The sequence below is a fragment of the Epinephelus moara genome, chromosome 18, assembly GCF_006386435.1.
Source record: "Epinephelus moara isolate mb chromosome 18, YSFRI_EMoa_1.0, whole genome shotgun sequence".
Classification (NCBI taxonomy): Eukaryota; Metazoa; Chordata; class Actinopteri; order Perciformes; family Serranidae; genus Epinephelus; species Epinephelus moara.
The window spans coordinates 17,627,295-17,770,550 of record NC_065523.1 but is presented as its reverse complement, the minus strand read 5'-3'; the positions used below and the strand labels follow the sequence as shown (position 1 = coordinate 17,770,550).

At 41.0% G+C, this 143,256-nt stretch overlaps 8 protein-coding genes and 3 non-coding genes across 17 annotated transcripts in view; 3 read left to right on the top strand and 8 right to left on the bottom strand.

Annotated features, from left to right (window-relative positions):
* lfng (LFNG O-fucosylpeptide 3-beta-N-acetylglucosaminyltransferase) overlaps positions 1–1,355 on the bottom strand; it is a 7,552-nt gene extending 6,197 nt beyond the window's left edge. The window contains exon 1 of the mRNA XM_050069294.1: positions 799–1,355. Coding sequence (XP_049925251.1) covers positions 799–1,206 — 408 coding nt within the window. The 5' untranslated portion in view covers positions 1,207–1,355. The remainder of the gene's footprint in view (positions 1–798) is intronic.
* Positions 1,356–40,600: 39,245 nt separating this feature from the next.
* rps11 (ribosomal protein S11) lies at positions 40,601–43,002 on the bottom strand. Its single transcript, XM_050069804.1, has 5 exons — positions 42,930–43,002; positions 42,286–42,426; positions 41,996–42,071; positions 41,200–41,329; positions 40,601–40,795 (listed from the first exon to the last, which is right to left on the bottom strand). Exons 1-5 carry the CDS (start codon positions 42,942–42,944, stop codon positions 40,672–40,674), a joined length of 486 nt encoding a protein of 161 aa, XP_049925761.1. The 5' UTR covers positions 42,945–43,002; the 3' UTR covers positions 40,601–40,671.
* Positions 40,883–40,967, bottom strand: LOC126406194 (small nucleolar RNA SNORD35). Its single transcript, XR_007571661.1, has one exon. It is a non-coding gene; the product is annotated as a small nucleolar RNA SNORD35 (small nucleolar RNA).
* LOC126406195 (small nucleolar RNA SNORD35) lies at positions 41,436–41,519 on the bottom strand. Its single transcript, XR_007571662.1, has one exon. It is a non-coding gene; the product is annotated as a small nucleolar RNA SNORD35 (small nucleolar RNA).
* Positions 42,154–42,237, bottom strand: LOC126406213 (small nucleolar RNA SNORD35). The gene has a single exon (XR_007571679.1). It is a non-coding gene; the product is annotated as a small nucleolar RNA SNORD35 (small nucleolar RNA).
* A 1,016-nt stretch (positions 43,003–44,018) lies between the features above and the next one.
* On the top strand, positions 44,019–47,453 carry LOC126405032 (apoptosis regulator BAX-like). The gene is made up of 6 exons (XM_050068544.1): positions 44,019–44,127; positions 45,058–45,106; positions 45,192–45,350; positions 45,458–45,593; positions 45,720–45,824; positions 45,954–47,453. Exons 1-6 carry the CDS (start codon positions 44,055–44,057, stop codon positions 46,050–46,052), a joined length of 621 nt encoding a protein of 206 aa, XP_049924501.1. The 5' UTR covers positions 44,019–44,054; the 3' UTR covers positions 46,053–47,453.
* Positions 47,454–49,527: 2,074 nt separating this feature from the next.
* On the bottom strand, positions 49,528–63,309 carry map3k14a (mitogen-activated protein kinase kinase kinase 14a). 3 transcript variants are annotated; one of them, XM_050068543.1, is made up of 16 exons: positions 63,239–63,309; positions 56,447–56,716; positions 56,279–56,360; positions 55,936–56,158; positions 55,189–55,578; positions 54,967–55,101; positions 54,748–54,877; positions 54,210–54,338; positions 52,819–52,923; positions 52,562–52,719; positions 52,319–52,469; positions 50,781–51,098; positions 50,589–50,698; positions 50,255–50,393; positions 50,062–50,162; positions 49,528–49,962 (listed from the first exon to the last, which is right to left on the bottom strand). In XM_050068543.1, the coding sequence occupies exons 2-16, from the start codon at positions 56,700–56,702 to the stop codon at positions 49,801–49,803; spliced, it is 2,589 nt and encodes an 862-aa protein (XP_049924500.1). In that variant the 5' UTR covers positions 56,703–56,716; positions 63,239–63,309; the 3' UTR covers positions 49,528–49,800. The 3 variants fall into 3 exon arrangements, with proteins under 3 accessions (XP_049924500.1, XP_049924498.1, XP_049924499.1); XM_050068541.1 differs by lacking the exon at positions 63,239–63,309 and adding an exon at positions 58,784–58,938; XM_050068542.1 differs by lacking the exon at positions 63,239–63,309 and adding an exon at positions 58,566–58,716.
* Positions 63,310–69,002: 5,693 nt separating this feature from the next.
* Positions 69,003–101,701, top strand: gpatch8 (G patch domain containing 8). Of its 5 annotated transcripts, none has more exons than XM_050069866.1 (10): positions 69,086–69,117; positions 74,158–74,235; positions 75,132–75,167; positions 78,996–79,014; positions 82,688–82,760; positions 92,402–92,469; positions 94,931–95,017; positions 95,213–95,356; positions 95,476–95,606; positions 96,634–101,701. In XM_050069866.1, the coding sequence occupies exons 5-10, from the start codon at positions 82,754–82,756 to the stop codon at positions 100,487–100,489; spliced, it is 4,293 nt and encodes a 1,430-aa protein (XP_049925823.1). In that variant the 5' UTR covers positions 69,086–69,117; positions 74,158–74,235; positions 75,132–75,167; positions 78,996–79,014; positions 82,688–82,753; the 3' UTR covers positions 100,490–101,701. The 5 variants fall into 5 exon arrangements, with proteins under 5 accessions (XP_049925822.1, XP_049925823.1, XP_049925826.1 ...); XM_050069869.1 differs by lacking the exon at positions 75,132–75,167 and adding an exon at positions 89,008–89,049 and having other exon boundaries at positions 69,092–69,117; XM_050069867.1 differs by lacking the exon at positions 75,132–75,167 and having other exon boundaries at positions 69,092–69,117.
* A 286-nt stretch (positions 101,702–101,987) lies between these two features.
* gosr2 (golgi SNAP receptor complex member 2) lies at positions 101,988–109,336 on the bottom strand. Its single transcript, XM_050069870.1, has 6 exons — positions 109,160–109,336; positions 108,851–108,915; positions 106,053–106,161; positions 105,391–105,523; positions 104,755–104,895; positions 101,988–103,682 (listed from the first exon to the last, which is right to left on the bottom strand). The coding sequence occupies exons 1-6, from the start codon at positions 109,186–109,188 to the stop codon at positions 103,521–103,523; spliced, it is 639 nt and encodes a 212-aa protein (XP_049925827.1). The 5' UTR covers positions 109,189–109,336; the 3' UTR covers positions 101,988–103,520.
* Positions 109,337–120,391: 11,055 nt separating this feature from the next.
* On the bottom strand, positions 120,392–126,706 carry wnt9b (wingless-type MMTV integration site family, member 9B). The gene is made up of 4 exons (XM_050070107.1): positions 126,504–126,706; positions 125,688–125,941; positions 123,810–124,075; positions 120,392–122,372 (listed from the first exon to the last, which is right to left on the bottom strand). Exons 1-4 carry the CDS (start codon positions 126,587–126,589, stop codon positions 121,911–121,913), a joined length of 1,068 nt encoding a protein of 355 aa, XP_049926064.1. The 5' UTR covers positions 126,590–126,706; the 3' UTR covers positions 120,392–121,910.
* Positions 126,707–128,815: 2,109 nt separating this feature from the next.
* arf2a (ADP-ribosylation factor 2a) lies at positions 128,816–137,776 on the top strand. Its single transcript, XM_050068729.1, has 5 exons — positions 128,816–128,889; positions 132,110–132,258; positions 132,355–132,465; positions 132,594–132,718; positions 135,621–137,776. Exons 2-5 carry the CDS (start codon positions 132,120–132,122, stop codon positions 135,780–135,782), a joined length of 537 nt encoding a protein of 178 aa, XP_049924686.1. The 5' UTR covers positions 128,816–128,889; positions 132,110–132,119; the 3' UTR covers positions 135,783–137,776.
* Positions 137,777–143,256: the final 5,480 nt, after the last annotated feature.

The following is a 143,256-nucleotide window of genomic DNA, read 5'->3' as shown; positions in this document are numbered from 1 at the left end:
AGAAAGCACATGTGACACCTCTGGGTGCAGGATAAAATCACTTTGAAAACTGTTTTCTTCAGACTATGGCCACGTCTTTGTGCACCCTCTGAAGGAGCTTGGTTCTCAAGGCCCTCATATTCACACTCAGCGTGCCGCTTCCCAGCATAAACTTGCCTATAGATGCACCCCTTTGTCCCAGGCATCCCCTTAACGAAGCCCCCATTTTCCCATCCCTCCAGTAAGCTTGACCCAGACTCAGCTCCCACGTTCCCATGGAGAGAGGGGAGACAAGGGGCTGGGAAAAAGCTTTTCTTCCCCCTTCAGAAAGACGCTTTGTTAGTGCTGGAAGGGGGACAGCGCTGGAGTCGGTGCTGTGAAGCATCCATTGCACCGGGGGCATTCACAGGGACACCCAAAAAGAGGAGGGATAATAGAAAGTGGGGAGAGAAGGGGGGCTGGAAGAGGGAGTCCTGAAACTGCTCCCTCCGTTCTCAGGGACATCACTCAGAGGAGAATAAAAAGTGACAGAGCCCAAGAAATTCAGCATGGTTAACAGGGACTGTGTGGCTATTTCAGTGTGTCATCTGGTGACAGGGGGAACAATAACAGCACTGTAAGCAGCCATCAAACAGACATCACCTGCATGTGTGCCCTGATTGTGCAGCTCTGCAGCAACACTATCAGCCCACAAACATGCACATCACTTCCTGAAAATCTATTTTGCAACTTGTGCATGTGCATAGTAACTGAGATATGACTATGCAAATAAATCAAACATGAATTACAACAAGGATTTCTTTTGCACTTTTCCTTTACCTGTTGCATGTTTCTGGAGATCCACGTGTCCAGGAGCAGATTCAGTCTGGACTGGTGGAACTTCTTAGTGGTCTTCACAGCGATGAAGATGTCATCAGCGCTGATGTCCTCGGCTGGAGGAGGGTCTGCAGCGGACGCGGAGGACCGTGCGGGCTTTTCCACCTCCCTCCGTCCTCGGGTCAGTTTGGTGAAGTACGCCGAGAATCCTTTCTTGGCACCTTGCGCGTCCTGCTGTTCCTGCTGCGCAGCATCTTGGAGAAGAGAGCGCGTCCCGATGTCCTCTCTGTTGGCTGTCTCATCTTCCACCTGAACCCGGTGATGCTGCACAGCAACCAGGAGCAGCACCAGACAGAGACATGCTGTGCTGGCTATAGAGATAGCTGTCTTCTTTCCATTATTTTTCAACATGATTAAACTTAAAAAAAAGACTAAAAACTATGAAGCGGCGCAACGAATCCCCAAGTCCATATGGTGTTTTATTCTCAATAAAACACAGAACAATAAATGTAAGGTCCGTAGTGGTACATAGCTGAATCGCAAATAAGTAAAGTGTTAGGAGGGAAAATTTATAAGCTCCTATGCTGGCCACGCCTCATGGGAGGTCCTTGAATGCAGCATGCCAGCCAGTGACGCCGCAAAGGGGCTTGGTTACAGCTCTGTGTGCGCGTGTGTGTGCGCGCGTGTGTGACCTGCAGTTTAGCTTTTATAGATAAAACAAGTAAAAGATTGACCCTAAGGAAACAAACCTGCAGGTGGTCATGAGGAGAAGTGTGTTTCAAACTGCACCTTGAGAAAAAAAAAACTGCCTCACTGACACAACAATGTGCTAAAAAAAAAAAAAAAAAGGTTTATCCTCCAGATTTAAATTTGCAACCAGACTTAAGACTGATTTTTTTTTCCAAGGTGAAGCTCTATTTGAACTCAGCCGAGTGTGAGCCGGGTGTTCACCAGAGAAATGGGCTCTATTGTTCTCCGCCGACCTTGTGAGGACTCTAAACAGTTGGCCATTCCTGAACACTTGTTATTCAAATTTTGGCTCTCACAACTGAGAGTGCCGTCTGGTGCTGGGAGGCTGACCAAAAGACATGAGAGCCCATTTAGACCAACATGCAGCTGGTGGAGCCTTCAATAACCTCCCCGACGCTCAGCAACCAACAGATTTAGACAGTTTAGTATCAAACAAATGTCGGGTTAAACAGAGATCTGAAAGGAAATCTTCAACTCTGGTGCAAGATTGAAGCCAAAATCCTTTAAGCCAAAATGCCTTATCCCCAGACATGAGAGAGTTTTTCTGTTGGTGTCAGTGGAGGAAGTGAAAGGCTGAAAGAAAGTGAACTGAGGCGAAGGTCGGAGCTAATACAACTGGTGAACTTTACCAGCACTTTCTGTCCCCTTACCCTAAAGCATTTAAAAATACCAGAAGTATAAAGATAAACTTTAAGTCTAATGCAGAGGCAGCTGAAAACACTGATGATTTTGGTCTCAATCCAGACATTAGATGGGATAAACTCCCTAGAAGTCAATGTTGTCCTTTTAGGTGTATGAGGCTGAGTCACACCCTTCATGTGCGTAACAAATTTTACACACATCCTGCTTCTTCAGTTAACTCTTCTTCCTTTACTTACACCAGTATGAGATGGGGTTTTTTTTTCAAATCTTTTGCAAGAGAAAAACAAGTTTTCCATTGCATGCAGGTGTTTCATTCTCTTTAATTCTGGGACACACAGGACATAAGTTACCTCTATGCTTTGTTGCTCCTGACAAGGCCTTTTGTTCACCTTTTAAAAAGTGTGCATAGAAAGGCGTCTAAAAGCAAGTATAAGAAACCAGGCAGAGGGGGTTGTCTCTGTGGCCTTCATTCTTCCTTAATCAACCGCCTCTTTCTGCCGAGCTTGCAGGGCATTCATCCCACCTCGGAAAACTCTTTCTGGGCCTTTGGAGTTGTGAAAACAATGTCAGTTGTTAAAATGGCAAGTGAAAGAGTAAAGTTCTCCAGTTGTATTTGCTCCAACCTCTCCCTCGGTTCAGTTTATTTCAGCCTTTTGCTTCCTCCACGGACAACGACAAAAAAACGCTCTCTTGTCCCCTTTGAGATCGCCTCATCTTTGAGCCCCCCAGTCTAACATCGCAGCTGAATACCAGTGAGATTAAACCCAGTTTCTTCAGACAGCCCACTTCCTCACCACAGTGCCCACAAACCTGCAAATAAACACCAAAATGTGCTTGATTTTCCCCCTGATGGTATCAGCATGTTGGGGGCTTCGTGCAGCCAGTAAAGCCTCAGCATGGTAAAATTAAATGGCTGCTATTTATAGTTCCTGCTTAGATGATTACACACGATGCACATACAGCAGGTAACAAATCCCAGCATGCACTGTGACCAGAGTGTCACACAACATCCCCCAAACTGGCCATAAAGCATCATTACAGCACTAAGTATCTCTTTTTATCCGCTGATACACGCCACAAATGCTTGAAACACATGTGCACACTCAGCTCTGTCAGATGTCAGCTATAACTTGATCCTCTGTATAATGTATATATATCCAACATGGAACACATTAGCTCAAAGCCACATCTTTCTTTTCAAGTCATAATGTTTCCATTTATTTTATATTTCAGTCTGTTTAACATTCCTCAGGATGGTTCCCTGAATGTTTCTGCTGTTTGAAGAAGCTTTTGTTTATTAGTCACTGATTGAAATATGTATCTACTAAATTCCAGTCTTTCACATAATGTAAGATGGTTCTGTGAAAAGTTGGCTAGCGGAGTCTTAGAGCTCCTGCACACTACACTCAGAGTCTTGCTCCTTTACTGCTGATTAATATTAACTTACAGCCATATCATGGATGCAGTCATGGTTGTGTCTATTCATAATAACCACACAGTGTAGGTTAGTGTCAACTGTCTCTGTCTATGTGTGAGCAAGAGCTATAAAACAGTACAAATTGAATGAGACCTCGCTGACTGCCCTCTGTGGACCAAGGGGATGAGAACCAGGCGGCGGGATCAGTCTGCGGTTCTGTTTATTTTCCCAGCATGGACACACCGGCTCTGATTGGATTACAGGTCACACCAGAAGTGAGAGCCAGGGGACCAAGCGTCCTCCTCAGAACTCGGCTTCAGTTTCCCTCCTCATGCAACATTAGAGGAAACTCTCCAAGGACCAAAGGCTGAGAATGCTTCAGCCGCTCCAGAGACAAATAAATACCACCCATTTTTTATTGATCTGCAGGGTGTATTCCCATAGGTCTCAGTGAACTTCATTCAGGTAAACACAATGAACTGGTCCTTTGTTGAGATAAAGGAACAAACATCCCCATAATGAATGAGATAAATAATGATAGTGCAAAAGGCTGCACAAAATAGCTTCTTTCTGCCTTGAGTATCAGTACTAGTACAGTGTTTTATGCTAGCCTGCTACAGCGGAGGAAGTAATCAGGTCTTTTTCTTAAGAGAAAAAAGCAGCAAAAGCAGACATCTCTATGGCTAATATCTCCAACACTGCAACCCATACCAGATAAGAGGAAGAATATGTATTTTTAATTTGGGGGTGAACTGTCCCTTTAGGTTCATTGCCATGGAGGACATGATGCACTATATCCCCAAATTTGGTGATTTTGATCATTTCAGATTAACTGAAGGATTGTTTCCTTCATGTGTTGAGGAAACTTTCTTGCTTCTTTCTTTTATTAGCTCCAAGATGCATTGAGACAAAGCCAAAAACTGAGTTTATTTCCTTAGCTCATATAAAGTTAATGTTTTGGAGATGTGGTTTTCACAAGATGGCACATTCTTTTGTTTTATTTTTGTGAAGCAGCTTGATTTTGTTCAACTATAAATGATCAACAAGGAGCTGAGGGCGTGTCAGGTTACATGCTGGCAAGTCTGGACATGTTGAATATAATTTCTTCTACTCAATTATAATAAGACCTGTAAACCACCTTTTATTTGTGATCATCTGTGAGTCACCCAGTTGTCAAATCAAATCAGTTTTTGTCATTTACTGTTCTTCTTTGTTTCAGACTTCTCTACACTGTACAGAACCACTTATTGTTACTGGGAACAAGATATTCACTGGAGACCCTCCAGGTTTATATTTCCACTAAGAGCTCAATAACCTCAAGGGACTTTTAAAAGCTGCTGACAACTCTGAATTATTTCCATATCATAATGTGAATTTTAAGAGGTTGGTGGTTGAATGTCCATGAGAAAACCCTGTGAAAAGGTTCCTTGTTTCAGGGTGAATGGCCATTTTCTCAACCATCACACAGTCTCTTTTTGTTTGTGGCCTATAGGTACCTTGCTGGGATGTACAATAGGAGGTCCAGCAGACAAAGAAAAGAGTCATTGAGGTACTTTTAATTGTCTGTTGTCCTCTCATCAGGCCTTTTCTCATTTAAATATGTCGAATGTGTGAGCCGTTGCAGAGGTGGCGTGCATAATCTGGTTTGTTTTTCTCTGCAGTCACAGGACATTTTATATAGAGAGTTACTTGTACCAAGTCAGGGTTACAGGACTTTTGGAGGATGTATCAGTAGCAATAAAGTTTACTCTAAATTTCTTGGCTAAATAAACAAGCTGAGCACTGTAAGGCGAGGCGAGGAGAAAGACACAACTCTGCAGATCCAATAAAAACAGGAAACTCATGGCCGGTGGTTGATGTCCCATTTCAAAGTTCTCCCCCCATCATAATTGTTCCCTTTCCACTCCCCTCTCCATAACCAGGCGAACATGAGCTATTTGCATAACTGTTCAGACCTGCTCGTCACCCCCTGCTCCTGCCCTACTTCCACTCTGTCAGCCTAATGCTTCCCAGCACTCTCTCTTTGTGCCGGTTCCTGTTGTTCTGGGAGCATCAAGAGATCGACACATTAATTTGGGAGGACTGTAGTCTAGTCTAGTCCTCAAAGAAATGCATTTAGTGGGTCGTCCCACATTATGAGTCTGGCATGGTTTCCTACTTGTTGTCTCTTTTCTCACCAGTGTTATAGGGAAGGGCTTTATGTTGTGGAACATGAAGAGGTGCAGAGATATGATCTGTGTGTGTATTATAGTGGAAGAATAGGGCTGTGGGATCTGATACTGTGAAAATGACAGAGCAGTCTGATGTGTCAGACTCTCACGGGATGGCAGGAGCTGCAGCGAGAGAGAGAGAAGCTCTGGTGGGAAACTGCTGAGGTTACACTCTGGCAGTGTGATGTAGGGGTTACACACATTGTGTAATCTCTCTTTTTTTCAGAAGGCCTAGTCTGCACGTACACTGGTATTTTTTAAAACATAGATTTTTTCCATGCATTTTGGTCCATGCACAAACTGCTTTTAAGGTCACTGAAAACAAACCTTTTGTAAAACTCCTTCCAGGAAAAAGAATTTCAAAAACTCGATTTTCAGTGTTGGCTTGTAGAAAGGAAAACTTTGTTTTTGGCTAGAGAGGTCAGAGTGTGCGTTATTTTTTCTTCTTTCTGAGGCATCACGAATGAGGCGATATTGCATGCAGTGGTGCACTACTGCAGCCAGGTAGCCCTTTGGTAAAAAATAGGGGCAATTCTTCCCTTTCCAGTGGATCATTATTGGAGCTTATTTCGGTATAAATATGCACAGTAGTTACTGGCAAGAGACAAATAATTTTGTTTGAATTGTGCCATGGGTTACATATATGATGTTTGTACATTTAAAAGATAATTTTGCAAGTCAAGAGAGTCACTGTAGTCATAAAACTGTTGAAAATACATAATTATAAAGACACAAGTCACGTAATAACATTACGTAATAGCTTTTTCTCGCTCTGTATTGTTACTTCTGTGCATGAAACTTAGCTAAGTTACATAGCCAACTAGCTGGTGTGGTGGCGTATATCATGTGAGAAAAGAAATGTCCGCTGAGCGGCTTCACAAATCAAAACTAAATGGTAGGCCTACTCCAAGAAACCTTCGAAAAACTGGGACTTTCTTGACTTACAAAATAATGTTTTCAACCGAAAAATCTGTGTAAGTCATGGCATAGTTCAAAAGGGATCTAAAAAATATATGTCCTTCGCTGTTTACTTTCATAAATAAGGCTCCATGGGGCATATGTTGCCTCTATGTAGCTTTATTCAGGTTTCTGGTTGGCCATCACCATCGTTTTCTTCTTTGCTTGATTGGGTTATATCGCTGCCTGTTGGTTTGGCATGCTCTTGAGAGTGCTTCATTTCTGTTTTGGCATTTTAATTTGAACTGATACTTTTTTTTTTCTTTTTGAGAATGAAGACGGAAAAAACACATTTTCGAAAATTCCAGTGTCTGTAGACCAGGCCTGAGCGGCTACAGACTTGTGGGTTTATTGGTACAGTATAGTAAATACACCTACAGTCTAAAAAATATTATATTCTTCTTTGGATAAAAGTGGTTTCAGTCTGTTGTTTCTTTATCAAGCATTTCATTATACAACTTCATTTACTTAATTTTAGCTATCATGTGGTATAGCTTAGTGGTAGAGCATTTTGGCTCCAGATCAAGGGGTCTCTAGTAGGAATCTGGACGCCCCTTTATTTCCTACGAGTGTGAAGTCTTAAAGTCATTTCACACAAAGCATGAATTTGATGATGATGGCGATGGACTGATATGCACTTGCTAACATATTGGTCACAGCACTGGACTAGCCACAAAAGCTAGCGTTAGCATCAAATAGAGGTGCATTCAGGTTCAAAATGTGTAGTTAACATTAGCCCCTTACATTCTCTCTTTGGATAGGTTTTTGTTCTATGGAATGGACACAGGCACTATTTATCTTTATGACGAAAATTAAACACGGCAACGTGGATAATTTGGACCACACCCAATGTGCATAGTTGTCATATGGAAAAGTTGCATGTGGATTTTCTGAATTCCTGTATCACATTTTCACATTGCTCATCACTTTTAAGCAGTGATGTAGGCAATATGGATAATTCAGTACAAACTGGCTGAATGCTAAAACTGAAAAACGACCTGTCAAACACAACTTATTGATCATCTCTAAAGCAACTGATACTATTTTGATGATTAAAAGGACAGAGAAATGGAGCACAGGTGCATTATTATTTGCTGCAGTGAGACTTTTATTGGCTTCTATAGTGGCCATGTGACCACAGGTAAAAGGGCAAGAGGACCTCCTTGGGTCTTACACTTCAGAGTGTCCTGTTACTCTTTCTGTTTAGAAATGACCAAACCTCTGCGGCCTCCTCACTTCCCGGGCCTCAGGGCTTTGTGGTCTCTCCCAGCGGGCTGAAAGGAAACCACCACAAACATTCCCCGTAAGGAAAGGCCCGAACATTTCTAAGATGCTTGGTGCCCCCTGAGCTTTTATCACAATATTCCCTTCTGATACCATGACACCCACCGTCAATCATCACTACAATATACTCCATCTGTATCTATTTAGGATTCTAATGTGTGTTTGCTCTGCAGCCAGAGGTCTATTAGCAACCAGTAAGATTAATTAACCTCCCTTTAATTTCACAGTCCACGAGAAATCAACCTTTTACTTGTTGTTTTTAAGACTCGTGTGGTTTGTAGTTCATGTTTTTGTAATGCAAAGCGGCAAAGTTCAGTCATGGTTTATTGTTTACGGAGAGTCAGCTCCACAGGGAGCAGGGTGATATACTGCAACATGGGAGGCGAGACAAATTAAGGAGCCATGGCAATGTAAAGCAGATGTGACTACAGGGCAGTTAAATTACTTTATTGCTATGTGAAAACAATGAGAGACAATTTAGTAAATGCTGGCTAATTGTTGGAGACACTCTGGTAATTGGGCTAGCATATAATGCTTAATGTAATGTATATAAAAGCTGGAACAGATGTTTCTCCTTTTCTCAGTGCTGTACTTAAAAGTCACACCCCTATCTTGTGACTGCACATCATTTTTCCAGCTTTGACAGCTGTTATTTATTTTCATGATCCGTTAATTGCTATTAATATCAGGGATCTGGTGTTAAATGACAACAGCAGGACCCAGTATTAAAGGATAATGGGTAAATGGGCCAAGCAGAGACTGCCACATGGCACATATTGAACATACCACCTGTCAGGAAATCCTGCATCATTACAGACTCCATAAACACACACACAAACACACACCTTCTTCCCAGACCTTGTCCAACCTGGTTAGCTGAGGGAATCCCTTCTTTTTTGTGACTGGGATTAATTCCTGGCACCAGTCTTGGCCCAGCTCCAGCCAGGGAACAAGAGCAGCTTCCATCCCACAGAGCAGCGGTTTATCTCTTGTGGTGGGTCCAACTGGGCTGATCCTCTCATATTAAATGGATTAGCAGAGTCCTTGTTCTACTGTCAGGAGCTCATGAAAAGAATAGGGATTTAGCATGTTGGCATTTTTTTTCCCTGACAAAATTTCAAACTGTAAATGTAAATCATGTACTTAATGAAAAGAAATCTTCCAGCCTGTTCACACTGGGGCTTCCAAAGTGAGTGCATTTTAAGTATTTCTGCACATGTAAGAAACATGAGTCTTAGCTGACCTCTCCGAGTATCAGCCATGTTTAGTTCTTGTAGTATCCGTGGGAAACTGTAGCATTAGTGCTGCTTACAAGCCTTTTTGATTTCCCATGGGAGACATCTATGACAGGAGTAGGTTAGGTTGGGACCCAAATGCTGCATGGCATGACTGGGATGGAAGAGATCGTGTTACAGATATCAGGAAAAATCACATAAAGGGTGTGAGGTTCTCCCTGAATATCAACATCTGCACATCAGACCATAGAGTGTAGAAAATAATGGACAACGCGACCATGATGTCACCCACTGGTTTGCGGACTCCCATTCTGAAGCCTCATGTTTGCCAACTTGGATTTTTGGAGCCAAGTGACCATTTTTGGACGAGAGGGTGGAGAAAACCTTAATGCTAGCTGCAAGCTTGGTTAGGATGGTTCATTTACAGCAATGGTTAACTGTGATAATAGTAATTTTCACTTGCAAACAAAAGGGTTAAAACCATTAAAACAAAATGTACTGTCTGGAAACACTGAACATCCAACTCCTTCAGATTGATCTGTATACATGCAAGTCAACCGGAAGTCCATTCATTCCTATGAGAACCTCTGTGATCTCCAATGTGTTTGCAAAAAAAAAAATGTTTTCTTTCTGTCTGGAATTTGCCTTGAAAGAAAATTGGACTTTTGTAGCAGATTGTGGACTGACCATATACACTGTGCCATGGGAAGTTAGGGCTAGGGTTAGGGTTAGCATTCTGTCCATCCATTAGGAAATGCATTTCCTTGCATTGAACACTAGGGGCATACTCTGTAAACTATACGTAAGTATGAACACAAAATAAAACTATGTGGAAATGGGGCGTCAGTGGCTAAGTGGTAGAGCAGGCACCCCATGTACAAGGCTGTTGCAGTAGCGGCCCGGGCTCGACTCCAGCCTGTGGCCCCTGGCTGCATGTCACTCCCGCTCTCTCTCCCCCCTTCACGCTCGTCTATCCTATCGATTAAAGGCTTAAAAATGCCCAAAAAAATATCTTAAAATTTTTTTTAAAAAAAGTATGTGGAAATGACGCATTAGAGGGTCTTTTGGTAAGCTACTACCAAACGCTGAACAAGACTGTGTTAGGCAACCAGAACATAACAATTAATTTCTATGAACTGAAAACACACTGAAACAGCTATGGTTATGCCTATACTCTGTAAATCTAGGGTCATGCCACAGCTGTGAAGCTGGACATTTCAACATGGGGGTATAAGAGTTATGGAGCCAGTCTCAAGTGGCCATTCAAGGAACTGCAGTTTATTGCACTTCCATGTTCACCTAATTTTTCAGCCCTGGAGGATGCCACTTGTATCAGACTGGATTTACTCTCAAACAAATGTAACTAGAATGTCTCTTATCCTTTCTGCTGCACCTCACCACATTGAAGTTATTGAGTTATTTAATGCCATTTGTACTCCTGGAAGACGTCAAACACAGATAGTGTTAGATCTCATGCTCTGCCAGTCTTTGAGTAGATGGATGGCAGGTGCTCCTCCCTGCATGCGCTCTTATATTAATCTCCTTCAGAAGGCAGCCGACCCATCACCCTCACAGGCCTCCACACGGGCGCCACACTAATCAGACTGTTTAATAGCATGCCGTCTGTGGCCGAGCCCTCACACCACCACAGATGTGCTGAGATCAGGCTGGGCAAAAACAGCCCTGACCCCTGATCAGCCCCCTGTCCGTGCTCCAGGACCAGACTCTGCACTGATAAGCTTGTGTTAGTCTGTTTTTGGCCAACAGGCCTTAGTGTGGATCTTCATAATAATGTTTCTATTATCAGGAATTTGTAATCTATTGACTGTAGGCACAAAGCCAAGCTGAGCTTCATGTGATATTCTTGCTTTGGGCCTTATTTGTTTATTTTTGCTCCAAACTTAATTAAACAGTTTTTTAGAGTCCCCCTCCAACCAAAAATGTGCTTTGCTTACTGTTACTTTACTTGGATGTTTGAGCTTCACTATGCTGAATGAGCCCTTCTGTGCAGAGTTTGCATGCTCTTCCCGTGTCAGCGTGGGTTTTCTCGGGGTGCTCCAGCAGTCTGTCTCTACAGTATGTGTCAGCCTTGCGATAGTCTGGCGACCTGTCCAGGGTGTACCCTCGCTCTCACCCAATGTCAGCTGGGATAGGCTCCAGCCCCCCCGCGACCCCCAACAGGATAAGTGGTTACAGAAAATGAATGAAATGAATGTGCAGAATGATGTATGTGCTGAGTTTGACACTAAAAGCCTGTACATGACTTCAAACATAATCAGTGCATCTTTTTTTTTGACACATCATATGTATATTCACACTCCTGCAGATAACACTGATAACACTGTTAACACTGGGGCGGCAGTAGCTCAGTTCATAGGGACTTGGGCTGGGAACCGGAGGGTCGCCTGTTCAAGTCCCCGTCCAGACCAAATATGGAGTGTGGACTGGTAGCTGGAGAGGTGCCAGTTCACCTCCTGGGCACTGCCGAGGTGCCCTTGAGCATACACCAAACCCCCCAAGGCAGCCCCCTCACTCTGACATCTCTCCACTTTGTGCATGAATAGGTCCTGTTTGTGCATTTGTGTGTCTTTCAGACCTGTGTGTTAATGACAAAAAGAGTGAAAAATTTGAATTTCCCCTCAGGGGAAATATTTTTATATAAAAATTATATAATATAAAATTTTTATATAAAAAAAGGAAAGAAAACAGAAAGCATTGGAAAGCAAGAAAGAAAGAATTTCTTGGGAATCTTTACTCCATTATATTGGAGAGATGGCAGACACCTCTACAGCCGATATCTCCAACACTCGGAAACTCACACCAAAACAATGTGGACTGATAAATAGCACTACAGGTAAGAGGTAATATATGTAATTTTGATTTCAGGATGAACTGTACCTTTAAAGTCCTGATGAGTCAGAGCTCAATGAGAAACTCACATGCACCCATGCTGTGTGGTGTGTGTGTGTGCATGTGAGCTTATGCATATGTGAATGTGTTTGTTTGATGGGCTTGGCTGTTAGATCACATGTGTGTTTAAAAACAAACACACACAAACAGAGTTACGTCTGTCCTGTCAGGTTCCGACAATCTTGGTCCTGTGATCTACAGTGAGCCCCCGCCTCTGGCTCAGCTGGACTCGGCCCAGTATCATTAAAGTTTGTGGAGTCCATTCAGCGAGGCAGGACCAGCCCCCTGAGTGAGGCCACACTTACTCACTGGCCCTTTCCCACAACCTCCAGGCACCTTGGAGGAAGTCATCCATGCATAACTGTGCTCCTTAATCAAAGGCTGAGTGTCGAAGTTGTCCCGGAGGTTGGCTGCTGCAAGTGCGGCATTAGCAAAGCACATGCTCTCCTTTCACACAGAAACAATGCTGCCCATTGTGTCCGGCCACAAGTGTCTATTTTGATTTAGAAGGGGATCTCACAAGTAGACAGACAATGAAGAGAGTATCTCTGACGACAGGAACAACACACAGGATGCGTTCAGGACTGCACACCACCAGAAAATTAACAAGCCCCGGGTGTCAGCATCATTCTCGAGATAAGAGAATGCTGCGTGCTTTACTGCAGCTTTAAAGTACAACATCAACCGCAACTGGTATCAAAGAAGTGAAGATATCAGCTGCCTGAGCTGCAGAGTAATGTCTTCTGTTTTGACAGGTTGAATTTATCTCTGTTTTTAACTGATGTAACATGCTCTATTGGGCCCCTTAGAGATGTCACAATAAGAGCTTAGTGTGATAAATGGATGAGACCGCCGGATCCCTGGATTTACTCTGATAAGAGCATTAGAGGAGTCGTTAGCGAGAGAGCAGCAGACACACAAGGCAGTCATGCTGGCCTGATAAACATCACCTGAAAATTTAGCTTGTGATTTGTTTAATTCAATATATTTGCAGTGAATAGCAGTGAATGCACAAGAATAAACCAGAAACATCTTGACACGGAAAGCATAAAGTGTTGTCTTCAACCGACCTCCTTTGGCCTCTTCGCTGGTTTATAAATAGCAGTGACCCATCTTTAAATAGGACATTGTTTTGTCTATTGTCTTTCAGTGCTGTCCTGATCACTGATGCTGAAGCGCTGCAGTAAACATCCTCTGACCCTCCGAGGCCAACACTCCTAGACTGACCTCATGTTCCTAATCCTCAGTTACACTACCCAGACTTCGATGTTTTTAGGAGTGTTCAAGAAAAATGTGTTTCTGTTTTAGATATAAGACGTTGGTTATAGAAGTAACCATCCAGAGTTGAGTGTATGAACTTTTTTGGATTAAAAAACCCATGGATGGGGACATATTTTGATGATCAACCTATGGCCATTTTGATTCAGTGGAAACTATATCCATTAGCATGTTTACATTAATCTCTTTAAATGCGACAATGGACTGAAACCTTCTCCAAACTAATACATAAAACAACCATAAATGTCTTATGGTCTGTGCTCTTTTAATTGTGTCATCTTGTTGCACCCTTTTCCCTTGCAATGGTTTAATGGCAGCTGACAGAAAATTAGCGTCAACAGCTTTTTCTCACAATGTGCTCAACTTCTAAAATTTGCATAACAGTAGTGGCTGGTAACATGCATTTACTCACATTTTCTTTTACCAATTTTCTGGAAATTCTGTTAAGATTTGCCCTAAATTTGGATGCAACGTCGACTTTTCTTTTTGCACATTCCATAAAACCATTTTCTTCTGAATTTGTTGAGATGTTAAAGCAAAAAGCACCAGCTCTAGAAGCGGGAAATAAAACTTGCTGAACACGGTTTCTCCTTTCAACGTGATTAGGCTCAGCATCAGACTGTTTAAGAGGATTCTTTTAAAAGGATGTTTAGGGGCTTGGAGCAGGGGCCATGCTGGAGTGGTGGTTCCCCATTCTTCTCATTATCCGGCTTGCCATTTTCATTGGAATGAAGGCCATCTATCAGGAGCCCCTATAGGTCTTTTCAGGGCTGAATAAAAGGATCACTGTGAACAGACCTGTCTGTGGGTTGCTCAGACATGGGAGACAACAGATGTGTTAAACATAGCCGGCTCCCTCACAAAAAGCAGAGAGAGCTGGGGCTGTGTGCTCTCTAACGGAGAGGCAGCTTTATGTTAATTGCTGAATGGAGTCAGTCAAAGCTCCTGCGTGCTTTTAGTGAGCACACTCAAGGAGGAATCCCACATCATAAAAAAGATCTCACTTCCCTCCACTTCCAGGTGAGGAAGAGCAGCAAAGAAAAGGCCATAAAATTGTTACAAGACCTTTAACCAAACTGCATCTTAAGGTCCCTCAGAAACCCACAGTAATTTTAGCTGAGTATAAAACTACAACAGGAGTTTGTTTCCAGAAAGTTTGGATTATTTGGACTTTAGATTAGGAGCAGGCAGATTGATAGGTTACCCAAATAAGTCTTGTTTTAAAAGCCATTTTACACCAAGCACAGATATTCGTATGAAAAATTGAAAGGAAATTTATGAAAACTGATTTTGTTGGTTCTTATCAATACTTGCACACCCGAAAAATATTTGGCCACACCTTGACGGCAGAAATTTATGTTTGACAAATGAAATCCTTTGCTCTAACTGATGTCATACCTCCAGGTCATAGCTACAGCAGCTTGCAGCTAAAATGGGGGAACGTGTTATCAGTTTGGTTTCTCAGCACCCGATGTTTTACGACATACATCACAATGACTAGCTCATCAACCATATGAAGGACAATGTACAGCTGAAGATTGCCCAGCTGCTTATAAATATTATATGCTGTTCACAGAACAGGGCTATCCCCATAGACTGTACAATAAGGATGGACAACATGATGGCTCCTCAAAAGTTCAATCGCCGCCCTTTGGCTGGCTGCAGTGTAGGTCATAAACCCCGCCCCCTTCATGTTAGCAGATGGGCTAATCTAAAATTTCAAATAAATTTTGCCCAAAGGTGGTTTCTGTCATTTTAGGTAGTTCTTATCACACAATTGTATGTTCAAGTGTTCATTTTTTGGATTAGTTTGGTTAGTATGTGCACCAACCGGTGGGCTCGCAATCAATTGCACTGCTCGCAACTCAATGTTTGGGTGTATGGGTGGGAACTCAATACTACTTAGATTGCTACTGCACAGACACTGGCTTCAAATGACATCACCAGCCCAAGATGGCAGCTGTATTACTGTATTTTGGCTTCATTTTTGTACAGTGGGATTCAGTGGAGATTGTCCATCTTTATTATACAGTATATAGTCTAGCCACAACAGCTAGCGTTAGCATAAAATTTGGGAGCTGATTGGTTCATGTATCATGTAGTTATTGTTACCCCTTAAAACAGTCTCTGTCTGGGTGGGATTTTTGTTGTGTGGAGTGGACATGGACACTATTTAGGCTGAAATTGTATGCATTGCACTGTTGCAGCTTTTAGTATCAATATTATTGCATCAGTATGGTCATAACCAAAAAAACTGATCCATCCAATGTTAGATCAAAACCAGAACCACCTTTACCTCAAATGTGTTTTTGTGTGTCCTTAATATTGCTTTATTTTGGTTCAATGTCTCTTGGTTGCAGAGAACAAAAGAAAAACATGGCTTCCATAGGAAACTGTGTGAGCCTGTTGCAGTTTGTCTGCTGGGGCCACGCTAACCTTCTGTATTCCTGTGGGAATCAGGATAACCCAGGGAGATCACAACTTTTTGTCGGAGCACAAATGCCTCATTTATTTTCACAGCAAGTTAAACATCCGTATACATTTTGTAACATGCAGAGCAGCTTATATGAAAACATACATAAAAATGATCCAATATTTTGTTGATTTCACTCAAACACAGAGAGATTCAACTTCTGCACCCCAGTATCCTTCTGTGACACTGAAGGAGGGGGGAGCAAAGGTCCCTGCATCAAAACCCCGGAGCCTAAACAATGGGAGCTTGGCGTGGACAGCCCGAGGCGAAGCCATCTGCCACAGAGAGAGTGGAGTCCCTTTGTCAGCTATTGTGGAATGTAGAGGCAGATTGATGAGGGCCGGGTGATTCCTTTAGGGCCTGGCAAGGCAGCCGGCAGCGCAGCAAGCCCGAATAGACACCACAGGGAACTCCCTCTCCTTCTGTCTCCACACTCAGCAGTCACATGACAGAGCTGCCAGACGCTACAACCTGGGAAAATGAAAAGGGAAAGTGTTTTGAGAAGGTGATGTAATGTTTAAGAAAGTCCAGGTCAGCTGTGTAAAGCTATGCTCTAAAAAATCAAATAATGAAAAAAAGGCTTGGTTTTGATATTTTTTATGCCTCTTTTTCAAAAAGTGTAAGAATGAACATTTTCTTCTTTGCTATACTGTGTAAGAATGTCATGCCAGGTCATGATACTGTGTCCCTGCTCGGATTATGACCTCTAACCCTCTCAGCAGGTGTGTGTGGATGGCCTTTATTGAGAAAAGCCTGTCCAGAAGCTCTCTGGCTTTTGGAGTGGGCGGGTCAGGGGACTGGGGGGGGAACAGGGCAGATGTTGTATGTGAAATCCCCCAGGGAAAGTGTGCCGCCACAGAGGGAAAGGGTCAGGGCAAAGGGCGGATCTCTGACACAAGCAACACAACAGACAACTCTGGTTTCCATGGCAGCTTGCTGCATCACTAAGCCGTCTGTTCTCGAGGACATAAAATGGGACTTTAGGCTCTGGGATCACTGACAAAACAAGCCTTTATTCTGCTTCTGATAGCACAGAAACTCCAGAATCTAGTTGAGAATCAGCGTTAGGATCAGATTTAGTTTCAGTACATTTGCAGGTACGAGAAACTTTGATGATGAGATTGGTCAAACAGGGAGAGAAACACACAAGCAGTAATTCTGTTTCATTAATTCACTTTAAGTTAAAATCATATATAAATTCAACTAAGCTACCCATAGAAAGTGCACCACTGGTGGATACTGAGTACATTTACCTGAGTACTGCATTTAAGTAAAATATGAAGTACTTTACTGGATTGTTCCATTTTATGTCTCTACTTCACAACATTTATTTTACATAAAAGAAACACATATGTGAGTCTTTACAATAATGCACTGTTAAAGGTCAAACCAGTGGTTCCAAACTATTTGGCTTGTGAACCATTAAAAAAACAGCGTGTGATTAAGGCTTGTCGACATGTTTCAGATGTTTGTAAGTTGTTAGCATTTCTACCAAAGAGAGAGAGAGGCTTAAGGCCTGTCCTATTTATCATCTCACGACCCACAAATTAATTAAAACTCAACCATCTTCAACACTAAAATGCTGCTTACACATTGATGATTGAATATGAACCCATATTAACAATCCCATGTGTAATATACATTAATACTTCATTCAAGAAGTTTTCTGTTTCTGTTTTCTGCAGAAAGAGCACTTTAACTTTTCATGCTTTAAGTTGGATTTAAAATGCTTTAACTAATAATAGTACTACTATAATAGTAATGGAGTATTTTTACATTAATGTGTTGGAAGTTTTACTTCAGCAAATGATCTGAATACTTCCTCCATCACTGAAGTGCAGGCACATTGAAACTGTTTGGTTTATATTTGTTTTTCTTTAAAGATTTACAACAAAATTTTGCTTAAGTGCAGCACTTGAGTGAATGTATTCTCCACTACGTTTAAGAACAATATTTGTGCATCATTCCCATCATTCCTTGCTATATTGTTTTCTTCTGGTCAACCCCTTTGTAGACCACACAAACACAATACTAAATCTTGACCAATAAACAGTGTCTATAATAAGAAACTTTAATGTCTGGGGATGGTTTCAGCTGCGGAGCTTCAAAGCCACAGGGTGCAGCAGAAATAAGACGGAGATAAAAAGCACAGCTTGTTGTCCTCACTGTTTACTCGAGCTGGACTGTGAGTCATTTCCTTTGAGGTGACGGCTGCAGAGGAATGTGACTCTCTGCTGATGTCTTTGATCAAACCCTGGTTGCATCAGGTTATCTCAGAACAGTATGCACTAAATGAGCAATAAACCGTTCGCTTCAGTTGGCTGGAGGATAGCCCGCCGATTGTGGTGAGCTGGTCACATCCTTATTGTAGCAAAATGTCAGGGGGGCATGATTTTCATTGGGTATTCTGAGGCTGAAATCCTTATTGACTAGGATTACGTTATCTTAGTGGGAACATGTTACAATAGCACGTTACTGCCAAGCTTGTCAAAGACAATGTACCCTCAAGAGCTTACACAATTACAACTTTTCAACATCTAACCTTGAACATCAAAGCTGAATGGCCATAAAGGGCATGTGATAAATCGTGAAACCCTTACAGAGTTATAATTAATAAACCACGCTAAACAGCAACACAAAGAACTTTGTTCTTCTCAAGCATTGCTCAAAGGGAGAGCTAGCTTAAGTAATAAATATAGCTTAAGGGAAACAATAAAGATTACAATAGATTTTGTAGAAGAACTGTTAGATGAGTTTGCGGGCAAAAACATTCCCCAACAGTCTTAGTGTTTTGTTTTTTGTTTTTCTTCCTGACCTTGTCCGTGAAAAGCCATTGTTCATATTGCCAAGGGTCTATTCTTTCTACAAAGGGCCATCTCTGCAACAATGTTCACAGGCCAAATGCTCGCCTGTCAGTCCTGTGACGCATGACATTTGTATAACATTACTGGGGTCACAGCCCACAGCCAAGATGACCGGGGTGAATGAAAGAGAGTGGGTCAGGGCTCTGGACAAAATCTTGAACTTCAGCCGGCATGAAGAAAGCACAGGTCAGATCATACTTAGATATGCATCTTCAGCCAATGGTTGGCCATAATGTTTGAAAAGAGCCCCTCAAAGATGCCAGTCATCTCTCTATGGAGCTATTGTTGAAGAGGCTAAAGGAGGGAGGACATCAAGAGTTTCGTATCTTATCAGTAGATCCATCAAGGGAGTCAAAAGAATATTAGCATGTTCTTGATTTTTGCTTTTCGTGCCATAAAAATACAGCAGGTTTTGAACTTCTCTCTCAAGATCTCTATTTGTTTCAGTCTTCACACATCAACTCTGTCACTTTTTATGTTTACAATCAAGTGCAATACTATTGATGCCCTCCAGAAGAGAGCCTGTCTGAAAATGTGTGGCTATCCCCAAATGATTACTGTGACTCGCCCGTCTTTGACAGCTGGCTTTTCACTCCTCATTTGAGTGTGGTTGTAAACACTTTGGCATTCTGATGTGGTTAGATTTTTAAGCTAATGTTAGGACCAAGAAACTAAACTCATGCTAACCTCATGGTGGCATTAGAGGACATCGGATGATCACCAAGTCAGTAGGCTCAATCTTCTGGGGACCAGGAATGTCTGTGCAAAATTTCATAGCCATCAAACTACAGATTTATTGAGATATTTCAGTCTGGACCAAAGTGGATCAGTGACAAACCACCCTGCCATGCTAGGCATGCTGCTAGCGTAGGTAAAGAACAAAACACAAGGGAGTAAACCAAGTGGCAACCTCCATGGTTAAAAAAAAAATGAAGCCAACATGGAAGTGCAAAACACTGCAGTTCCTCTAATGGCCACATGAGGCTGGCTCCAGAAGGGAGTCAATCCCCATAGACCCCCATGTTAAAATTATCCACTTTACAGCAGAAATAAACACGTTTACAGCCCAGTTCAAAAAGAAAAGAAAAGAGTTTGGTTCAACATTCATGAAAACTGTATGGGGTGTCATTTTTTTTTCCATAAAACTCACCTGTTTATACTTTATTAAGGTTTAAATTTCCACATATTTAAGGGCAATGTTTAAGACAGGCTGTCAGTGAGAAGTCGCTACAGTCTATGAGTTACATCCACCTCTTGTTCATCCACAGCTCCACCCTCTCATTCAAATATGGTCACCTCTGGTGCTTAAAAACCAAGATGGCAACAGATGAAATGCAGAACTCCACAAATCAATAGGTGATATCAGAATAGCTACGTCCATTATTTTATACTGTCTATGGAGTAAAAATGGTCACAGGAAGGTGGGTGCTGAGGGTGCTGCAGTGGTCCCTATTGACAAGGGGTGGAACAACACAGTCCGTAAATAGTTGGCTAATTTACCCAGCTAATGGGCTATGTGAAAATTTGTTTTCAGTGTTGAACAGCATATGATGAGGTGCCTGTCAAAAAATATATGACAAAAATTATGTTTAAAATGTGCAAACTAAATCAGTTTCTCTGATCTGATGTGTAAACGTCATCATGTTGGGTCATAGTGGAAAGGTCGGGGTCAGCTGATTTGCAGCGGGAGCTAATCAGTAGCACAGACAGGTTGAACAGGCTGAGAAAGACCAGGAAAGTTTGGTCCAGAGACGGGCTTGGACACAATGGACTTCCACTGTGAGGGCCATTAGGATGAAGTTTTATGGCAGCTCATGGAACAGATGACAAGCAAACGTATGATTTGCCCAGGGCATATGAATGGCTTCAGCGAAGAGACAACTGGATGTCTGACACCAATCACAATGAAATTGAGAGAGAAATTGTGTCTGAGGTGAGGGAGCGCACATTCTCTGGAGTAACGACTGATGAAACCATAGACTTAAGTACCACTAAGCAGTTTTTCTGTGGCTTCTGTGTAAGCATGTACACACGTATCCGTAGTGGTTACGTTCACATATTATCCTGTGCAGCACCCTTCAGTGAATTTATGTTCCTGTACGCATGGGAGTTAATGGTATGGCAACAGGTAGACTTGCAACTGGATTGCTTGTGTAAGTCTAAGTCACGTGTGGCTTACAAGAACATTGTTTATGGGTTATATTATACAGGAATGTGGGCAAAACAATGTAAAAGGAAACTGAATTATTACAACAATTTGAGCACCATGCCTGAATAAATAAATCAAACATCACTGCCAGAAAGGAAATTCTCTCCAAATTTACAGGCTGATAAACAATCTTGACTGATGAAGCTCTAGAGTTCCTCTTCTCTATACAAAGCCAAAAGATAAGTCTCTGTATCCCTGTCTTCTGCCAGAAAGGATACCAGTACCGTCATACCTCCATGAGCCAACACAAACATGGAAACCTCATCACTGTCTGTGCAGAGGTGGAGGGAGGAGTCCTTTCCTCCCTCTGATTGGGGTCATCGTCCTCTGACATCTCTTTGTCTCTGCAGTATTGACGGAAAAGATCCTGATTTCCCAGGTCATCGCCGCTGCCTCATTGGTGTTGGCCTGACCTTGCTCACCTTGACCTCCGCGACGAGACACAACGTGAATGCAGCCACATCTCCAGGAAGAGTCCTCATTGTGATTTTGTCTTTGCAGCCAGCATGTTGCTAAATACCATCCTGGATATTTTTTCCAGTAATATCAAAATACTTTAATGATACAATCACGTATCTTGGTGTATATTTAACATCTGGTCTTTGCCTGTTTAACATCATACACGTCCTGCAAAGAGATTACAAAAGGACATCATGTGCGGACAGGATGAACGTCAGTTGGAGGATCTTCAGAGCCTTTGAGGATGTTACACTTGCCAGTTCATGGTGTAATGTTGCATCTGGGGTCTTCTGTAAGTGACAAATGGCAGTTTAGAACAAAAAAATCTGTCTGCTTTATGTGACTTTTATAAGACTTCAGTTTACCACTATAACCTCATTTTACAGCTCTTGTTAAAATCCTGTGGCTGTGTCATTTCATGCTTTCATCTTCACGAGTTGATCCTGTTGACTGTAAAAAAAAAAAAATCTCCAGCGGAGCAGAGGTTTAGAAAAAAGGATTCCCTGGACGTTGTCCTCAATCCTGTCTGTGTTGGCGGAGAGTGGAATAACAGGACAAATAGTGAGTAGGATGTGAGCGGCCCAACTCTGACCTCCATCTGCACTGCTTCCTCTCCAGTCTCCCTGGGTGGGACTCCCCCCAGGCCGCTAAAACTCACACATATCTACTGTTCCCCAATCATGTCTCCAATTATACGGTGCTATGCCTTCTCACACTGGATATAGTGTTTCTCAGGGTGCTGAGGTTAGGGACCCTCGTAGTCGAGGGTTTGTTGCAGTTGGGCTGCTGCCACCAGCGATATTAATCTGCAGTGATGGAGCAGGAAATCAAAAATAAGCTGTAAAACACACTGCATTAGTAGAAACAGCTCGATAATCCACCTTCTCCATAACAGTAAAGCAACTGACATGTTTCTCAGCAAACATCTTAGTGCTGAGATCATCTATAAGAGAGGAAAATCATCTTAACACAGGACATTGTGGGAAACTGAGCCATGGCTGAGTTTCAGTGGCTGCTTTAATTTAAGCAAACAGCACCATAAAACAGATTCAAAGATGCTGATAGGAGCTGGCAATGTCATTTGTTGACAGGCCTTTGGTCATAAACCCAAAGGGTTGAAGAAAATGAAGTGCTGACACAATAACAGCACTAGATGCAAGACAAGGGAATCAAAATTATTAAAAATAAGTCTCTTGGAACCGTTAATGCTGGTAACAAATTTCACTGGAATTCCTTCAGTAGATAAAACAAACTAAAATATCAACCTCTTCGCCAGAATAAAATGCTCCGTGTGTTTCTGCAAACCACAGATATTTTGCATTTGTATGTATCATACGTATTATGTCAACATTTCCTAAGTGATGTAGTTCAGATTACATGTATATGAGCTGGGTTTCTCATCAGGAGGTGGAGGGGATGGTGGATGGCTTGACATCTCTGAGACAGTTGCCAAGCAGCAGACAGCAGCAGACCACAGTATGAGACCAACAAAGAAGCAGGTATTTTTTAACAACACATCAGAACATTTCAAACCTTGTAACAGTATTTTGAGCCAAAACATGATCTTTTCCTAAAGCCTAGTTCACATTACACGATTTTAACCGCGATTTTTACATCGCAGAGGATCTTGAGAGCCACCTTGGGTCAGAGGTGAGTCGGCAGATAGTCTGCTACGTCGAGTCTTCGTGTGTGAACAAGCCTACGAGCAAGTCATCCCCTCGTCTGTGACTGGGACTGGATATCTGGCATGCTAGAAAACTGGAGAAGGCTGACACGACTGACAAAGAGCATCAGCCAATGAGAGGCAAGATACGTCCCATGTCAGCACGCAGGAGGACGGAAGAAATGTGAGGAGGGCAAGCCAGGAGGCAGATCTGATTCAGCACTGGGAAGAATATCCATGCCTTTGCAATGTGTCGTCTCCAAGTTTGTTGACGTCACCGCGTTATCTGGGGCTCTGTCGGCGAAGGCTCGGTGGAGAAATCTTGTGGTGTGCACACACAGGTTGTAACGCAGTAAGCGAGACTCCCGCTGACAGAAACACACACCTCACCAGGTATGAACACTCAAAAGATTTCGATAGTCTCCACGACGCAAAATCGGGGTGAAAATCGTGTAATGTGAACTAGGCTTAACAAAGAAGCAGGTATTTTTCACTATGCATCAGGACATTTTCAGCTGTGTTTGTGACAATAAAAAAAAACAACTGGGTATTATTTCAACACATCAGGAAATTTCAAACCTTGTAACAGCATTTTGAGCCAAAGCATGATCTTTTCCCAACCCTAAACCCTAAACCTAACCACACATTAACTGAGGTGTTGTTACCAAGTAAAACTGAAAATTGAAAGATAAAGAAACATAAAGTTTCAACATATCCACTACATATGAAACATACAAATTTAACATATCCATGGTTAACATAAATGTACAATGCCAACATTTATCTTGCAACTGGGCTGGCGCTTGAGGAAAAGTCAGGGTATCTGGATCATGGATTTTGGAACCATGAGCAATGGTGCCAGTCGTTTGGCTTGATGGTAAGATATTTCACTGAATAAGAGAACATTTTGATCTTACAGGAAGAACATATCTTCTAGGGGCCTCAAATCTCTGTCCTAAATGACATGTCCATCCATCTAATAGTTGAGATATTTCAGTCGAGACCAAAGTGATGGACCAGCACACCGTCCTTGTCATGGAGCTGTACATAAAACATCCATTTTGTTTTTAACATACAGTAACATGAGGACATGGATCAGCATGTGGCTTGAGTTTGCCTGGTTGGCTCATTTGCCAGCAGAGTCAAACACTTCCAGCCTTCGCAGAGAATGGGGTTCAGTCTGATGCATCGCTCAATCCCCTCAGGAAGTGTGTGCACTAGTGCAAGCAAAGGAAGTTTATTCCCGCTCCACAGATCTCTGTTTATGTTGGGGCCACCTCGCTGGGATGCAGAGTAGCTTTGATTTTTTTTTTTCTCCATCTGTGTGTCATTAAATGAGTCACTTTTTTCCACTTGATAAGTGAAAAGCAAATAAATTGATTCTGTTGTTATGGAGTGCGGGATGTAAGTCTTGGATGAGCTAATGAGATGGGTTTAATGTCAGGGAATCCTCCTCTGTTTCCTCAGTGTTGTCACATAACGGCGTTGAGACAATTTATCGTCATTACTGCAACAATACACTGATTCTCTGAGTCTGGGCAGTTGGTCAGATTATGTAACAAGAGGACTGTCACTTAAATCACCTCTGTGTCTCTGACAGATCCAGTGTACTGCTAAAAATTAGGTGTGCAGTGAATTACTCTAAAAAAAAGAGAACAGCAGTCTGAACCAGAACATCTAAAACAGCTGGAATTGTTTTATTAAAAAAAACACTAAGTTTGTCCAAACAAATACATTTCCAATGGCATACCAGACAGATAGCCTGATAGATAAAATAATCTCTCGTGATGAGGTTTGATTTCTGTGCTCAAAAAAACAAAAAACAAAAAAAAAAACAGAATTATTTCACAACAGTATACATAAATGCCAAGAACACCAAATCCCCCAGTAGAGGTCACCTGGTCATAGCTTTTGAAACATCTCCACATGCTGAACGGGTGTGTGTGGCGGGCCCTAATAAGAGAGATATAGAGATAAGAGCAATGGCCTACTCGAGTCCTAAAGATTTTGGATCATGGTGTTTTTTTCAGCCTTTCCAAAACCAAAACGTAACAGAAAAAGTGTACTAAATGGATAGCTAGCTAGATAGTTTGTCTGCTCTAATGTAAGTTGCAAACGTTAGCATGTCCGGCTAACTAGCCTATACCTACAGTAGTAACCTTTTAGCATTTAAGGACAAGTAACATTTTATATTCCATTATTTTGTGAGGTTACAGGTTATGTTAACTTTAAAAATTTTGCTAACACCTTAGAAAAATGTCACGGCAATGGCAATGTGCAGCACAAGCAGCAACTGCCATGGCTCAAAAATAAAGGCAACACAGAAGTGCCAAAAACTTGAATGGCCACTTGAGGCTGGCTCCAAAACAGAGTTAGTCACCATAGATCCCCATGTTCAAATGTCCAACTTTAAAGCAGAAATAAACATGTAAATAAACAATAAACATACAGCATGGTTTTGGTCTCAATAGCTAATTCCCCCATTCATGGCAACTGTGAATTTTTCTATGATTCACCATTTTATACTACAGCTTATTATGCATAATTAGGATGTGACAGGCTGTCTGTGAGGCCTCACCTAAGCTCTTAGTCAGATTCACCCTTCGCTCTTCCGCAGCTTCACCACCTCGTCCAAATACGGTCTCTTCAGGTCACTTTTGGCTCCAACAATCAGAGATGGCAAGAGCCAAGAGACCAAACTCGAAGCTCCGAAACATGAGTCCGCACATTAATGGGTGACATCATGGCGGCTATATCGATTACTTTTATAGAGTCAGTGTTACAGCATATTTCTTACCAATTTACAGTGTCATGGTTTTTTTATGGGGTTTTTTTTTTTTTTTTTTTGGTATTAATGATGAACCAGTGCAGTACGTACCAATACAAGGGAACAAGATGTGAAATTGGGAATAAGGGGGTAACATATGGGAACTTAAAAAGAACGTACAATGTAGGCATTTAAAAAATAATTCTACTACTTCACACTAATACATTTTTGTTTTAAAACGTATAACTATACTACGTTTACACCCAGCATCGACACCACTCCGGTGTTTTGGAAGGCCTTAAATGGAGACTTCTGAAAATGCTGCCAGCCCCATTTTAGTTTTAACTAAACTCTGGGGTTGTGTTTTTGTCTGGATGTGCGGAAACATGAGACTTTTGAAAACGATTACGTAGACAACCACGTTCCCCTCCCAATTCAGTCTCATCAGTCACAACTCCCGGTACCATTCTGATATGCTGCTGTATTTGCTTTGCAACAACTCCCAACCTTTGTCTTCTGTCGCACCGACCACATTATACACGTGTTTCTTTTGGTAACAGTTCCATCTTGTCATCGGTCCAAGCAAACAAATCTCTGTCTTACTTTTCAACATCTCTGTAGTATTTTCTGTAACTAAACAACCAACCGCAGAGTAGACGAATGGTCACGTGATAGGCAGTTACAGGCATGTTCGTATAGATGGAGAGTATTTCTGAAATGGTGCTAACAACGCAATTTTAAGATGAAAATGTATTAGTGTGGATGATGCGTAATATTATGGGTTACACTATGTTCTACTGAACAACTATCTGGCATTTGGAAGGACTTTAATGATGACTTAAACTGTAAGTATTTTTAACCACCAGGGTTTAATTAATGAAGCTAACGATAGTTTAATGAGGGGGCTAGCTAGAGCCAATCTCGCTAAACTCTGCCAGATTCCGGTGTATGATGCAATAAGTAGGCCCCAAGGAATTTCCATAACTGGTGTGCATTCAGGCTGTATTAAGTCTGTAAACATGTAGACATATCAGTCTTCTCTCTCTTTAACAAAGTTTATTTTCATAAAAGTTACAAGATGCCATTTTATCCCCAGAGGCCTAACATTACAAAACGACTCTTTGAATTTTGGTGGTCTTTATAGATGCGATCCATCTTAAGATAAGGAGATTTACTGTTTGCTTTAGTGGGGGGAAAATGTAGGATTTGTTTTTTCTTTTGGGGAATGTTTGGGATTTGCTGTTATCTCCATCGTGTTTTACACACTGCAGTGAAACAGAGATGTTCTGGCAGCCAGGCACACAATGGCACAGGGTTATCAGCTGTGTCACTTCATTGGCTCCCCACCCACACCACCACCACCCCTCTGTTTCTCATAGAGGGGGTCCTGCTCCAAAATTTGTTTTGCTTGCAGAAAAGGCACGTCAGCCAAGGCCATAACTTTCACTGAGGACATGGAGGTCGTGATCTCCATCTCTCTCCATTTCCATTTTTCACACAGAGACGCCGTTTGTATTCTCAAGCTCTTATAGACTTATATAATGGAGATCTGTGACCTCACATATCCCTTAACTACATTAAGTCTCCGTCAATAAGAAAATACCTACAACAAAAATCACACGTTATTTCTGTAATTGTACAAGTCTACTTTAAAAATCTCTCTCCCATATCCGTTGACCTAAAAACTGAGATGTCATCAAAAAGAAATTTGTTTTTGACAGTTAACTGTGAGCTTTCCTCAAATTTTTGTCTTGTGATAAAGCTGACAATCCATTTAATATCTGCGATGTGGGTCACACGCAAAAAAATCCCCTTTCTCTTTCAGTGGAAAAATTGCATCATTTACTGATATCGACAGTCTTTGTTTTCTGAATCAGGTTGAGCCCACATTTGAGCCTGGTCCAAACTGAAAAATATTCATAATCTCATGATTATAGAGGGATTTTTAACATTAAACATAACATACGTACATTTGTTTCAGAGTGTGTTGTTCTGCCAAGCTAGAGAGGCAGAAAATATCTTCCAGATTTCCTGAATTACAAAGTTCGTACATTGAGGTCAGATTTCTAAGAGATCTTATGTTAGAACAGAACAAACTGTTTCTCTTTGGACTGACTGCAATGACGTAAAGAAATCCATTTCCTTTCTCTTATTGGTTACATATTGATCGTGTGACTACAAAGGGAACACAGTTTAAGTCGCACAGACAGTAATTGGGTGTGCTTTTTCCATTTGGTCTTCAGCTGCAGTTTTACCAAGGCAAAAAGATACTCTTGTTTTTTTGTCATGAAGAAACACATCATTGTGAAAGTCCCTTCACTTCCTTCCCTTTATGTTTTGCAGCACAATACATCCTCATGTAACTAGACTGTCAGGGTTGTGAAACTGTAGTGCAAGTGTAATATGTAGGCTAAATGTTTTATCACACAAGTAGAAAGACAGCAGCAAAGCTTGTCCCAAAAGTTTTACTTAGTCTTTAAAAGGGCATTCCACCATTTTTACACATAAAGTTCAGTTTATGCTATCTGCTATTTATCAGTTTAGATTGTTTTGGTGTGAGTTGCTGAGTGTTGGAGATATCAGCCGCAGAGATGTCTGCCTTCTGGAGAATTTAGTGAAAGTGGAACACATTCGGCTTGTGGTGCTAGAAGCACCAAGAAAATACATTTGAAAAACTCAACAGCAATGTCTCTTTCCATAAATCATGACCGGGTTACTCAAGATAATCCACAGACCTTGTTGTGAGAAGTTTAGTGAAGGAACTATTTTCTCTCTATTGAACTACCATTCATTCATTTTCAACAACCACTTATCCTTTTAGGGGTCGCAGTTGTGCTGCAGCCTATCCCAGCTGACATTGGGCGAGAGGTGGGTTACACCCTGGACAGGTCGCCAGACATATAGAGACAAACAACAGGCAATTTCGAGTCACCAATTAACCTAAACCGCATGTCTTTGGACTGTGGGAGGAAGCCGGAGTACCTGGAGATAGCCCGCACTGACATGCAAACTGACATGCAAAGTCCGCACAGAAGGGATCCCCCACCCCGGGGTTCGAGCCAGGAACCCTCTTGCTGTGAGGCGACAATGCTAACCACTGCATCACCGTACCACCCTACTATCATAGACGGCATATCACGATATGTATGAAATGGCTCACAACAAGGTCTGTGGATTATCTTGAGTAACCAAGTCATAATTTCTGCAAAGAGAAACGGCTACTAAGTTTTTCTTTCTTTTTTTTTTTTTTTACCTTTTTTTTGCACTTTAGAAACAATAAAATTGAGTGCCACCTATTTCCATAATAAAAATAATAAAAACATAACCTCCTTGGCGGAGGTAATAATAATGATAATAATTGTTGTCACTATGGTGTTATACAGCAACATACTGCAGTAATAGTGGTATAGCTACTGTCCCTGACTAGTTGCTCAGTAGTAATAAGTAATTTGTCCAATATTGAGGATAAAGCAATAAAAGTCTGTTTAATGATCTGGCACAGCTTGGTGAGAACTGGGCCACTATGACAATATCTGACTGAGATGGTGGGAACCGAGGTCACACAGGAACTGGATGGTGTTTTCTCAGGGAAAATGAGTAAGTGGAAATTAAAACAGTTGAGAGCGAAAAGAAAGACAGCAACAACAACAAGGAGATTCTCCACAACACTGTGGTTTGGTTAAGTAGGTTTGAGAAGACTGGGTTTTCAAAATGCAACCAACTGTGGTTAACCGAGGCGGCAAATTTATGGTCTAACTGTTTATGAACTCATGTGGGGAGACGGGGTGAAAGAGTGGAAATGTTCTGCCATTGAGAAATAACACCAGGGAACATAAGAAAACACATCAAATGTAATTTTTGATGGTAGATATTTCTGTCAGAATTATAAACACTGCTTTGTTCTGCTGTTTGAAAAGAATATTCTCTAAGTATAGTAGCCAATACACAAAATTCCTCTGCTCTCAAAGATACTTCCTCTTTATATTCACTACAAGTCAAAAGGGCAAAGACGCAGAGTGACCAACCACACCTAGTTTATAAAAATAAGAGCCACACGTGCATCTCTAAGAATAGCTGCCCTGAAATCAAAGCAAGCTGTGCCTTAAACACAAAGAGCACAGTAGCTGTCCACAGGTCGTGATAAGAAATGAGATCCACTAGTGGAGGAAAGATGGAGAGATCGATTACTTTGAGGTTTCCCATGATCCTGCCTCTCTCCAGGGAAAGCGAGCCTCCGCTCCGGCGCTGCGTGGGTCTCTCAACTGTCATTATCACCGATGGGAGCCACAATAGGTCAGGGAGATGAGATAACATTGTGAGCGGCAGAGCAGCAGGTGAGAGGCTCAACAGGGCGCGATTAGGTATCCGGGTCCCAGGGTGTAGCATTGCCTGGGGCCTCGAGGGCCTCGGCCCCGCCATCTGCCAGGGTGAATTCCTCCTGCTGGAGTGGAACCGCTCAATAGAGGCACAAACTGTTGCTGTGGGGCGTTGCTTTGAGTTTCTCCTGTTACCTTTTATAGAGAGAAGTGTTACAATTTACAGTTCCTTTGTTACAGTCTCAAACACAAGCTCAAAGAATGCCTCGCAAACCAAGGACTGAAACTTCTGATAGTTGTGTAGAAGTTCTGTGCTTTAAAATTTCAAGTTCTGCTTTTTATAGCTACAGCAGAGCGTGTCTGTGTATATAAATGTATTCCATCTGCAGACCCAAGTCACCTGGCATCATCCATGAAATACTGAAAATAGCACTTGTTAGATATGCAATCCAGAGCCTGCCTGTTTTCTGGACTGTAGGCTCCGGGGCTCCAGTGTGAGGCCATCAGTCAGCAAGAGCACACCCCAGGGATGCTCTGATGACAGCCATGCTGGATGGTTCACACATGACCCAAGAGCGCTGCTGCACGCAACACCCCGTCCTGTGACCTGCCAATGCCAGACCCCACTTTGATCTGACAACATGGTGTAAAATTGGAGATGCCCACCACACTCACACATGGCAGACAGGCAGCCTTGTCTGACAGACAAGCATGAACACGGCTGAACATGAGAATATTGAATTAGGAGCTGTCGTGCAAATCTCGGATGTGTTGCAGGGCTCTCGGCTTACCAGACAGGCCAGGTGAGCAGCGATCAATCAAGGTTTTGTAATCGATAGTCTTGGGTATTTACAAGAGTCAACCAGCAGATTTGAAATTTTAACCCCTCTGATTGTTTTCACCTACATCTGAATAAAATTCAGCAGTCTAAATACCCAATTTTTTCACAAGGCACTGACAGACACGTTATCAGGGGCACACAACAAAGGGTGTGTGCGGGTGAAGAGCCGCAGCCGCATCTGTTAAATCACTTAAAATCAGTTAAGAAGCTTGTGGTGCTGTGGCAGACATCAGACACTGATAACTGTGACCACAACCTTTGACCTGAAAGTAATAGATCCTGACATGCTCATTATCCATCATATCTGTTTCACTCACTTTAACAAAATCCCAACACCACACCCTGACATAGGCCATACCTAACTTCATTTAAAGGTCCAGTGTGTAGGATTTAGGGTCATCTATTGGCAGAAATGGTACATAATATTCATAACTGTGTTTACTTTAGTTTAAAATCACTCAAAAATAAGCTATTTATATGTACAGATGGAGCAGGTCCTCTTCAACAGAGTCCACAATGTTATTCTACATCAGCCCAGAACGAAAGAACCAGACACTGGCTCTAGATAGTAACATTCACATTTTCACATACATAGTTCTCGTACACGGCTGGCTCACAAGAGATGTGTCAGTCCTGCGCCTCACCACTTGATGCCACTAAATCCTACAAACCGGACCTTTAATATGTGCCAGTACAGTTTGCCATACACTTGACCATTTGTTTGCGACTGAATACAGTGGAGCATATTCTAATAGGATGTTGTCTGTCCTGGTTCAAGAACATTGGCCGTCTTTGTGTAGATCTGGAGGGCTGATGACATGTCCAGATGTGTAGAGTGACCCTGCACCGACCCTAGACGGCGCCCACAGTGTTCCTGTTGTGCAGCCCAGCAGTGAGGATGCTGGATAGTGATGGGTTTAATGGTGGTATATTATATTGCAGTCTAACAAACTAGCAAGAGGAAGTTCACCTTTATCCACCTTGTTTAACACTGAATGAATTGTGCAAAGAATTGATTTTGGTCTTTAGAGCTTTAGGGTCACTTTAAAGATTGTGATTATTAGTACAAAATATAATCAAAACATACATTTATATGTAAATTAAGCTACCCAGCAGTATATAAAGTAGTTAAAGTAAGCACCACCTTTACCAACTGCAATATTAATGTGATGCTCCCACATTATTGCATCAATTATAACCCAGTAATATGGTTTAATATGTAAAATGGGCCATTCTGCATTATGAGTTCTACCTTTGGTACTTCAAAGGTCCAGTGTGGCAGAAATGGAATATAATATAATGAGTACGTTTTCATCAGTGTATAATAACCAGAGAATAAGAATTTTTTGTTATTTTAGAATGAGCTGTTTATATCTACAAAGGGGGCGTGTCTTCATCCACGGAGTCTGCCATGTTGCACCACGATTTTTCTAAAGTAGCCCTGAACAGACAAACTACACACTATATATTTTTAAATAGGGTTATTCTCATTTTCACATTTTCACTTTTCACAGTTTTCTGTTTTCCTGTCGGCTGCTGTAATTAGCAGCCCCTCAGCCGTGAGCTGAACAGCATCGGAAAAACACAGATTTTTAACATAAAACTGCTTTATTAAGTGTTTTTTTTAAGAGTTTAAAGCACAGAGTCAGTTTGTTTTGGAGAGGAGGAGAACTCTACAGATAATTTGGCTACTAGTAAAAACCTCCTGAATGTCTGGATCCTAAGTTCTCAAAGAAAAAAAGATGAGCACACATTACAGGTGCTGGGCTAGTGGCCCATTTGCGATAAGCCAAATAGCATTGGAGAAACACTGATTTGTAACGTGAAATTGCTATTTGGATCACCTGGTCTGTTATTCTTGGAGAAGAGAAGACCCCTGTATAGATTATTTGTCTCCCAATAAAAACCTCCTGAACAATGAACAGTGAAGGAATCCTAACCGGGGTTCACGCTTGGCACATGGGGGAAGTTTCACCTTGTTGCAATCTGTAATCCTCACCGCTGGATGCCACTACATCCTACACATTGCTCCTTTAAGTAATTTGATGCTAATACTTGTGTGCATTTTCTGAATGCGCAACCTAAAATTTTGCACTGTGGTATACACTTACTTTAGATCTGACTACTTCCTCCAACACAGTGAGTCAGTCAGTTATCAATCTATTTGCTATGAATAGATAGAATTACAGTATATACAATACAATAAATAGATACCATTTAAACATAAGTAAATGTACACATTTTTAAAATTACAAAATACACATTTGTGCTAAAACCTACTACTTATTATTGCACAGCCTTAGATGAGGCCTGTTGTTCAATGTTGACAGAAGCAACCAGAGGATGAGGGTCTTTATCTGTTACAGCTCAGGCTCCTCTACACATAACATGGCCTCCATCTGTTCAGTCCATCAGGTCCACTGCTGCTGTTTCTGCTGGAAAACAGTTTGTTGGAAGCTGCTGACAGCCTCCAAACAACCCAGAACAAGGGTCCAGTCTGGGACTATATGACCCCCCTACCGCCCAAACCCCCTACTGGGCCACAAGAAAGCCTCTGTTTTGATAGTGGCCATTACCCTCACTGGGCTGACCCTCTGAGCTAACATCCCTGCCATTAGATACACAAGTAAGCACGACTGCAAGTACGCTCCATGACACTGGGTAAACATGTTGGCAAACTGTAGGAATGTGAAGTGAGACAGGTCAAAGGATTGTTTGTCTACTGCCACAGACAGAGGAGAGACGTCCATCCAGAGCTTTAATACATGACATGTGAATGCGAAAAAATCTGGTCTGGGCATTTTTTACTTAACAGAATAGATTTCTTCTGTACACACAAAAGGTGATCTCTGACCTCGCTGGCCTGGGTGGGTCAGCGGCATGTGACGGATGGAGCACTAAATCTCAATCTGTACTGTTCACCTTCACCTTTTGGTGATGCCTCCAAATGGAAAATTGAGTTATTAAGCAGGACCAAGAAGCGACTGGCTTCTCCATCACTGAAACTCACATCACCACCTGGAGAATTACATGGGCTCGTCTTTCAAGATGTGAAGTAAGAAGTGTGCTGTTTGAAAAATCTAGATCAGTAAAAGGCAATTAAACCAAAAAGAAAACCACAGGGTCATAAACTGAATCATTTAGAAAAGTCCCATGGCTCGTAAGATAGTGTATAATAATGTCACTATGACACAACAGATTTACTAGAGCCAAACATTTGTTTTGTTTCCTGCCTTCACCATGAGTGTGGGTGCACTGCTGCATTGTCAGCTAGGCGCACTTCCAATAAAGGTTAAGACAGGAATTGATCTAGGGGTTTTTACTGGAAGAAATTAAACTGTCAAAACAGTACAACAACTTCAATGATTGTGATACAAACAGAAAATTAGGAGTTGGACCAAAGGTATTGTAAAAATGAATTAGAGCAGTGACAAGACAACTAGTTTTAAATAAGACCAGTTTGTAGCCATGCTAGCAGCACTGTGGGACTGTGCTCTGAGCAAAATGCTGGTGTCAGCATGCTAAAATGGTCAAAATCCATCCAGTAGTTTGAGATATTTCACAAGATAAGTGAAAATTTTGTGGAGCGGAACAGTAAGAGGGTCACCAAAAGTAAGAGGATCCCCAAAGTCATCAAGATTCTTCCCCTGTGCGCCAAGGATACCTATTTAAATGTTATAGCAATCAATCAAACATAGTCAAGACCAGTAAATTTACTGTGAAATACATAAGAGACAACATTGCCATCCGTAAAGTTGCCATGGCTAAAAAGTGTATAACCTAGCTATCAAATCAGCTCCTTGTCCCCAGCACAATGATTATTATAGGAAACATAAAGGCCACATAGAGTGCTGCAGGGATGATGTTTTTTAAAGCCAACACAGAAGTTAGTGTCACTCAGGTTCCCTTGACAAAAAGCCAGTGGGGATTTTTCCATTGTGGTTTGGATTGTTGCAGAAAATAAGCTCTGTGCTAAGTTTATGATACTTACATGTTTTGTTCAGCAAGATAATCTTCACAAATAAACACCATTTTTATGATTTTGAAGGAAATGCAATCGCCAGAAGTAAAAAGCTCACGTAAGACACATAAAGGCTTCAAAATTCACATGGGGTATTTACTGACATATTCTATGTTGTCAAACCAAACGTGAAAATCTCTTAAGACCTTATTTCAGGCATCTAACAAAAAAGGTATTCAAAAAACCATTGACTTCGGGATGAGGGAAACTGAAGGTCAGAAATGTTAACTTTAGGACTCATTCCTGCTCTAGAGTCCACAAAAGTAAAAGTAAAAAGAGCAAAATAAATAACAGGTAGCCCAACAGCTAAACTGTTACTTAAAATATTGCATTATTAGTAACCCCTTAGCCTCAGACAGCTGGCATAATGGCTGGCAGCAAACTGGTTGTGGAAAAACTATATTAACAAATCAACAATCACACAAAAAAGAGATCATACAGATAACACGTCAACAACGGTATCTGAGTAGATCAAAGATGTCTGTTGGTATTTGTTTGGTCACAGATCTGACAAAATGGTGGGTGTAACAAGTGGTATCAAGAAATCTTGTGGTTGCCAGATAGTGTATAACAACGCCACTGTGTCACAACAGTTAAGATTTACCAGAGCCGCGTATTTGTTTTATTGCCTGGTAACACCAGTGTTTCCCTCTGAAAACACTGAAAACCAAACTCTTACATCACCTCTGCAGGATACCACAGTTCTTTGCTGCTATGGCCTATAGAACAAATGTGTAGACTGTGAAAAGATACATTTTGTTTTAGGAATCTATCCCACATGTATGTTCAGTTTTATAAAAACCACAAGCTGATTTCTTCAGCTTAATTTGTTGAAATGGTCTTGTCTTGATCTTCTTATCTTTTTTTTTTTTAACTCAATGAGATCAGCAAGCAGCCGCACCAACAGGCTTCCCTAATAGCACACATTCATCACAGTTGAACACTGTCAGCTTGGGTTTATTATGGTTGCTCGGACTTTTTGAGGGATCAGACCTCTGCCCTCAAACAAACACTCTGTGGGAGCACGCATGTACTCATGTGGGCTGGGTGGCCTGCTGGGCCGTCTTGCTCCCTGGGGTGTCTGCTCATGAGAGGGCCTGTTATTCAGGGAACATCCTGGGGCCCTCCCACCCTCCCGTAGTGTCTGCGCCTATGGAGAGAGGGAGCTGGGAAAACCCCGGTACAAAAGACGACAATTTGTGGTTTGAAGCTGAGACACTGCTGTTTAGGTAAATATTGTAGCATGGGCGGAGAGCTGGGATCTTTGTTATTACAACAAAAAACAAGAGTGAAAACTGTAATTGAGGAAAATGTTTGGTTTATTTCAAAGCAAACTTTCAGACGACATCTGCTTACCCTGCTAATCATTAAATGATGGGACTGCTTACACGGCTGAGCACACATCAACCACTTTCTCCTGTCCACGTCATCACCATATGGTCCGCATTCAGTGGAGCATTTGGGGAAAAACATGTACAGCATCATTATGTTAATGGTGACGCCTCTGCCATGGCACTCAGCAGACAGAAGGGAAGGCTGAGGGGAGGATGGATGGATGGAGGAGGGGAATCACTGATTCCCATACAGAAGAGCTGTCATCTTCTCAGGCTGAAATAAGGACACATGCAAATGGCTCAGCTGATGCACACAGGCTGTGGATATCAGACACTGTTGAGCATCATCACAGCTTTAACCATACAAAGGAAGGAGGTCATCTTCTTGTGGTTGCAGCGTCATACAGCTACATTTCTCTGATAATCCCTCCTTACAAGGGCGTAAGTTTTATTTAGACATTGGGGATACAGTTACAAACAAATAAAATATATGGGTCCAAACAATGTACAAAAACCCATTAGTAAACACATTAAAAGGTAATATACCTAACAACCCAGAATCCCATCATTCAGTAGAGGCCCACTGGTGCTCAAGTACCGCAAGACATGCATGTTACATGACTAAGATTCTTTAATCAGTGTCCACAAAGTAGAGTCATGTCCATATTTCTCACAGATATGCTGTGTAAGAGGGCACTAAGTACATGTTCTTCATTCTGTATGCCAGTCTTACAGCAACACAGGCATTGCACCTTCCCATTTCCACTCGCAATCTGTAAGTGGACGACCGGAATCGTGTAAAAGTTATTCTCAGATGGCCTTCAGTGCATGGTGCTGGTATAAAGTGGATGAACAGAGATATCTGGATTGATGGCTTGGTCTTGTTCCCTCATTAGATCTTAATTTTTCAATCATCTCTCTACGGTCACTCTGATTATTATCTTGTTTCTCCATTATCTCAAGACAAGTATGAGTTCATAAACTTGATTCTCTTTTCTCATCATTTCTGGAAGATACCATAAGGGGTCATTTAGCATGCCGTGATGCTGCGCTTCATCTTGGTCAAAAACCTGGCTTGCTTTTCTCTCACTAAAGCTTGAACTGAAGGGAGTCCTGCCTCCAACAGGCAGGTTAGGTTAGGTGTGGGTACACGTGTAATAAAAAGTTAAAGGATCCACCACCAGAAAACTTTAGGTGTTAAGCCCTTAATTTCATGCATCCTGGTGATTTCCACCAGTTTGTGCCATTTCTGCATCAGTGTATGGTGTCTTTAATTTTGTTAAAATAAAAGTCCTCCGATAGTTTCATGTTTTATTGTAGGTTGGGCAAATGCATATGTTCTAAATATTTATGGGGACTGGTGAAATCTATGCCTCCTCCTATTCCCCAAAACAGTTAATCACCATGTTTAACAGACTATAGTCAAGGAAGGAGGGTATTTAGATTACATCAAAGTGAGAATAAACACTCATTAACACAGCTGTTGGTTTAGGTTTCCAGATTATTCACGGTTGTAACAATACTATAAAATCCTACATTGTGTTCATCTTTAGAATCACTTATATTAGGTTTGCCAAAATCCTACTTGACACAGGGACTAACTTAGTCTTACTTTACTAAGAGGAAAATTAGAGCAGAAAAAGAATTTTAGGATAACAAATTCCTTCTAATTATCCAAATTGACTGACTTTAATGTCCCACCTGCTGGACATTTAATCATTCAATCACATCCCTGTTTGGAGAGTTAATTAGTTTGTTGGTTATATACTTAAGCAACTGTCTTAAAGCTAGCACTGTCAATTCATGAAGTAATAACATTAGATCATTTATTGATGCATGCATAGGCATGCTTACACAGGACGACATGTATATGACGTCCATCTATCACAGCAGAAGTTTGCCAGAGGAGCTTTTACTTGTAGTTCAAATGGTTTAACAAATGTTCAAAGGCTCCTGTACTGATGCATCACTCTGTTGGACTCACATCTTGGTTGCTTGCTAGGATCAAACAGTTATCTGTCGCCATCTGCTGGATATATTTCATTTGTGAGAAAAACATGTTGTGATCTTGTGAAACATTTGGAGGCGCTGTGGATCCACCATACAGCATCGACCAACGACTATATGTCTAGTTTTCTAGAGAGAAAACTAGATACTGTATGTTATACTGTGTGTTCTATAAAGTTTTTACTATTTCATTGCACACACTGTGTATGCTTTCTCTACAGCTATAACTGGGCATAGATTTAAATGGTGTAGTTCTGTCAAAATGTCTGATGTGAATGAGCATGGTGCTTTGTGACTTGCAGTTGTAAATTCCACTCAGTGAGGGAATTAAGTGTGCAACATTTTTTTTTCCACTAAACTTATTTTCAGTGCAGCTAATCGCATGAAATTTACACCAGACATTGGTATCAGCTCAGTAAAACTATACAGATGAAGAAATCATAACATTACAATCCATTAAAAAAGTTAAAGTGGACTAACACAGGGAAAAAGTATTGAACACACCAACTTTTACGATGCTTCCTGTATGAAGACATCAGTGTATCACAGTGTTCCCATGGGAATTTGGTCACCAGCTTCTTAAGTTTTAAGACAATTTTTAAGTCGAAAAGAGTGTGAGTGTGTGTGCATTGTATCGTTGCTCAAAAGCTTGTTTTAAGTTTCCTACACAACATCTGGAGAAGTCTATAGATTATTGGGGGAACACAGTGCAGTCAGACAAGACAAAAATCAAACTTTTCTGCAAGTAATACGACACGTCATGTTTGTAGAAGTGGCTCTGCAAATGACCTTACAAAATACCACACCTACAGTGTAGTTTGGAAGTGGAAGCATCATAATATGGAGTTTTTTCTCATCTAATGGCACCCCTAGAATCCAAATTAGCAAGGGGAAGATGAATGGAGCCATGTAGTGGGAAATATTTGAGAAGAATCTGTTGCCATCCACTACGACAGTGAGGATTGGATGTAAGTGTAACTTTGAGCAGGAATTCACCAGCAGCCCCCCTAATCTTTTAGATTTAAAGACTGTGTGGAAGAATGGACCTAAATCCCATCTGAACACTGAGAGATTGATTTCCTCATACCGGAAGCATCTTAAAAGCTGCCATGGTAAACAAAGGCTTCCCCACCAATTACACCATACATTTTAGTTTGTAAAATACTTTTGTTATTCCATTTTACACATACCTTTTTTCATGGGTGGAAATATTTCTCTACCTGTATAGTTTTAGAGTATTAAAAGTGTCTGGTGTTTGCTAGTTAGTTTTTTCCTGCAATGACCTAGTCTGGGGGGGGGGGGGGGTAATATATATATATATATATATATATATATATAGACACACACACACACACATATATCCCGACTTCTTTCAATTTTCCTAAATTTGTAGTGTTAAAAACTTGACCATACACACTTAAGCAGTCAGTGCATCAGGGTGGACGAGTGAAAGGAGGACCCTCTGCATTTACTGAGCTTCACTTTGTGGCTTGGTACTGCTTGGGCTTGTACTGATTTTGTGGAATTGTTAGTAGTGGGGTATTGGCAGTTGTTTAGACACAGGGACGCAGTTCAAGGAAAAGCTTTCCATAATTCATTTTGGCTGCCACGTCACCGTTGTTGGTTTGCTGCTCACTGGATTTCAGATCCAAGAGTAAAATAACCTCTTAGAAAGTTTACCTCATGAGGCTGCCAAAAAAAAATAACGCCTCACTACCTTGGGAGAAAATAGAGGTCATTTCAGATGTTCATCTGAAAGTTTAGTTACATTATACATGTTGGGGTAGAGGATTTAAAACAACCAAGTCATAGTCACCCCATAGTATGTGCTTAATCTTGATCCTATTTTCTACATTTGCCAATTCTTAGTCTTGAAGCGCTCAGACCAGATTAAAGTTATCTTTTCAGCAAGTCTTATTTGATGTTCAATTATCGCTAGATTTAATTGAAAAGCAGACTACTTTTCTGTACTTCAGAGATGAAGCCATCTATAACCCCTTATCACACCACCTGGTAATACACAGTGTACCATCATGTCTGATTAGTATGCACAAGCAAAAGACTGAATACACTTTAGGAAAATAAAGCAGACAGAACAAAGCCAATTATGGGCATATATTATTTGAACCAAACTCCAAATGGGATAAGACAAACAACAGAAAAGGCAATTTAAACAAGATTATCTTTATTTGACAGTGAGACAGTTAGCCATCAGCAGCCTTCCTGTTCACAGTCACACCTAAAACTTCTGGAACTGCTTCTTGGCTCCAGCAGCCTTTGTTACTTTGAGGACGTTGAACCTCACGGTCTTGCTGAGCGGTCGGCACTCTCCGACGGTGACAATGTCTCCAACCATGACGTCTCTGTAGAAAATACATTTGAGAAAGATATTAACAGGTGGTTTGGGTACCTCTGTCCAAAACAAAGCTGATTAAGAACATGAGTAAAGCTGAGCTGCATCAGCATTTGCCAAAGGCAATGTCGTCAGAGCTTCTTGAGCTTGGAAGACCATCGTGAGAAAAAACATCATTTGCAGCAAGTTGTGATATACTTTTTTGGCTGGATATCACATGAATTGACATTTATATATTGTTATACTGCACCTAACTTGACATTGCAATATCAAATTTGGCTGAGGGCAAAGTTTTTGCATATACAATTCTTCTGAACTATCCACATTTGAAAACTAGAGTAATAATTTCTGACTGTTCCGTATTTTCTATGACTGTAGGAACCCTGAAATAAAAGCACATGAGCAGCGTAGTACCTGAAGCAAGGTGACAGATGGACAGAGATGTTCTTGTGCCTCTTCTCAAAGCGGTTGTACTTGCGGATGTAATGCAGGTAGTCACGTCTGATAACGATGGTCCTCTGCATCTTCATTTTGGTCACCACACCTGTAGACAAACACACAAAGGGAATGTGAATATCATAGCAGTGTTAAGCAGCTTTCTATGGACACTGCAGTGAACACTCTTAATCTATTTTTGATAGGATTGTCACTCCACTACATCAGTGTTGCCATTAGGCACTGTCGTCAGAACCCTGAGGGCTTGGAAGACCATCGTGAGAAAAACATCATTTGCAGGATCGTGACAAGAAAAAGGAATGTCGTTATGAATGTTTTGTTAAGTTACCCTGTAAAAGACACTGGTTCTGGCTTGGGTTGCTTCACCTGTACAAGAGCATGTTGATTTAGAGTCAAGAAACAAGTTCATCTTGTGCTCAACAGCAAGAACTGCGGCATCAATACTGAATACTGAGGGTGGATATTGTAATCTGTGTAATGCTGGAATTAAAAAGCAGTCAATTATCTTGCTAAAGTAATGTGTAATGTGTTTGTCTGCACATTTTATTCCTGGATAAAGTGCAAGTTTGCATGAGAGTCATCACATTAGTCTTGTATACTTCTGAGTATTGATAGGTCAAACACTGTGCAATTTTATTTAAATTATAATCACAGCAATGTGTCGTGTCTAAATGATAGTAAGTTCTATGTTGCAGCATCCCAAGCCAGTGCCATTGGGCTAATTTTGAATTATCCTGTGAAGTTTCTAACTTACCAGAGAGGATACGGCCACGAATGGAGACATTTCCAGTGAAGGGGCATTTCTTGTCAATGTAAGTGCCGTCAATAGCCTGGTGAAAACCAAATACATTGTTAGCATCATACCCAAATGTGTTCCTTTTGCTATAGAAAGTGGTCCCATTTTTAACTCTTTTGACTGCATCAGCATTGCCAATAGGCACTATCGTCAGAACCCTGAAGGCTTGGAAGACCATCGTGAGAAAGACATCATCTGCAGCTAACAAAGACAAGAGTGGGGATCATTTTCCAGACAATTCAAGTTACCTCTCTTGGGGTTTTGAAGCCCAGCCCCACACTCTTGTGATAGCGGGGGAGCTTTTCCTTGACCTCCTTGCCACCATCAGCGACCAGAACACGCTTCTTGTTCTGGAAGATGGTGGGCTGTTTCTGATAAGCCCTCTCGGTCTGTGGAACAAGAGAACAAGTTACGACTGTGTGAAACAGACACCATGTTAGCTCTGCCATCCACACTTCTTCCACTAAGACGACCCATTCACATAACACCGCCCGGTCTCGCTAAGTTAGCTAGTTCAAGATTTACTTCCTCATATGAAGGACAACAATCGTCCTTCAAGAAAATGACACTGTCAAATAAATTATGGGGGGAATGATTTGTTTGGAGTCGGTCCCGCTTATAGTATATAAAAAGCAATGCCCCGTAAATTGAGAGTTAACTGCTACAGTGCTAAGCTAACCGAGTTAGCATTCCGGCTAGTTCAACGTTACACGAGGGTATGCAAAACGGCAACAACAAATGCCATCTTTAACAGACTTATTGTGGTTTAAAATGGCTCAGGGCCGTGTACAAACACCATGTGAAGGCAAATACACAACATATCTCAATAAACAGGTTTATTTGAGTGTAAAAATAGCGATTTAAATTCACCACGCCGTTTTCCTGAACGTACTTGTGCATCCGCCATCTTTGCCTGCCGAGTCGTAAAGAGGCCTGAGGATGCGCGCGACGGACGGAAGACTACGAGGTACAGGAAATGACGTTTACGAAATAAGGCGAGGCTCAAAAAAAAAAAATCAGAATCGGGTTTATTTAATAATTTAATGTATAGGCTACTAAATACAAGCAATTTGAATACGATTTTACTCTTAATGTACTTGCACAGAAATAGACAGGAAAAAACAAGGTATGTCAAGCTAAACAAGGTGTACATGAACATCTGAATACTGTGTACAATATGTAAGAGTGCAAGGGTGCTGGAATGAATATTGAATTATTAATGTTCCTTTACATACATGAGGTAGCTGGATTTGGCAGCAAACACAGTGTGCTTCTATTTACAATGACATGATATTTACATGTTAAAAAAGAGTGTGTGTAAACTTTAAAGAATATATAATTTACAGGTACAGTGAAGTACAGTTGATGAAAGCAGAAAATCTGCTGATTAGCACAGTTCTCATGAAAGGCTAAATATTATAGTCTATACCATAGACTGTATAAAAGCCCCATTTTTGAAAACCCCACCCATTTTCAATTGTCTTCGTAATTAATTTCGCCTATATTCCTGAAATATAGATTTTGAACTCTGCAAAAGAACTGCCAAGAGGTGAGACTGTATAAATTAATGGTTTGGATGTACTAACTTGTCATTTAAATTGAAGACCATTTATATCTATTTATTGTAGTGTTTATCTTTTATTATTTACAATCCATACACTTTAGTTTATTTTTTATTGCTGTTTTTTATTATTTCATTTTTAGTACTCTACAAAGAGTACCTTTGATACTGTGCTCAACTTGCCTTGTATTTTTAAAGAGGATACAATAATAAATTATTGTTTAATTAACTTTACCGACTGACAGACTTAGTAAATACTGTAAACAAATTGTTTATTATTTATTTGAAGTCCGAGCTTTCCCAAAGCGTCATCCATAGGCGGAGTGACATCAGATCTATAGAACATATTCAACAGCTCATTATCACATGTTAATCCCATCAGGCGTGTTGAAGATCAACACATCTGACAACCTGGCGCCGCCCTCGGTTGTCCACAAATAAATAACGTGAAGTCACATGATTGTACGGAAGCGCTCGCGACCTACACCAGACAACAGGATGGCATCGCACCCGGGAGGAGGTGATCAAGGTATTAGCTAACTTCAACACTATTATTTAGATCAAATCGACTATGACAGTGTCGCCAGTAATGTGGTATACATAGATAATCTCACATTCAACAGTTATGTCTTGTTTAGTGGCTGTAGCTCGTTTACTTGCTAGCAGCAACATTAGCTGAACTGTGGTTAGCAAGATAGCTAACCTAAACGTTAGCTGCGCGTTAGCTAGTTAGCATTTGCTCTGCGTTTTTATAGGTAGCTTGGTCAGCTTATAGCTTTACAAGAATGAGTTAGCAAATATGTTTGAACCAAACCGAAACGAAGATATTAGGAGACCTTTCAACCCGACAGTGTCAAAGTCCTGCGGTTTCTCGGGCTCGGTTGACATATAATATTATGTAAGTTAAGTTAAGTAACGTTACCACAACATCGACTAACTTCGGCAAATTAACGTAGCCTACTGCTAATTAACTTAGCGAACAACTAACAGGCTGTAGACATTATGTGCTGTCTTTGTAAACCACAAATGTTTGGCACAAAGTTGTTTTACAGACAAATACAGAAGTAAATGTATATTTAATAACATATGCCCTCTTACTTAAATCAGAAACAGCTATGTTGGTCAAGTATTTGTAAACATAATTGCAGTGAACTTTGACTCGGGTTGCTGTCAGTGTACAAACAGAGAATACAGACATACAGCTGAAACATGACACCAAGAATCAGCAAAGGAAACATAAACACTTAACTACAATGTACTGCAACTGATAAATATGTATGTACATGTGGGCAGATTATTTTAAGTGTGGCTGATTTATGTAGTCTCACAGTAAAGTGGCAATAGATTCAGATGCAAGTGAAAGTAAACATACCGTTGAATTAGCACACTCCCCTTAATTGTCACTCCTATCAATCAGTATCAGTGCTTGGATGATTTAACACTGACCTTTGGCTTTCAGGCAAAAGTAAAGATGACATAATGGAAGTAGGAGCTGATTTGTTGAAAGAGTGAGTATACACTACACAGTTTGGGCTTCTCATTATTGAACTGGGCAAAGGAGTCTGGTCATACTTACTATTATTATCTGTATAGTTTCATATACCAGCGGGTTAAAAGGCATGGAGACGGCAGTACTGCAGTGACCAGAGAACAGCTGGGTGGAGGAGAGCTGTGCGACCCAAATACCAAGAGGCTTGCCCGATGCCTGCAGCAGATTGGAGATGAGCTGGATGGAAATGTTGAGCTCCAAAGGTGAGAGACCAGTCTGTGTGTCAGTTTCATCAGTTTCAAGACAAGGTTTCAGCAGTAATAACTGTGTAATTAGCTTGTCCCTAATCGTTAAATGTTGTTTTCCTCAGGATGATAAATGAATCTTCACTCAGTCCCACAAAAGACATGTTCATTAAAGTTGCCATTGAGATCTTTTCAGATGGAAGATTCAACTGGGGCAGGGTGGTTGCACTGTTCTATTTTGCTTGTCGACTTGTCATCAAAGTGAGTTAAGATGCTGCCTTTTACTTCACTTCACTTTAAAAAACAGAGGCAAATGTTGTATTATGGAATTATGATTGAATAACAGAGACTTTAAGTCGTAAGCATCTCCCATTCACCCTTTCGCAGGCTCTTGTGACTCATGTTCCTGATATCATCAGAACTATAATCAGCTGGACCATGGACTACCTCCGGGAAAATGTAATCAACTGGATCAGGGAGCAAGGTGGCTGGGTAAGAAGCTAGCCAACAAAAGCAGAATACACTCATCATCTATTAGTAATTGAGCTTCAGCTCAAGCAACCTGGTTGATTGTTTTCTAATATTTGTGTCTCTTGTTCATTTTGCTTTGTTTATTTTTAGGAGGGTATTCGGGCCCACTTTGGCACACCCACATGGCAGACGGTGGGAGTGTTCGCGGCTGGTGTTCTCACCACTGTACTAGTTATTTACAAGATGTGAGGGCTTTGTGAAGAGCAGACGAGAAAGATGGGAAGAGGGGTGACTGAGGGGAATGGGGACAGGAACAAGAACATGAAAGAACATCTGAAAGAAAACGGGAAGAAGTTATGGCAAATGGAACAAGATGAACAAGAAGAGCATGTATTTTGACACGAGGAGCCCCTCTTTGTTTCTGCCTCCCTTTCATTTCCAAGGATTGGGAGTTAGACTGAACGCACTGTCGCCCCCATGATCCCTATGCCACTGAGCAAGTGAGCGGAGCATGATTACATGCACAAAGTGGGGTGGTGGAGAGTTTGTCAGACTTGAACAGGGAATGCATTTTAAGTAATTGATTTTTTACTCGGTACAAAGAAAAGCCACTGCATTCTGTTTTTCTGCCCTTAAAGATATATGGACTGAACATTTTTGAAGTTCGAGTTTCCTTTATGCATTGTTTTTCTTGCTTTTTTTTTGTTGTTGTTGTTGTTGTTGTTGTTGTTGTTATACTTCGATTGCTTCTTCTGATCTTCCCACTCTCTCCATCCACCATCATGGTGTCTGTATGCTAGAGAAACAATCTTCATATGTATTTGTGAGTGTTTTCTGGTGTAAATCTGTCATGATCTGCTGGCAATGGACGCCTTAAAGGGTGGTCGCAACCTGTCAAGTTGAAAAGATATTTTTGGAAACAGTTCTTGAAGAAGAAGATGGTGATCAACATGAAGAGATGAAAGGTCTGATAATATTTGGGCTCAAACACCCCAGGATAATTTCTCCCATTACATGAGCAGCTCAACCGTATTTCAGTGGATAGCAAAAGTGCCACAACAGGGACTTCTATAATAAGTTATGTTTACATTCAAGATGAGTCATCACATAGCAAAACAGACACATGATCTCAGCAAAATAACAGCAAACTGAATTGTGATAACATTTTATTATGTGGTCCCTTTGGACATTTCAACCAGCATTGTGACCTTACTGTGGTTCTCATTTAAAAAAAAAAAAAAAAAAAAAAAAATCCTGCCTTTTACTGTCCGTGATGGGAATGGAGCCGCATCTCTTGATCTGACATCTCCTTTGGTTTATGGAAGATGTTGCACTGCAGACACAGAAGGCATCAGATTTCTCACAGATGCTTACCTCACTTCACACATATTCAAAGTACTGTACGTTTACTTGAGATATTCAAACTGCAATCTTGTCTACACAGCAAATGGCTTTTTATACTAATTTCTTGTTTGTCAGTGCCTTGGTGTTTTGTTTTTTTCTTTTTTTACTATGAAATCACTTTGATATTCTCAAATTTTCAACTTTTTCTATCACATTTGTAAAGCTGAAATTAGTTTCCGGTCCCACTAAAAATCTTTTGCTGTGTTTCTTGTCTGTTGGAATATAGAATAAATCTTTTAACTCGGACTGTGGCTTTGGATATGTATAATTAGTGAAGGAATGAGGATTATAGTCAACAAACTTATAGTGGTACTATTATGATTCTTAGTCATGTTAAATGACTAACAGTATTGGAGCAAAAAATATAAAATGTGTCTTGAGGAAGGTATTGGGGGTTCCTACACCTTAAGGCAAATTATATTTAATTTTTTTTAATGTGACTGAATTTAAGATCAATTTTACAATAAACAAAAAACACATGAACCAACATCTTAACATTGGGCATTTTGCCCAAATATTTACTGTAACAGAAAACATTTTTGGTGACATTTAAGGCTGACTAAGGCATTTTCCAAACCTGACTGTATCTTCCCATGTTTTTGTGTCCAAGTGACTAATGGGAACAACATTTTTTATTAAATGTGTCCACTACTGAGGGAGCATTTAAAGGGGCTGCAATGTTTCCCCTTTGGGTAATTGTGATATATCAATGTATGCCCACTAAAAGTGCCTGTTTTTGCCACTGACAGGCTCAGATTGATATTTTAAGTGTCTGACAACATAATGGAAAGGCTAGATCTTTCGGTTAAAGAGTAAGATTCTTTTTGTTTAACCAGATACAGCCCCCAAATTGCTGTTGTCAAACCCACCAAACCCCAATTAAATAAACAGTCATTTTTATCATCATAAAACATGCTTCATTCAAAGTCGACAGACACAAAATGACACCAACAAAAGCTGAGTCTAAGTTCTAAGTCTAAGTTCTAAGTTCGTCTTTCCTCTGTTTTGACAATCTGCAACTCTGGTTTGGTTGAAAAAATTTTATTTCATCCAGTTTTATGTAAAATTATGCTGACTCTATATATACCTAAATTATTGTTTATTTAAATGGGGTCTGGTGTGTTTTACAAAGGTCGATGTCTGTAGTGATCCTTTCCACAAGTTGTCACTAAGAGTAACAATCTGAACCCGTCAATGGCAAAAACCAGCACTTTTAGTGTTAACATTTTGGGATTTTACAAAGCAACATCTGAAAAAATGGGTTTCATCCTACCCCTCTTGTCTCAGCATTTTTTTTAAGACTTTCAAAGATTGATTTAAGAACTTTCAATACCAATTAAGAGCTCATTTTTAGATCAAAGACTTCAAAGCCTTTTGGGACTTTTTAAGGATCCATAATAACCCTAAAGGTCAGGGGGTCACCAAAACCACTGAGATTGAGCCTCAAGGGCTCTCGATTATCAGTTGCAAATGTCATGGAAGTCCAGACACTGCAGCACTTAAAAAGTAACTTCAAGTAAGGCAACAACTTTTAAATTGTCACGCAAGGGGGATTTTTTGATGTCATGTTGGCAATAGAGAAAAGGTCAGAGCGTTGTCAAATCATTACATATCGTTCTCCGAGGAAAATGTTTTTCTGTACCAAAAATCAGACCAGAAGCTGTCTTGTTCTGGAATTAAGTCCGCCAGACTGAAATAGTGTACAAAATGCATTTACAACCTTGTAATGGCAATCATGTTTAAGTAAAACCAGATAAAATTATCTGAATATAGCAGAAATGTTCATTGTCAAAACTAATTAATCAATATGGTATTAGTGGCTGGATTTGAATAAAGTCAATAAGTGAGATCAATAATGTATCTCACATGGTGTGGTGGGAACTTTGTCTTCTTCATGCATATGCTTATATTGTTTCATTCTTCCTATGTGTGTGTAAGTGTGTGACCTTTGCATTCCCCTTTTGTAAACATGTCGTTAATTGACATCAAGAGATTTACATTCACTATCAGCTCGCCTTCAAAGACAGCTGATTACCTTACATGTTATATACTAGATTGCATCAGGTATGCTCCTCTGATGTTATCAAGAGAACATAAATAAATCAGGAAAGCCCAAGAAAGCTACAACTGATTTCTCATCATCTTGTCGTCTGAGTGTAGGTATAAAGACGCCCTGTATTCGCTGTCCTGGGCACAAACTCTGAGCTCTGAGCCTGAGGTTGCACCTTCTCTATAGAGAATAATCTCTCGTGCATGAAGCTATTCAGTCTTGTTTGCCGACTCCTAAGCAGATCTGCTAAAAATTGCCACGACAACGGCATAGTTTCATATGCTGTTTATTGACTCAGTGTAAACATGCAATAAGAAAGGGTGAAACATGTAAACATCACAGTGGTCAAAAAGCCCCCCCACCCCCTTTATGGCAATTAAAACATGAGACAAGTGTGCTACAAAAATTGGATTTTACCCCTCGTGAAGGCATGGCCCTCGCACACTCAGACAACTGAAAGGCAAACACTTGAAACAATTCAACAGAAGGCCATGAGGTGATGAATAAGATGTCACTGCGGCCAATGGGAGAGAGCTGAGGGCTCTATCTCGTCTCCAGCACTCCGTCTCTGATCCTCCACCTCCAGGCAGAGCTGAAGTCTGGAGCAGGAACACAGCAGAGCTCCAGACCGGACTCCTGCACCTCCTCATCGTGAGCGACCTGCTGGCCCTGCTGGGTTTCCAGGGTGAAAACCCTCTCAGAGATCTAAAAAAGGACAGACACATTTACACATTAAACACTGAAACAGACTAACATGAACAGCTGTCTTGACACATGAGCATGTGAGGGCTGCTACATGCTTACCTGATCACTGATTCCAGTGGCGATGTGGCCCACTTTTACCCTGCGTGTCTCTCTGATGCGGATGCTCCTCCTGTTGAAGTCTCTGATGCAGACATCCACCCCTGAGCCAATCACAGAGCACAGAGAGATCTGTGTTACAGTTTGGTACATTGCAAAGTTTAAAAGAGGTGAGGTGTTAATGTCTTTATCTCACCTTCAAAACAGCAGGGTGGTGGTAGCTGTGTGTGGTTCAAGAAATCCAAACTGGAAACCTGCCCGTCTGGCTGACTGTTGTAGGAGAAGACACCAGAGCTGAGGTCGTCTCCTGGGCTCAGGGACCAGCGGCCGGAGTCCTAGAATACGGGTTGAAAAAGAGGAACACAAGTCAAACAGTGATTCTGTTAATGCTTTAGCCAAAGTGGGTAAACACCAATGAAGCTCTTTGTTTAATGGACCCAACTTTGCTATATTCGAGTATTTGGTCAGGCCAAATTGACTAATTTTTATATGAAATTAAAAATTATATAAAATTGTGAACTTTGGGTTACCTTTTTGTCCCAAGGTTCCCAGGTGGAATAATGATCGCTGCTGAGACAAGACAGTAGCTGCTCCTGCACCTCAGCTGAGTGGAGCTGGGACAGACTGCTCAGGTAGAAATCTGCAATTAAGCATAGGAACAATGAGTTAGAATGCAAACATTTAACACACAAAACTAAGCAGAACACCGAGAGAAACCTCACCTCGCTCCAGTTTACGTAGCTCAAGTTCAGGCACAGTGGTGATCTTCTTGGCCCTCTTGTGGTTTGGCTCAGAGATCAGCGTTTGGGGACAGAAAGATGAGTCTCGCTTTGACTCTTTCAAATCAGCCTCCACGTCATCATCATCATTCAGTTCCTCCATCCTCCCTGTTGTGATCAATTCCTCAACAGACTCTTGATGTTCCTCCTCATCCTCATAGTTAACACTGCTGTTGAGAAGTTGCAGGGAGTCGGGAGGTTTGTTGGCAAAATGCAGGGGCTCGGTGTATGGTCCCTTCACCGGGCTGGTGAGTCCTCCCACTGCGGTCACACAAACACAATACATTAAGTATTGTCACAAAGTTCTTAATTATGCATTCAAAAGAGTTATTCCTTTTAAAAATTATGTTTTTCTCCCTATTGCTTTTATAGTTTTTTAGGTTAAAAAAATTACCTATACCTTTCTTTACAGAAAATATTGTGCTTAAAAGATACTGGAACTGAACATCAGCCTGAGACAAGACAGCAAAGCGCAGATCTCTGTAAATTATCAGGTCTCTACATAAGAAAGTGGGGCTACAATACATGGCATTATATCATAATATGTTATGTGGTTAAAGGTTCTATAACATTTAAAACCACTAGATGTCACACTAGAGCACCAGCATTAGAGACCAAATCAAATGTAGGTGTCAGCCACGCCTTCCCCTACCCTTCGTGTTCTCAGCAAGGTGTTGTAAACCACCTGAACACACACCGAGATAATCAGAGCAATAAAGCTACCCTCTTGTGAGCAAGGTCAAGTGACAAGGTAGTACACTAGACAAGCAAGAGGGTGTACATCTTGGCTATTACTCTGTTCGAATACTGATTTTAAGTTATTTAAGAAATATTAGTAACATTTTAAACCCAGTAAGGAGTTATATCTTCAATCTACAGTGACCTATATCTGTGTTACGGAACTATTAGCCTGCTTCCTATCCTTCTAATGCTAGCTTCAAAAAACATCCCGTAAAATATGTTTAGGTAGCTCAAGGCTGATGGTTTCAGTTGAATGTTTGGGACACCACTGGCAAACAGCTTAACGTTTTGAATTGCACTCGACCATTTGCTTTTACAAAGCTGTGTGGGAGGTCGTGCGTGAGGGGGGCCAAAAGTTTCAAATTGACTGATTCATGTCCACTATCATGCACGTGTGGCTGGCCCAGCTACCAAAACTAAGAACAGAGAAGCTTGGATTACAACACAGACAGAGGGAGCGTGACTTCATTCTGGATACCATTACTCCACTATAGCCATGTTTCCACCAAACACTTATGGTATGGTACCCTTACAACCCATATTTAATGCATATGGAGATGTACCTAAACCTACATTTGTTCTGCGTTTGTTACAAGACAGTAATATAGAGCCTTGAACTAATTTAACTGTGTATATGTGTGTGTGTGTGTGTGTGTGTGTGTGTGTGTGTGTGTGTGTGTGTGTGTGTGTTTATGAACACACCACTTGCATTGATATAGACGCTATGCAGGTTTAGTTACCTTCTTTCAGAGCTCTGGCAGTTTTTTCTTTGAGGCCAGATGCTGATGCTCTCTTAGCTGGATCCTTCTGAAGTCCCGCCTTGATAACTTCAGCTGTGAGAGGACTACAGTCAGGTGGGATCTCCCTCAGTGGCGGAGGCTCGTTAGCAATCTGTAACCATCACGACAACGGACTTGGGTCAAAGTCTGATGTGAATATGGTGAGCAGTGGGCTGAACAGTGGGGTGTAGGGTGTCTCTTTACCTTCAGGTAGAGTCTACAGGTGTAGTATCTCGTCCAGGGTTGACACCCATTGAGCATGTGCAGTAACATGCAGCAGCTGCTCCACACATCTGCTTTGGCTCCGCGGGGTTCCCCTTTAACAATCTCGGGGGCCATATGGGTCTCTGTGCCCTTCATATCTGCATCGAATTACATCAGGAAAACAATTAATTAAGACATGGCGGATGATAAATTACCCACCCTTCTTAACTGAATCGCTAAAGTTACACTGTATTTACCTTTGGACCCACTGAGGCTCTGTCCCTGATTGTCCAGTCTCTCTGCGTGTCCGAAATCACACAAAAAGGTGTCTCTACCGTCCTCCGACAGCAACACGTTGTCAGCTGTGGGAAACAAGCAGAGTCAATAATCCAAAGCATTAGCACTGATTTCCATGACTTGGGCAGTGTAGTTTATGGATGACTTAATTAGAAACAGGGCAGCTGCACAGACACGAAATGGTCTACAGACAAAGGAGCAAAAATAAGAGGGAAACATGACATCAGCGAGAGACAGCTGCTGTAGAAAACACTTTAATAAGAAATGAATGTGGAGTCTGGTAACAAACAGGGAGCAGATAAAGAGATTTGCTGTCACTGCTATTCCTGAGGCATTACAGACACCAGGTGGCGCCTGAGCGGCGACAGCACAATCATGTTTGTCTTCCTGCTTAAGTCTGTCTTTTTCTCTTCCTCTAACTTAGTTCTCTTTTTGTTTTTCTCTTTCCTTCTTTTTTTTAATACTTCTGTCAACTTTATTTTTCATCTTCTGCCTTCTTTCTGTGTTTGTACTTTGTTCTCTCACTAACTACTTCCTGCTCCTCATCCCATCCCCCCCCTCTGTTTCGTTCTGCCTTTCTTTCTTGCTCTCCTGATTCTGTGCACATGCGCCGCCTCTAAAGAGCAGCGGTGAGTCACACTGTGGGAAATTCCCAGCCCGTCGACTTCTCTGTGGCAGTCTAGTTTCACAACACAGGTGCCGAGGATCAGATCTGTGTATCTATGACACTTGTGTTCCACACAACAGCTGCGCACAAAGGCACATAATCCTCTGATGAGAACTAATTAGAAATCTGACTTTCTCTCCTCTGTATGTTTTTGTTTTCCACTACCACGACAAGTAAAAGTTAAGCTGACACATTTAGTTTTACTGTTCTTACTATTGCGCTACTTTGATCTGCTGTTAAAATTTAGCTCGAAAGTATTCATGGGTCGATGCCAATATCTGATGTGTAAGCCTCTTTTAATTTGAACATTTACATTCATATTTTATTACAATTCATTGCTTTAGAGGAAAAACATTTACAAGATTAACAAGTAAGAGGACACATGAATGTTACAATCCAATATTGAGTTGTGCACAATAAAGAGATAAACATTCAAATTTCATCCACATTTTTTGGGGGAAAAGTAACAACTAAAAAAGTAACGATAATAAAAGCAATAACTAAGGTGACTTAGATATGTCAAACATCAGTAACTACTTGGCTACAAGATACAAATTCAGTGGTCTTCATGATATCACCATTCATGCTTTGCCTTTTTAGAATAACCCCATTGAGACTTGAACATCAGTTAAACTGCTGTATGTTAAAAAAAAATATCATAAAAACACCTGCTGTGTAACGTACCTTTAATGTCTAGATGCACCACTTTTTTCTTCCCTAAGTACTCCAGCGCTGTTAGGATCTGTGTGTCATAGTGGAGACTTAGGTCCTCTGGCAGCCGGCCACGCTCAGCTATCAGCTGGCCCAGGGAGCCTGGAATAACAGATAAAGTCAGACCAGGGTAAGACTGAGATATCTTATTAATATTTACTGATACACGGTGTCTGATTCAACCATTTCTTTTATTACAGCCTGGAATTTGAAGACAAAGCAAAAGTGTGAGCTATGTCATGTGTGTTTAACAAGCGGGCATCTCCCATCACAGATGTTTGGCGTAATTTGGACCATAGCACTTCAAGGAAGCTCAACAGTCATTTCTGACATTCCAGAACCGCCCACAGCCACATCTCGACACTAATCGAATCCGTTTTTCTGTAATGTTCATTATTTTGCACTTAATTCATCACCTCTCGCCCAACAATTTCCACCCTCGATCTCAACATCAGCAGTAAGCGCTGGCAAAATGTGCTGTGTGTAAAAGGCAGCAGTGAGCCTTGTTTACCATATTTGCGGTCCATGAAGAGGACAACGTAAGGTCCCTCTCTGACCACTCCAAAGAGTTCTGCCACATGAGGAGATCTGAGGGCACTCCACGCACCCACCTCCTCGCTGCAGAACCTCTTCAGGGCGATCTGTTAGCAAAAGAATGGAAAAAAAGAGTGAGCACACTTTAAAACCAGGCAGTGGAAAAACACAAAGAGGGCGATAGGCTCTGTGTTACCTTTTTCACAGCAAATTTGAAGCCTGTGTTGACATCATGAGCGCTGTGTACTTCACCATAGGAGCCCTCCTTGATGAAATCTGAGAGGACATACTCCCTCCCTTCCTTGTATTCAGAGTCCACAGGCTGGATTTTCTGATAGAAAAAAAGAATATAAGTTAGTTTGGTTGAACCACATTTTAAACTGAGTCAAAAAGCAGTTTGACTTAAAGCAGAACGTACATCATTGTAAAAGATGATTCCTTCGTTGACGACAGAATCAGATGCTGATAGCTCATCCTCCTCTTCTCTGACATCCCTCTCCACATCTTTGAAAAAGGGCCCTGCGTAGCACGGGTCCCCCTGACTGACGCTGCCCCTGAGGCCAGCAAGGGCCAGCGAATAGTCTCCCAGACTGCTGAGGGAGTCTGAGTCGCTGTCCTGCCCATAGGAATGGAGACTGGAGAGGGGGCCGCAGACCTGGTCCCTCCAGTTCAGAGGAGAGCAACTGGAGCCTGTGGTGTAGACCTGTCGGCTGTAGAGTGAAGGCCCTCTGTCCTGCTCCTCTGAGCTTTCGATGCTGCTACAGCACGAAGTACTGAGGTCACTTCTCCCTCCAAGAGACGACTCTTCCTACAGGAGATGAGCAAAAATCAGAATCAGAATCAGGCACGGTTGTTCAGACTCCACGATGTTTTCATTCTCAGGCGAGTTTGCTTGGGGGCTGAACGTTCAAGGTCATGAGAAGCAGCTTTGTATGAATTAGGTGATTCACTTTGGTGACACAGGAAAGATAATGTTTGCATGGGAATGTCTAGAGGTTGAGCCTCCAACTGCCAAAGAATGTGGCAATTTACCCTTGAAGATGATTCACAAGGTTCTTTTAAATTTTACAAGAGTATACAATGTGCCAACTTACTTCTAAATGGTTTCAATCACTTCTTCATACGTAAGGCTCTATGCTATGTGAGGAGTAATCACAGTTCTTACCAGGACCCGGACAAGAGAACTTCCACTCTCCTGCTCAGGGACTCCAGAGGGCATTCGATGTCTGTGCCGCTGCTTCTCCTTCTTCTTCTCTGCTTTTTTCTTCCCTTTGCGCTTCTGTCTCTTCCTGGTCCTCTTTCTCGGGGTGAGCTGTGTTGACAAGCTGCTCGGCTCCTGGATGGAGGCTGTGGTTGGGCACGCCACATTGTTGTGCTCTGAGGAAAGACTAAAGAAGAGGAAGAAGTGTGGTAAATTCCAGACATGGCATTAAACAATTCAGCATAACCTTTGTAAACAAACATGAAGCTTGAAATGCGTATGCAATGTTGTCAAGGTTATGCCATACCTGCTGGTGAAGCAGTTCGGGGAGGGAACAAAGGAATGTTCAAAGCAGGATGGACTAAACTGTTGGGAGTCCTGGGTTTCACCTGAGGAGAGCACAGTGTTAATGTTACACTGTCCAGGCGCAGTTATTTGATTCATTTGGGAAAAAAAATCAAAAAGACATAATTACATTCAGCTTGGGCAATGAAGGTTGAGGTCTTCAGTGGCATTTCTCCCACTTGCTCTGCGGTCCCATGTGTCAGGAGTTTATTTATCAAAGGGGAGAAACAGGCTATGTCGGCCATTTTGCTCTCCTTCCCCTCCTCTTCCTCCTCCTCCGTCTCCTGGTCCGCAGCCGAGCAGGATGGGTACGACCCCTTCAGCTTAGCTTGGGGTGACCCGGAGAAGGGGGCTGTTGAGTTAAAGATCCTTTGCCTCACCGCCATTTCATCTGCTGGATCTGGAGAGAGAGAAAAGCATAAGCAGTTGCTAACTTGAGTTCTTTCTCCACACTTGTACAAATGAGAGCATTAATGTCAAATAAGTAATATTTGTAATAATAACTGATCATAAACAGTTCGCCTGAACCTCTGTGCAGCTGTTTTTTGAAATCTTGGCAGCATTTTTTGGGAAACCGGTTCACTCAGTTTACTGTCATAGAGGAACAAAGAAACCAGGCAATATTCATATTTAAGAAGATAGGAGATTTGGAGAACTGGATTGTTTCTTTTAAAAAATTACTCAAACCAATTAACCAATTATCAAATTAGCTGGCAATTAATCTAATAGTTGACAATTAATCAATTAATTGATGCAGCTCCACTAAAGACATGCTGGCCGTGTCTCAATTGTGAGAGTTTATAATAGGGCTGCAAGAAATCTACCCATTATTTATTCAATAATCTGTTTGTGTATTAAAGTGTAATTCCTCAAAGCGAATATCTTCAAATGTCATGTTTTGTCAGGCTAACTGTCCAAACCCAAAGATATTAAGATGACTATCATATATGACAAAGAAAACAGATCAATCCTGACATATGAGAAGCTAAAACCTGCAAACATTTGGCATTTTTCTTAAAAAAATGATGGGATTACAAAATGGCTGCCAATTAATATTCTGTCAATCAACATATTGATTAACAGACTAAATGCTGCAATAGTAGTTTACAAAATCATATGTGGCAATGCCATGGCAATTCATTTGTCTCCTTTACGAATTGCTCTGTCCATGAAGTGTTACATTAAAAGTCTAACACAAGTCTATGTATTAATCACATGGTTGCTGTCTATCATCACTAGTAACTGACCTTTATAAACGTTGTGAAGTTTGTACTTCCTGATAATGTAACAAAGGACTTTTTATTATCTGCTAATGTGAGAGTGACGGTGCCTAGAAAAGTGGAAAAACTGGAAAGTGACAACTAAATATTTGTCCTATTTTCAACTTAAACGTTCTACTAAGTTTTATTTGTTTGTTTTTGATTTCTTTCTTAACGTTTCATTTATTTTTAATGGGCTAAAAAGTTTATTTTGTCATATCCATATCCATATATAGACTGTCAAGCAAAGAAAAAGAGCTCATATACTTGACTCATGATGAGATGTTTACTCTTGTCAACAGAAATATGCACACACTCCAGTGAAACAATGACGGGCATTGTACCGTACATATTAATGTGCTCCTTTAGAGCTTGTTTAAACTTTAACATATCAGACTGCGTTAAGTGCGCTCAGGATCATGATGATCACTTGAACCGAAACTTTGAAAGTTTGTGGGCAGATGAGACAGGAAACTGAACCCCGGCCTTGTTTTGACAGTTGCAACTGTGTCGTTACATGCACGTACCCTGTTTCGCTCAGGAGGAAGTAAACTACAGCACATTAGGCCAGGCTGAATTTCCAATGAAGATTTAATTAATTGACTGCAGATGGCTTGGGGGTTATAATAATCACAACATGTATGACAGTAAAATCAACATCCTGAGACTCACTCATTTCATCTAAGCACTGGTTATATGCATTAAATGCAATTTGAAAGGCACAAATTGGTTCTACATTTGCAGCACATTGCATCAGTGTGTCTATAACACAGCTTCTCCCTGTCACTCAGCTTTTAACTCTGCACAGATAGTCTAGATAGAGGTCATACCAGGATTAATGCTGATATCTTGACTAAAACAATCGCATGGCTGCCAAAAAAACTGTTGCATATTCTTGCCCTTGACAATACTAACACAGTACTAATTCAAGTACTAAAGAAAGTCAAAGTCAAATTTCAACAAAAGCTATTTAAGTTTAGTAATCATTACCTTGTGTGCCGACTTCATGCACTGCAAGATCTATCTAGAACAAAGCAATTCAACTGTCACTTCCTTCTTAAGACACTGCCGGTGCTCTGAGAGCCCGGCGCAACACCACACCCCGATGAATTTACGTGGAAAGGAAATAGAGAAAAACCCAACTGCAATCAACACGACCACAAAAACAACTCTGTGTATGTGTGAGGCCGAGGGGCGTGGAGACGTACCGACAGATGCCACACTGAACTGCTTTCTCTCTCCCGTGTATCCGTTCTGAATAACCTGTCATCTACATTAGTAAAACTAGGTGCTGCTGTGTTTGTGTGCCTCGTCCTTCATGTTCTGATTCTCGGTAACGTCTCAGCTTAGTCCCTGCTGCTGTGCTCTGCTTGATGCTGGCTCTCAGCCAACCCGGGGGGGAGGAGCTGGCTGACAATGACTTATGGGAAATGCATCTCCACTTCCCCATATTCCCCCCTCCCTCCACTCCCTCCAACAGGGCTGGTTCTTTGCTCTTCCCTCTGACTAGATTAAAGGATAAAATGTTTGGTTATGCTTTTGATGATCAACCGTGAACTATGGACAGTTAAAAAGCAGAACAACAGCTCTCTGTGGCCCATCAAGATTAACTCAGGTTTTACTCTTAGAAGAGTTAATAATTGATGGGATCATTACAGCATCAAAGTCAAATCAAAATCAGAACATGAACAAAGAGAATGTTTGCTTATTAGGTCAAAAACACAACAGAACCGTCACATCGCTGTGCGCATGCTGTTAAAAGAGTTCTTGACCTAGTGCACACACCCACAGTACTAAAGGAAATGTAAAGACTTTTGTGACCTTTCATGTGCTCTGATAACCTAATGAGCATGTACCTTGTTGTCAGCCAATATATATAAGTGTGTCACATGTCATGTCACGCCCCCACATACTCTCTCCACTATATGGCATGTCATAAAAAACTAACATCAAACAAGAGTTTTACTGAGACAGCCAACTTCTGATATCTGATATTATGAGGATCTTACGGAAAATATTTGCCACCATGAGAATTCGGAGCAACTGTATTATATGAGCTGTCACTAGAAATCTGAGGTGACTTCTATCATCTAGCTATCTGAAATAATCTCACTTGCTTTTCTTTTCGACAGCAAAACAACTTACTCATATAAAAACCGCCACAGAACACAGGAAATTCAGAATACCACTTGAGAGGCTCTGCCACGAACCAAGAACACAAAGCTTAATGCAAGTTGTTCACAGCCGCCTATAAAGGAAACTGTTTGCTGTTATGGCAACAATATCTTTGACACACCGATACAATTAGGATTAGGCAGTCATATAAAGTCTTATGGTTTATATTGGAAACTTCTCCCATGTGCTTTTGCCTGCTCTGGCTATTAGCCACTGAGTGATTCAAACTTTTCTGGGGAAAAAGGTCTGACAATGCAATGTTGCCTGGATAATGAGTATTAGTAGCAGCAGGACCAAACATGGCCAAACACAGGAAAGGAAATCTCAAACATCATCAAAAGGTACAGCATATAAAAATGAATCCAATTAGGCTAATAGTTAGGGGGTGGGAATCACTGAGGGATCCACGATACGATATTATTACGGTAATTAAATCACGATTCAATGCTATTGCGATTTTCAATATGTTGCGATATGCTGAGTATTGCGATAAAATATATTGCGATTTATTACCTTTTTTCAACTGTAAATTATGTCCCCAAAGGTAAACTTTGTCAACATCAGTTTGATTTAATAGGATTAGGTTTTCAGTCTGTCTGTCTAACTTAAGCCATTTCCTAATTGATTGACCAAACAGCTGGTCAATCAATTAGGAAAACAATAGGCAGATTAACCAATAACAGAAATAACCACTGTTTGCAACTCTAGTTTGGTCTATAAAATGTCAGAAAAGTAAAAAATTGCCATTACAACTTTCTAAAGCGCTGGCTTCTGGCTTGTTTTCTCTACAACTCAAAGACATAACACTTAAACATGATGGAAAACAGAGACAAAGAGCAAATTCTCACAATTGAGAAACTGGGACCAATGAATGTTTGTCATTTTTCCAGTGTCTACAGGAACTGAAAGCTATAAACTACACAGAGATTTGAGTTCTTATGGGCTGTTGCATAGGATTAGCCTAGAGTTTCTGAGATGTACAGATGTACCTAATCAGTATGTTAAGTACAAAATAACCATAATTCTCAAATATGAATTGGTGCAATCAAATGTGATCTAGTTTTGCAGAGCAGTTCTGAGCTTAACTCCACATACAGTCAGTGGCTATATTGAGCAGACTTCTGCTGTACACCCACACAGATTAATGAAATTCCAAAGCCTTTAGTAAGGACAGGGAAAAGGGACGCAACCTGAAGTCGGCCACAGAAAACACACAGCCAAGCATTCCTAAATGCTAAACGCCGGCTGCTTCTCAGGAAAAATGTCCCAGTCTTAGACTACATATGTCCAAAGCATTTAAGAAAACATCTCAATGCTTTGACTTCAACTTCCTCAAGTTAGACCTCTCTGTGTCTCTTCTAACAACTTCACTTATTCCTGGTACTTGACTATTAACTACAATGATAAAATAGGTGTCATTACATTAAGTCATCTGTTATCAATGTTTTCTGCACATTTTCATCCAGATGACAATGTTACATACAATGAGTGTGGAGGAACTGAAAATGATCACTTCCCTTGACAATTTTCCTGCACGTACAGGGACAATATGATCACAGTTTTGTTTATGTTGCTGCTATTCTCTCTTTTATATCATTGTGAACTGACAGAGGGATGTCGTATGCTGTAAAGCCCTGTGAGGCAAATTGTGATTTGTGATATTGGGCTTTATAAATAAAATTGATTGAATTGAATTGATTGATTGATTGAATATCTTTGGGTTTTGAACAGCTGGTCAGCTCGAGCAAGACATTTTAAGACGACTGGTTATATGCATCAACTGCAATTTGAAAGGCACAAATTGGTTCTGCATTTGCAGCACATTGCATCAGTGTGTCTATAACACTCCACAGCTTCTTCCTGTCACTCAGCTTTTAACTCTGCACAGATAGTCTTGATAGAGGTCATACCAGGATTAATGCTGATATCTTGAATAAAACAATCACATGGCTACATGATATGTATTTGTTACATACAATGTTAGAATATACTGTGCTACACATGTACTTTGATTATTGCATTGAATACCTTAGTGAAACAAGCAGTATTAGGATTTGCAAGGTGTTGGGGACACTGGAGTGAAATGGACTACTTCATATAATTTGATTATTGTATTGAATACAAGAGTGAAATGGACTGTATCATCATTGCAATGTGTTGCAGTCACTGGAGTTTAATGGACTATTTAATATATTCTGATTAATGAACTGTCAGGAGCGTGTCTTGTCTGTGTGCCTTAGTCGTATCCTGTTTATTCTTTGATGTTATATGTTATGACGCAAGTGCTAATGGTTGCATTATCACGATGTACAGTCTGTCTTGTGGACCACAGGACGAGTAGCTCCTGCAATGCTGTAGCTAATGGGGATCCTAATAAACTAAATTAACTGTATTGTGACTAAGATAAATGTGAGTTGTAAACTCCACTTTAGTGTTCAGGAGGAGTGGCACCCCACTTCGTAGGTGGAGAAAATTCATTGTCTTTTCAACACTTTCTTGCTATTTTGCAGAGAAAAGTAAAGAGGACATTTGCTCTGACAGGACACCATTGGTTTCTCATTCAAAGACGGACCCAGGCCAGGACTGCTTAACTATAAATGCAGGCCAGGAGTTTGACTCCGGGCCAAGAATGGTCCGGCATGTATTTGTGCAGAGTGGAGAATGACCAAGACTGGGACTCTACATGCAGTACCTGTCAAGGCTGACAAATGTAAAACAATTAAAGCTGGTAGATACGGGCTAATAACGCCTGAATATTTAATATATCAATTAGGCTGACATGAGCTGATAGCTACATGAAAGATATCAATATTGGACTACATGAAATGAACATAATAACTATTATGGGAACTCTTAGATAAAGTTAGTGAATAATGAGGTCAAAATGATTTAAAAAACACCTTTCTCTTTCATATGCATTACATGTATATAATAGCTTTGTATGCAGTAACGTTATTTGTAACCACTGACATGCTTCTTGTGTTTATTCTCAGATTATTTTTCTTAAAGTTAACACAAAGGAGGTCCTGTCATGAGACCTACAGAACAAACACAAGCAAGCTGGAGTTGTTTTAATCACACACATCTGGTTTCAACAGGCGGATGAGCGGGTCTGAAAAGTTTGGTGAAATGTAACGTTACCGTGAAGCTTACATTAACAGCAGCCTACCATTCACTGTTTAATATTCACTGTGTTTAGTTAAAACAAATCAACATATAATCGTATAAACCTAGCCTCTATCTCCCGTTAGCTGTATTCTTCTTTAAACGTGTGTACGTGATGTCAGTGAGCTAACATAATTACTTCCTTCTAGCCACATTTATCGCCATTACACATAAAACTTAGACCGTGTTGCCGCTCGTTGAGAAACCGGAACTTTTGTTAACGTTATAATCGTTGTCTCAAAACAAAGCAGAAAAGATTGAGGTCATTAAACTGGTTAAACTATTTAATTAAACGTTAAATGTACAGTAGATTTTTCACTTACCGATCTTCCTATAAGTAGGCGTCGGCCGATGGCGATCAGATCATCAGTTAAGGCTGAGTATTGGCTTCCGGTTAAATTTCAAAATAAATGCATGTTCCCTTAACTTTACTGTAATGGTATTCATAATGCCACGATGATAAATCTATTTTTCGTGATTATTATTAGTTATTGATTGTTGGGCTTCTTTGACAATGTTTTAGTGCTACCTCTGTGTACATGTTTTAGTAAGCATACAGTGTGATGTAGCACAGTGCACATATTTGTATATCAATACACACTTACAGACTCAGCACAGTGAAGATGTATATGTTATTCTTAATATCTTAAGTACTAGTGTTAACATTGTAGCATAATGCACCTTTTATCTATTTTATTGTATTTTATTGCTTTATATTTACATCATATTATTTCATACTGTTATTCTTACTATAATTCCCTATTCTTTACATCGAAACGACTGTAAGGAATCACAATTTTCTGTCCCTCGATCAATAAAGTATTCCTGATTCAGATTTAGGTTCTGAGTCTGAGTCTGATTATGATTGTTGTTCTGATTCTAATTCTGAGTCTGATTCTGATTGTGGTTATGAGTCTGAATCTGATTCTGATTCTGATTCTGATTCTATTTCTTAGTCTGATTCTGATTGTGGTTGTGAGTCTGATTGTGGTTCTGATTCTAATTCTGATTGTGGTTGTGAGTCTGAGTCAGATTCTGGTTCTGAGTCTGAGTCTGATGATTCTAATTGTGGTTCTGATTCTAATTCTAAGTCTGATTCTGATTCTGATTCTGATTCTGAGCGTGAGCGTGAGCGTCAGTCTGAGACTGATTCTGATTCTGATCATGCGTATGAGTCTAAGTCTAAATCTGATTCTGATTCTGAGTTATGCTTTTAATTCGAAGCAGAACTTTCTGTACTTCCTGTAAGCGCCTGTTTTTAATTTGACACAGCCACAGCTGCAGTTCACTTCCTGAAAGAGCAGAACACGAAATGTTCAAGAGGACGAGACTACCTTTTAAATTATCAAAATTCTGTCAGCAGGCACGCACTGCGTGGAATATATGTTTTCATTTGTGTGTGACTTGTCACCACATAAAACTATTTCTTGAAACAACTGTAAAAGTATGTTCATGTAACGTTGGATACTTAAAAATATCATCTTTACTACTGATGTATTAATAGTGGCCATCCATTAAGCCAAACCTTCTTAAAGGTAAAGGCATTTGACTTACAAAGTATTTAGATCTTTAGACCATCCCCACATATTTATGCCATGTTTATGCCAGTAAAACATAGCTTATGTTTTACTAAAATGCTCAGTACTAAGAAATGAGATGGGCATTAAGAGTTAAAATGTACTAATATAAATATGAGACAATGTTTTTTTGCCTGAAAAGAATATCTCACCAACATAAAAATTGTATGAACTCACAAATATGTTACATTTAATGGCAGAAGATTTTGTCCCTTCAAATTCTATATTTCTAACAAGGTTAGATAGACTCATTTAAAAAAAAAAAAATAATGCACAATTTCTACCCTGGTGTCAAGGTTTGCTGACTTGGATGAAAAATGTACATTTTGTAATAATGCATATGAAACATTGATACATTTGTTTTTTAGTTATTAACTTTCTATTAAATTTTGGAGAGATTTGGAAACATATATATTTTAAGGAATAGCCTACTGGTCACTCTGTGAAAATCAGTCGTAAAGATGTTATTGTTTATTTTTACAGCAATGTTAATTCATTTAATGTATTTTAAACCTGATGATCCTGCTTGGTGAATTTCATAAACACACATCTAAATTTGCCAAATCATCTCCTATGTTTAAACATTTTTTAAATTTTAAATTTTAAATGTAATGCAGTCTCTGGATCATGCAAACAATAAGAAAAGTGTATTCACCATGCATCAGTATATGGTAATTTGTCTGCTGAATCATTTTAAAATTATGTCTCTGTTTTTGGGTTTTATTCAAATTTAATGTCCTTATTGTTGAATCTTTATCTGTCTCCTTTCTTTTTGACAATATACAGTTTCTAAGATGTCTGGCTCTGTAACATGTATCTTTGTTGAATAAAGCTGACTTGAAAAAAAAATGCTTATGAGGTGTGAAAAGTTTACTGACTTAAAAAAAACACCAGAGCTGCAATAAATTACATGAAATATCCCTGTTACTCCCAGCTAAATCTAATCTAATCTTTATTTTTGTATGCTCATTCATTTCTTTATTTTTGTTTTCTATCTTATGCCATCATCTTATTTACTTTTCATTTTGCAGGTGGTGCTTACTGTCTTTTCCTATTTCTTACAGACTGTCCCAAAGGTTTCACCACTCTTCAGTAGGGTTATCTGTATTGACACACAATGACCACAAGATGGAGTCATAAACTACTATTACTGTTTCAGGACAACGTTAGCTGTTGACTGATGTGTAATCTAAAGTAATTATACTGTGTTAAGCTTTAGTTTATTGGGCTAAGTAAGCATTAGTGTCTTTCATACTCAACAACCTTGCAAACATGTCAATTAATTGTGATACGTTGATTTCTATGTCCTGTGATTTTGAAGTAGGATATGGCCAAAATGTTAGTGTAAGACATTGAAATATTAGTATCTCAATTCACACTACTACTACTTTAGATAAAGGCAAACTATGGTCAGTTTTAGGGGTGAAACCAATAATCAGTGTTCAGGGAGTCATTCTAAACATGTGCAAAAGTGATGTACAGACGGTGGAATAAACACTAGACTAAGTTCTTAGTCAGTGTCATGTGTGAATGGAGGCCAAGGAAGATATTGGTGATCTGGTAATTTCCCCTTTCCAGTACCAAATGAAATCCCTGGATATCTCTGTGCTGTGGCACGTGTGTGAACAAAAGCCAAGGGATTCTCAAAGCAAATCATGGAAGCATTTTTTAAACAAAGCAAGCAGAAGAGTGGGTTTCAGTCTATCATTTGCTCCTGGCAAACATTTGTTTGGAGCAGAAAATATGATAACAAGATATTTGAGCATTTGTCATGCTGCAGATGGATGGTCTCTTGCACAAAGCAGCTATCATCTGAACAGTGGACAAATTATGCAATATGTTCCAATCGTGGGAGAAACTACAATTGCTTTTCTAATTATTTTTCTTAAACTGTAAGGATACATTGGCAGTGCTGGTATGCTAAAAGATAACATTTGACCTTCAATCATGTCACATGGAAATTTTATGCATGGTTTCACTTGTAGGATGTCCATTTTCCATATGGGGACATAAACAAAATATAGGTCTATTGGTAGATTTAGGCTACATCTGGGGATTCAATCTCTTGTGGTCATAACACACCAGCTAATGCACTGGTCCCCCAGTTCAACCAGTAAAATTTGGCTTCCATTTTGATTAGGCACATTTGAACTAATTTGGCCTGGGGAAGTGTAAGGGCAGGATTGCCTGATGAACAACACTCAGCACTTGTGTGAAAAATAAACAGAGAATTCCCAACCACCTGTTTCTCAGGCAAGCACACAAAACAAGCAAACATGTCCTCAGTGATGTCGTGCACAAATGTACATTAGAAACGTTCTTTTGCTATTCTTATCTTCCAGAAATAGGCATTATTAATTACTGTCTCTTGCTGATTATGATGCTTACATCCAAAGTATATTTTTCAAGTATCGGGATAGACATACTTCTGTCAAGGACTGTGCATACAACAGACACATGGAAGCTTCATAATATGACAGGAGATCCAGAGACCAACCAGTTAATACAATATACCAAAAACAATATTTTTACTATTTTGCATGGGTCATAAATCAAATTATATCAAATAAAAAAATATTAAGTTGAGTCACATGACTTGGACTCAACTAAGGCAAGAGTCACAGATCTGATGACTTTAGACTTGACAATATCGAAAAAAAGGACTTGCAACTTGACTTGGAAATGTAACTCCAGCGACTCATGATTTCATCTGGACTTGAGCCTTTTGACTTAAAAATACTTAATACCTTCAAGCCAATTTGGGAAGAGAGTTATATACATTTTTTGGCAATATGAGATGAATTAAAGACAACAAGACAGAAAATAAACATGCAAAATGTATTCTGTTGTGGTATTGGTTAAGAGTACGGAAGTACACTGTCAGCACTACTTTTTCCATGATCTAGTTCAGTCGCACTTGTTTTAACAAACTTGAAAGTTAATATATTATTACTCTGTTGTTAAAATGGCATTACATTCGGTGAAGAGCATTATAATTTGTTTAGGACTCGAAACTCAAACTTTAGGACTTGGGACAAAGATTTGAGACTTGTGATTTGCAAAACAATGACTTGGTCCCACCACTGGTCTGTCATACACTTAAACTATATAGACTTAAATAATACAGGTATTAAAATTAGATTTTGAAACATTTCCCTTCCAAAAAATTACCTAATAATGCTTCAGTTTCTGATGCTGTGCTTTACTGGTGCAAATTTCTAAACAAATCTTCAATTAATCAAACTGACCAAAAACAACTGAGTGAAATAAGTACTTTTGGTGCCCCTGGGGCTCTGAGCAGTTGCCTGCTTTGCCCAGTGTGCAATCCAGTGGTATCTGCATATTCACTGTAAAAAAATCAGCTCTGTCAGCAGACCAAGACCTGTGAACCGCCGGTGTAGTGGTGGTAGATGAGGTGGGTGTACTGCTAGGGAGATGGGTAGGTTACCACAGAGTAAGTGGCTATACTCCTATATATTCCAATTGCTTTTTGGCTTATAGGTGGGTATACTGCAAACACCCAGAAAAAGAGGTGGGTATACCACAGGGGTAGGCAACCTGTGGCTCCGGAGCCACATATGGCTCTTTAGCCCCTGTCCAGTGGCTCCTTGAGCCTTTGCGAAAAGAATTCTATGGAAATTCATTCTATGAATCCAAATGTTGCTGAACCTCGATAGCAGTGGCTGGTTAGCTATGGATGCCAAATCCAAAAAAGTAAACTGAATAAAATAGAGAATGTAGTAGTGCGTGGACAGATTTGTTTGCTCTCACTGCCAGCTCTGCAAAATTTAAGTACCAGATAATTATTTATAGTGCCCTGCACAGTGTCCACCTTGTGGTCAAACATATCAACAAATGCTTATTTAGACCATAAGTATACGCTAATTTAGACTTAATAGGCTATTTACCTTGATTATAAGGCTCAAACATGTTTTGCGGCTCCACACAGATTTTTTCAAATTAGTTTTGGTCAAAAATGGCTCTTTTAATGGCAAAGGTTGCAGACCCCAGGTATACCACATATACCTACCTGTTCCTGTTCCTCCTAACCCTAACCATGCATATACCCTCCACTACACCACTGCTGTGTAAGCAACAGAAATATGCTGTCATACAAATATTCTCTATTAATCAGAGTGAGTATTGGTGCTTATATATATATATATATATATATATATATATATATATATATATATATAAGAAAAGTAATGTAGCCATTCTAATGACCTCATCAAAATACTGTATTAAACTGGGCAATAAAGCAGAAAAATATCCAGAAATTGGTTATGCCATAAGAAGGCAGTCCTGCACGGGTAAAAGATGCAATGAGCAAAATATTGTCGAATTAATGCGCAAGTAGGTGTCATAATATAAAGTATAGAAAAGAATGTGGGCAATGATAATAGTCCCATATAGCTTCAATTTATCCCCAGAGGTACCATTGTAACATCTTGGTGGAAACTGTTAGTGAAAGGTCAATTCACAGGACCGTTTGTTCACGGCACATCATCATCAGCACAGCGCGCCTCTGTTGGACGCAGCAGACGGAGCGATAGAGAAGCTGCTGCTCTGTTCAGAAAATGGCCGACAGATTTTCTAGGTTCAACGAAGAGCGTGATTTCCAGGTAATGCATGTTAAACGGCTGACGGTTTGCGTTTATTTTACCGTGTCTGGATGTTTAAGCACATAGATAGGTAATAAAACGCCGCGGGTGGCTTTGAATTATTACGAACTGCGTCGTGCATTTTAGTCTAGATGTCGCTTGCTAGCACTGCAAGCTAGCTGAGCTAGCGCTAGTGAATAATGCTAGTGCACTGCGGCTCTTTTGAATTTAACTTCCCTCACGTCTCAGTGTTGGGCTGCGTGCTATATTTGGCTCTTGTCATGGGCTATGAGCTGTAACTAAATGCATACTACGCGACTCTCCTAACCACACAACAATAAAATAGATATTGAAGTCCAACTAGCTTGTTAGTGACCTTGGGTAGTCTGGTTATTTATCGACATATGCTAACGATGGATAGCTAGCTAGCATGTAGCAAGAAATGGCTGTATCATTTTGACAACCAGAATACAACCACCGCAGCTAGTTAGCACGTTGGAATTAAGCTAGTTACAGCCAGCTACATGTTAATCCACTAATTCAGCGACATTACATGCAATTACAATTGGCATCTCGCTTCCTTAGAGTGTGGGACATAACGTAAATTACCACATGGGTTTTATATTAACAGCATGTCCTTGGCCACTCATTTGGTAATTATCAAAACTGTCAAGCGGTTTATAACGTGTGTGTTTTTCCGTTTGTAAAAATAACACCATCCCAATGCTGTTTTTGTTGTAACTGTTAACGTTGCTAGACTGATGTAGCACACCTTGATTTTGTTTGTTTCTATAATGTGAGATGAATGTTACTCTTCGCTGGGAACAAAGTAGGCTGAACACACTGAGATGGTAACAAGGGGGTGTTATTGTGCTTCAGCTGGGTGAAGTTATCCATGTATTGTGCAAATAAATCCCTCTGTACTGCACAGTTAGTACATTATTTTAGTGACATGACAAAATTTCAGGGCACTTATATACAACAGCAGTGCTAGAGCTGTGTTGCTGAATTTCACAACCCATGTACGAGCTGCTTGTTTTTCACCTGCCTATCTGTGATCTAAGACCACACCCAGTAAAAAACAAACATATCACTGATTAAATAAAATAAGCTAAATCCCGCTTAGGTTTTTACATTGTTTTTTATTTCACTATAACAATTCTGTTCCCTCCCTCCTTTACCCAGCTCCATTCATACTTTGTATCCATACATATTTTAAAGACCTTGAACAGATTTTTTTTTATTTGACAAATTGAATTGGCTAATCTATCAACTTGCAGTATAAGTACAAGTAACCATGCATGCAGGTGTCATTCTGCTTGTTATGCTGTCTCACAAGCAGCATAATGTGTCACAATCCTTACCTTTTTATTAGTATGGCATTTCGCAGTAATTTGGTGTGGTTTTATCAAATAAAATAAGCCCCAGACTAACAATTTCAAAACATTTTTTCCAAGAACTATTCTTTTCACACATCATATTGTCCAATTAGAAAAGTTGAGGTGTCATGGTATTATATAAACATTGGCAATACTATGAGAGATGATTACTAGATAGTTAACATATTTGATGACCAAAATTGGCGCCCATCGTAAGAGCATTAATGCTTTTTTTCTATTGTTGTGGCATTGTGAGCTTTTTCCGGTGATTTGTGAAGGAAGGGTAGAGTTGCTGAATCAACAGTGATGTTCAGGGTCGGAGGAAGTTCACAGATGAATCTTTTTAACGCCAACCAAGCCCCTCTGCCATACATTTCTGACAGCATTTTGTTCCATCATTTAGGCTCCCATTAAAAATACAGCAAGTGTTTTTGAACGAGGACTCAGCGATGCTCATGGCTTGGTTTGAGGGCTTTTGGGGAGTCTTTTGGTATCACAGAGAGTTGTCTGAAACTTTGCTACAGTCGCTGTAGCTGTTTGTTTTGAAAGCAGTTGGTCATAGCATTGCTGGAGCATGATGTGGTGTGAAGGGCAAAATCACCAGACATGTCATGAAACCCATTACAAGTTTAAGCATGCGGAATTACTTGTGAAATTGCTTGGGTTTTTTTCCTTTAAACCCACTGTGTTGCTGTCCAGTGGGAACTCAGTATTCTGCCTTTCTGTCAGTGAGAGGTGAATTGCTGTGTGGTCTGAATGAGTCTGTTGAGGGCAGCTCCAGCTCAGCACAGTGGAGCTCTGTGTGTGAGATCTGCTGTGGAGGCATTCATATGCTCAGTATTCAGAAAGTTTCCCTCCTTGACTCCATGGACTGAAGCCTGCTGCCAAGCAACACGGCGCAGGAAACACCCACAGATGGTCTACCTAATATCTACAGCACAACCAGTCCAACAACTGTGCTCGCTCTATTGATTTACATTGTTGTTGTTGGAGCTTTAGCATGCAGCTAATCTTGAATTGCAGAAACACACTAGGCAATTTATGAGCATCCACAGAGCTGGGCGACTGTAGCTTTCTCATTTCGTAATGTGAAGTGGTATGGAGCATCCATTTCCCTGTTGTAGAACAAATGGAAATTTACTCTTGTACATCAGAGGACAGAGCGAAGATCATTACTATGCAGCATTGCTGTGGTGTTTGTGCACCAGAGTCAGGGTGATGAGGAAGCGGCAGTGAAAATAAGAAGTCATTGTGGCTGGTGGGGGTCATGCTGATAACACATTAAGTGGTCTGAGCAGAAAGTCGGGAGGAGGAGAGACAGGAGCACGGAGCCATCGATTTGTTCATAAATAAATCCTTTGCTCTTCCTCTGCATTTCCCCTTCTCATAATCCCCTGCTTCACTCATGCTGATGAGGGGTCCTGTTTCATCTGAATTAATGACTGCCAGTGTGGCATCAAATCACCTCGTTATGGTGGGCTGATTTGAGTAGTTGCTTATCTCTGCAAAACCAGATTCCCCTAGAGAATGTGGAGGGTAAAGCCTCTTGCATTCACCCGCCCATTATAGCATTGTCTTTTTACAGTAATGTGCTGCAGAGTTCTGTAGACTGTAGAACATTTTGCAGTAAAGCAAGTCCTCGATGATTCAAAGTAAATATCCTGCTGTGCGTGTTACATCTCAAATAGACATGAAATGGGGGGAAAAATCCTCAGTATGGGATGTTTTGTGTGTAGTGACATCAGATTTAGTTGTCCACACTTGTCCTGTTGCTAGTAGCTGCAAAAATCTAGTAAATAATATAATACAGTGGATTAATTCTGTTTTCTGTTTGTGTGAAGGTCAGGAGAAAACAGACTTGCAAACATGACCTTCGTCTCTCCTCTGCTGCTAAAGAGAGGAAGCCATCTGTCTCTGAGCAGAAACTGCTTTATAAACACACTCCTTTTGGTTGGGGTAGCAAGCCCATTACTCATTCTCTGTTACACTCAGGGAATAGGCATAAAACATAAATGCTTAATTTGTATAAGTAGAGCTATGTTTCAGATTCAGATAACAAATAGCTGAGGATGAAGTCATCCTTCATTGCTGTCACGCCTGGAATACAATTACCAGAAAACAAAGAGACAGAAATCAACTCTGTCAAGTGTGTTTTCAATCACAGCTTTGAATAAACTATCGCATTTGCTCACTGAAGGGTATGTCATGATATAAACCTCAAATTGAAGGTTCTTTAAAGGGGCTCTAAGCAGAATCCGGTTGTCTGGACACAGCTCTCAGCATGAAGATGGCTGAGTCAGTGGCTAGAGGCTAATGATGCTAACTCCATAAACAACGGCAACAGAGCTGACAGAGATAATGGTGTTTACCGAGGGGAAGGTGGGGAAGGGTGGCTGTTACGCTCCGCAGCAGCGCTGTCCCAGTACTAGAGGTAATCGCCGTGCAAGCACAGTGCAAAGTGGGAGCGATTAGCTAGCCATTGGGATACAAATATGCACTGTACACACATGCAAGCGCAGCTGGACCAACTAACCACAACAAGCAGAAAATCTCAGATTACTACACACACATAGCGTGACTTCATCCTTTGCTCAGGACGCCATTACTCCACTATATTTTCACATGCCTAATAGTGGTTTGCTGCTTTACTGATGCTCTGAATGTCTTATACAGAACCTTCAAATTGAAATAACTAAATATAAATATGTGACAGCTAATCCCTTTGATGCCCGTTATCCCCTCATTACAATGGGCATCAAAGGGACTAGCAGTCACATATTTCATATTTTTTCCTCTGGTGCATAGCGGTTAGCATCTCTGCTGCTCTTGATAATCATGTTTCTCTCATATTTTTTTCACACAGTGTATATTATTCATCAATATTTCTTTGTATACAGTAAACAGTTTGTTGTTTATGTAATGTGTTTTGCTTTCATTTTAAATGCTATCATTAATGCTTATGTTGTGACAATTTTGGCCAAGACATGGCATGATAGAATGCACATATATACTTCACTGATGTACTAGCCGACAAAAAAATATTTTTCCTCACCTGTACACAGTTCGTGCTTAATCAACCCAGCCCTGCTTAAGTTTGGCCCTTGATGGATACGGTATCTTGAGCTGTGGGTAATATAACCGCTCCAGATTTTTGTGATTGACTATTATTCATTGTGAATGACTATCATTCAGAACAAATGACAGGCAGTAGTTACGCCTCCTGGCGCAGTGCTTACTCATTGTTTTGTAAATACAGAGCTGCAAATAAACTCAGTCAGTGTCTTGAGCTTAAAAAAAGCTGATCTTGATGGTATAAACTGGTGTTCAGTGATGGTTTGTTTTACGAAGTCTTTTTGTGATTGCTACCAATCAGGGCTGCACCTAATGATTATTTTTGTAGGCTTATCATGATTATTTTTTCAATCAATTAATCTTTTGTTCAGCAATAAAATGTCAGAAATGTGTGAAAATATACATGTATGATTTTCAAGATATCTTCACATTGCTTGTTTTGTCCAATTAATACTCAAAGTACCCAAAGATATTGTTTATTTTGCTTGAAAATTAACTAAACTGATTGATCGCTCATCAAAATAGTTCAACTTAATCCTTTCAGCTCTGCTATCAATAAACTGAGAGAATTATATGTTTTAAAATAAGCTTTTAAATGTGTGTCACTCAGGGTGGGAATCACTTTGACCAGTATGAAGAGGGCCAGTTGGAGCTGGAGCAGGCCTCCCTGGACAAGCCCATCGAATCGGTAAGGCTGCATCCATCATCCCGTACCATTGGACCAGCTGTGAGAATGGATGATTGGTCCAGGGAGGAATAAGAACCACACCTTTTTACTCCATTCATTCTGTCCGTGTAGATGCATCCAGTGTTTTCTTGAACACACTTGCCACCTAACCTGTAGAATCACTTGTCTCATGTCCATTAATACCCTTTAAGTCCCTGCCACTTCCCATGTCCTCTGCCTACTCCATTTCCTGTGACATTTAAAATGATTATGTATATGATAGATCTTCCTGTATTTATGTACAGCTTACAGATAAACATTTGATTTTTTCGTATCAGTCTCCCATTAGTCATTGTTAGTCATCTTAGCACAATGAGACGAGATGACACTGAAAGCATGGAGTGGCTAAAGCACTGTCAATAATGGCTGTTTTTAAAATGTTATAGCTGTTCATCCATTATAAAGATTTTATTCAGGATATAGCTGCTTTGAGGGAGGTTGCTGTACAGAGTCCTGTAGTTTTTTACATTTGTAAGGGTGATTACCTATTCAACCACACTGATTCACTGATTTGAAATGTATTCAGAGGGGCGTTTATAAATAAAACCCTCTTGAACAAGAACAAACACATGTTGCAGGGCAGATTTGGATTTTAAAACAGCCTGATTTAGGTTTATATTTATGTATTGAATTATTTTGCTGTGGCTCAAGTCTTTCTGTTAACATAAAGTAGGCAGTGCTTATTCCACTCCATTTAGTAAACAAGAAAGCGCACATAAGATGGTGTGAATGGCTACATTTGTTTTTGAGTGAGTGTGTGTCTATGTAGCTTTAGAATTTATGTGTTAGTGTTTGTGTCTATAGGACAGTTATCTTATTGTACACAACTTGGGGTGTTCGACATTTCTCTCCTGCAGCGAATTGGCCCCTATTAGCTAAGCAGCAATGACCCGGTTTGTATTTGCACGCTCTGCTTTCTTACTCCTATCTTTAGGGTCCTTGTAACGCTTCTCTGACTGTCTTTTTCTCTCTCTGTTTCACTCCTGTCACACTCTACATCTATTCTCTCTCTCTACCTCTATTTCTCTCTCGCTCCCTCCCTACTACACAGTGATTCGGTGTACAGTACCCTCTGTCATTCTGTGCTGGCATGGTGCTTGTGCAACTGGGACTGCATTTTTCGCTGAAGAGGCACAAAGATAATAGCGCAGGCAGCTCTCTTCTTTCTGTCTTTCCCACTCTCTCCATCCCCCTCTTCTGTCTCTGAAGCACTGTGGTGAGCAGGCCCAAACTCCTCTTACCTACAGTGTCAGGTAACCTCTCCTCAACATTATAGCTGTGCTTTGTTAGCCAATCAGAAAGACTCAGCAACCAGGTATAGATCAAAATAATGTAGTTGATGTTTTTTGGAAACAGATGCTTTGAACATTGATGTATAACTAAATTTGTGACAGTTTCCTTTATCACTCATCATGATAATGTAATCAATAATTAATTACAATTCAAAAGCTCATAGAATAAAAAGTGTGAATTTGCATCAGCTGGGACCTCTGTGCCAAATTTTATCCTCCTAGGGCAAAAACTGTGGCTGCCAATGGGTGGGGTAATTTTTGTGGAACCAACCAACAGAGCGAGCTTTAGGGCTGTTGGTCATAGCTAAAACATAGCATGTTTCCCCTCAATAAGAGCCATTGTTAAACATTGACATTACTCTTTTGCAACATAAGTTAATTAAATATTGGAATCATGAATAAATGCAAGTAAATTCTTAATATCAAAACGATATAACAGCTGAAAGAATAGTTTGCTAAGAAAAACTAAGAACTTATCAATATATCAAGAACATAGATTTGGTGAGATTAAACATTCAAAGCACTGAAAAAAACGTAGAGCCATTTTTAGGTCAATAAAAAGAGCAGTAGGCTACAAATGAATGTTACCAGGCCTGTGTTTGTTGACCTTTTAAACAGCAGTAGGAGAAAATGTAGTCAGTCTTGCTGACCATGGCAAAATAAATGTTTTTCTTTAAAGGAAAAAGCACCTTTTACATAAGTTTGTCTTAATTCTCACATCGTATGATCATATTTGTAGCCTGAACGTGTGTTTTCCATAGCTAGAATCTAGTGAGCCAAAAACGATAGTTTTATATCCTAGTTGAGTTTTATGTATGATGTACTTTCTCACAGGCACACAAGTATCCCGCTGTGTGTGGGTAGTGAAGGAGGAGAAAAGAGAGGGGGAGAGGTGGCCTGCTCACCTGGCTGGCTTGAGTGGCTCTTTTGCTCCTGCGCTATTATTTGTGGAGGGGCGCTGAGGGCCGAGCTGCAGCATCACACAGCTCCTCGCACATCAGTGGAAACAAAGCCACATCAGAGGTGCCATCAATTGTGACTTTGTCACCAGTAGTAATACTTACATATTCTCTTTGGAAAGTGCATGCCCAAAGAAGAGGGTGGCAGATCTCATTGTTAAGTAACCATGAAAGTCTGCCACCAATTAAAAAATGTAATCCTGAAGAAAATTTGGGAGGATTTGGTGACACCTGTTGTTACATTAGGTGAATTTAATAATATAAATGACACAGTTCCTATTTGAAATGTACCAACATACCAGCCAAATGCCTGACGGCAGACGAGGTGAAATTTATCTTCACCTGCTTAGCCTCAAAATAGATGTGATATACAGTGCACGTAAATGTATTAAAAAGAAACGTAAATACACACAGACTGATATACAGTATGTCACCATGTTGTTAGGTACATAGGCTGCCTCAGCAGTGCAAACTTCTGGCAGTTGTCCACAAGTGTTACATCTGGGATCTGTTAGTGAATGCTTCAGCCCAGCCTCTTGGAGCCCCTCCCCTGCCACTTATTGTGTGTGATCTTTAGGCAGCTAGAGGTCTGTGGTACTTTATTGGGATCTTTTTTCTCTTTCTGTCTTTCCCCTTTGGTCTTTTGCTCTTTCTCTCTAACATTGTTTTTGCATTGCATGTGTTAACTTGGTAGCATTCAGTACTATTTTATCTCAACACTCTGTCCTAATCACTACTACAGTTTTTCTCCCAAACTCATTCCTCCCACGTCCTCTGCCCCTTCCAGTCCCTCCCTCCCTCCTCCCCTTCCTGACCCAGTCCAAGAGCGATATGCAGCGGGCAGCCTCAGAGCCACAGAAACCACACATACATGCCAGAAATCTAAGAAACACATGTATACAGGCCACAAGAAGATTTGTCTTGGTAAAAGGTTTAATGTGTACTTTTCTATATCCAAGATGTAGTCACTAGTAGTTATTTGCTATACAGTGTCTGAGGTCCATCAGGACTTTGATTGCTTTAAGTTGAACAAAACAGAAAGCAGACATTTTAGGGATTCGTGTTACTGAATTATGAAGTGTGTAGCCTTTTGAATTATAGCAAGACATTATTGACACAGCCTTTCGTCACTGTTGACTGTTTAGCTATTTGGTGGAAAGAAGAACACAAGGAAAAGGTGAAAATCCTCACCCACATTTTTTACAACATTGCAAGCTCTCCATTTAGCACCAGTCTTAATCCAGTGAGCAGTGGGGGTGATGGGTTCAAGGTCATTGCTGAGGCCCTCCAAATGTTCTTTTTAAAGTCAGCAATGGAGTATGAGTGGAGAAAAACAATAACCAAACCAGAAAATAACCAAAACGGTTTACTTCAAACTCAATGGGAATGTGAGTGTTACAGTCTCTGTGTAGAGATGTCAGAGACCTTTTTAAACTTTGGCCTTCAGTTTTTTTAACTACACGTTGATGAGTTGGGCCCTCAGAATTATGGTAGGTAAGTATGTGTTTTTAAATTATTAAACATTGGTATTAATTGGACTCTGCTTCTCTGTCATTTTCCTCATCACTTAGTCAATGAAATCTTTAATCCCCTCACATTAAATCTGACACATCCACACTTCACCTCCATTCACTAGGAAATAGGAGCCTTCTGTTATAGTTGTTTGGCTCTTGATGCACTGAGACATTTGTTTCCATTTAGTCACACCTGCGGCAGCTGAGACTAGCCAGGAATGTACAGAGCACCAAACACAAGGGAGCTGAGCAAGTTTATGAGAAGCAGCAGACAGCAGGCCCTGTCCTCCACCAGCACTTGCCAAAAGTCATTCCTTAGGGACATGAAAAAGGATGAGTAACTGCAGCAGCCCGTTTTTTTTTGCAAGACAGATCTCTAAAGGGTCTGTCTCAGTTTTCTTTTCAGAACATGCAAAATCTCAGAGCTGTTGTTGAGAGCAGTCATCCAAAGAATTGTACATAAACCGTGTGGTTTGGGTTAATTTAGGTCTACTCACTCATGTTGATCAATATGCATGCAATCTCAACCAGAGCAATTTCTTTTACCCAGACAGGGACACACAAACACACCCATACTTTACACAAATGGCTAAATAACAATAAGATTCCTAAACACACTGAGGTCTCTCGGTGGGGTCCCCTGCATATCACTTCCCTTACCCACATCTTTTGCCATGCACTGTGCCGATGACGGCACAATGCACACTTAAAAAACACCCCCTCTTGTAGATCTCTTTTGTTTGGATAACATTTTCTATTTTTCTTTCTCCTGTATTAACAGTCAGTTGGTGGATTTATTGACATGCCTACCTTTTCTGTTTGTATACAGTATTATGTTTGTTTAAAAGCAGAGAGATTTTTGCATTTTAAAGAACTTAGAGAAGCTAGCAGAATTGCAGTTGAAAGCGTTTGGCCGGTTTCTTACGTTGTGTCACGTGTGACTGTTTTTTTGACAGCCCAGTATTTTAAAGCCAGGTTCGTATGGAAATGCCTTCACTCCACTTGCACTGCTGTTGGACTCGCCGTCGTTGCTTTCATCCGTCTGTCTGTCTATTCTTTTGGTGCACTCATCTGCTGTTCAACACGCAGTCTGCACCTCATCTCCGCCCTCTAACCTTTGCTGAGCCCATTTTGACCTAATCTCTTTATCAGTGTCAGCAGTTGTGGACTGGTGCCTCACCCAACTTGCCCTTCTTGTTTTTAATATTTTTTTTAATCTCACTGAGATAAAAAGTGGAAGCTTTGTGAGAGAAAACACGTTTAATTTAAGGTAAGGCTTATGTTCCCTAAGCTTTCAGACTGTTTCATTGTACAGCCCTTGGTCAGACCTCTGCCTTTAGTGATGAAAAATAAATAAGCTTGCGTAGAGGATAAGGTAGAGTATTTCTCAGGCAGCTAGTTTAGGGTGCATTTTATTTTCCTCCTCACCCCAAGCTTCATAGATCAGCTAATCCCCCAAATCAATATAAACGATCATGTGCAGAGTGTTGCACCATAATACTGCAGTAAAGGACAGAAGCATACCCAATGTCGATGGGAGGGGAGGCGTTCACTGCAGCAAATTCTGCAGTGTTTTCCTACACAATGAAGTCAGGGGACAAGATGTCCATCAGGGACGAGACGACACACTCTATCAGCCATACAGCCTCTTATTCTGTGCATCTTGTGACATGTCTAGGAGCTGCCAGGCAGGGGCATCTTATACACAGTGATAGCATGTTAATGCAGCCTTTAATGTTCCTGTTATAGGTTGATAAAGGCAGGCTGTCCCCAGTTCAGGCCCAGCACAGATTCCTTTCTTATCTCTTTCCACAGCGGAAGGGATCTGACTGTCACACAGAGTAAGCACAGCAAATACATCCATGAAATGAACGGAGGGAAAAAAATACCAAACCCCAACAAAAACAGGAAGTGAAACAGTTTAGCCTCTCTCCTGGGAGGCAAACATGGGCCACATGTTTTGGTTATCTTTATTCTAGTCATCAAGATGGTGGCATTTCCCAGTTTTTAAAACTGACACACTTTTTTTTTCATCCAGAAATGTCAAATAGGGTAAAGGAAGGCAACAGTTTGCTCTGAGATACGTACAGTGATTAACAAAACACCAAATGTACCCCAAATGAGACTTTGTCGGGGCGGAGATGCAGTGTGTGCTGTGTGTGTGACTACCAACCCCTTCACATGCACTAACCCATTCAAGCCCAGCTCACCTCCACCACCCCAGAAACTCACCTCCACCATGGCTCAGCCTGCTCTGTTCTGCCCCCCCCACCCTGTCCCGACCTCCTCTTTTATCAAAGAGAACTAATAGAGCCCTGTTGAGCCATCACCTTCCTCTCTGTGCCTGATCCACCCGAGACTAACACAGTTGGAGTTTTGTTAACCCACCCTCCACCCACAACCCGCCCCACCCCACTGTATGTGTACCATTCACAGTGCGCTACTAACACCGACGATCCTTTTTGTTAAATCTCTTTAACAAAAAGCTGCATGCTGTTTTGTTCCAACCCCTTCACTTTCTGTTTGTGAAAGTTGATGTCAATCTCTTTGTGATTATAAATATCCTTTTTTGTTTGGTTTGTATGTTTTTTATTTTTTGGTAGAATGCAGCACTCTGGTGAATGTTAGACAAGCCTGGAATAGTTATAATCACAACAGAAAAACACTGCTTATTAAAAGAAATCTCATTGTTTCCTGTTTATTTGTGCTTGAGGATGTACTGTAGTGTGTAGTGGTGGGACGGTCTTGCATTTCACTTAATGTTTTTGTTTTCTTGCTGACCCATACTAGTGATATAACAGTCTCAGACATGCACATTTGACCCCAGAGAGTGCTAGGAATTCCTGCTGTGTATGTTCTTGCACTCCTCACTTGCCTCTTTTATTCATTATCAGTCACCTGGCCTTGTCCACATTTATACTGCTTGTATACTTTTGGTCATAGTACGGCTAGGTATTGTTTAACAAATTAGGATACCGGTACTAATATCAGTATCCTTAAAGTGATACCAATCGAGTCAATCATTCTGATACCCATAATGTGAATGGAGTGGCTTGCAGTATAGACATTATTTTGAACATTTTGATGGCATCTTGGCACGCTGAACCGGCAACTCTGTCATATACACACAGGACTTACCGTTAGCCTCACAGAGCTAAGGTTACCTAACGTTAAATAACAGTTTTAACAGCAGAGTCGAGCCGGTGCAGTTCTGGTTTTGAGATGAGTTTGTTGGGAGCATTAAAAGGCACAGTGTAGGCTGTTGTGTTAGCTCGTGCTAATTAACCAGGTAGACGTTGAATTGACTGTTTGCCAGCAGGAGTGCGGCTGTGGAGATGGCAGCAACAAAAAGTTTGCTGGACCAGCGGGGAGTGGGGAAGGTCTAGAATCAGACACAAAAAAAATGATCAAATGCAGTTATCGTTTGACTGGAGATGTTCAATTCTAGCTACTTGGTTATTTTGGTTGAAACCGAAAAGGTATTAAGTAACAATACCCAGCCCTATATCATAGCAATCATTAGTATTAAAAGCAAAAAACTTTATCCACTTTAAAGTGGATAGCGCGACTGCAGTTATTTTATCTTACTCTAGCTAAAAATTAACTAGCAGTTTATACAGGGCATCTATTCTAAAATATGTTTTATAGTTTATGAATACTAATGATATCTATGAGACTGATCAAATCAGAGACACGCTGACATCACAAATTTGTGTCTAATAATGATTTAAAACCGAAAGTGTGTACATGGCTTCAGAACAGACCACTGATAACAGACGAGAGGCTGGAGGTGTCCAAAAACATGCACAACAGCTGTTTCTAGTGTATCGAATGGGGCAACATGAACACAATGTCTCCCTCTCTTCACCTGCACACCCACATATCCCCTCACACGTGCATATTCTGTCCACCCTGGGCCTTGTAATGGTAATCCAAGGCCCACTAGCTCCACTTCTGTCTCTTCCTCCTGCTGTATTTTTTTGTGACAGCTGCATACGTTTCATGGTGCTCCCCCTTGTCATGGTTACGGAATCACAGCAAGCTTGGAGTTTCTGGTCTTCGTTTTGTTGATGCAAGATTTCCATACCTGTTCTGTGTCACTTTTCTTTGTGTACTAAGATCTTGCTCTGTAGTGGTTCATATATGTATGCGTGTGTGATACATATATTGCCCCCTCCTTCCTCCCACTCCTCTTCAACTTTTCAGTTAGTGGATGTGACTTGATGTGTTATCTTTATCATCAAAAAAAAAAAAAAAAATAGAAATGCTCATACCCAATTGCTTTGCCTTAAAAAACTGCACACCTATGGTAGGAGGGTATCCTGTAGTTTACAGGCTACACATAGCCTCATGTATTCATCATAGTGGAAAACCTACCCTTCCTCTCAGTCTCCCACCCTCTATCTCCCCACCCCACCCCCAACTGCCCTTACCACTCCTTGTGCTGGAAGACACTGATATTACACGCTGTAGGTGATGTGGATGACGATTATGATGATGGTGATGGTGGTGGTGGTTGTGCTGATGATGATAGCGTGATTTGAGTGTTTTATTTTGTTTTGTTTGTTTTGATCAGTACCCAACGGGGAAAAGCTCCTCTTATTATTGGAATATTTTTGGTTTTTTTCTCCTCTGTTCTCTCTGCTAGGATAACATCGGACACCGGCTGCTTCAGAAACATGGCTGGAAGTTGGGGCAAGGTCTTGGCAAAACCATGCAGGGTAAGGACTCACTCTTTTGTACACCTATGTTCAAAGTATGCTGGTGGTTCAGAGCCACCACTCTCTTGTCCTTTTCTTTCTCTCACATTTCCAGGTTTTTGTTTTTTGTTTTTTTGTATCAACAAATTTTCTTTTCTCTTCACATTCTTTTTTCTGATCTCACCCTTTGTGTCTGTTGCTGGGTAAAATGGATCTCTATTTAAACAAACGTCATTCCAGTTGTTCTTGTCGCTCTCATGCTGCTGTTCCCTCGAACTTGAAGAGGGAGGAGAATGTTCCCATGGCTTTGTAAAGGATTAAGACTGAGGTCAGGGACCCTGGGAGTTGGGAGATGGAAGTGTTTATTTGTCTTTCAGTTATGCATTTAGTTTACAGCAATTTAAATTAAAGCAGACTTCCCCCCCCTCAAAATCACAGTTTAATTGGATGCAGTTTTTTTCATATCCAGTTGTTATAGCCAACCAGCTTTGGAAAGAAGCATATAATGGACTTACTGATGGCTGATGTGCCAGTACATAACTGAACCCCTGGTTAAATTCAAACACCCTCTGATCAGCTTATAGTGCTGGGTTAATATCTTGGTTACAGGAGCTAAATTATGTTTCTCTTCTGAGACATTGGTCGTCACTATTGGGGCAGTGATGCAGAAGTGATATTGAAGAGCATTCAGTTGACTCTGGAAACACAAGCCAGAAAACATGTTTGCCCGAACCTTATCCAACTGTCTCTTTGCAGGAATGCAAAGTACTTGAATCATCAACAGGCAAAGTACAAGACTTTTCTTGGGCCTTTTCTGGGCCAGTTGTATTTGCAATTACAGACCAGGCCCCTGTGGCTTTGACATCGGACCCAATCCAGAAACAAGGTACACTGGATAGTCAGATTGGAGTCTGTTTGGGTTTTGTCTTAAAGGGGATCTATTATGCTTATTTTCAGGTTCATACTTGTATTTTGGGTTTCTACTTGACATAATTACAGGCTTTAAATGTTAAAAAAAACCCCACTATTTTCTTCGAAGTGTCTGTGCTGGAACACCTATATTCACCCTACATCTAAAATGCTCCGTTTTAGCACCTGTGTCATTAAGCCCCCATCTCTCTGATTGGTCAGTGTATCCAGGTCCTCTGCATCTTGGCATCTCTGCACTGTCATTTCAGCTGTGTGAGTGACTGTAACTGAGTATAGTGGCACTTTCACCAATTAAAGCTTCTAAATGCCATAGGACATGTTCCAGCAGGAATATATAGAACAAATTACAACACTAGTAACCAACATCACATGTTTTAAGTTGGCATGTAGCTATATGTAGCATTGTACTTGCAGCAGAGGAAATATTGTGTGTAGTAGCATTTTCTGCTATTGAAGATCTCCAACAAAAACTTCTAAACCAAAATCTGCACAGCTGGATATGTTGCAGCAGGAATATGATCTGTTATCAGGGAGAAATTAACAACATAGACTATCAAGATTACAGGTGTTCCTGATGTTAGCATGTGGCTACATGTAGCGGTGTATGTTAAGTAGACACTTGCAGTAGCGTGCCTGAAGCAGAAGACCACCAATCTGTCACGAGCTCACGTCAGCTTGTAGCCAAAGTAGGAAAAAATGTTTGGAACACAGTATTCACAACTGTCCAAAGCCTGAGGTTTTTTTCTCACAGGGATTACTTTTAAATATGTGACTCTGACCGTGTTTAATATGAATGTCCGACACAGTAACATTAAACTTGTGACAGATGAAAAGTAAAGGCATAATAGGTCCCTTTTAAGGTTTTGCTGTACTTGCGATATCTGTCCAGGTCTCTATAATCTGTATAACATCTACTCTAATTTATTAAAATTATGTGTGCACTAGAGGCTTTCTCTTTTATTTTAAGATCGAGGATTTTCTCATTCGAGTGTAGTGAAAGCGGTTCCACAAAAATACTCTGTAAGCTCTGCACATTAAATGAACTCTGTCAGATGCAGAAAGCTTTAAACTAGAAAGCTGCAGTAAAGATGTTTACTTTTGGAGACATCTGTAATTGGACGGCCCAGCTGATATTGACTTGCTGTAAGAGGAAGCAGGCTGAACAGAGCTGAGTGTGTGGGTAGGTCTTGGCTAACGTCAGCACCTCATTAGCTCAACCCTGCTGTGCTCATAGGCTCACTGGCTCAGAGGCAGTGGTGCAGAGACCTGGCATGTTTCCACTGAGCCTCTTCCTGTCTCTTCACCCTCTTTCCTCTCCCCATCAATGTCTTTATTCTCTCTATCGTTCTTACGATATTAACTCCCTCTTCATAGCCTCACCCTTCCCTGCACTTTCTCCAAAAAGGATGATGTATAGCATTGTCCGTGAGTGATGTCATCACTGGCAGGCCAATGAGTCCGCGCAGTTTGCTAAGAATGGAGCTTGTTTTTCCACATCATTTCTGGCATTTAGTTTTGTCTACCTCCTCCACTGTGTTCTTTTCTGTCCCCTCAGTCCAAACCATTTTAACCTCCCTTCATTTCTATAACTCTCATGCAGCCATTTCCATCCACTTAATGTTGCTCAATTTCAACTCTTGCTGAAGTGCATTGCTCTCCCTGTAAACCCAGCAGTAACGTGCGCAGTATCAGAATGTTAATGAGAAACATAACGTCTTTAGGGCATGCCATAACTAAAGACAAGTAACGGTCTTACACATGAACATATAGGGGCCTATGCAGAGCTAGTTAAGTGAGTGAGTCGCTGAAATTCACAACATAAATCCGAATACAAGTTCAGACTTGTGCTTCTTAATTTGATTCGTAGGCAGCATAGTTAGATTATTGATAAGTCCATGCCTTCCTCGTGTTTGTGGTTCAGGTAATGAGATTTTCAGCTGTCTGTGTAGTGGTCACAGAAAACTGTGTAAGAACTCCTGACTTCACTATATTAAAACATACACTAGTGCTCATTCAGATGTTGACAAAACAGAGGTTTACCCTGCTGAGACATGTCCTCACTTCATCAGATGATGGCTATGGTGGTTAAGTTTGTTTGTTGACCAAAAGAGAAGGACGAGGAAGAAATATATTCCTTTCTCTGCTGTAGGGCTGCCACTGTGAGGAAATTTTCCCAGCGGTTAATTAACTTATAACAGTACTGGTGTTAGCAATTACACTCAGACATTTTAAAATAAATTTGTGATGACACACTCAATATCTTCAGAGCGCTGTATTACTTTACGGCTAATGCAAACCGAACATTTCTTAATGCTGCAGCTTCACACTAAAAGTGTTTAACTGGCGATACACAAGTTATTATGAAGTCGTCAAATGCAGTGTGTTTGTCAGTGAGGTTAGCACTACGCTATCGTTCATCAGAAATGTTTCTGCAAAACAAGATAGCAGGCATTTTCGGCATTTTTTGACAGCTGATCAGCTGGAAATATTGAACAACTTCACGTTGTTGTTAAAAATAATGATTTAAAGATACATATCGGTTCTGAATATTTGAAACTTTTTCAATACTCATTTTCCACACTATCAGTACATTGATACCAGCTGTGTTTTCTCACTCTCTCTTTTTGTTAATGTTTACTACAGTCATTCTGCTGTTTTTGGCTATTAACCAAGAGAAGAAAAGTTGTCATTGCTATGCCTTTGTTATATTTATCTTTTAGTAAAGATACATATTTGTATGCCCTCTATGTTAGTTGGTATCATGGTATCAAAAATGGTATCAAGTATTTCTCTAGGTATTGTTTGAAAGTTAGCAATTTCAGTATCTTGACAACACTATATTCACATATAAACGGTGTCATCAGATCTATTTACCTCAGTGTGGATATAGTCCTATAGGCAATATCTTGCTGTAAATCACTCACTATTTATATCTGTACTCAGCGTTGTCTGATTGAAGAGCCTTGATATATCATGGTCTGACATTTAGACATTAAATGTTTATTGTTTATTGGGTAGCCTCCAGAGACGCACAGACCTGATGACTGGGCTGAGCTGTGTCGTGGCTGTCCTAGCACCTCATGTTTATGTACATATATGGCGTTGGTTCCCTGTGTCCTCTCATAGGTATTCTCGGCCTGACGGTGGCCGGGGACCAGAGTAGATCAGGAAGCTGCTTCATTCTGGGCAGGCTGACAAGTATATGGAGAGCATCAACACAGCAGTAATTTCTGAGCCTAGCGTTTGGTGTGCGTCGTTGTTTCTTTCCATCTGGCCTTGGAACAGCTGAATAGCAATCTATTTGATGTGAGAAGGATGTGCGCTTTGTGTGGAGGAGAGAACAAGTTGCAGGGGCTGACTGTGCTCTTGTTTTTGCCGCTGGCACCACTGATGTGTGGTTATGTAAGCATCCTGCTTTGTGGGCAGATGAGACTGCGGCAGTGTCCAGTTGTTGTGTAGGAATTGATGGCCCACTGTCAGAGCCCACTATCTCTGTTCAAATTTGCTAATACACTTAGGCTCACAAACACAACTGCACCCTTGCATCACATCGAAGTTTGCTGGATAATCATTATAATCTTCCTCTCCTTTCCTGTCCTCCTTGCAAGAAGAGAAGGTTTTTGAATTTTGAAGTGCAAGCATTGTGTCCCCTTTTTTAAGTTTTTCACTGTATTGACTTTGTTCTTATTCTTCTTTTGTCCTTTTTGCCCCTTTTTAGGTAAGGTTTGTTGGACCCCCTCTGTATGTCAGTATGTGTGTGTGTGGGTGTGTTTTCTTTCTCCCACTCGGCAGTTGACCTCAATGTAACACCCCTTTTACAGTGTACCGTAGGCTAATGGCCTCTGTCAGCTTCCTCCTCTTTGCTTCATAATCACTAAACCTTTATTTCAATCTGCACAAAGAGTAAAAGTGCTTCGATTTGAACAAAGAACAAAAAATCCATTTTAAATCAAGGTAGATTTAGGAAGCCATGATTCCATCACATCCTTTAGAATCATCATCTCCACGTATGTTAGATTTATTTATTTATTTTTTTTTACCTCTTTGAGTTTCCGTTGCTGCTGTCGGGTATCTGATTGGCTGTAACCACGGCTCAGACTTTGAATGGCTTGCAGAGTAGACAAGTTTTCCCCCCTCTGCTTGTTTGCCTGTTTCTACCTCCAAACCTGTGAAACTTGTGTGTATGTGTGTGGTCATTATGTGGGACTGAGATGTGTGTGTGTGTGTGTGTGTGTGTGTGTGTGTCTGTTACTGACCGGGCCATAGAGTCAACTTACAGGGAAAATCTCACCACACTTCTACACCCCGAATGTCTCTGTCCCCATGGTTACACGCTCCCGTCCTCCCCCTGTTTCTTTGCCCCTCCTGCACAGCATGTTTGTCCCAGAGGTGCACTCTTGCCTGCCTCAAACCGTCACACTCACCTGGGGCTTTAAGCAGTGTTGGAGGTAAAACATGGAAGTACTCCTTTTACATGATAGAATGAAAAGTAACACTTCAGACAGATGCACAGTTCATTTTTAAGTGGTAAGACTGCTACTACATAGCATTGCAGACCCAACTCTAAGCACTGCTCAAAGCCTAGCTGGCTCTTTCCTCAGGTACATTTTTTGTGTGTCATGTGTTGTTCCGGGGTCAAGCACATCCCAAAACAAGCTTTTGCTGGCTGTAGGCTGGCGAGGAAATGAAAGAATCTCAGGGAGATTTGCTAACTGGGCTGACAAGCGTCTGCGAGGCAAAAAGCTTAAAGGGGGAAAATGGTGGTCGTCCCTAGAGGCATCTATCATCTCTGCCTAGATATTTGACCACATGTTAAAAAATGGCTAAGTGATTTCCAAAAATAGATGTTTTGATTCATGACTTTTGCTAGAAGATATGCTTCCTTTTTTCCTTTACCTGTCGGAGTTAATACGCCATCAAACCCAGCTGGTTTTTAATCATTCCCTCACCCAGTACAGCTCCTCCAAAAGCACTTATCGGAAGGGGTTTCTATTTTTCTGCTTGGTGAAGGTAAAAAGTGAAGGTTTTTACTGGGGTGTATTTTGTAAGGGGTGGTAGTTTGGTACCTTAGGGGCATATTCTGGTTGAGAGAGCAAGATGGCGCCAGGCTAGGGGCCTGGGGACTGGGACGAGTGGTTGGGAGAGAGTGGTGAGAGGAAATCCCTGTAAGCACCTAGCCCTGAGTGAAGGGATGAGGGGGGTGGGGAGAGGGGTGACACACTGAAGCCCCTCTGGTAATAAACCCCCCTAAACCCCACAACCACACTCCCAACCCCACCCTCCCTTCTCTATGTGCCTCAATCTTCCTGCTTAACCAATTGGTGTTTCTTTTTTACAGCGATTTGATCCTGCCCATGTTGTGCTGATGGTAAACTTAGTGGTAAATGTTATTTTATCCCCCAATTGAATTGTTTTTATTTTTTATTTTGGTTTAATTTCTCCCATTTTTTTCGTTTTCCTCTCATCAGAGCACCAATGCTACATAGGCTTTCAATTCTCTCTGTATTAGTCCTCATTCTGCTGCTTGTATATTATCATGCATATGTATTACTCTTAGAACATTGTCATTTTGTTTGTTTTCAGTTTTTTTTTAAACCTTGTGATTCACACCCTGTGATTTAGATGCACATGTTTTTGTCTGGTCCCTTTCTTTTCCACTGGAATGGGTAATGTGGAAGTATTGTCACTGTGTTTAAAGATTGGTGATAGCTTGGGATGACTGTAATTGTTCATTAATCTTTAATTCTGGGTCTGGCTTGTGACTCCATCCAGACAGACCACTGCAGTGGCTGACAAACAGACCAATCCCCCCCCCTTTTTTTTTGGTTTCACTTCTCTACTGCTGTTGGGCAAAGAGCGTGAACACACATCAGCAGATAGTCTTGTGATCTAGATATCACACAATCAGTCCTCTCCTCTCACTTCCTCAGTGGAATAAGGTCTCCATGATTATGCAATCAGAGTTAGGTTTCCAGCTAAAAGCACACCCAGCTGACACTGCAGTGGGACTGAGAGTCCAGGCAGGCCATTACATGTTACAGTGCCCATGCATCTATGATTTCAGAATTAATATGTCATTGGGCTGTGATGACTAAATTATGTGAGGAAAGTGCAGTAATGACACAAATAGCAACATCAAATAATGGTCTTACCTTCCTTCTGCCCAGGAAGGTAAGAATGTGCCAGGAGGTCCCTCCATTTAAAAAAATAGATTCATACTTTAAGCTGGGCCCACACTATATGATTTGAGCTTGTTTTAAAAATGTTATTGTTTAACTTCCACTCCTACTGTACTAATAAATCGTCTGTGATGTAAAGCCAAAGCTCACAATTTATGTGCTCAAGCTGTACGATTTGATTGTCAAGCCACGGCTTGAGCACTCAAACTGTTCAGGTAGAATACCAAATAAAACAACCAGATGGCCCCTACTGACCGTTCAGGCTATTGACAGTTGCCAATAAAGATTAGTTTAAAAACTGTGAGACAGGTAGAAGTTTCTTTGCTTGTGAAGTTTTTTAATGTAACACCAGTACGTCTCACAGTAATATATTATTGCAAACATTTCTCTCATTTATATCAGTTGTGATAGGAGGCATGTGTGCTGTTGCCACAGCTGGACCAACTTAACCTTCATGTTTTCCGTCGGCATGATGTGTTGTGTTCCCATGGGAATTTTTGATGCTCTTGTTTGCGACTTTGTGCAGACTCAGTGAGGTAAGAAAGTCACTAACCTAGGGTCAATACTAGGGTGTCGACTTGTGGCCTTACTTCAATTGTGCGTGAGCCTGATGACAGCCGACCAAATTTTCTGACATGTCAGAAATTATCCAAGCGTCTGACGGCTGGTCCATAGCAACAGGGTTATTTTAGTCAACTAATACTAAACTAAAAATGAAACCAGGTGTTAAAAATCATTTTAGTTAACTGAAATTAAAATAGAAACAAAACTAACTGAAAGGACATTGTGTACCTACAAAACTAACATAAAAACAAAAAAGTTTGTAGACTTGTAAACAAAAATGTAAAATGAAATAAAAAAAATATACCGAAAATTAAAACACTGTAATAACATTGGGGAGCAGTTGAATGGGCTATGATTGATCCTCGCTCCCCATTCTACACTGCACAGCAAACGATGCCCGATGAGGTTCAAATTTGGTCCAACTCCAAAATGAGTCGTGCGGCTCAAATAAATCAGAAACAGGCTCAGATTGTACAGTGTGTGCTCCGCTTAAGGAAAGCTAAAAACCTCTAAATGCGTCAGTATTTGGTGCTTTTTACATGTTGTATCTGGGCTCTTTTGGCTCAAAGTATTATTTAAGCAGGGCATTGGAAAACGCATGGTATTAAACCACTGGCCCTACTTGGCGCAGGTATCACAGCATTAAAACTGTACATTTGCAAACCCAGTGCTTGTAGTTATTCCATATGCCCAATGGTATACATAAATATTGATTCATTACAAAATAACTAACTTGAATGTGTGGGAGGAAAAAAAACTGAAACCAAACTGAATTGATAATCACTATCAGTAAGATCGATTATTGTATCTGGCTGGCAACAGGAGCAGCAGAACTAGTCCAAATTCTTTTATGCCTTTTGTTTTGAGACTCCCCTGTCTATCTGTCTGTCTGTCCTCCCCCTTCCTTCTCCCCCCTGCCCATACCCATGTTTTGCCAGGTAAGTATCCCCATCCCTTGCACTGTCACCATGGCGATACCTGGCCTGTGACGTCACTCTGCTGTAGTTCAGTGCTTGTGTCCTTTTTTAATTTTACTCTGTCTTTCTCTCTGCTTTGTTTGGCTGATTATGAGTGGATTAAGCAATTCTGTGTCAATCTCCAAAGTAGTTTTGATTTTTTTATATATTTTATATCTTTAATGTTTCATTCTGTTTTTTTGGTTGTCTTTGGTTTGTTTATTTTTCTACAGTTAATTTCCTTCCGATCTAGCTCTTTTCACAGCTTACGTAACGTAGCTTAAGTAGACAGGAAAAATAGTCTCTCAGCTCTTGTCATGATGAGGAAGGGGGCCTGGGACAAGGGAACAGATTTTGACCTCGGGACAGTGGAAGGGGCTTGCAAGGGTCAGCCAGCCTGCAGACAGTTCAGAAAGAGATGATGCAATAGGCCTTAGATAATATTGGGAGGCTTTGTTCCCCCTCATGGAGGATGTCGCAGTGGCAGCAGCTGCGCAGGCCTGTTGCAACTCCCTTCACACACACACTGACGCACCACACACACAGTCCCTCAAGCTGTAGTGTCCTTGATAAACTTGGCATTCTGGTTTAACAGGACTGCAGCAATGAACGGGTGGAGGAGGGGTGGTGGGTTGCACGACTACATTGAAGAGATATGAAAACAGACTGGCTTAAAGTTGGCAGTCCTGTTTCCAGTGAACTTTGTCTCCAGTAAAACATATTGCTGAACAACCCTGTTGCCCTTGACTTCATTCAGTACAATAATTTCAATAATTGACTCATTCAAAAATGATAATCAGCAGTCAGGTCAAATGTAAGTGAAGTGAGATAAATTGATCTATACTTGGTGGCTGCAGTAAGCTGTGAGAATGGCTGGTGTTTGGTTCACTGTAGCTTTCTGGTCTCTTTGCACTTCAAGGCAAAATTTTCTAACCCCAGCACCCTATGCTCTAAAAGCAGGCTGTCTCCGAGCTGGCCCTCCGTCTCAGTCTCAGAAACTCACCTTGTTCTCTCTCTGTCTCTTTTCCCTCAGGACGCACCGACCCTGTGCCCATCATCCTCAAATATGATGTCATGGGAATGGGACGGATGGAGATGGAGGTAAGACGCTGTTTATTTTATTTCCATCACTAATAAGGACATAGTAGAGGCACCGGGCGGGTTTTAAATGGTCCAACAAACTGTCAGTGTCCAGCAGCTTAAAGGGAAACTGGTATATTTCAACCTGGACCCTGTTTTCCCATGTTTCTGTGTCTAAGTGAGAATTGAGAGAGACTGCCGCAGGCTCAGACTGTCATGTAAAGTGTCTGACAACATTACAGAAAAGACCCTCCAGAGAAATGATATGTTTGTTATTTTGACCAAGTCTCTCTCAAGGAGAAGTCTCACTCTGAAATCTCATGAGAGTGACATGCTGTAGGAATAACAATGGTGGAAACGTTAGTGCGAAGTGGATAGAACAGTGCCGGTAAGAGTATGTGGGGTTGGAGTGCAGTAAGTGTCACTTAGTGTTATCGAAAAGATGTTCAGTGTCATGACTGAATACAACATCAATTAAAGCTAAGGTAAAACATTTCATTACTCTTTTAGGTTTTTCCATGATGTTGCCAGACACCTATAATAACAGTCTGAGCTTGCCAGTGGCAAAAACAAGTACTTTTAATGGACTTAAATTGATGGTGCACAGTTACCCATAGGGATTGCATTGCAGCCTGATTTGTCATTGTGGCTGCAGTGATCTCGCACAAAACTGTCTTCAGATAGAAAAACAACAAATATGGTCCAGTCTGCTCTGAGCTTGTTTTGATATTGGACAACATTGCTTTTGAGCTTTAACCTTATTTCACTGCAACCATTGCTGAGAGGTATAATAAAATAAAGAACATGTGGTGACTCAGTGCTGACTTCTTAACAGTCTCTGGAAGGATCATAGGCTGCTTCGAATCCAATTCCATGGTAAAAGACCCAAACATGAGCCACAGAGCAGGGCTGTACATCAATGTTTTTTGCACATAGCACTGGTGTTACAGAGGTTGAAAGTTTTGTAGCACAGACCACAAAATTGTAGCACAAGTATAAGCGTATTATATAAGTCTATTGCAGTTTGAGACTATTCAAATTATTTTTTCATAACCTTTAAATGCATATAGCACTGAAAAATGCAGAAACTGTTTTAAATGTTTTATTTATATATATATATATAGAGAGAGAGAGAGAGAGAGAGAGAGAGAGAGAGACTTTGTCTGTGTTGTACATGTTATGTATGAAATGTTTATATAGTCACAGCGCTACATTTTTATTAACACATCTGTCACCCACATTCGCGCTGTCTCACCATCACATCATAGACTACAACTACCAAGTAGAGTAGCACTTGGCTATGGATTCACCTCACCCACAAACAAGCAAACAAACCTTCACCTCAAACAAACACGCTACATAAATCTGTATAGCACAGGTGAAACTATGGTAATTTTTTTCACTGCACTGATTGATTCTTGCAGAGTACGTGCTATGCATACGTTGCACTGTACTGTACAGCCCTGAGCACCATGCACAGCGCCAAGTTTCAGCTGGAGTCGTGTAGAGCTCGGCAGCATTGGACTGTTGAGCAGCAAGAAACATTCTCTGAAGTTATCAATCACGATTCGCTGACTGGCAGCCTGACAGACAAATGTGAGAGTGGTGGATGCCAAGAGAGCACTCACCTGAATGAATGAATAGGTACCAAATACAAATCGGTCATTGGAGAAAGATTCATGGTTTGGGTTAGGTGCCTTTAGCACTGACGTGTCAGTGCTACAGCACACAGTGACATATGACATGGTCCTGTGTCTTTGTGGTTACTGCTCCAACATGACAGGGATTGTGTGCATCCATCAAACACCTTTGACATGGACAGGCCTTAAAAAAGAATATACGCTATGATACAGCAACACTAGCTGCCTCAGTAATGCTGCAGGTGCTTCTACTCTGCTTCCTGCGGAATGTAACTTGGAATTTAAAATACATTTGACCTTCACAATTTCGGCTGAATATCATCTATGAACCTTAAGAAGACCTATGCTTCTTTGTTGACGTGTTCCCACAGTCCATCTTGTCTTTACTATTAAAGTCCAATAGAATTTTTTTGTCTCCTAGAGTATGCATATCTGCTCTGTAACTTTCTTGTCATGTGTTCTCCTTTGATAATACTAGAAGAGAGAAATTGATATTTTATATATGTATTTTTGGGTTTCATGATGGCACCCCCTAGTTTTGCATTAATTCAGTTACCTATATGAAGGACTTGTTTTGATTCGGCCACCGGCAAAAAGGGACTAATAAATGTGATATTAGTTTAAGTTCAGGCTTCTGTTACCATAAATAACATGTATCAGAAATCACGAGCAACACAAGCTGACCGATCATAACCCCTGTAGTCCAGATGTGCCAGCAGCATAACAGCTTGTCCACACATTGCATTAAACATATATAAGATTAATTTTGACGTGTTCCTTTTGATTCAGGAGTGTTTTGTTTTGTTTTCTGCAAGTGCTGTAACTGCTGTCTGTCCTTGTAGCTGGACTATGCAGAGGACGCCACAGAGAAGAGAAGAGTGCTCGAAGTGGAGAAAGAGGACACAGAAGAACTGCGGCAAAAATACAAGGTGAAGCCCTGCACCCTTGGTTCATTCTGAAAACTAATGTTGGTTTTGTTCTATTAGGGCTGCTGCAGCACATCTAATGAGGAAGAAAATATAGAACTCTAGTACTCTGGTTATTTAATTAAGTCTTGTCTTCAACTCTTTGAGGACAGTCAGATTCATTCACACATTCCTTCCTGTATTTCCCATCAACTACAGGACCAGATGGAAAAGGAGAAAGCCATTGCCAAGGCTCTGGAAGACCTGAGAGCCAATTTCTACTGTGAGCTATGTGACAAGCAGTACACCAAACACCAGGAATTTGACAACCACATTAACTCGTATGACCACGCTCACAAGCAGGTATTGCTGCTTATTAATGGTGATCTGTATGTGTTACAACATGAGAGAGATGTCTTTTCTCTGAGAGAAGAGATCTTGATGTACTTTGTTTCTCCCTGTCTTGCTTTTGTTTATTGCAGAGGCTAAAAGAGCTGAAGCAGCGAGAGTTTGCTCGTAATGTGTCATCTCGCTCCAGAAAAGATGGAAAGAAGCAAGAAAAGATGCTGCGCCGATTGCATGAGCTGGCTGAGCAGAGGAAACAGCAGGACCGGTAAGAATTTGTTCATGGAGTGCCCTCTGCTGGCTGGACTTCAAAACATATCTGCAGTGGTTTTACAATTGCATGTCTGTTGTGTGTTGAAGAATAAATGTGTAACCTGGGTCAAACAAAAACTACAAATAAAACCAGAAATACATATTTTATTTAATTTAACAATTCACTCTCACAGTAGATTAATATATAGAATTTAAAATTATTTCTCAAAGTGAAGCCAGACATGTCAAATACGTTACTATAATAATTCCTTGTATTCCTATTTTTTAAGTTGATAAAACTGATTCCAAATAGGGAAAGCTACAAGGACCCTCTTGGGCTCTTTGACCTTGTTAAGATTGCCAGTCCAAATCGTATCCAGTTTGTATCCAGAATGATTTTAGAAAGTCTGGACAGGAAGAAAGAAAAACACAGGAAATACGATTTTTGCAGATCCAAACCACATTTGGGTGATGTTTGAAATGTGATTCCAAATGGATTTCTGCAGATGCATCTCAGTCCAGATGCTTTAGCTGCTGAAATCAGATTTCAGAAGTGTCTTTTGTGTCATATTCAATGCGAAACACACACTGACATTGTGAAATCCACAGTTAAAGAAGTGCTCAGTAGAATCCATACTGCTACTATCAGAGCACTATGAAATAGTTTGGTGCAACAGGAGTTCAGCACCGCAACTTGGCAGCACGATTGTTTGGAGGGTGAAATGATGGACCTCCATTTTTCTTTTTTCTGCGATGGAAAGCCGCATCACCAGTGTAACCATGCAATTACTGATGCCTACGTCATTACCACAGCAACCTGTGCAGATTGATTGGTGATGTCTGGACACACAAATCCGATCTGATCATTTGCAAATAATAGTGTGGACACTCTGTCTTAGAAATCTGATTTGAGGAATGAATCTAATTTGCCTGCAGTCTGAATGTAAATTTTGTGATGGTAAATAAACACAAGTATTTGGTATTTTTTCACCTGTAAATATTTATCCCACACATCTTATTGTAATTACACTTTTGTGTTTCAGTACTCCAGGAAGCGGGCCCATGTTCAAAACTACCACAGTGGCTGTGGATGGAGAGAAGTCAGAAGATGGCGACATGACGCCTGAGAACACTGCTTTGACAGACTGTGTCCTGGAAGGATCACTGGCAGATAAAACCGGGGAATCCTCCCCGAAGCCAGGCCCAACCATCAGCTTCTCTCTGGGGAAGAACAGCTCCTCCTCGCCAACCCCCAGTGGCGGCTCCAAAGTCAGTGTGTCCTTCTCTTTTGCCAAGAAAGCCCCAGTAAAGCTGGAGACAGCAGCGGCAGTGTTTGCTGATCATGGAGAGGAAGCTATGGAGGAAGAAGATGGCCAGGAGGGAGAAAAGGCTGGAGGGCAGGAGGAGACATCTGGCTGCGGTACAGACAGCCCTAAAGCAGGATCAGGAGGAGGTGAAGGAGGAGACAGTGCTAGTGTGGTGGGGACGGAAGAGGTGCAGCAGCCTGATGATGGAGCCTCTCTAGCCTCCACTCTCAACAAACTGAAAATGATGATGAAAAAAGAGGAAGGATATGCTGGACAAGAGCCTCAGTACTATCACTATATACCTCCAGCTCACTGCCGGGTAAAGCCTCACTTCCAGTTTTTGCTGTTTATGAAGGCCAGTGATCAGTGTACGAGCAAAGACGAGGAAGACGAGGAAGAGGGGCAGGAAGAGAAGAAGGTTGAAGATAGTTCTGAACAGAAGGAGCCCAATGTTACAGAGTGCAAGACTGAAAAAGAACGAGATAATGACACTTTATCCCCTGACCCAGAGCCAGCTCCTCCATCGCCTAAAGTGAAGACGGAGGATGCCTCTTCATGCACAGCAGATGCAGCTCCTGTGGTCCCCACTTCCCCTACACAAAAAGCAGAGAGCACACAGGAAACTCTGGACTCCAGCTCGGGTCCTAAAATCCCCACAGGTCCCTTCTTCCCAGTTCTGAGCAAAGACGAGAGCACGACCCTGCAGTGGCCCTCTGAGCTCCTCGAATTCACAAAAGCTCAGCCCTCCCTGTCTTACAGTTGTAATCCCCTCTACTTTGACTTCAAGCTGTCCCGCAACAAAGGAGCACGTGGTGGGAAAGCAGCAAAGTCCCCTAAGCCTTGTGAAGAGTCTGAGGACAAGGGGCAAGAGACGGCTGCCTCGACAGCTGAAGTAGACATAGCTACTAAACCTGGGACTAGCACTGACAAAGACAAGCCACTGGTGAAGGGAGAGCCTGGGCAACAAGAAGGTGACGAGCAAAAGCCTGCAGCTGGCAGCAGTGGTGCCAAGAAGAAAAAGAAAAAGAAGAAGCATAAGAAATCTGCAAAGCATTCAAAACGCAAAGGAAAAGACAAGGGAGCAAAAGAAAATGCAGAGGGCGAGACTGAGGTTACGCAAGAGAAGCCCAAGAAAAAGAAAAAACACAAACGGAAGAAGAGCAAAAACAAAGCTCCAGATCAAGATGAGGCACCGGGTGATGAAAAGGAAAAAGCTAAACCAAAGTCAGAAGATAAAGCCGTTGCCTCCTCTGTTCAGCCGACAACTGGAGGGGGAGGAGCTACGGGAAACACAGGAGTAGAACTGGGAAAGAGGAAACGTGCCACGAAGGAAGTGCCTTGCAAGTCTGGAGCAGAGGAGGGAGGAGCCGGGAAAGGCACTGACAAGGTCAACTCCTCAGAGGAGCACAGTGGCACCAAGCGACAAAAGACTGACTCCAGTGCACCTCAAAGTGCCTCCTGCTCCACCTCAGCCCAAAAGAGCCCAGGTCCTGGTCGACCTCCCAGCAGCGAGAGTGAAGAAGAGGGTGGCTCTAATACACAGCGCTCTCGTCATCACAGGTCAAGTCCTCGGGAACAACGCCGCCACCATAGTGAGGAATCAGGGCGGTCTTGCAGTCGTTCTTCAAGACGTGGGGAAAGACGAGGCAGCAGTCGTAGGCGCCATCGTGGCCAAACCTCCCGTAGTCATTCATACTCCAGCAGTTCCGAGCGCTCCTCAGCCGGCAGCAGCGCCTACAGCCACCGTAGCCGCAGCTACTCAGACAGCTACAGCGACTACAGCACAGAGGGTCGCAGGCGGAGACACTCTAAACGTTCGTCAGACTCTGAGTATGAGAGGAGGGGCAGCCGAGGGCGTAGACGATCCAGGAGACATCAGTACTCCTCTTCATCCTCAGAAGACTCCCGCTCACGTTCACGCAGCTACAGCCGCAGGAAGAGGCACCGGCGGCACCATCGGAGCAGCTCAAGAAGCTCCAGTAGCTGGAGCCGCAGCACCAGTGCGAGATCCTGGAGGCGCAGCTACAGCAGAAGCCACAGCTCAGCCAGCCGCTCCTCCAGTTCCACCAAAGGCTCTCCTCGCAGACGAGGCCCCAGGGCTCGAGGGGACACCGACGCACACCGGAGAGACTTCAACCGCTCTTGCATCTACCGCTCCCAGTCTCCACGTTCATCTTCATCACGAGGCCTTAATCGCAACACCCATTCATCCAGCTCACAGTCACTGAGGCCAGGGGGGTCCCGAGATGCCGGGGAACAGAAAAACACCCTCACTGCGCGCCAGCTGCTGGAGAAGGTTCAGTCTAAAAAAAGCTCTGATGATTCTGCCACAGGAACAAAATCTGGGATTAAGATTAAGGACCCACCACAGGGATACTTTGGTCCCAAACTTCCTCCGACCCTGGGAAACAAAGCCATGTTGCCGCTTTTTGGTAAGCTGCAGGCAGGGAAGAAACCACTGATCCCCCTAACCAGACCTGATGAGGGTGAGAAGTCAGGAGCAGGGAAGTGCTCCGAGGCTGAGGCAGAGGTTATTCTGGTTGAGCCTATAAGGGAGTTCCCCCCTCCACCACCACCTCCAGCTCCTCCGGTTCAGAAGGTTGAGGAGGCCCCGCAGATCACAGTGGTGCAAGAGGAGACACAGCACCCTGCTACAGAAGCCCAGGTGCACCAAGAACCCCGGCCGTTGTTTGAACAGGAGCCTTCCATGATGATGCCCCAGTACCAAGGGGAATCAGGACAGGACGCTTCTCAGATCTCCATGATGGAGTCCCTCATGCCAGAAATGCAGCAGCAGCAGCAGCAGCAGCAGCCTCCAATGCATGCCTACCCTGCTTACCCACCACCCAACCTGGAGGAGGATGGCATGGAGGCAGAGGAGGATGGACTGGCTCCTTTAGAGAGTCAGCCCATTACGTTTACGCCAGAGGAGATGGAGAAATACAGCAAGCTGCAACAGGCTGCACAGCAGCACATCCAGCAGCAGCTTTTGGCCAAGCAGGTAAAGACATTTCCGTCTGCTGCTGCAGCTGCAGCAGCCGCTGCAGCAGCTGCCAACTTGGCCCCAGCTCCCCCTCCCCCAGCCCTGCAGCAGATCCACATCCAGCAGCCCACTGTGTCTGTAGCCTCCGGCACATCGATTACCACAGTGCAACACGCCATCCTGCAGCACCACGCTGCCACTGCTGCAGCCATGGGCATCCATCCAGCACATGCCCACCACCCACACCCTGCACATGCCCAGTTGGCCCAGGTACACCACATTCCCCAGCACCACCTTACCCCCATCTCCCTGTCTCCTTTGGGCCACTCCCTCGGTCATTCTCTGGGACACTCACTTGGACATGCTGGGCTGATTCCTGCCCACCCAACAGCCTTCCTCTCTGGTCAGCCTATACATATTATACCAGCTTCTGCACTTCACCACACCCCTTTAGCTCTCCACCATGTACCACATACAGCCCTCTACCCCACACTTTTCACACCTCGGCCCTCACAAGCTGCTGCAGCAGCAGCTCTCCAACTTCATCCACTGTTACACCCAATTTTCTCAGGACAGGACCTCCAGCACCCACCTAACCATGGCTCTTGAGTAACGATACAAGTGAAGGAGTAAAGTCACAGCACCCAACCACTAGAAGAAAGACTTAACCTAACTTGGCTTGGTTTAGGGTTTTAAGATGAAGTCTTGGCAGCAACATGCAGGCAGTGAGACAGGAAGCTGTCAATAAACCATTTTACCGGTCAACACAGTGCAGAAGTTGTAGCCACAAAGTGGTGCTACTTGTGTTTGGTTCAAATTTGACACTAACACTTTCTTCTGGTTCACGTGAGATTTTTTTGTTCATGTTTTGCCCTGAACAGGGTGTAAATTTAAAAAGACTTCAAGACACTGGTTTATATTCCATCTTGAGGTATATTAACATCACCCATTTATTTTTGAAGGAGAAGTCAGAGAAACCACTGGAGTTTTTTTTTTTCGTTTACCATGTAGAAATATTATTCTCACAGTTTTCTGCTCATTTTGGCAGCCAAAGAGAGACGTATTGGCTGGAGCTATGAGCTGATCATGTTAAGAGGAGTATGAGGTAGGCAAATGGCTTCGACTCTGTAATGTAACCTTCAGAGACAGACTACTTCATATTTACTGATATTGTTTATGTTCTCATATGACTACTTGCTCTCTATTGGATTATCAAATAATTTGTAATGCAGTAACTTGTACATATATATCAGTGTGTAATGTGAAGAATCCCACCAATGATGACCATATGAAATTACAGCTATGGTGTCCAAATCGGTATGACATAAGAACCCCCTCTCTAAGCGAGGGGGAGATGTGATGTAAGGGTTGTAACATCCCTGATGCTCTGAGGCAAAGTTCATGTTCCCTGTGGTGAGGGTGCACCTGAAAAAAATTGCACTGAAAATCTGTACATGGAGATGGTGCGTTTGCATCATGTAACAATAAGATTGTAGTATACTGCAATAATTGTATTTTTCTGTTTTTAAATTATTTTCCAAAATGCTCTTCAAAAGAAGGGTTGTGTTTTGCTTTTGTGTAATTTTGTAAATAAAACTGCTGTAGATTAACCTATTAACATTTTAGAGGTTTGGTATTGGAAAAAAAAACAGAACCATGAGATGGATGGAAGCTGGTCACATGTATGTATTTTATCACGTTTGTTTCTAAATTAGCCCAGTTAAGATGGGCTGGGATGGTAAAGGATAGTGGTTTGTCAAACAGTAGCAACTCTGTATTTTTTAAAAACTTACTGTTTCAGCAAATAAAATCTTGAGTTCATGTGTGTTTTTCTATAATATGTAGAGGGAACAAAACTGACATGTAAACATTTAAACTTTTAACCACCCGGCAGTCAGAGGGATGAAAACACCTGCACCGCTTCATCTGGAAGAAGCCAAGCAGTCCCTGCAGGGATGAGTGTCAAAAATGAAACACTAGATGGTGCCTTGGTTGCCTCAAATATACGTGTGAAAGCAGTATATCAACAGAGGCAATTAAGCAGCAGAGTAAAACATCCCCGAGTTTGAACTTTGTTTCTGTTTCCAGCAGTCATTTGATGAAGATATACCAAGGGGATGAAACATTTTATTCTATGAAGGGAATTAAATCACTAACATAGTGAGACTAGACCCAAGCTTAAAGGGACAGTTCAACCCCAAATCAAAAATACATGTTTTCCTTTTGACCTGTAGTCCTATTTATCGATCTAAATTGATTATCGATCTTTATTGATATGACAGCGAAGATAGACAGGAAAGTTGGGAGAGAGAGGTCGGAATCAAATCAGCACCATTGCTAAGGCCTCAGCCTATACAATCCACCAGGTACGCAAGGGTCAACCTTATGAATTTACATTGTTTTGGTGTGAGTTGCCAAGTGTTGAAGATTTTGTCCCTCTTTCCAATATAATTAAACTAAATGGTACTCGGCTTGTGCTCAAAGCACCAGAAATACATTTGAAAACCTCAACAGCAACGTCTCTTTCTAGAAGTCATGACCCTACTACCTTACTCAAAACCTTGCTGTGAGCAGTTTCATGCAGGAACTATTTTCTCTACCAAAATAGATCCACCGACCGCATCACCACACAGACGGAAGTGTGCATCAATGGATTAGTTAATAGCTATCGGCTATTGCCAGCTCACGTAGCACCACTGAGCTGGCTAATGTTACAGTTCGGCTGAGGAAGACGCCAATTATGTTTTCATCATGCCATCATGAGCACAAACCTCTTGTGCATGACTAGATGCACGCGTCGTTCTGCGCGGTGATAAGCTTGGTCAGCGTAAGTTAGTATTAAGAAAACTACATGAAACTGATCACAACATTGTATTGGAGAGAAGGCAGACATCACATTTGGCAACTAAAAAAAAGAAAATCAAGATTGATAAAAAGCACTACAGGTTAATAGTAAAAATATATTTTTAATTTTTAGGTGAACTGTCCCTTTTAATACAAGATAAATAATATGAACACTGTCAAATTAACTGCTGCTTTCATTGTCTTTCTGAACAGATACTTGTTGCCACTGTTCTGTTCATCATAAAACAAAAGAATTTTTTCAGGGAGCACCCTGAGTTGCAGTATAATGAAACATGGAGCACTGTAAGCATTTCTACATGAGTATTTCTATTTGTCTATGAACTGAGAAGGCAGAATGACACTGACAACATTACTGACAGGAACAAAACACAGCTTTTCACTGGAGGCAAACGCAAGCTGAGTGTAATGCTCTGACAAATTTCTGAAAAGCCATTTGGGTAGTCACAACAGTGATTTACAGTTTCAGAGTGGTTTTGATAAAAAAGACTAGATAATGGAGCAGACCTATTATCATCAAGTCCAATGTTCTGTTGAAGCTCCAAGTGGAATAAAATACTGAATGTAATTAAGGTCTTCTTCAACCTTACCGTTTTGCAGATGCCCAAAATAATTTAAATGGTGGAAAACAAACTATAATGGCACACTTTATTTTAAAAAAAATTACTGAAATCAGATGTTAAAAATTCAGTTCTGCCACTTTTCATATCATGATGGATGATGTGCTGCAGAAATGTCCACGACTGATCAAAAAACGGCCGCTGCGGATGGATGACAATCAGCCCAGGTATCTGATTACCAGGAAGATGAAGACGCAGGTCACCAGCATGCCTCCAATCATGATGAACTTATCTTGGGTCGCTCGCCTTTCTATTAGTCTCATCACTGTGTTCGACAGCCCCAACATGTTGGCCACATCCAGCATCTTCTTATGGGTCCCCTGTGCAGAGCCCAAACACAGCCATGTTAGTAATGATGAGGTGTGTTAGATTACGCTGTAACAACCATGAATACACTAAATGTTTTGGAAAATACGGGCATTACATGACACATAGTAATCATCTACACTAATTTGATTTTGAGAGACGTTGAGTGCCAACACCCTCCCTGACGCGCCACTCCGTCAGATCATGGCTAGACAACTGGGCTATGAGTGCTGATCAACAGACACACCCTGATAAGAGGAGGCCTGAAGCGAAACCAGGAAGACCATCTCCTCCCTGGAAACAAGGACTCACCCTCAGGCTGAGCATATGAACATGAACAATAAGACTATTGTGATCAATGTGGACGCCAGAAACTGGGTCAGGAAACATACAATTTAACCTGTAGCCATCCAGGAAACATACCCAGCAAACATTAAATGGACGATGTCATATCCCTGACCAAAAAGGGTTCCAATTGGATGGGAACCCGCTCTCTATGTAGAAATAAACAGCTCATTCTAAGGTAAAGAAAACATGACAAGGTGATTATACACTAAAGTAACATACTTATATATTATTATATTATATTCCATTTGGCCAATGTATCCCTCTAAATCCTACACACTGGACCTTTAAGCCTGTGGTTTATGTAAGAGCCCCAAGTCTTAATCCAAGCTCTCTCTGATTGCACAAGGGAGAAGTTTACCCTCAGGGCTTTCCATCAGGAAGTCAGGTGACATAGTATGGAAGGTGACAAAGTCCACATAGGGAGGAAGTCTTGGTGGATGAATAGGTCGACATGAGTCAACAGTGGCTTTTCATTTATTTGTGTTGATGTCACATAATGACATTGCTTGGACGCCCAGGAAGGACTTTGAGCTAATGGCCAGACGTGTGGCATCCCGGAAGTCGGCACATCTTTGAACCATAACTGGACGTCCTTATTGGATGTTCAAATGTCTCAGTTTACTCTGTCTTTCTATGCGGGTTCCTTTATTCAGAAAAAAAAGAAAAATAAAGGTCCTCTGTGGTTACAGATTATTATTTTTCTTTCTAATTTTTGTATTAAATCACATGCACACATACCTTCAGAGTGGATCTTTGATCTCTGAGGCCGTTGAGGATGCTACTGCCACTGCCCAGGAGGTCATCCATGCCTCTGTGTGCGTTGTGCAAGTTGGAGTTTAACTGTAGGGTCTCATCTATGGGAATGGAGGTATCTGCGTCCTATTGAACAAGAACAAACTTATTTAGATTGAGACATTTTTATGTTACACTGAGGAAATATCAACCAGACTCAACGTTTGCAGAGGACTATCACATTTTTACAAACCCTCTGTTTATCAGAAGACTTGGACCTCTGAATGCTGATTCATGACCAATAAAGTGATTGCCAACTTCACCTGGCTCGACCTGAGCTCAGTAGCATCACTTTACTTCCCACCCTGTTTTAAAGGTCCCATATTATGCTTCTTCAGGTTCACACTTTTATTTTGGGCTTCTACTCGAACATGTTTACATGCTTTAACATTCAAAACTGTAAATGTTTATTTCTGTTGTCATTTTCTGTGTTCTCTGTACAGACTGTGCATATTTCTTTGTGAACTGAGCATTTTGATAACTTCACAGTATTTATACAACACCTACACCTGCTTTATATTTAAAAAAGACATTGAAATTTAACTTTTTACAATATGGGACATTAAGGTACATTAGACTTACGTTGGTTGTGAAGGTACGGCTCATGAGTTCCTCCCTCTCTCTGTCCTGGGCCTCTCTAGCATAGCGTCGGTGCTGGAAATTCTGCAGGGCGGTCCGAAGGTGTTGGACATCATACTTAAGCTGGTCCACTCGCCTGAGGGGAAGCAAAGAATACAGTAAAAAATATGAAATAGACAATAGGTCTCCTTTAAGTAACTCAAAATATTCTTTTGCTCACCTCTTTGACCTATTTTATGATAATACATCATTGCACTACATCTTACACGTGATTCTAACTGTTCAGATTTGTTCTGGCTGATGACAACATTTCTTTTCCTTCAAATCTCATGCAGTTGGAATGAAGAGTCCCTCACAGTCGCCCCCTCCTCTTAGCTTCACTCAGACCCCACTAGAGCTCTACTAAGATCAGAGGAGTGATGTGGGATGGTGCGTACTGTGTCCCCTAAGGCCTGTTTACCCAGCTCAGAAATGAGTCTTTGCCCAATGCAGCAGGAATGCTGGTGATGACGGGGCTTCTAAGGAAATGTTTTCATAGAGCCACATCGCCAAAGGGCAGGACAGGGCTGCTTGTCTCATCTTCTACACACTGCCCTGTGCCTTTATGAGATATATGGCTCTCTGGGGCTTTAGGGTCACCATCAATAGACTCGATACAAACTCACAATTTGGCGTTCTGGCGGCGGTTTGGTGGCTCCTTGCTGGCCAGGATCTCGAGGCGTTCTAATTGATTGAAGATCTGGTCGATTCTCGCCTGCAGCTCATTCTCTAACACTTGATCAATGAGGAAAAAGAGAAAAATTAGTGTGTGTGTGTGTGTAATTACACCAAAATGTATTTGGTGTAATTACACAAAGGAAGACATCATATTTCCCTTTTAGATAGTTTTAATAATCAGGTAAAAATGCACCCTTAATGCATTCACTTGAGGAAAAAAAAATGGCACTGTTTTTCTGATTTAACAATGTTATTATATCGGAACTGAGAGAAGAACTGTGAGAAAAGTTTCATGACAATGAACTGTGCTCTTAGTTTCCTGAGACTGTTGGGTACCTGTTTATTCCAGGGTGACTACAGTGGTATTTATCAGTGGAATGACCCTCTTTCATTCGCAAGGGCATAGGCTTTGCATGCTACATCCTTCTCTTGGTTAAAACACAAGTTGATGTCATAATTGAGGCAGGGGAGGAGGGGGGGGGGGGGGGTTGTCTACTGCCTGGCTCCCACCATTATATAGAAAGAAAAAGCCTTCCCAGCTTCTGTCACTGCACCCACCCCTGCTTCTTCCTGTCCTGGCACCAGCCTGGCCCAGAACTGATTGAGCAGGCACCAACGACAGAAAACAATCAACCACGGAGACACCACCTTCCCTCCTGTCATTATATCAGAAAGGCAGCCATAACAAGGAGTCTGTGCTGAATAGAAATTTAAGAAACAATTCAAAGGAAAATGAACGAGAAGTGGTGCCATAGATTGAGACAGCTATCTTTGGGGAAGCGGGTAATGATGACACATCTCTGACATTCAGCAGAAAAGATGCAATTGCTTTTTGTTGCAACCCTTGCTGTTGTTCATCCGCGTCAGTGTGTGTTGAACTGGTTTGAGTGTGGGACTGGCTGGTAATCTGGGCTTTCTTGTGGCACCTGGGCCCAGTGCTCCCAGTCTAAAAATGTCAGCTCTGTAACTCATTCTCACTTTCTCCAGGACAGGCACCCTCCCCTTGGTGATGTCTCAGCTTTAGTTCATCCTTGGTTCCCTTTTGCTTAATTTGTGCACTCTACAACATTCCCACACTACACTGATCATACATTGACTCAGCACATTACTGATCCCACTGACATCTAAGTCTTTATGTTCCATATTATCGTAAAATCAGTTACTTTTGTTAAACAAATTACTTTAATAGTGTGTCTCTCGTATTTGCCATGGCCCAAGAGCCTGGTTATGACACTTCGGCCTACCTTATAGTCAGGAGATCCTACTGGAGTGGAAATCTACTAGACCATCTAAAGCATCTGTCTGACTGACTGACTTGATGCTCCTCCTCAGGTTAGAGAAGATCAAATATTCATTAGGGGATCAACCAAGAATATAATTTATTTGGAATCTTATGATACCGTATTTAAAAAGGTCAAAAAAAAAACACCTCTCTCTAAACTGACTGTCGCACACCTCTCCCTTTAACCTCCCCTTGATAATCATGACCACTTTTGTCTGGCTAAGGGTTGTGGTGGTTATGGTCTGGTCTCTGAACAAAGAACTTTGTACTATTACTGTAATTTTTGTTGCTGCTGTGTTGTTTTATTTCTCTTTCTTTGTTGCTGTTTTGTTTGTTTGTTTTGGTTTCTTACCTCTTTCCTCCTACACAACTCTACGCAATATTGTGTGATTGAGTGTATATAATTTTATCTAATAGTTTTATAGGAAACTCACTGTGTATGTTGCCATATAGTGATGCATGTCATTACTCTAAAGGGACAGTTCAGGATTTTAAAGTGGGGTTGCACAAGGTTCTTAACCATAGTCAGTGTATTACCCACTATAGATGGCGGTCACCATGCCACCTGTTTGGAGAAGCAGACTGGACTCCACCACGGAAGCTAAGTAACGCACTGCTGTGAATGGGGTCAGCAATAAAACGTATTTTAGCCACCTAAGTTCCATTTAAAAAACACTATGGCAGATCAAGTGTACGCTATATTGAGAGTATGGTTAGTGCTTTACCTTCTGTCAGACAGCCAGTTCCAACGGGAAAACTTTTAGCAGCTTCGGTTCCACATCTATGCTCTCATCAAAGCCATCAAAGTCCACTGACACAAACAGTAATTTTGGCTTGCTGAACACAGGAGGCCATTTAGTTATTTTGTGTTATTAACTTACTTTGGTGAATCCAAACTAACCACTTCAAATTCCAAAGTCACACAATAATATTGCAAAATACTTGATCCAGGCAGCGGTAGACCAGCAGCTCCTGTATCCAGCTATGTTAAATTACTATTTTTCTCAATGGACTCTGGCTTTGAAGAGAGCGATATATGTCTGACAGAAAGGTAAAGCAGTGCAAATACTCTCAATATGACCTACACTTAAAATAATATGGACTGTTTTAGGTAGGACTTTTTCAGGTAGCGAAAATATGTATTATTGCTGACCCCATCCACAGCAGTAGATTGCCTAGCTTCTGTGTTAGAGTCCAGCCTGCTTATCCAAGCTGGTGGTGTGGCAACTGCCATCTATTGTGTGTTATGCACTTACAATGGATATACAACACCTACAAATCCAAACCATCCCTTTAACCTAACATCTGTATCTGTATCTATCTATATTGCTATGACAGTCTTTAATAAAAAACAGTATCAATGAAAAATCAACAGTGATGGTTAGTACTATAACAAGACTTATATACTAAGTAGAGGGGGTGCTGAATGTGACCGTCACGTAGTTTAAGTCATGTACTACTTACAGTGTACTGACTGGCGGTCCGTCTTTTCCAGATTTCCCATCAAAGACTGCACCTCCTGGATTTGCCTAATACATTGTAAAACATATCGTTAGTGGCGTCAGTGGATGGGAGCCGACACATAATGCCAAGATACAATCTGGCAAACATTTATAAACATAAATTACCAACTGTGTGACGATTTTAATGTCTAACGACCCGACTATGATCATGTTAGTTTGCTTCAGTTAACTACGACTGAAGTTAAATCACTGGTCAGTAGCTAGTTAGCTGTTAGCTGAGACAGTTTTCACAGAAGACAGACACACTTACTTGTTTGTCTGGTGATAAAGCGTCTCCATCTTCCGTGATTTGTTAAAGCGCTGTTTCTCCCTTTGCGTTGTAACGTTATTTCATTAATAATGCCGTTATTCTGACAGGTGGCTAAGCTAGCCAGCTAGCTAGCTAACGGTAGTGGAGTGTACACGTCTTCAGCAGAGCCTTTGTGTACGGAAATAGGAAAGCGGAAGTTCTGTCGCGTCACCAGAGAGAGCGCGAGAGGGAGGGGTAAAAAATTTAGAGTGCTCAGTCTGCCTCGACTTTTGGACACTGAAAATGTAATACAAAGCTGTACTTTAGCCTTTGCTTCATTAGCACTTGTGTCTGGGACGTTTTTGTGAGATAAAGAATGTCATAAGGTCTATTATCCGTCGTTAATACCATCGCTAACTGTGCTCTTTTGATTACAAGCGTCTGATATGGCTATATTTTCACAATTAACGATCTTTGGCTTGTACAAAATGCTTTTTCTGTGATTTTTATCTACTTTCCTTGCAAATTATTAATAATAAATTATATATACATAGCCGCATCCCATTCATTAGGTCTATATATTTAACAAATTTTGCTGTTATTGAAACTCTAAAAGAAAAAAAAAAAACAACTGTCAGGGTGCTTAAGGATGACCTGTGATGTATAAGTTGTATAATATCAAGAGTAAATAAAAATAGGATTGTACAAAATGCTGAAGAAGCACCACCTAGTGTCAACACCTCTAAGTACCAGATAAACTGGCAAGAACCAAGTACTAATGCCATTATTATTTAACTTTATGAATTGTCCTCCTTGGTTTCAAATTCTAAATGCTGTGATACATCACTAGGGTGAAAACAGGACACTGAATGTTGGTAGCGAATTACATGCAGACTGAATCCAGCTACATTGGTTCCCAATCACTCCCCATTGAGGACCAGTTAATATTTTGTTCGGGTAATTTCAATTGATGCTAAACTCCCTAAATTTAAATCCAGGCTGCAGGCTATATTTTTCATTATATTTGATATTCTCTTAAAGGTAATAGCTGACAGGTGTGATAGCAGAGATCCTTTTCCCTAACCCAGGACGAGCTCTGAGAGCATCTAGCATAATCTGTTGACATGTAGACATGTGACAGGAAGAACTCTGAGAAACACGTCCCGGGGCTATCTTTTGTCAGCTCACCCTGATTCAGTCTAATGAGGCTATCCTATTTTTCCACAGATAGGTGTCAGAATATTCCTGCCTGTCCATCCAGGGGCCTCCTTTTTGCCTGCGGCCAGAGACACCGAAACTAATGATATCAAACTTTTCAGTCAGAGATCACTGTGGAAAGGATGTCTGAGGAAGGAGACAGGTTTGTTTGTGAAGCTGAGTACTGTGTGAAAGTGGCATGATTGGATTTCCCAGAACAAGCTGTGAAAATTTCACAATAGTTCCTTGGTGATTTAGTGGGAGGAAAAATCATCCTGGGGCGCTGCCTGGCACCTTCACAAAACCACATCTCAATCACCTTGCACCAACCCTCCATCACCTCACCGTCTACTTCTAATTTGGGAGGGGTGAATCGATGAGAGCAGGAGCAAGCAAAGCAAATTCAAGCATCCTTTGAACTAATTAGTGCAGTGAGCTGTTACGAGCTCCTGTTTGCCACTGATAGCTGTGTTTGTTTACCTCATTCAGCACAGCAATCAGAAGTCGGCCCAGACAGTTTTCCGTGGCTGCCTGATGGTACTTGAGTTGATGGTTGTATCTTCAGGCTAGACACTTCTCAACAGAGGTCCTTTTCACCCACCCCCACATGTCAGAAACCTTGATATCTGTTCATGCCACTTCTTGCTCTCACTGTTCACCGTTTTCAGTTGTCATAACACATCCCCAGGGCACTGGTTGGATGTGCACAGCTTTAACCTGTTGCTCAGAGTCGAGGAGAAGTTGAGAAAGGGAGAAATAAGGCCCCCGTCAAACCATTTCCAAACAGCACATGAGGCACATTTACCTCCGTCTCTCTCTGTCTCTCTTTCGCTCTCAAGGTCATGGGGTTCTCTCTGTCTGTCCTTTATCTTTCAGCCCTGAGGAAAGGATGAGATGAGCTTACTGGTTTTCCTCCACACCTGAGCACCACCGGCACAAACTGGAATCCAGACTCCAGGTGTGGAGCACAATCACGCCACTCTGACTGACCGAGAGATCACATGTGATTACACCTAGTTTGTCACTACCATAGTTTAATGCACATGCATAGTGCATAGTACCTCCACCAAAGGAAGCTACATCTCAGATCCAGTGTGTGTGTGTGTGTGTGTGTGTGTGTGTGTGTGTGTGTGTGTGTGTGTGTGTGNCATAGTACCTCCACCAAAGGAAGCTACATCTCAGATCCAGTGTGTGTGTGTGTGTGTGTGTGTGTGTGTGTGTGTGTGTCTGCTTGTTGTAAAGTAAGATATTAGTTTTTGGTACAGATCTAGGACTGCAAGCTTTTTGCTATTTCCTCTTGAAATAGTTTTCTACAGTGGTATTGAGTAGAGATCTTTTACTCTTCTAAAAGTAGCAGAACCACAGTGTTAAAATTCTCCAGTAATAATTTAAGTCTTGCATTCAAAAGTTACTCAAACAAAAGTACATCTGTATTATCAGCCAAATTTAGCTATCGAAAGTAAATGTACTCATTATGCAAATTGCCCCCATTCAGAGTGTAGTAATTATAGTAGACATGATATATGGTATTGGAATGTTATTATAAATTAATTTAGCAGCATTTTATTGCTGTCAGGGGATAAAAAGCTTAAACAACTTTATTGTTGTCTTTTTGTCAAATAAATGTGGTGGAGTAAAAATGATAAAATGTCCTCCTGAGATGTAGTGGTGTTGAAGTGTATAAGTATAAGTACCTTGAATTGCACTTAAAGGTCCAGTGTGTAGGATTTAAGGGCATTGATCATCAGAAATCGAATATAATATTCATAACTATATCATATATCATAACTATATCATATCATAACAGAGTTACACTGTGCCATTTGCACTCTCATCTGAATGAAAAAAAAATATATATAGTGACACATGTGTATCCTATAATTATCTAGCTTAATGTGTGTAATGCAGATCTAGATCCAGAAGCAGAGATATTGAGGTATTCACTAAATTTTAATAAATGTAGAGCCTTCATGGAGGCATGAGTGTTAGAATGACATTTATGCAATCAAATAATATTAGGGGAAGTATATGTATAAATACACATATATGTATGTGTGTGTGTGTGTGTGTGTGTACGCGTGGGTGTGGGTGTGGGTATGTATTTGTGTTTGTGTTCGTGTGTGGCCGCCTGACTGGATCGTCAAAGAATGTTATTTCCTGGTGCCAGGCTTTGCTCCTTTGGGGGCTCCAGCTGGAACCAAACAAAATTTAGCGCTGGATCAGTCTGCCTGTCCTTGTTAGACAACATGGCAGCAGAGTTGTTGTTTGGTGGAGAAAGAAAGCCCTCAGTGTACTCCATGACTGCCACCCTCAATAACACTGTTTTGTTCATCAAGAGAAAATGATATGTTATTGAATCACTTTTACACAAGGTACTTAATGATGTTTTCCAGGCAATATAATACATCATAACTCTCCAGTGATTGCCCAAGACAGACAGAGTAAAGAAGCCAATTATGTGGAGCAAAAGCGCCTTGGGTCAGCAATTTTTGGATACCAGTCATTTTTTGAAGGCACACTGATCTTCTCACTCCCCCTGAGGGAGATGATCCACTCGTCTTTGAAGCCGTGATGAGACGCTGAATGAAAGCAAATGAGGGCCTGTCAGAGATGACAGGAGAAACTCATAAGCTCCCGGTGTCTCAGTGGGTTCTGGTGGGAAAGGGGTCCAGAGGCGGGGCCAGAGGGGTGGCCAGAGGTGGCACAGGCCCCATAAAGTGACGTCACAAAGTCAATCAAACGTCCTAAAAGAGATGCAAAACTTCTATAAAGAGATGCAAAACTACTACAAAGTTGCAAAATGGCTGTGAAGACACGCTAAATGACCACAGAAATACACAAAATGACTACAAAGACAAAACTATTACATGGCAATGCAAAACAGCCCCCCAAAACAGCAAAACAACTACAAAGAGACGGAAACCTACTACTAGTAGATGCAAAACAACTACAAGGAGACACTAAAAGATCCCAGAAAGATGCAAAACTACAACAAAGAGTCACAAAACAACTACAAAGGGACACAAAATAGCTATGACGAGATGCAAAACAAATCCATAAAATAAAAAAATGATTAGAAATATGTTACACAGCCACAATACAAACAAAATGACCATTATGAAGCACAAACCAGCTGTAAAAAAGTTGCAAAATAACCCCCTTCCCCCTAAAAGAAAAAACACTACAAAAGACACTTAACTTCTACAAAGAGATGCACAAAATGGTCATGAGGAGATGCAAAACAACTCAAAAAATTAAAAATAAATAAATAAAAATTAAAATGATGCTGAATGCTCCCCGTGAGATGCAACACTACTATGAAGAGTTGCAAAACAATCACAGAAAGAAGCAAAACAACCAAAAGGGGATGCAAAATGACTACAAGAGATAAACAAACACATACACACACACACACACACACACACACACAAAAAGAGATGTAAAACAACCATAAAGAGATGCAAAGTGCTATGAAACCATCACAGGTAGATGCAAAGTGACCACAATATGATGCAAAATTACCATAAACAGACACAAAATGCAACGTAGAGACACAAAACAATTAATGTGATTTTTTTGCGTCACTTTTAGTCTGGGTGTCTCGCTACTTTGTAGGAGAGGTGGGGGACCTTTTACATGTGTGTCCAGGGGTCTATTGTCTCACTCTGTCCATGGCAGCAGGTCATTTGAAGTTACAAATAGTCGCTACTTACTGATAATATTTCATGTCAGAATATTTTTAATTTGTTTATTTGGCATTCATTTATTACAATGTCATTGACTGAGTGGAGAAAGGCGTGACTTTCCCAATAAGAGAAGGCAATCAGCCCCATTGTTTCACGCTCTTGTTCTTCCTCCAAGCTTTATTTTATCTGACCTCAGAGAGCATGGAGTGATCAGACAGCTGTCAGACACACTCGCACACAGACAGCCCTGTGGCCAGACCACCTGTGATACCCGGACCTCTGAGGATGAGAGATGCCGTCCACCCTTGCGGTTGGATGACGGCTCAGCCAGGATGGGAACGCAAACAGCACCATGGCACGGAGGGCTACACTGGGCTTCCCCTGTCTGACAGCTCCTTCCCCACAGTCATACACAAAATCACAGCCACACTCTCTTAATCAGGTTGTATGTGTCAGTAAGCTGGAGTGTGTGGTTCACAGAGCTAAAAAAGATAATAGAATTTGACGGCACATTATTGTGTATCTGAATCCTTTAATGACAGTGATGATTTAATGAGTAAGAGCACTCATCGACATGAAGCCAACAGACAGTGTAATTGTGCCGATATTACAAATAATCCCAGACAACATTCCAGACTCATTTTCTAGAGAGAACACATAGCTCATGCCTTTATCTGTGTTTTTCTCCTTTCGACATTGTTTATCTGGGAAAGTTTTGTTTCAGTTGTAATGGAGGTCAGTGTGTTTGTGTGTGTGTGCGTGTGTGTGTGCAGCTGAGAGGCAGAGGAGTAGCCTGCCATATATTGAGAATGGGGAGTCAGTTATGAAGGTGCATGAGGTCTTATCATGTCCTATCACAATGGCTGCAATGTAAACCCTCCTGTTTGCACTGCAGGTGTTCCTGTGGAGCAGCATGGGAACAGACTCCCTCAGCAGTTTCCCAGTAGGGGGGGTCTCAAAATGGACTGGTCAAGGGGGATATTAGTAAACATTTGGAGGGCATTTTTGCTGTGTGAAATCATTCACAAACACTACTTGTGCAGTGCTCTGCCCTATCTCCTGTTCTATGCTTTGTCTTTCTGATAGCAGCGAGTCACATGCCCGAGCATCCAGCCCTCTTCCCCCATTTTCTGTTTTTACCTTTGCTTCACTACAGGTTGAAGATATCTATTTATTATACACGATTCCTTGTAAAGATGGTCGTCAGTGTGACCATAACTAGATCACAGTGCCAGTTAGAGTCTCTCTGTTAACAGACTTGCGTTTAACTTTGAGTTTCATTATTAATCAGTCTGTTGACTTGGTGTTTGACTGAATGATTCATCATTAGGTCCAATGTCAGAAAATATTAAACAAGACTCAGAGTCTACAGCCATGATAAATGGTGACACACTCACAATGACAAAGCTAACACGCTGATGTTTGCCATGTTCACCATAGTTTGGGATGTTAGCCTCCTCACATTTGCTAACTGGCTGCTCCACTTGTGGTTGATGGGAAAGTCATGAATTTTGACATTTGTCATTAATGTTGAAATTAGCTATAGAGACCAAACCTGTTTTTGCACTAGGCTGCACACATGTTTATTTCTGCTGTAAAGATGGGCATTTTAACATGGGGGGTCCGTGGGGATTGACTGGCTTGTGGAGCCGCCCTCAAGTTGCCATTAGAGAAACTGTAGTTTTTGGAACTTCTGTGTTGGCTTCATTTCTCAGCCCAAGAAGATGCCGTGATACCCTGCCCTAGCATTTGGTCATAAACCAAACTACTGAACAAATTAATATTTTGACCTGATGATGGCACTATAGGGAAAGTCACCAAAGTCAGTGAGATTCATCACCTGGGGATCAATAATGTCTGTAAAAATGTCATGGCAATCCATCAAACAGTTGTTTAGATATTTAAATGTAGGTCAAAGTGATAGACTGACTGACAGACCATCTGCATGGTTAAAATGCCCATCACAACTTCCTGAAGCTCAAGTTGGCACATTCAGACTGCTTGTTTTGTTCAACCAACATTTCAAAACTCAAAGATTTTTTGTTGAATGTAAGACAATATACTAGATTTTGGAGGCCACATTACAGTAAAGTGCTGTAACTTTCTGAATTTGCCGGACCCACTTAGTCATTATATCCACATTACCAGTGATTATTTATCAATTTCTCATTGTATAACTATTTTGTGAATGTACAATAGCTAACCCTACAATATGGTTGCAATATCCATGTTGAGATACACGCAAAAAATATTTGATTTCTCCATCGCCCAGCCCTACCAGCATTTAAAAAAACAAAAACAAAACTGGAATACTTATCAAAATAGATGCAGATACAATTTTTCTCTTGATGGTCTAATTAAATGACTAATTATTTGAGCTCTAGAACAGAGGTTGAGGACAAAGGCATTGTGTATCACGTAGGAACATTCACGTACAGGTTTTAGAAACTAGACTGTGGTAGACATCACGGGATGCCTCTGGGTTAAACTTGTTAATATTCATAAAGTTCTATTCCACACTAATATTTTTTTCCTCTGTCCTCAGGTGAAAATCCATCATTTCAACCCTGCTGCCCGCTCAATTGACCATAACACATGTATACACCTTCTCTACACTCGTGCGTCTCATCACCCATTGTGAGGAGCTCAGCCACCGTCCCAGTCCACCCCAGCCTCTGCGTTAGGCCCCCCCATAGAGGTATGCACTCAGCCTTGTCATAGCTCTAGGCAGTGCATGTTCTTGTTGTGGGTTGAGCAATTGCATTAGTCATTTCACATTCCAAATTCCTACCCCATGCCGTATTCACAACTCTCTGTCTCTCTCTTTTCCCTCTTTTTCTGCATCAAAACCTTTCTTCTCCTCATCATTTAGTTTTCTCTCGATGCCATGTCAGGGTGTTTGTGGGGATTAGGCCCAGTACTGATGCTATCTAAGCACCTTCTCTGCAGAGGCGGAAGTCTTGTAGGGTTTAGATGTTTGACCTGAGGCTCAGAGGTTCCGATTACAGGACGGGACTGCGCTTTGTGTCCTTGAGCAAAGTATCTACCAAGCCTTCTACGCCTCAGTTAACATCTACTGTTCTTACGCAAATGAGTGATGTATAAACCTGAAAGCTATGTATGTTGCTTTGGATAATATCTTTTTTCGCCAAGCAAAGCAAATATAATACATATCTCAAAAAAAAAGCCTCAGCTCCGGTGTTCCAATTCATCTTCATCCATCAGAGCAAGTGCACTGCTGCAGCACAGCCCGGCATTGTAACCTTTACCTGAACCAGGCCAATGCAGACACAAGAGATAGTGTTACCACCAGCGTCACCCTACATTGTCTATGTCATTCAGTGTCTTGGGGTGACAGAGAGAAGCTACAGCCGACTGCCCGCAGAGGAAAACCCGACTACAAACACACACTCACATATCACTCCCACTGAAGTGACCACAGGTGTGCACATGGCAAGTATGCACACACACGTATGCAAAAACCTTTCTGCCCTCACCTGTCTCCTGTCAGGACTGTTTCAGACACACAGACAAGAGCCTGCATATTGCACCCCTGCTTCGTCCAACCCCCCACCCCGCTCAAAGCAGCCACCCTCAAGGCTTGTGCGTGCGAATCCGGCTGTGGACTCAGCAGCCCCCATCGCTGCACCCCCTCCACTCAGGGCAGAGAGGGAAATGAAGGCTTTAGGAGTTCATTATAAAACAACAACAGCAGCAGCAGGGGATAGGCCTCCTGGGGCCACAAACTATCCCTTCTCATCCCTCCATCCTCATCTTTTTCCTTTATGTCCCCCAATATCTCGACCCCGGTCCACCCTGCTCTCTGTGACACACTCCTCTCTCTTATGCCACAGCTCGGCTGAGAAGAACATGGCTTTTTTAAAATATGGCATTCATGTTGAATAAAGTTAAATATTGATCCAGAATATTATAATATGACGAGTTAATATAGTGAGTCAGTAGTCTCAACATATGAACTTGTTTGACCTGGCGGCTGACGTATTTATGTATCACTGAACTGACTTTATTGTCTAAGAGGGGAAATTAATATTGAAGCACGGGATAAAAGTAAAAGTTTATATTGGTGATATAATGCTGTTATTATTAGATAGACAAAAAAACATATTGTTGCTGACCAGTGAAAACCAAGTATCTCAAGAATGTTAACCTTTTGTGGGCTAAGAAAAACAGCCATGTGTTCAGCTTTGTGACAATGTATTTTTCAGCCAGTCCAGTTTGGTTTTCAAATGGTTTATCAACCCATAAAGGAACATTTAATCTGTTAGTTTATCTGAAAAATTAAAAACAAAACAAAAGAAAACACCGGGTTTGTTTCATTCTGGAAAGATACGATTTTTATACTGAAAATAAATACATAAAGTAAAATGAAATAATAACAAAATGTCAAAACATTTTGTCTATACATAATTGACAATGGTTGATTTTTAGATAGCTGTAGAAAGTAAGAAGACAGGTTTCTTTTCCTACAGTTACAATAATTGTATTATTTAGTAGTTACAATAATTCTAGTATTTTATTTTGTAGCGCATACGCTGAAACTTAACGTTTCTCACTAATGCTGCAGGGAAGTCGTGATTAGGTTTAGCCACAAAAATCACTTGTTTGTGGTTAGGAAAAGATAATGTTTTGGCTTAAAACACACACATTTCTTGGCATGAGCATTGCTTGGAAAGGTCGTGATTTGTTGTTAAAAAAAACATCCAGGCTCAGTGCCACAAACATTGGTGGAAACGCTGTGAAGGGTTGCCAAAAAAAAACTGGTGTTGTTGCTTTCAAACAGTGGTCTTCAATGGTCTGCAGCCTGGCAGGCATCTGCAGTGGTATGCAGCATGGCACAAACGCTACTGGGAAACGCTGCAATGTATTGGTGAAACACACCCAAATTTGGTGCCTCAAATACAAGTGGAAATGCAGCGGAAGGGTCGCCAAAAAACAACTGGTGCTGTTGGTTTCAAACAGTGATCTGCAGTGGTCTGTTGCTTGGCAGGTGTCTGTAGGTTGACATGCGTCTGGAGCAGTCTGTAGCTTGGCACAAACGCTGCTGGGAAAAACTGTGTTGAGAAAAACACCCAGGTTATATAAAAAGACACTCAAGTTGGGTGCCACAAACACCGATGGAAATGCAGGGAAAGGGTTGTCAAAAAAACAACCATTGTTGCTGGTTTCGAATAGTGATCTGCAGTGGTCTGTAGCATGGCACAAACGCCACTGGGAAAGCCACAATGTATTGGTGAAAAACACCCAGGTTTGATGGAAATGCAGCAAAGGGTCCCCAAAAAACAACCAGTGGTCTGAAGCTTGGTGGGCATTCCATATAGGTGTCATGCCATCCACCATCCCCTCCACCTTTCAGTGACGAAAGTCAGCTTATATATTATGTCACTTTAGAAATATTGATCTGCTATGTATGAAATGTGCAAATGTAACATAGTCGTAGCGTACAGCAACATATATTGCCAGCATTTCTGGCAAATCTTCTAGCGACTCGGCTGCTCATTTACCCCTTGTCATCTGGCTGAAATTGAGTGACACTTGGCCCATCTCATAGATTTATCATGTTTATTTAATTACATAGAAATTGCAGATTCTTGCCCCCCAAAGCATGCAGTATACTCATCACACTGAGGGGTAATTTGCTCCAACAATTTAATATGCTGTACATCCATTATGGAGATTTCTAAGGTTATTAAACCTGTGAGAAGAACTTAGTAATTTTGAAATTGTCCTATAATTCACTGTGATACTTGGGGTCTCTGGTTGATGTTCTAATAAGGAATAATAATGTGTAATCATAGTAATTAGAGAGCAACATCAAAAGCACCAGAGCGCACACTATAAATACCTCATACAATAGCCCTCTGTATGCTGTATGTTCACTGATGAGTGGAAAGTTATGATTCACGGGTAATAGCACGTAAACTGCTCTCATCATCATTCTGGGGCGGCCCGCTGTTAATTTCTAATGGTGAATTGAGGGTCAAACTCTCAGTAAGACAACATTCCTCTGAGTCATCATCTTTGTCATCGTCATCCTTATGATTGTCATCGTGGTTGATGTGCTAGCTAGAGGCACAACACCTGTATGTGTGTCCTCCACCCACTCACCCATCCCATGCCTTTTACTGGGCGGTTGAGGGTGATGCAGCGAGACCGCAGTCCTTTCAGATGAAAAGGAGGGCAGGGCAGTATCAGCAGGAAGTGGTTTTGCTTGATAGATGCAGGTCACAGAGTTTCAGGCAGGTGTATTGCTGTTGCGTGTGGAGTGTGTGTGCATGTGTGCGAGAGCACGGTTGAGTGTGACCACCTGAGGCAACTGAGCAAGACACAACAAACACGCAGCTCTTACAAATACAAGTCCATTTATTAATCTTATTTGTTTTAAATAAGAATGTAATGCAACAAGATTAAAAAAAAAACCATTTCAAATCTGGAGATATGTATTACCAAAATTCAAAAGAACTGTACAAAAATCTAAAATATGATCTTTAAAAACAAATGCAAAGGACAGAACATAACTCTGCATAGCTCATAAATCTTACTGATATTTGCCAAGAAGATGAAGTGAGGTAGAAAAATTACGATTCCACATTGTCATATGCCTGGAGCCCTGACATGAGTTATATTCATATCATATATACAGTTCAGAATCACTCAAACAAAACATAAACTGGCCAATAAAATGAACCTTTGGGGTTCAACATGCACTTTTGACCTGCACACATGGACACTCAAGAGTTGTCTTGGATGCAAGGATAAGTGAGTAAACATGGGGATTTTCTTTGATTAGCAATTTGGGAAAATAAGGAGCATGATTAGCCCACTTCAAAGGCATTCAGAACAAAGATGTGGCTAAATTAGACCTTGAAGGCCAAATGGTTCAGTCAGGCAATTTTAAACTTGAAAGTACAGCATAGTATGTGTCTCTATAAATAGAAAAAATACAGGAGGAGGGCTGGTATGTTTAGGAATTAAACGTTTTTCATTCTTTTGTTTTTACAAAGACAGTGTTTGGTGTTTCCCTCGCTATTACCCCGGGTATTTCCCTTTGTTCTGTTGAGCACACATTAGGCTACATGTCGAGATTTCCATAGACATTTCCATAAGAGCAACTGAAACCTGGCTTGTTTCTTTACACAATAACCCTGTTAATACATGTTACAATGTATATCAGTGGCATGCCTCAAAGCTTCCAGTGATTCTGTTTAAACATATATTTAAACTTTTTTTTTTCAAACATCTATAATTATTTTTTGTATCATATGTAGCAAGAGTAAGTTAAGTGCTTTATATTCATAAACAAACTCCTAAAATTTCTCCACAGCAGACAGAAAGACAGACAGCTGGATTCCTTGAAAGGCCATTTTAGCCTTAGTGGCAATGACAAGAAAGTTTAAGTATAAAGCAGCAGTACAACAGACACAACGGCTGATACAATAAATAGTCAAGTGGAAGGGGCCAATGCATTTACAATACAACAAAGTCATTGTTGGAGCTCTGCTGCAGAAGGGGTTTGATGTCGTACTGCTGGTAATGTCCAGTCCAGTCCAGTACCTGTATTAAGAGCTCATTTCCCTCTGCCCCAGAGGCTTTCAGTGCATCCAGCAAGAGAAAAGCAGAGCAGTTTGAAAACATCCTCACCTACAGTAAGCTGCTGCGTATCAAATTGGTGATGATTAGCAAATAACCAGCAATATTACAAAGTTACAAGTGTGTATTCCTCCCCAAATAACATGCAGGTCAGAATGGAGATCTGCAAAGACATGCTGTGGTGTGAGATCGCTTTGTAAAATGTCTACAGGAGCTTATAGTTCAGTTCACGCTTTTTTCCAATGGATCATTCTTTTGCAAGTCATACATCTTATCATTTGTTATGCATTTTTGCAGGTATACACCTCCTCTTCTCTCACACATGTCTGACACTCCACGTGGCAGCACCAGCGTACCTGGCAGTGGCACGACAGGCTGGTGAGGCGCATGGCCGTGTTATAACCACGTCCACAGCACAGACTTTGGCAACTTGTGTCTTTGGCACACGACCGGCCACCTGTGCCCGGGGAGTAGCGGGAGGGTCTGCAGAAGCTGGGGGAATCTTCCAGGTAGACCAGGTCAGTAGTGCGAAGGCTCTGGCTATGGCGACGGGGCCCAGCGAGCTCCGTCTCCCCGGTGGCTGTGTTGGTGACACTCAGCACTCGCACTGCAGTGTCGTACCTGTACTTCAGCAGCCGTCCGGTGTCATGGAAAGGAGACAGCTGCTTCCAGCAAGTCCGTACGGCACACGAGCCGGATACGCCGTGACACTTGCAGGTTGTTTTCAGGCCGCTCTTCACTGCCTAAGATGGGAGGAAAAAAGCAGGGGAGGGAAAAAAAAGGCAGAGATGTCAATTCCTTCAGTTTGATTCATTACCTGGCCTCTTATCTGGAAGGTCTATCTGGACAGAGTGAGACGGTTTCCTGCAGGGTGGGTAGGGGGTTAGGGGTGGTGGTCTGCGGATAGTGCGCCTTTAGCCCACCTCAGTCAAAAATTTTGACATAATGGATTGAGGGGGGACTGTTCAGAATGTCGTATTTCATTTACCTCACATTTCTCACTTGGACAGCTCTTGCAATTTATTTTTTCTCAATGTGTTGAAACTAGCTCTGTCTGCTTCTCTCCTGTCTCTCTTTCCTTAAGCCCGAGGCATAGGTGACAAACGGTGCAGACAGTGGAATCTCTCCACCCTGTTCTTTGTACATGCCTGCTCATGGAAAACATTGATAAGAATTTCTGCACAAGAAGTGCCAAAAAAAATGTAGCGGCAGTTTTGTGACGGTGCCCCTGATTTAGGTTAATAGTTCACTGAGCTTGATGGTCAGCGATGAGAGCACGATCACTCAGCCTGAGAGCTGCTGTCTTGGCGGAGGCCAGAGACAGGTCATGCAGAAGGAGCCAGAGGGTACTTCTGGGTTGAAAAGTGTTGCTCAGTTCCTCCCTTTGCAGGTATGAACCCCTCGGGGGCTTCAGAGCACCATTACTGAGAGAGGAGGGGGGCGCTGACCACCTCGTGTTTTGGTTAACATGGCTTGTGGTTTCCTCTCGGCCACATTGGTGCAAAGTGAGAAAAACATTTAACTCAGTAGAGATGAGATAAGATAGTTGCCCTCAGTTCTTCCTGTTGTGTTTTTTTCTTTTTTGTCTCCTCCGACCCTACCTAGGTGTGAGCTGCAGGACCCTGGGGCCTACCATTTCAGAGCTACACAGTGGTGGTTATGAACATTAGGTGGATTTATGAAGAGCACAGTGATCCAGTAAGTGGAAAAAAATGCTTGCTCGTATATTAAAAAAGAGGCCACGGTTATAATCGTTCTCCCTGACATGAGACCTTTAATTTTCTGTAGGCCCGCACAGCAAGCTTTATCATGTCTGAGAACACCTGGCTCCAACGATCCCACAGCCGTCTTGTCTCCCTGCTACACGGCCTCACCCTTGCCTCTGTATTATCCTCCAAGGCCAACGATGGCAGCAAATAAGGGGGCGTTTATCTGGCTGGCATTGTGAAAAATTTGCAGGTGAGGATTACGATTCTGTATCCTCTGATGGCACTGGAGCGTGCCAGAGGTGTAATGTGAAATTGCAGCCCAACTAATTGAGCAAAGTGTGGCTCAGGTATAAATGATAATTGTGACGCCTTGAGCTCAGGAGGCAACTTCACCATAAAGCAGCACGGGGAGTGGTTTCGCACACTTGATGCAACATTTCTACTCCTTTGGGTTTGTTTGTTCACACTCACCCGAATTCCAACGTTGATGTTGTGGGCGTCAACTTGAGCCCTTAGGTCCTTGCTGACCTTCTTCTGGCCGAGGAACTTCTTGAGAAACTTGGTGCTATATTTCAGGTTGTCTCCGCAGATCCCCCACTGCCACGCTTCCCTATGCTGGATGCCGGGGGAGTCATCACACGTGCACCTCTCCATTCGACCTGAGCTGCACGCTTTGGCGAGTGCATGGGTCAGCGCCGCAGAGGACACTGCCAGTAGGAAGGCAGTCTCCTTGAATGCTGGGATAGATGTGAAAGACATGAGAGGATGGTGATTCATTTTGTGTAAAAGTTTATTTTTATCTAGGACAGAATTAAAGGGCTGAATTTACATAGCTTTGAATGCAAGAGCTATTTGTGGCATTAAAAACGTGTTCTGAGTCCAAACTTTGTATAGCTTAAGGGATTCATTCATAGTTTACAATCATCAAGATGTCTTTTGTGCTACCAAGTAAGCCTTTAAGCCGAAATGTTTACAAAGAGCTCACTACGTTGTCATGGTTTACTACACCCTCAGCATTATTCTGCAAGTTTTCTTGTGTCATAATTCCTCCTCTGACCTTTCCTTTTGGTTACGCACTGTTATTTGCTTCACCCAGAGCCGTCACCAGGGTATATTTTGATCCAATTAATTATTATTTTGACTAGGAAGGATTTTCCCAGATGAAAGTGGGTAATCATGCCACCCTTTTCCTCTGGGAATGGGCGCTTTCCCGAGATAAAAATAACCACGGGGCTTGAGCACTCTCCACCGCACCACATTTCTTGGCTTTCTACTCCCTCATTACCTCCATGCTGACCTGTTCATGTTCTCCCACACACTGATATCCATATGTATGAAGCATTTTCTGTGCACAGCAAACCTGCAGGGGACTTGAGTTATATCCAATATAATGATTAAGTATATCTTTTTTTAAGTGTAGCTAATTAATGGTGTGTCAAGTCATAGTAAAGTTTCCAAGTACACAATTTTGCGACTTTGCAGAACTTCTTGCGAAACACAACATAAAAGAAAAAGGATTTAGAATTGTCACCTGGAGTCATCACAAATGCTTTAGTGAAACAGAAGTACAGGAAAATGAATGTGACCTAAAGTAATATACAGCACATTTGCTTTGTCTTTATTATAACAAAACGTATACTAGCAATCTCTTCAGATGCAGCACAGCTAAATACTCAGGACAGTTTACTGTAATCTGATTATCTGAAACTAATTTTTATGTTGTACATTCAATGATGGAGTAACCAATATGAACAAAAACTGATAGTCTATAAAATACTTAATTTGCATTTTATTCTTAGAGATAGACATAATATTTTAACAGATATTAATTTGATAATTTTCTGTGATAATTACCGTGATTTATATGAAAATTTAACTTTAGATATTTACATTTGATCACATTCCTGTGTTAACATGTGGCCTATGAGTCACACCATTAATAAATAACTATCAATTAATATGTTATTGAAGTTAGAGCAGAATCATATGTGATTACTGTCCCCATCTTGGCCCCAAATTGTTCTGGCAACCTTAACTAGAGATAAACAATTTGCTCATCCTATTTTTCCCCTCTCACTATTTTTGTTGCCATAATTACTTAATTGGTTTTAATTAAATTAACTAATTACATGCAAGCAGATGTGGCTCGGCGCCCCATCTTGCTGTTCAGAAACAGATACCATCCATGAGAGTGATGGAGATTTTAAAAAGTGGGCAGCTTTGCACCTGTCTCACTTTAAGTAAACCAAGATACAAATAAATAAAGATGAAATAAACTGCAATTGCCGCTTTGAATGACGGGTCAGCTGAGTGTTTAAATTGTAAATCGTGCTGAAGTTTTGGGCTTACCTCTCTTCAGGAGGCTTCCCCGGCCGTCCAGACTGCAGTTCCAGCGCTCATTCCTGAACTGATAGCGACACTCCAACAGACTGAGGCGCACCGACTCCCGCAGCGTCTCGGCCAGACCAGGCTCCCTGCGACACAGCCTCTTCTGCCGCCTGGTCAGAGTCATCTGCTCGCACTGCTTCAGGTGGGCCTTGCCTGTCGGAGATTCATTGGAAAACGGACCTGGTAAAAACACCAAGGGTTCCCGACCTGTCAGCCTTGGAGAGGAGAGAAAAAGGTTCTTGTAAGTCTGGTGTGTTGCATTTGTAAGTGAGCCTTTAAAGTTAAATTGTTGGCCTATACTATTTACCCAATAGGCTAATAATTCTATCACTGACGTTATTATAGACTTAATGAAAACATGACTGTAATAAAGTTGAAGTTTTGCGCTGTTTACTCCGTCTTGCTACCGGAAATTTACTTAATATATTCTGTCAGTAAACTAAAACGGAAAAACAAAATCTGATTGCTGGCAATACTACCACAGAAATGCCTTTACGAGGGAAAGAAATGAACGATAATTCAACAAATCGCGTAAAAATAGCTAAATAATTCAGATTACTTTGGCTGAGATACACCATAAATTAGCACTGCTGATGATCGTGGTTTATTGTAACTAACTAGCATGACAATTTGTAACTGTTAACGCAAAAAAAAAAACAATATTTTGCGCACAATTACGCGTACGTAATGGTTGTCTGCATCATCTCCTGTAAGGGTTAAAACAACAAATGCAATCAATGAATGTGATGGGCAGAAGTGAAAAGGAAATCTGCTGACCCAAAATAAGCTGCAGTGTGCGAGAGAAGGATGCAGAGTGCAATGAGTCGCAATAGGCAGGCGGTCCTTGGGAGCCTGGAGCGCATGGTGCCGGGTTGGCGCTGCTCTTCATCTCGCTGATTCTTCAACGGAGAAAGTCTGTGCCGTCTGGTCGGCGCACATCTTTAAGCGGCCCCACATGCACACAGACTTTCAATCCGGTGCGCCAGGCCCAGTGGTCCGCCGAGAGGCAGGGCCCTTTGGGAGAGAGGGGGGGCCTCATCTTGTTGCACCCTCATTGGATTCTCTCAATATTGTTACTGTATGATCCCTCCCACTGCAACGCCACCCAGGTGGATGGAGCTGCAAAATAGTCTGGGTTTTTTTTCTGTGATATACAAATCTCGAATACACCTGGGTATCCATCACGGGCGTGCCATCCTGGTTACGCACTGGGATCAAAACTTCAAAGTGAGACACTTTTTATTGGAAACTCTGTATTTTGAAAATATTTCAGGGCAAAGTTCTTATCTGTGGGTAGTTTGTCTCAACTAACATTTCTCTCTCTCTTTAAATTGCCATTCTGTTATTCAGTAGTCTTACAACTGATCTTAAGCATTTTAAGAAGCAGCACAGTGGTCTCGTGATCAGAGTCTGAAGCTCCACCAGACCCTAAATTTAACCCACAAGGACAGCATACATCCACCCTGAAGTGTCCTTGGCCATGGAGAAAGTAAAAAGAGAATTTGCTCATTTTAGATATATGAGTTATTGCATTATAATCATTGCAGTTAGACAGCAAATCCACCAGTCTTGCAAACAAAATTAAAGCTCAGCATTCAAGAGAACCCTATGGATGAGAAGTCAGTGATCAACGAGGCCTGAGATTAAAGGACACTAACATAGAGTATATTATTAAAGGACTTATAGTCTGATGTTCCAGCCAAACTATACACTCAAAGTACTTTCAAATGTCATTGGGCCTTCAGAGAAAAAACAACCATGGATGGAGCCCCATCTAGTGGATTCAGTATAGAAATTAAACCTGGGAACCCTGATGGATTTTGTGTAGTTTAAGAAAGACCAAATCTGAGTATATATGTCCTGACATCAAAGTGTCCACTCTTTGCTCACAAAACTGAGATAGATGAGCCTAAATTCTTCCTCCACAGACAAATGTTTTATTTCCACTGGGGATAAAGGGACATGTCTTTCTATATACTTATTTTGTCCCCCAAACTTTATCGTTTTCAGTTTGATTTTCTTACTAAAATCACTCCAAACTGTGTCCTGTGAGTGTGCAGGCGCTAAATTCCAGATGAGGAAAGACACTTAAAGCACAGTGTAACTATTTTGTAAATATGAGCATTAATGATACAAACTGGTTGGTGTCCTACAAGGTAGAAATTCAGGTAATACAAAGATTTGAAAAAATGTGTCTGGGAAGGCCCGATGCTGCTTTTATTTGTCTTACATTTTAGTAAGTTGATTCTCTCTGGATTTTGGACTGTTGGTTGGAAAAAAAGACATTTGATCTTGGGTTTGGGAAATCATGTTCCATATTTTTCACTTGTTTATTACTTGATTATTTACAAATGTATCATCTCTAAATGATATGATATGATCTAACCATGGAATAAACACCTTTAGATTGTAATCAAATGCTATACAGTATACAACTAGATGTTCGAGCTTTTTCTTCTTCTTCTTCTTCTTCCTCTTCTTCTTCTTTTTGAACTCTGACAGTCCAAAAATATTAGTGCTAAAACTCAGATTTGTGATGTCATAGGGTATAAAGTCTGGAGCTGCTCCATTGACAGTGAGTTGGGAATGATGTTATAGATGACACTGAGAGCACTCAGGGGAATGTTCTGAGTATATGGGTACATTTTCTCTTTCAGAAGTGAGAACACTACAATAGAATAAAGCTCATCTGAGTATAAAAAAGAAAACAAACACAAAATCAATCCACAAAATCAGATGCTATTCATTGTCGATGAAGCAGCTCCAGACTATGACATCACAAGTTTGAGACTTACTTCTCTGGTTCCTCAGCCATGGAAGTAATATATTGGAAACCTTAATTTAGGTGCTGTTTATTACCCTTTAAGATTTTTGTGTTGTCTGTTGCTTGTAGCCTATACATGGTATACACCTTCCTCTTGAGAACTTGATTTACGTTATTATTCAAAGGTGATCAGTGTTATTTACTTTATTTTCAGCATTCAGAAAAAATATTTTGATTGTAGGGGGTTATTCGCACTTTTCCTCAACTATCTCCAACTCATACCAGCTGGTGGCGCAGCTGTGGCATTTCGACTCTTGCAACCGCCAAAAAACACAGAGACGAAGAAGAAACAGCGCAGACGACAGGACCAGGAAGAAGACTTGAGAAGCTTCAGTAAAGGTATAAGTCTAATTTTCTACACTTTTAAAATGAGTGTGCCATAAATATAAAGTTTCGTTTAAATAAATATGGAGAGCAATAACCTGTTAACGTTTTCAGTTTGCTGTACGTCGTGTTAGCTTGAAGACACTTCGGTTATCGCTAGTGTAAAAGTTCGTCCGTTTGCTCAGGAAGTTTTCAAGTACTTTATCTCTGAACGTAAACTTTTCCTCAGTCAGTGTCGGTTTTGTACGTGACAGAATTTCCCTTTATACACTGTTTTCGTTCATTTATACCTCCCAAAACACAGCCAGGCTAGCTAGCTAACATTAACGAGCCTTTCCAGTCGGGTTGTCGTCTGCGTTTATAGTGAACTCAGTCATAATCCGAGAGTTTAAAGGCAGATACTTAACTCAGCTGCAATCTAACGATCATTACTGTGTAGTATCAGTTAAACTTGATTCACAACACTTAGCCTTAAGGGTCACCAAACTTGTAATTTAAAACAACGCAATGTTTAACAGGTTCAAGTAAGTATTTTTGCCTTATGGACGGAGGAGTCAGCTGACGAAATGTATGACAGTGCGTTACACATGACGCTTTTTCATTTTGTGTGGCTACGTACAGACCATCATCCCACTTATAGCCAGCTAATTACAAGTACTAAACAAAACCTGTGATGACACTTAAAGTGTCCTATTGCGTAAACATGAACCTGTCATTCCTGTTTACTCAACGGAACTGCTATTTACAGCATTTCCACATATGTATGAGAAGCTTGGAGCCAGTCTAACCCTAAATTAATGAAAAAGGTATGTGCTGGTATGTTGTGATTGTACCTGCAGTACAGGAGGCAACTCAAAGCATTGCGAGTAACGATTTTTTCCATTATCTGTGTGGCTTTTTATACATAGATTATCAATAGAATATGAGATAATGTAGAAGTTCAAGGTTAAGCTATTTAAATTAAAAAATAAATTACAAAATGAACATGCAAAAAACATCAGGTATATAATAACAGCACATGTAAAAATAAATAAAAATAATGACATACATAAGTATAAATGGAGAGTATAATTGACAGTATTTAAAGTAACAGACAACCAGAATCACAAAAAAAAGATGAACGGGGACAAACATAGAGGAAAAAGGTACATTCAGACAGGAGATTTGAGGGGAAAAGTGCATACATAATTTAAAGTTGACACTTATTTTGTTTTGATAATAAGTGATTTGAGAAGAGAGGATCCTTCAATTCTAGGAGAAAAGATAGGAAGTTACTCAGAGAATTTCTGTTTGTGAATAAAAAAATAATAGCATTTAGATCAACAAAATTAATTGGATATGTCAGAGCGCTATTATCTGGATTATCATAATAAAATAATAAATAAAATCCCCAAGGTTAAAGGAGTAAACTGAATTAGAGGTTTCAAAGAAGTGAGACTCCAGATCTGTCCAAAATCTTATGGATATTTCACATTCCAAAAAAAAAAAAAAAAAAAAGGGTGAGAAATAGTTTCTGTATTAGTTTTCAAAAGAAGCGGGAAGTATTAGTGTCTGTAAACTTGGCAATAAGAAGATTTTTTAAAATGTCATCAAAGATTTCTGATTTACAGTGATATAAAACAGAGAAAAGCAGCAAACCCACACATTCAAGAGGCTGAACTGAGCTTATGTTTGACATTTTTGCTGGGTTAATAAAATTGTTAATCGATCATCAGTTGGCAGTTCCTTTATTTAATAATTTAATCAATAGACTCCTTGCGTCAGCACTACTTGTACTGCTGGCAGTGGGAGGCTTAACTTGAGGCCCAGGAGGACAGGCTGTCTGTTGACAACCAGAGACAGCATGCCTCAGCTTGTTCTCCTCAGCTGTGTGCTGCTGATGAGCTCAATAGAGATAAGTAATAGAGAGCACATTCCTCCAGTTCAGAAACAGCAACTCGAGTATAAGCAGGTGGTAGACGGAGGAAAACACAACAGAAACATGATTTACTGCACCTCGTCATTGAGCAACTTCTGAAAGGGAATTGGTTATTTATTTCCTGCTTTGTCTTCCTGTCGTGGAGCACAACTAGTCTTTACAGAGTTTCCTGAATGTTTGGGCACAGAGTGTCAGAAACTAGGCGATTTATATTGTGATAGTCATTTAGAGCTGTAGTCAAATAATAAGTTAGTGGATCAACAGGAAAATTAATCTGAATTAATCTGCAGATGTTCTGATAATTGATTAATGGTTTACATTTGTGCAAAAATACCAAACATCTGATGTTACTAGGTTCTTAAATGTGAAAGTATGTTGCTTTTTTTTGCCTTACATTCAGTGGATACTCTTGACAGTTGGCCAAAGTGAGATATTTGATTCATGACCTTGGGCTTCAGGAAATTAGCACTGGCATTTTTCAGTTTTTTATGGGTTGATTATTAGATTGATCAAGAACATGATTGGCTGACAATGAATGGACTGAGTGTTTTTGTTGTTTCCACAATTCCAACAGAGTGATCTGTCTTCTCTAATGAATCACATCATGTCAATTTCAGGGGTCACATTCCCAGATAAATGTATATTCATATCAATCACTCCTTGTAAACTCAGTATTTTTGAATCAGGACCTTCAGTAAATGGGTCAAGTCGAGTAGATTGCGAACATTTTTTGATGTACAACAGCTCAGGGTAGGGGGTGTGGGTGGAAGATGGTAAGCAAGATATCTGTATCTGTGTATTTGTAGTGTATGTTTGTTAGGCTTAGGCTATGTGCAGTTTTGTCTGTATGTCTGTTTTGAATTTGTGTTGAGAGGGCCCCTTGAAAATGAGATGCTACATCTCAATGGGGCTATCCTTTCAATAAATTCAAATAAGGTGTGTCAGAGTCAGTATCTGCAGCAGTTATTTTAATGTGACAGATATATTTAATCACATTTTAGGTAAATAGAAGTATCGGCTTTGACTTGGTGTCGGCCAATGCACAATATATAAGGACTCAAATCAGGAAAGGGAAATAAAAAACCTGATCAGGACATCCCTACTTAATGGCAATAGTCGTTGTTTAGTGTCGTCTATGGCAACATTGTCAGCTGTCTGTAACAGACTAAATCTTAAAGCCACAGGAAAGCCAAAAACAACATCGGCCTCTAAAGGTGGAACATTAATACCCGATTAAATATCTCTCTGTAATGGTTTACAGTGTGGTATTATTGTTTTTAGAGACCAGACGACTTGACATTGTTTGTCTTTCTGCAGTTGAGCCAAGATGGGGGCTTTAGCTAGCCTGTTTAAGTTCGGCAAGAAAGAAATGAGGATCCTGATGGTAGGACTGGATGCTGCTGGAAAGACCACCATCCTGTACAAGCTCAAACTGGGAGAAATTGTTACCACGATCCCGACCATTGGTGAGTCCTCTCCTGCAGCTTTACAAGTTGTCACACTGCATGCTCTTCTTACCAATGCCAAGATATCAAACATTTGTTTTTTTACTTTATATGCAGGCTTTAATGTTGAGACGGTTGAATACAAGAACATCAGTTTCACAGTGTGGGATGTCGGTGGTCAGGACAAAATCAGGCCACTCTGGAAGCACTACTTCCAAAACACACAAGGTGAGAGACTTAATGATGCTGCCAGATCTCTTAAAATCAGTCGTTGAAGCCCACTGTTGAATCCTCCATAACACATGGAATCCTTTGTCCACTGCTTCATATAAAGCTCATCCCTCTTCCATTTTCAGGTCTTATCTTCGTGGTGGATAGTAATGACAGGGAGCGAGCTAACGAGGCCAAGGAGGAGCTGATGAGAATGCTGGCCGAAGATGAGCTGACGGATGCTGTGCTGCTTGTGTTTGCCAACAAACAGGTGAATTTCTGTCTCTGCTATTAAATAAATAAATAAAACAGTATAATTAGCGGAAGAAGCTGTCATCTATAAATTGGCCATTGATTTATTAACATGACATTGGTAAGATCAAAAGAAGAACTAAGATGGCAGACACAGTGGTAAAATGAAGGTAAAAGAAGTGGGCATTTTTAATGGATTGGTGTTGTTTGTTCACCTCAGCCTGCTGGCATTGCAGCGCTACTCTCCCAGACAGCCTACTGTTGCACAACTGCATAACCAGGAGTGTCTTTCCAATAACTCCAACAGCGTGGTAGATCTTCTTTTTTGAGCTGTGTCTGCAGTTTCATAAGTTGTGCTCTCCAAGTTAACTCTCATATTATATCAGTAATTTAAGTTTGTAAACTTAATAGTTTTCAACTAGGGCCATACATATTTTAGTAGCTCCTGAAAAATAAGCTCTTCTCGATGTAGTAGGCTACAGGGTGTCAGATACATATTTGATCAACATTTAGTTAAATATGAGTGTCCGATTGATCTCAGTATCAGCAGATACACAATGTTAAAGGACCAAAAAAAATGGTATAGCAGTAATCCTGAATTACATATCACTTCTAAACCTCTTCTTCTCTGTCCGTCCCTACCACAGACCCATTTATCTCTTCTTTTTTTAGGGGGAACAGGGGATTTTTAGGGGAAGATAGCAAGTCAACAGTATTTGGCACAAAGAAGTGGTATACATGACCTGAAAGCTGGGTACCTGCAGATGAATTTGAGATGCAGCTCAGCACTGTGTGCCAGAGTATGTGATGACCATTCTCATTCTCAATTATAACTAATAAATTGTTGCAGTGATTTTTTTTTTTGATACAACATTTAGGCATTTTTTGCTACCTGAGAATTGACCTATGGCCAAGTCCCGCCCTCAAACGCGATGAGCCAATCACAGTGGGTATAGCCATTCCCATACACTCGGACATTCTCTGCCTGGACGTTCATTGAAATGCATTACAGAAAGTCAATTTTGTTTGGTTTTATGAGCTTTTTCGGAGATTTTAAGTTTAAAAATGGTCAAACGGTGTGCCTGGGGTACATGCAACTCCGACACAAGGTATCCTGAGAGGCTGGGCAACGAGGTGTATTTTTTACACTTTAAACCACATCTCAACCGAGAAAAGTGTCTCCTTTGGATAAAGTTGTGCCGTAGACCACAACATCAACTCAATGTGAATAAGATTAACAAGGATGTCTACATCTGTTCTAAGGTGAGTCAACATTGTGCTTGAGGCAACATATTGTCACTTTGCAGGAAAGAAATATAAAGTTACCTTTAACATCTCTAGCTAAGTTAGCCTAACGTTAGCTCCTAGCTGCATTGTTCATCATTTCACCTTGTTTGCTGGGAGTTCATTAGCCTATTTTGTTCTAGTTTTGTACTTTGGTGATCGTACATCATTGTTAGCTGTTGTCCATAGGGCTCTTGTTAAGGTAACGTTAACTTCTAGAGCTTAGCTTCATTAATTTATCTGTAATAACAGAGATAAAGGTTGGCAAACGTTATGCTGAACGATTCAGTGTAAATACTGTAGCACCAAACTAACGGAGAGACACTCTTGGTAAAGATGGTAAAAAGGCCGTTATCCTTTTCTCATATTCTGAGCCAAAAACCTTAACTTCAGTGGCACTTTAACTTGTTGTCTTTGATGGTGACGGCAACCAGATGCGGTTCACAAGCGTACACTGTGACCTGTAAATTTTGGCTTGTAATTTAAGCTTTTCATCGACCTTCTCAACAATAAAATGATGAATATATCCCTCCAATGCGTAGTTTAGGCCCTTTTGGTTACTTCTCAATGACATCTGATCATTATGTCCCCAAAAATCATCAATTGCCTCCTGCGAAATGCCATGTAGTGTGACACCTGCCATAGCGCCGGTCACTGAATGTTGATAGTTTGTCCGAGTGAGTGGAGGGGGGCGTGGCTTAGCCATAGTCAATTGATAAAAATGGTCAAAAACATGAAGACATCAAGACCTTGAGGAACACCACAGAAAATTTCAAGCTGTGATTTGGTATCAAAAACTTTTGACATTTTGAGGTTTCTGTAAGAAGTGCATTTTCCAGCAATTGGATGGCGAGCACTTCTATTCTGGAAACTGCTGAGAAGCTCCCATATTGTCAGCACACTTAGGAAAGCCATACACATCCATCCTATGAATGCCAGAGGTCTCTAGTTTGTAGTTGTAAAGTTTCATGAGGCTGTGATTATCCTCGAGGTCACTAAACATCATTTTATACAGTAATGTCTATTTAAAAAAAAAAAAAATCTCACTACGATGAAATGGCTACTAAGGTGGCCAACATCATTACATATAAATACAGTTAGGCTCTTTGAATCCATCAGCTTTCCAGTCATACCCAAATTTATGCAATTCCAAGACTGTCTATGGACCTCATTATGCAGAAATATTCAAGTACAATAGATGAAAATAACATGCTTTTACTGAATACAAATGAACAGCGTGGTTTTTTGCCCCAAACTGCATAAAGTGGGTTTGTCTGTATGGGGAGACTATAGGTACCCATAGAACCTGTTTTTCTTCTGATATGTTGAGGTGAAAGGGTCAAGGGTACTGAAAATTGCTGTGCCCATCTTTCTTTTGCCCAAAATTAGCCTAAATTGGAGCATTATTTAACTGTAAGTAGAGATGCTCATACGCCAGTGGTGATTATAGGCTATAGGCAATTTTAAAACAGCACTGACACAGATCCGGTGTATTGGATCAGTCTGCTAATAATATGAATTAGGCAATTGGTGATTGCAAGTGGCCTGAAAAAAGTGATTAGCACAAACTTTAACTGGGAATGTGGGTTGCCTTTTTTCTCGTCATTAATTAAGTGTTGTGTTTTCTGCTCTTTCAGGACCTGCCCAATGCCATGAATGCAGCTGAGGTCACAGACAAGCTGGGCCTACACAGCCTGCGCCATCGTAACTGGTACATCCAGTCCACGTGTGCCACTAGTGGAGATGGCCTCTACGAGGGTCTTGATTGGCTTTCAGGCCAGCTAAAGAAAGGAAAATGATCAGTCAGTCCCCCTCCTGTCTTTCATCTTTGTCTGCGGTGTGATGGGATCCTGTACTGGTCCTGTTCTCATTCTCTCCTTTCCTCTCTTTCCTCTAAAGCGTTGGACCTTTGGTCAGTGCTCCCCTGCATATTTGTTCTGTAGGGGTGTGTATTTCTGGATGGGTGAATGTGAGTGGAAGCCGCCATGTTGTGCCCAGAACACAGTTAACTCTGTCATTCCTCTCAGTGTCAGCACATCCCAAATCACTGGTCGTCACAAAGCAAAGAAGCACAGAGGATGTTTTGTCCTGTGTAATTCACATTTTACTTCTGCTTGTGACATTAAGGCCTATTTGATGACCGTTATTTCACCCTGACAGTATACCGCAGTGTAACCTGTGTTATGTCTGATGCAATAAAATATAGTATCAGTTCACATTCTTTTAAAAATAATGAGTTTTGGTGGATCAAAGTTTCTGAAGCTGCAGTGAACACTGGATACGTATTGATTCTCTCTTATAGTTTAATATTTCAGATTTTTTTTGTTTGAATCTGTCAGTCTGTACACTGCAAGTCTTGTTAATGGTCAGAATGTAATCGGCATCTGTGCCTGAAGATAAGTGTCCTCATTGGTTGAATCATTTCTTCAGTTTTTAAATTCAATTGAGTCCCTCCTCTAAAAGTTATCCCTCTTATGGCAATAACCTGACATTAATTTTTACGTGTCCTTGTTTTTTTACATGACTGGGTCTGGAACAAGCAATAAATGTCACAGCAAATGTTTACATATATGGAGGTGTGTTGAGTGTAGCTACTGGTGGATGTGTGTATCCTCGTGGTGCTGTGTGGGTTTCAGCTACATCCAGTTACTGGAACAGAGAGGCCTTTTGTTTGTGTGGGAGTTTCTCCCACAATGGATTTTTAATTTACTGGTAGTCTTATTTTCTTTTGTATGTCATTCTTTGGGTCAGTTTTCTATTTTATTTTTTTGTTTTTAATGTAACTGTTGATGCACGCACGACCTGGTTTACTTTAGCATGAGCTGACGTGTCAGGTGTGCAGTCTTTTGAGTAAAATGCTCTCGGGACCAATTGGTTTGATTCAAAAAGGGCTCATTGTGTTTGGCTCAATTTTTGATCTGCCTGCACAGGGTGAAGTCGCCCCCTCCTGTGTCTTTTAGAGGGGACTCACATTGCGCTGTGATTGACGGTACGGTTGAATTGGAAGTGTTCGCCCTGGCCCACTTCATGAATCAGCACTGTAAATGCTTCCTCAATGCTTCAGGCTTTATGGTGTTTTCCCAGCATGTAGCAAGGGTGCTTCCCCTGGAGTTATTTACATTTTGTCCCTCTGATGCCATTTGCACAACCTCTTTACCTTGCACAACACTGGCCTATGTAAAGACAGCGGTTCATTCATCAGCATTTGCAATGTACCCACAGACAATAGCCCCTCTCATTGCTCTGTGCCAGCAGACCATATGAATGTTGCACCAGTTAACCCAGTAGCAGAATAGTTTCCACACACATCCACTGATGCCAAAGGCTCCTGTTATTACTAAGAAACCAATCTTGAACTGTGCACACCCTTCACTGACAGAAGATGACTTTAAGGTCATAATATCACACTGACTTCTAAAGGAAAATTAATTTTCCCTTTGTTTTTCTACAACTGAACATTTAGATGTTTTTTTTCTGGGAAGTTTGGGTAACTGACTATTTATGTGGGTTTTCTTTGTCCTTACATTGAGGTATTTTTTAAGTATCAGAGTTCATAGCATAAGTGGTCTGGTATACAGCAAGAAATACAAATGTATATAATGTTTTGTAAGAAAATGTATTTGAACTTGACATCGTCCACCTACCCTTGTTCAGATGGGAAGCTTTAATTTTCATGATGGTTTCAGTACAAATGACAAGGCATGTGCATATGTATGTCTTCATTACCTTACGCTTTTTATACTCATTTTGTAACATCTGATAAATGCACTATAATAAAGAGATCTTAATGGTACATCTGCTCTACTGGCCTTTTCATCGGAAACACTTCAAAATAAATTTCAAGGTATTCATATAAGAAATAAATGCCTCAGATAATCCTTTTAAATTCCTCTATTGTTAGCCAAAGTTAAGTTCGTATAAAAAAATATGACAGTGATGGTTAGAAATTGAAGTTGGGGTCGATGCATTAGGATTTAAGGAGAAGAGTGTGCAGACATACCATAGCTTGGATCATCACAGCAGCTCTGAAAACATGTCAGCGTGTTTCATTTTTGAGTGTGGATTAAATCAGCCACGTTCTGTCAGAAGTAATCCACTTTTTATGCTTTCGACATTATCAAAGACATGACAGGTGTCAGCAATGTGAGCTGCCTTTCAGATCTTGTTTTCCTGCTTAGTAAAACACACAGACTTGAGACTGTCACACCATCCTCAATGTTTTTTTACCCATCAATCAACAGGATCAGAACCCAGATCTGTCTTCTGAGGTTATTTTTACAGGCCATATGATGTTTGTTTGGTAAAAATTGTTTCTTGTTTTTGTTTTGTTCCGATATTTTTCCCTGACAGTCGACATAAATGCAAAAATCAATACATGAATAAATCCACAGGTACATTGCAAGTGTACTTAAAAAAGGTTTTTTGAGGTGAGAAGAAAACATGGTAAAGCTTTAAAATTAATTCTTTACCATCTTGTTCTCTTGATCTTAATGACGTTTTCCTCATAGAATGTCATCAGCAAAAATCACAACAACCTCTGATGAACTAATTGTGATGATCACTAGAAGTAAAGCTCCAACATAAGTTATTCTGCTTTGACAGTGATTAAACAATGGGATGATGGCTTGAAAAAGAAGAGAGATTTTATGTTTCCAACCACCTTCTTTCCAGTAGACTTGTGGTGCAGAGATGTCACACTGCCAACACGTGAGGTTATGTGAATACCTGTCTTTAGACTGGTTCCCTATAAGCCTGTCCTTCACTTAGCAGTTCTGACTGCCAGCGGGTACGATCTCCCAGGAAAATGTAGGCCTGATTTATGGCACAAAGGAAGTGTGTCAGCCATTGTGCGAACAAAACAGAAAGAGGATAGTGCCTTCAGTAGCTATGGTAGCCATCCCCAGTTACCAAAGAGCATCCACCTTTTTTTTTTTGCAGTTACTATCCCCAGTAGCAGAAATGGCTGACAGTGGAACAACCGAAGTAACTGTGGGAACTGTGGCAGTTGCTAGGCTCTGAGGAAAATGGAAAGTCGTCCATTTTGTCTTCACAACAATGATGCCCAAAAATCATGATTGAAATCATGCATAACTGGAATATGATTTCTTAATTATTTATTTTCTTATCTTTATCTTGAAAGCATTCACAGGAAGTGGTAGAATACAATGAAATGTCTGCAGCTGGCATGAAAAGTAGTGGTAAAAACATTCAGAATTAAACAGTCAATAAGAGACAGCAATGTTCCTGATATTCTGTCCCCCAGTAAGTTAGTAAAAGGAGTTAAAATTCAGACAGCATTATCAAAAGTAGTATTTATTCCAGCATGGAGTGTTTAACACAGTGCAATGGCTTATATTGTTTGATATCAGTGTGTAATTAATACAGACACTATTGACCTTACTACTATATGAATATCCTTATTGATACCTCAAAAGATTGATAATAGTTATCCATTTTGTATACACTGAGGAATGTGCAGGTGTAGACTTCAGTGGTGAGCAATATAAAACAATAAACAGGATCATTTAACAATAATATCTTCACTCAAGCTACTGGCTCAGACAAGGCTTGACATAATAATAATAATAATAATAATAAAAAATAGATTAAAAAGTAAATGTCATAATTACAGACAGACATTTACATTATTTTACAACTATTTGTATTAGTGAAAGCAGGACAGGTACAATATTTACATGTGTCTACATATCACCATATTCTGCTTTTACTGTAACGATAACAACTCAAGAAGTTGTAAAAGAGAAAAAATAAACAAAAAATAAACCAAACAAAATAAGAGGAAGAAAATAAGTCCAACCTTGTTATTTGGTGAATTAAATGGGATAAACTGATACTAAGAAACAGCATACTCCAAGTTAGGAGGGGCAGATTCTACATGTAGTCAACAGGACAGAGATTTGATCCTTACTCTGAGGAAATGGCTGATAGGTTATTGAAAAACAAAATAAATGGTCTCCATAACTTGAACAAATCATCAGTGGCTCCCCTAAGAGAGAATGCTATTTTTCCAAGCTTAGAAAAAAACATTACATTATTTAAATTTACACATTTGCAAATGGGCAAATTTAATGTAATGTTGCATTTCCTAGCTGTGACCACTGGAGGGCAGTGAACACTCATGATTCTAAGGTTAACTGCGAGAGAAGAGGAGACACCAGAGCTGACACTTCTGGTATACTTTAAAAAAAGCAATGGAAAGAGAGAAAGGTATTTACTGGAAGTGTTAGTGTGATATCATATCTACCTTGACGCAGGTATGAATGTCTTTAACAGGCAGACTGATCCCCACATCAGAAAACAGCTCTTTATTGATACAATTATTACCAATACAGATGTTACTGTTGTTTATTTATTTATAGGCAAATATTCGCACTAGAAAGGAATTAAACATATGTGTGTTAAAGTTTGCTAATAGGTAAGTCTCCATGACTTCAAAATGCACTACAAGAGATATCTCCTGCTCTGGACTGCAGCAGCTTTACACATAAAAATGGAGACAGAAATATTCCAGCATTTTGGGCCAGGACTTATGATTGATATACAAATGATCCATTCAGCAACAGATGAAACACATATCCTGATACTAATGTGAGTCATTTTTCATGCTTCTCTCTCACGGGTCTAAGTTATAGCTGAAAGGATGACATAATGGGTTAATGAAGTCTGATAGCCCCCAGGGCGATACTGCAGGACATAGCTGGACAAATGCTGACGTGGTGAAAATAAGGGTCTTTTCCTGACAATCGAAGAGCCTGCAGACCACTATTCACCCTCCTTTTCCACCCCATCTAGATTTCAGGTGGCCAATTCTCCATAGAGTTGTTACCTTGGAAACAGCACCTTATGTATTTATAGAGAGCGACTGAGTAGACATGGAGAAGGGAGAGCAGGAGACAAGACATGGACTGTGATACAGGTTTTCATCTAGCTTGGTGTGTACATGCTGGGGTGCAGAAGGTTGGGGGACCAGTTCTACTTTCATTTTGCCAAGGCTCTTAAATTGAACAGAGGGTAGTGTATGATCACGTCCTTGTAGACATATCATCCCTCACCTCGCAGCAGCTGCCGGCTGCCCTTTATATTAGAATTACAAGATGCTCGATGACCTGATCTGGTAATATATTTATTTGAAAAATTCCACTTTGTAATTGAGGTTGAGCTGAGGTGATTATCATCTTCTTAGAGCGCTGTGGATCTGAATCACTTTGACTGGCTCAACACATTTTACATCACATCTTTCCTGCCATAATCTTCCTCAGTCTCTCACTCGCCCTGACTACCAAATAAAGCTGAAATGACCTGAAATAATTCGGATAGGATGTGAAGAATCACACTGTTCCCTCATACATACACACACTGGGCTACACTTGACCTTTGGCAGACCCTCTCTGCGGATCCACTAAATCTCACCTTGATGTGTGACTTCACAGTACATTAACCCTTTGCTCAGTCAACTCTGATGTCAACATTTCAGCAACCCTTTTTTTGCTAACATTGTTACTATTGCTCCATGATCTCCTGTGGTGGACAGTAACCTTGTACATTTACTCAAGTACTGTCCTGAAGTGCAGTTTTGAGGTTGAGTATTTCCATTTTACGCTACTTTATGCCATCGTTACTTTATGCCATCACTTTATGCCATCACTGTACAATTAAAGTTGCACTGTGTTGGATTTAGGGGGATATACATTTATTAATAATAGTAATAATAATAATAACAATAATAATAATGATAATAATACATTGGATTTATATAACACTTTTCAGGAGATGCCAAGACGCTTTGCAGAAATGGTACATAATATTATAGTATTCATTCATTAGTTTATAATCAGTTTATAATCAGTTTAATGATCATCATTACACTCAGTCTTATTGTCTGTCATGGACCGCAGGCGGTTCGTGTTCATGCTCCTCTTCTCTGTGAAGACCAATGACCTGGCACTCTTCCTTGTTCTTCACATTTGATAAAAGGTTTGATAGAAGGTTTGAATGCATGTATCATTGTTGGCTGGAGACGTTTCGATACTTCTTGGTACTGGGTTACCAAGTAGTTAAGGTATTGATAGCCAGCCCTATAGCGACAAGGCTGTCTCAATAACATTGGTAACCACAAATAAACACAGTGCAGAGTGGCAGTGATAAGCTAGCCACTGGGATACACAGACCGTTCTCAATCCGAAGTTGTCAAATACCTTCACTTTGGCAGTGATTCTAGTATCAGACACCTGACGCCAAACGCCACCTTTCACATTGTTATGATATGCCACCAGTCAGCTGGATGTCGCCTGTTGCAGCAGTATGATACACGGATGGGTGGTGTCAGTGCATAATGTGGCTGAATAGCACCTGTCACTGTGTTACAATATGCCGCTAGGTTGAAACACTGCTGGTAACGACGTGATATAAAGAGTTGGAAAGTCCCTATAGGGCAGGCAGTAGTTGTGGACCGGACTTTCACCCAGCAACCAAATGTTCACTTACCGTATGAATAACCATGTGCTTTTGTTGCATAAACCTAGCCATTTGTTTTTGTTGACATCCCAGCATTTGTGGTGGCATCCTGGAACGTCAAAAGCAGACGCAGGAGGTTACTTAACAAAAGATTACTGACAAAGCTGTGGTATGTGACGACTTGGGATGAAAGCGTGTTGGACACACACACATGCACACATAGTACTCACATGCACTAACATGCACACCCAGCCAGACCATCTACCACAACAACCAACGAGAGAGCTCTGATCGCAACACACAGTGAGTGTGACTTCATTCACTGCTTAAGGCGCCATTACTCTACCATATTTCTACATGGCAAATAGTTGTTTGCTACTATATTAATGCTATAAATATCTTAAAGAGCTCCTATAAAGATGAAACTAGCAGTTCCCACTATTTTTGACCTGGGATGCCTCACAAAAAAGCAGTGTCTCGTTAGGATGCCTTTACATGTTTTAGGTGTCTATAAGCAGTTCCGCAAAAGAGAGATTTCCCCTCTAAACTTCTCAAATGGTCTAATTCAAACCGATCCAATTATCCAATATTTTACAAAAAAGCAAGATGAGAGAAAAGCCCCAAGGTTCTAGGTTGAGACCACTGGATTGCACATATAAACTATTAATGTCTTGATCTTATACAACAATAAAATGCTCCTTAAGCAAAACTGCATTGGTTTTAACTATCTAATAATGTCATCTATATCTATAACTTTACTATATTATTGTAATGTTCCTTTTACTTAATGTGTAGTTC

Bases quoted from the DNA above. Each gene is read 5' to 3' on its own strand.
- map3k14a (XM_050068543.1), bottom strand. From the start codon at position 56,702: ATGGCGGTGAGGCAAAGGATCTTTAACTCAACAGCCCCCTTCTCCGGG. The intron at 54,878-54,966 runs GTAACACAGAGC...TTTTGCTAACAG, and splicing joins TCAAATTTGCTGTGAAAAAG to ATCGCCCTGAAGAGGTTCTG. The intron at 50,699-50,780 runs GTGAGGTTTCTC...GCTTAATTGCAG, and splicing joins GCTACGTAAACTGGAGCGAG to ATTTCTACCTGAGCAGTCTG.
- LOC126405032 (XM_050068544.1), top strand. From the start codon at position 44,055: ATGATTGTACGGAAGCGCTCGCGACCTACACCAGACAACAGGATGGCA. The intron at 45,351-45,457 runs GTGAGAGACCAG...TGTTTTCCTCAG, and splicing joins GGAAATGTTGAGCTCCAAAG to GATGATAAATGAATCTTCAC. The intron at 45,825-45,953 runs GTAAGAAGCTAG...GTTTATTTTTAG, and splicing joins TCAGGGAGCAAGGTGGCTGG to GAGGGTATTCGGGCCCACTT.
- arf2a (XM_050068729.1), top strand. From the start codon at position 132,120: ATGGGGGCTTTAGCTAGCCTGTTTAAGTTCGGCAAGAAAGAAATGAGG. The intron at 132,259-132,354 runs GTGAGTCCTCTC...CTTTATATGCAG, and splicing joins TACCACGATCCCGACCATTG to GCTTTAATGTTGAGACGGTT. The intron at 132,719-135,620 runs GTGAATTTCTGT...CTGCTCTTTCAG, and splicing joins TTGTGTTTGCCAACAAACAG to GACCTGCCCAATGCCATGAA.
- gpatch8 (XM_050069865.1), top strand. From the start codon at position 69,073: ATGGCCGACAGATTTTCTAGGTTCAACGAAGAGCGTGATTTCCAG. The intron at 69,118-74,157 runs GTAATGCATGTT...TGTGTCACTCAG, and splicing joins ACGAAGAGCGTGATTTCCAG to GGTGGGAATCACTTTGACCA. The intron at 74,236-82,687 runs GTAAGGCTGCAT...TCTCTCTGCTAG, and splicing joins TGGACAAGCCCATCGAATCG to GATAACATCGGACACCGGCT.
- wnt9b (XM_050070107.1), bottom strand. From the start codon at position 126,589: ATGCGCTCCAGGCTCCCAAGGACCGCCTGCCTATTGCGACTCATTGCA. The intron at 125,942-126,503 runs GTCAGCAGATTT...CTCCTCTCCAAG, and splicing joins CACACTGCAGCTTATTTTGG to GCTGACAGGTCGGGAACCCT. The intron at 122,373-123,809 runs GTGAGTGTGAAC...CTCCCATCTTAG, and splicing joins ACATCAACGTTGGAATTCGG to GCAGTGAAGAGCGGCCTGAA.
- rps11 (XM_050069804.1), bottom strand. The intron at 42,072-42,285 runs GTAACTTGAATT...GGTTTTCACCAG, and splicing joins GCTTCAAAACCCCAAGAGAG to GCTATTGACGGCACTTACAT. The intron at 40,796-41,199 runs GTACTACGCTGC...TATTTTCTACAG, and splicing joins CATCTGTCACCTTGCTTCAG to AGACGTCATGGTTGGAGACA.
- gosr2 (XM_050069870.1), bottom strand. From the start codon at position 109,188: ATGGAGACGCTTTATCACCAGACAAACAA. The intron at 108,916-109,159 runs GTAAGTGTGTCT...ACAATGTATTAG, and splicing joins CTTTATCACCAGACAAACAA to GCAAATCCAGGAGGTGCAGT. The intron at 105,524-106,052 runs GTGAGTTTGTAT...GCTTCCCCTCAG, and splicing joins CGCCGCCAGAACGCCAAATT to GCGAGTGGACCAGCTTAAGT.